This window comes from Chelonia mydas, chromosome 21 (assembly GCF_015237465.2).
Source record: "Chelonia mydas isolate rCheMyd1 chromosome 21, rCheMyd1.pri.v2, whole genome shotgun sequence".
Classification (NCBI taxonomy): domain Eukaryota; kingdom Metazoa; phylum Chordata; order Testudines; family Cheloniidae; genus Chelonia; species Chelonia mydas.
Window position 1 is genome coordinate 588767 of NC_051261.2, and position 144179 is coordinate 732945.

At 43.4% G+C, this 144179-nt stretch overlaps 4 protein-coding genes, 1 long non-coding RNA gene and 1 pseudogene across 17 annotated transcripts in view; 2 read left to right on the top strand and 4 right to left on the bottom strand.

Annotated features, from left to right (window-relative positions):
* The first annotated feature begins 30803 nt into the window (after positions 1 to 30803).
* Positions 30804 to 47700, top strand: LOC102945661 (annotated as a pseudogene).
* Positions 47701 to 49035: 1335 nt separating this feature from the next.
* TSHB (thyroid stimulating hormone subunit beta) lies at positions 49036 to 51505 on the bottom strand. The gene is made up of 3 exons (XM_007066210.3): positions 51222 to 51505; positions 50190 to 50352; positions 49036 to 49364 (listed from the first exon to the last, which is right to left on the bottom strand). The coding sequence occupies exons 1-3, from the start codon at positions 51266 to 51268 to the stop codon at positions 49122 to 49124; spliced, it is 453 nt and encodes a 150-aa protein (XP_007066272.1). The 5' UTR covers positions 51269 to 51505; the 3' UTR covers positions 49036 to 49121.
* Positions 51506 to 56760: 5255 nt separating this feature from the next.
* LOC122463433 lies at positions 56761 to 68971 on the bottom strand. The gene is made up of 3 exons (XR_006286804.1): positions 68383 to 68971; positions 64887 to 65006; positions 56761 to 56810 (listed from the first exon to the last, which is right to left on the bottom strand). It is a non-coding gene; the product is annotated as an uncharacterized LOC122463433 (long non-coding RNA).
* On the top strand, positions 61310 to 69752 carry LOC114020943. Of its 3 annotated transcripts, none has more exons than XM_043533370.1 (4): positions 61310 to 61503; positions 64082 to 64654; positions 65861 to 66022; positions 68984 to 69752. In XM_043533370.1, exons 2-4 carry the CDS (start codon positions 64126 to 64128, stop codon positions 69214 to 69216), a joined length of 924 nt encoding a protein of 307 aa, XP_043389305.1. In that variant the 5' UTR covers positions 61310 to 61503; positions 64082 to 64125; the 3' UTR covers positions 69217 to 69752. The 3 variants fall into 3 exon arrangements, with proteins under 3 accessions (XP_043389305.1, XP_027684326.1, XP_027684327.1); XM_027828525.3 differs by lacking the exon at positions 61310 to 61503 and adding an exon at positions 61518 to 63114; XM_027828526.3 differs by lacking the exons at positions 61310 to 61503; positions 65861 to 66022 and adding an exon at positions 61518 to 63114.
* A 3529-nt stretch (positions 69753 to 73281) lies between these two features.
* SYCP1 (synaptonemal complex protein 1) lies at positions 73282 to 142393 on the bottom strand. Of its 11 annotated transcripts, XM_043533618.1 has the most exons (32): positions 141990 to 142389; positions 139907 to 139991; positions 139670 to 139716; positions 138245 to 138409; positions 137608 to 137675; positions 137321 to 137394; positions 135117 to 135175; positions 132648 to 132717; positions 130762 to 130835; positions 129652 to 129760; positions 127616 to 127710; positions 126161 to 126345; positions 124979 to 125046; positions 123727 to 123788; positions 121132 to 121248; positions 119283 to 119387; positions 111127 to 111230; positions 107368 to 107485; positions 107021 to 107091; positions 105003 to 105084; positions 102930 to 102992; positions 102166 to 102228; positions 101599 to 101703; positions 100468 to 100530; positions 98265 to 98381; positions 91303 to 91413; positions 90304 to 90396; positions 89188 to 89262; positions 87547 to 87606; positions 74668 to 74811; positions 74172 to 74258; positions 73282 to 74083 (listed from the first exon to the last, which is right to left on the bottom strand). In XM_043533618.1, the coding sequence occupies exons 1-32, from the start codon at positions 142095 to 142097 to the stop codon at positions 73940 to 73942; spliced, it is 2991 nt and encodes a 996-aa protein (XP_043389553.1). In that variant the 5' UTR covers positions 142098 to 142389; the 3' UTR covers positions 73282 to 73939. The 11 variants fall into 11 exon arrangements, with proteins under 11 accessions (XP_043389553.1, XP_043389556.1, XP_043389554.1 ...); XM_043533621.1 differs by lacking the exon at positions 91303 to 91413 and having other exon boundaries at positions 141990 to 142393; XM_043533619.1 differs by lacking the exon at positions 89188 to 89262.
* Positions 142394 to 143915: 1522 nt separating this feature from the next.
* LOC102944767 (bile acid receptor) overlaps positions 143916 to 144179 on the bottom strand; it is a 27019-nt gene continuing 26755 nt past the window's right edge. Inside the window, exon 11 of the mRNA XM_043533630.1 lies at positions 143916 to 144179. This exon is cut by the window's right edge and continues 2523 nt beyond it. The gene's annotated coding sequence lies outside the window, so the exon portion shown is untranslated.

The following is a 144179-nucleotide window of genomic DNA, read 5'->3' on the forward strand; positions in this document are numbered from 1 at the left end:
ATGGGGACTGGCAATATTGGCCAGTTGGAAGTGGGAGTCAACTTTCTTTCATGCCTCAGGAAGCTTACTCTTCTCTGAACTCCCTGCAGTTTGTGGAGTATTAGATCATGTGATGACCAGATCTGAATGCAGTATACCATGTGTGGTCGGTCACACGAGACCTGTATAAAGAAGAATGTCACCTCCCTGCTTCATGACATGATGACTATGTATATGGCCCAAAATTGTTTTGGGCTTTTTTGCAACCATATCACATTGCAAACTCAGATCTAATTATCTGTCACTATCTCCCCTAGCTCCTCTTATCGGTATTGCTTTCCATGTTTTTTCCTCTCATTGAAATATGTATTTTGAATCATTTCCCCCGCAGTGTATTAGCTGTATTCATCCAAAGGGAGCCTGTGACTCTCTCTGTATCTCAATGCAAGAAGGCCAGGGGATCACTTCTGGTAGTGAGTTTCAGTTGTTCCAATTGATTGTCATAAACTGAATCTGATACATGTCGTGTAAGGTATCATTGGAAAACTAATAGCATACTGATCATTAATAGTCTTGTGTGGTATATGTATGGTAAATGTCCAAAGGACATACAAATATGAAGGAAATGTGAAACTAAAATATGTTTAGCAGACAAGTCAGGCAGGGTAAAGAGGTTCCTCCCAGACAAAGGACAAGCTGACACCTCCAGCAGATGTCATCACAGTTGATTAGCAATCACATGTCAAGTGGCCATTTATTTGCATCGGAGAGGGCAGGAACAGATCAATTTGCATTTTAGCAAATACCAGCAGGGGAAGAAACCAGCATGGTTTCACAAAACTCACCACAAAACTCCATGTTGAACTTGAATAAACATCATTGGGGGGGCAACTTTCAGAAGAATCCATTTCATTAAGTTCACAGAACTATAAAAGAAATGGGCAAAGAACCCCAAGTTATCTTTCACCTATGAAAATAAGGGGAACCAGCACCGTGTATATCTGTGGAAGATCCTGACTGAGAGACAGTCAGCCATGCTGGACAAAGAGTGATTGGTGAATGAAACCATCTTAAACAAAGGCTGTACTTTGCTAAATTGTTTTAGACTTTTAGAAGCATGTTTTTTCTTTTATTTGCTTGTAATCATCTCTACCTTTATTTCTTTTACTTGACATGACTTACCCTATGTCCTGTTGTTAATAAACTTGTTTTATTTTAATCTAAACCAACCCAGTGCTGTATATGAATTGAAGTGATTGTTTACTCAAGTTAATATGGCAAGCTGTTGGGTACTGACTTTTTAAAGGTGCAAACAAACCTTATTATGCTTCTGAATGGTCCAGGAAAGGACTGGATATTTCAGGACACATGGTTTGGGGAAAATTCAGGACTGGAAGTGTGTTTGAAGTCACTTGGATAACCAAGGCTAGTGGATACCAGTATGCCTGGGATGTAACAAGCAGGCTGCTAGAATCAGAGCTGTTAGCACACAGACTCTTGGTACATGCTTGTCTAATGGCTATCGGTGTACAGGCTGTGAGCCACAGCAGGAGAGCATTGAAGGCACCTAGCCCCTCACTGGTCTGGACTGCACCCCAATGTGACAGAACCTCCTAAAATGTTCTGCCCTCATGCCCCACTTATATTTTTACTGTCCTCATTAATGTTTGTAACTCATCCCAGTTTGGGATTATCTGTGAATTTCATTAGCATGCTGTTTAATTCCTCTTCCAAATCCTTACTGAAGATATTACATAGGAATAGGCCTAACGTTAGTCTTTGTGGTACCCCAACACACAGTTCAATACTGGCCTTTGTCATTTCACATTACTTTTTTTTCCTTTTAAATAGGTTTTCATTCCCCTGAGCATTTTTAGCCAAACCAGTCTGAATTCATTTGAAATGATATTTTGAGAGACAGCATCAGATGCTTTACTATTCAAATTTTATGCAAAGGTTTAATTTTTAGAACAGCCCCCTTTCCCCCAACACACACACCATGCTACTTATTGCTTAACATGTCATATGGCTGCTTCCCCACCAAACAACTCTCTGTGCTGTATTCCATGTCACCCCTACATATGGAACACCTTTCCTCAGTTAGTCTGCAAGACCACCATTCTCCCCTCACTGAAATTCCTCCTGAGGCCCCCACTCTCCTTGGTGGTTTCAAGTGCTACAATGGCATTAAGAATTAGGTGTAAAGATCTTTTCTTTGGTGGGTGACACCCTCTATGAATGCAGCAAACCCCGGTGTTACGGAGTCTGAGCTCGAGATTCAGGGGGACTGGACCTGACAGGCTGCCCTCGAGCTGAGAGCCATGCCTGTGGATCTATGTTAACATTGCAAATGTAAGGCACAACCTCTGAGGCTTTTTGCAGGTAGCAGTTGACTAAGCAGTGTATTAATGGAGGACTACAAACCGGGAGTGAGGCAGCTGGGACTGCAGCATTCGGAGGAAGTTGACAGAGCAATAACAGAATCCAACTCCATTTATGAAAAACAGATTCATTTTACCCTAGAGTAGCACCAACAACTGACTTAATTTAAAAAAAGTCATTAGTGCTCTTCTTCCTGTCCTTTGTGGCAGCAAGACTCATTTGCTGAGGCGGTCTGAAATGGAAAGAGACGTGCGATTGCTAATGGGAGATTAGAAACGAGCCCTTTGCACTGGAAGTAATTAACCGCCCAGAAAGTATTTACAGATGTGAACTGATTACTGGGTGAGGTTTCCTGTGTATTGGTTTGCTACGTGTCTCTCTGAGCCCAGAGTGTACAGTGCCAACGTGCTGTACAGAGAGCGCAAGGGTTTCCTCCCTTCCCAGCTGCTCACCCCACAGCGCTTGCACCCCTCCGACAGGAAGGCAGGGAAATGACCCTTAGCAGCTCGTCCTGAGGGCTTCCTCTACCCCAGCTCTGGAATTTGAAATCCAGGCCCAAGCTTTGGGGCCCAGCGGGATCACCCCTGTTAGTCTGTGAGCCAGACATGCCAGGCAGCAGGTCAGCGCACAAACCCGCTGGCCACAGCATCTGTCTCTCTCTCTCCTGCAGAGCCAGAGAAACCAGAACCAGCCCAGGCGGGACACAGCCAGGGGTGGTGCAAGCTCCCAGGCCCGCCCCTCTGCATCCCTCCACCAGAGTCCAGAGCCACCTCCATCCCCCGCAACCACCAGTCCCCACCCCAGGCTAGCTCCCCCCAGCCCAGCTCCACCCAGCCCTGGGGCCCTGGGAGGGCGGGTGGAGCGGCCCGAGCCGGGGCCACCCTACAGGGAGACAGGACTCCAGCTGCATGGAGCAGGAAGCAAAGGGGTCACACCTGGTACCCGATACCCACCACCCCTGGACACAGCCAAGGGTCAGACAGGCCAGGGGATGATCTCATGTCTGAGGAGAGGGCAGAAGCGAAGGAACTGCTACATCAGAAGCATCCCCCATTGGAGCCCTGCAAAAAGCAGCCACCAGTGGTTCCCCTTGCTTTCCATATGGGCTTGGGGGAAAGAAACATTCTGTTGCCACCTGTGGCATCCCCCAGGGCCCTGCCATGTGGCTCTCACAGGCAGAGACTGGAACACTGGAAGGGACCATCATGATCACCTAGCCTGACCTCCTGCATGTGACAGGCCACAAACCTCCCCCACTAGCGAAATGCCCTGCAGCAGGATTCTGCATGGAAGAGTTCAGAGACACGCACCAAGCACTAGCAAACCCTGTCCCCCAGTTGTTCTGCAAGAGTTCAGAGACGCGTACCAAGCACTAGCAAACCCTGTCCCCCAGTTGTTCTGCATTTGAAACTCTGCCCCAGGAGAAGTGATTTGGAAGCCCCCATCCCAGTTGCCAGGGAAGGGGGCTCCATTCTACACCCTGATTGTTTCTTTGACATGGCCGGATGTAACATTTAGATAAGTACTGCTCCCACGGGCATGGCTGCTCTTTGACGCGTGAGAATCAGTGGAGCTCTCATGGATTACATGGGAGTTGACATGCTGCCCATCATTTCTCTTACAAGTTAGTGTTTGGATGGCACGGCTCAGCTGCCAAGCAGACAGAACAGGGACTTTCTCCCTATGATTTGCCCTGCTGTGGGGGCTGGGGGGGGAGAGAGGTGTGTTGCTCAACCTTGGACCCATTACTCCAGTCAGGAGGTAGGCACCATACAAATGCTTGGGAAGAACCAGTCCCTGTGTGCTCAAAAGCTAAATCCATAAGGCAGAGTAATGGGGATACAACACAGAAGCAAACCCATCCTGTTTCCAGGTTACCACATGCCCTAGCTGAATCTAACTGCTCTGTGGATCTGGATCATGATGATGTTGGAATGAAAGTGCTTCTCAAAGTTGAGCAAATCCCATTTCCCTGCTTGCAGAAATCCTTGTGCATTTCTCTCTAGTTTCCCTTAGGCCACAAGCACGGCTGGGAATATAAATCTTGCTGCCCCATGAACCCAGGACTGTTCAGACTGCAGCACCAGCAGTTTGCAGCCCACGGTTTGGCCTGAAGCAGTCACTGCACGTTTCCCCACCTGCAGCTATATATAGCGTGTGGGTTTTTCCAATATGACTAGTACTGCACCTTCCCAAAGAGTCAAGAGCTTCCCCTTTGTGAGCCAACCCAGCAGAGCTGGGAGGCTGTCTGCACTTCGCCTGAGTCTCCCCTGTCTGCAGGGCCAGCCTGGGAGCAGTTACAAGAGGCTCCCTGAGGACATGGAGTTACCAGCAAGGCCCTCGCCCTGCAAGCTGACTCCACAGGCAGAGCACTGTGCTCAGCAGTTTGTCCCACCTAGGTTTAGTTTGAACCCCTCTATTTTCAGCCCCTCCATAAAGCAGTTTTCTCCATCCTGCTGCCTGCTCTCACGTGTAGCTCATGTTCCCTAGCTGGCAGCTGTGGTCTGTTACAGGAGCACTGGGCTGGGCAGCTCCTCTGGGTGTTGGTCAAACAGCACTATCCCCTTTGCCCAGTGCAGTACTCTTAGATATACACGTTTTGCATGGCTACTCTCCTAAGAGGTGTCACTACCAGCTAGCTTACACCAGTGAGCTCCAGCCTAAACACAGGCTAAACACCCTGTGAAAGGGACCTTCTGAAGCAGCCTCTCTCCGCTTTCTCAGGGTGTCCCTGGAGCTAAGTTCAGGTGCATTGAACCCACTGTTCTAATGTGGGAGCTTCTAGAGGCAGCAGTTCCCTGCCTCCTGCCGTCCCTTCCATTCAGAGTCCTGGCCTTGGCCCCTAGGCAGCTACAATCCACTCCAGTTTGTCCAGGGCCTGGCTCTTCCCCTAGGTCAGCTGGAAAAGGAATCTCTCTAACAATGGCTGCAGTGCAAGAAAGTAACAGCCCTGCCCTCAGCTGTACACAGGTTACAGAGCCTGCCTTGTGACCCTCCGGATATAACCTCTCCTGCAGCCCAGTCAGCACCCTGGAACACCATACACCTGTGTAGGCTTTAACTGGAGCCCAGCAATTAACCCTCCATTAACCCTCTGCACTTGTGCTCCTAACAAGCTCTGGCCTGTCCCGCCCCTCGCTCTTTAGTTCCCCATGATTGTTCTATGGGGTGATATTAGAAGAGATTGGACAGCCTCTGTTTACTTTTCCTCTAATTACCTCATGTTGGTTCATGTGTCAAGGTCTTCCAATCCACCTGTTATCAGACTGAAAGGACTCCTGTCTCAGCTTTAATGCCCTTCTTTAGATCCCTAATTACACAGAAGTTTGTTGGATTTCCCCAGGTTGGAACTCAGCAAGGAGGGGATCCAGCTATTGCAGCCCAGCTGCTTCTTAAACATTTACCCTGGTTCTGAACAAAGATTCCTCATTGTCCTTAGAGTTCCAGTCAGCCCTGCCCTAGGGAGGAAGCACGCCCTAGTGGATGGAGCTTCTGGGTTCTGTCACTGAACCCCTGTATGAGCTGGAATGAGCCCCCTGCCCTGCCCCCTCTGTGCCTTAGTTTCCCCAACTGTAAAAGGGAGCAATGACAGCGACCAGCCTGTGTAAATGCTTGTGAGATGTATGGATGAAAATCTCACATATATTCATCCATATGAAATAATGGATTTTATTGAGTGTTGTGTTGTTATTAAGGCACTGGATAAGCCCTCATGGTTCCTTCCTCAGCTATTCTGATCACTATCTGAGCTGACTGGGCCCAGCCATCTAGCCTCACATTCTGAGTTACAGGATCTGCTCTTCACTTGCACTGAGGAGTCTATACAGTAACATCCAAGCATTAAGAAAAGGAGTACTTGTGGCACCTTAGAGACATGCATCATATGAAGTGAGCTGCAGCTCACAAAAGCTTATGCTCAAATAAATTTGTTAGTCTCTAAGGTGCCACAAGTACTCCTTTTCTTTTTGCTTATACAGACTAACACGGCTGTTACTCTGAATCCAAGCATTACTATCCCTCCCGCCCACAGCCCCTAGCACTTACCCAAATGTAAGCGGGGGAATGTTCCTGCTATCATGGGGAACTTCCCTGGCCTATACCTCACTCCGGTGAAATTGGCTAGTGAAAGGATCTGAGTCCTCGCTCCCACTCCCTTTACCCAGAGGCCTGCCTGCCCTCGAGGACTCCCCTTCCTCCCTCCCGTGGGGCAAAGTCCTCATAACCCCAACAAGGCCAGGCCCAGGATCCCTGGGGGGGGGCTGGACCCCCAGTCTTGTCGTGGTCACTTAGGACAGTGGCTAGGGTGTCCCCACGGCGGGGGGGTCTCTCCGCCCCGGCCACGTCCCTGACCCACTGCTCATTACACAGAGTGGTTCAAAGCAAACACGACTGATTAAACAGCAACCAACAAACAAATAAGGACAAATGGGCCGGTTAAAGGAAACCACGTCACCCCCTCGGTGGGCCGGGGACACACCACCAGCCGCCTCTGGCTGCAAGGGAAGGTCAGTCCGTCCCTCGCACGTCCCAGGCCCTGGCCGCGCGGCAGGGACGCCGCGGGTGAGTTGCCAGGTGTCCAGTTTTCACCCAAACACCCAGCTGAGAAAGGGCCCTCCCCAGCCCGGTGAAACGGAGCGAGTGGGGGGGGGGAGATGGAGGGGGCGGGGCCTCGGAGAAGGGGCGGGGCAAGGGTGTTCGGTTTCGTTCGGTCAGAAAGTTGGCAGCCCGGCGGGTCGGACACTTGCTCTGGCCGGAGCCGCCCTCAGGCTCTAGGTGGCCGGGCCCTTCCCCCAGGGTTGCCCCCTCCCCCCGTCGGGGTCACGGCCCCCCTCCCGGTCCGGCCTGTGAGACTCCTGGGCTGGTGACCTCTCCCTGCGCTGGGCCCTCGGCCTGAGGTCCCCCTCGCAGTCCCCAGCTGCTCACCGCACACGGCTCCGGACGGCCCCGGCCTCAGCGCGGCTCCCCAGGCGCCCCTCCGGCCGGCGTGGCTCCCTCCCGGCCCCGCCCTGCCCTCTGGGCTGCTCCTTTCTGGCTCTGCTCCCGGCTCAGCTCGGGCCCCCGCTCCCCTTAGCTCGGCCCTGCGCCGCCTCAGGCAGCTCCAGCGCACACGGAGGACGGGACCCCAGGCTCCTGACTCCCTCATTGGCCCGTCTGCCCTGTCAATCGGGCTGACCTGGAGGTTGGCCCCTCCCCGTTGGCCCTGGGGACCATCAGTCTCAGGCTCCTGATTTCTCATTGGCCCTGCCCCTTTCCTTTGGCACAGGGCGAAGACCCGCCAAACCCCCCACTCGGTGTCAGCGAGTGGCCGACGGTCCCCTGACCCCCACATCTGCGCGCACACCACATCGGGCACCCAGCTGTCCTTTCTCCTGCTCTGCACCGGCAGCAAGTGCATTATCACGAACTTCAGCACAGCCGCCATGTTTCCCTGGCCTCGGGCAGCCCTAGTTGCTATCACAGCGTGTCGTGTGGAGACTCTGTCACTGGAAAATAGGCTTTGGGGGTCAGACTCAGACAGCACTGAACAGGAATTGTCGCTTTACGAGTGGGGTGACCCCAGAGAGCTTCTGGGTAACATGGAGGCTGGATTTTGTTCTCTGGACCCAGTCACGGGAACTGGGGCGGGGTGACAAAGCCGCTACCCTCAATAGGCTGCTGTTACTCCATGTGCAGTCAGAGCCAGGAGCCTTGGTGCCCAGAGGGTTTTGTGAAAAGGCCTGTTTTGTGCACTGATAGGGAGAAGCGTCCAGGGCCGGCGAGTTCTCACCCCTCTACTGCTCCTCTCCTAATGGCACATCTGACAGAGTGGTGTGTCCCTCCCTCTCCGTAAGCAGCTGGTTGTTCAGCCTGGTTACTCAGCTCTCCCTCCGCCAGCCTCATGCCGCAGCTCAGAACTGTTTGGAGAGCGATATGTGGAAGAGAAGCATTATTACTCATGTGGAAGAGAAGCATCTGTTCAGATCTTCAGCCCATTCCTTCCCTTCCCCTCTGGGGCAACATCCCAAGCCTTGGCTGACCATTTACTGAGACTGATCCTGCAAGCTGCCCACACAGACAGGTGGTTGTGCCTGGAAAGAGCCATATGCAATCCACTCTGGCAGCAGGGCTTCCTAGGCTGGGCCTAATGCGTGGCTGCAAAATGAGGGGATGCTGGAGGTAAAGGGCTGGCCACGTTACACTAAGTCATGATGGCTAAGCCTGGAAATTTACCCAATTAGCTATTCTGAATTCTTACTCTGGGATAGTTATTGCACTATAAACCCCGGGTGGACACGCTTATTCTGGAATAAAAGATTAATCCACCACCAAGATATGGATGATTATTCTGGACAAGCTATTTCAGTCAATCCCAAGTGCAGACAAGCCTCATGTCTTTACTGCCCAGTGAACATGAGTCAGTTGCATTCCGGCTAACTCCTCTCGAGCTCGCCTCGCTCAAGTGAGAGCAGCCACACTGCCCAAGGACATGCGAGCGGCACAGAGAGCATTAGCAGCTGACAAGTTGTGCTAACTCAGCCTGAAGGCTATACCTGCCAACAGGCTAACCAATTTGAGTTCAAAGCACCACCACACTTGGGAATGTGGACAGGACTTGAATTAGAGCCAACACTTGAGTTATTCCTCGAGTTAACTCTGCAGTGAAGACAAGGCCTGGGAGTTTTCCATACGTGGCACATCAGGTGAGAACCTCCTGATACTCTTGAGTTCCTAGCTTTAGTCCTTGCCACTGTCTTTCCCAAGGGTGACTGAATGCTCTGGGATAGATTCCTGGGAGTAAGGAGACCCAGAATGTGCAGATGGGGAGACGTGCAGCAATCACTCATGGGGCAATGCACCAAAGGGAAAAAAGCCAGGGAAAAAAAATCTCATGTCCATTAGTGAACTGGACCCACCAGAATTAAAATCCTCCCCGCTCCAGCTGTCATTGGCCCTCAGTAGCAGCATTGTCCATCTGTCCCAGATCAGCCAGGGGAATTTTTTGCCTCACACATGGGCTTAGGCATCTCTGCACACTGTGCTGCTGATGGTCCTTCCCACAGTACAGTGATTTCTTGGCCTTGTTGAAGTATTTATCCATGTTTTCCATTTGCCAGTGAGAGTGCTAGGTCCAGTATCTGGCTATATGTCAGTGCCTTCTCTCATTGACACACAGGATTCTCGGCTGTGGGCGGGAGACTCAATGCTCTGCTTACTGGTCTCTTGGCTCCACAGGCCTTCATTTTCCCAAGTGACAGTGGTAGTTGGTGCCCAGTGCACAATGCCATAACGGAGCTGGTTTTCAGGCCATGCCAAGCACCCACCCTCTGAGAGCCAGGCCCCTCAAAGGTGTCTCAAACTAGGCACCCAAAATCATTAGCCTAATAACCAGAGATGCTGTAATCCACATGTGTCGTGTCAGACCCAGGAAGCAAGAGCAAAGCTTGGCTTATGTCCTCAGGAACTAAGCAGTGCCCTGAATGTGCCCCTTTGACGTTCCTGCGAGATGCTTCCATCACTTTATGGTAATTTTCTTGCCTTCCTAAGCTGTCCAGTGAGACTTTTTCCTCTTGTTCATTCGTATATTTAATACTTCTTGGGGGTGACTCTGAGTCTGGTCCCTGAATGTTCCAGCACTGTTTGGAAATCAAATCCATCTGAACGCCCTGATTTCCTGGGATGCAGGAGCTCTACAGTTATAATGACCCGCATTGTGACTAGGTTGGCAGCCTGATGTTTGACACTGTCCTAGGTACAGGAAGTTCAGTTTTTCTTTGTTCAGGTGTATAGGATTTGTAGTTATGGATCAATCCCTTAACCCACAGTCTGGTATCCTGCCTCTTGCTGTGCCAGACCATCCATCTGTCTACTCAGCTAGCTCACTACCTTCTCCACCAGCTCCAGCCACTGGAACATACAGTCTGGCAGCTCAGCTTTGGAGGAGGTAGAAAAAAAATCTTCCAAATGCCCCTGTCCAGCAGTACCACGCTGCACACGGAGGGAAATTCCGGGGCCCAACAGAAATGTATTATAACCCACATGTCTGGTGGTATGAGGAAGACGCTACAGGGGAGACTGGCTGTTGTGCACTTGGGCTTAGCTGGGCATTGCAGCCTCGCTGGCAGACACTCACAGAGGGACAGGAAGGAACAGGGGCAATTGTGGGTTGTTTGTTTTCATTTTATTTTGTACTTGACAAAGCTGCAGGTTATGCTCATCACCATGGGTGTTTTCCATGGCAACAGAACATATATTAAAATGAAGACTCACAATGAACCATTCTAAGTTATTTTATTAAATTTAATAAACTACATTTTTGAATTCATGTCCAGACTGGATTTTGGAAATAAAGTGTATTGTAAATTCCTTTTTCTTTTTAATTAGGAGTTAAATGGAAAAAATAAACTATACACATAGTTGCATGCTTAATGCCCTGTTTTAAAATATAGAGACTCTCTAAAGACAAAGACAATCACTGCATGGCACAAAACTGTACAATTATTTTACACATCTAGGTACAGGAAATAAACATTCCTCATAACACAGAGATTCAAGTAAAATTGCCACTGATGGTGCACGGAGGATGTAAGGCACAAGGACTATCCCAAGATGTTTAATGCAGTCATGTACTAAGTGCCATTCTCTGTAAACCCAGGCTGACTGTAACGATGAGTGAGAGCCTGCTTCTTAGTCCCAAATTCACCATGGGCAGACGACCAGAACAAAGTCTGACCTTACCACAAAATAGACTTTAAATGGCGCAGTGGCCTAGTTTTGGCCCTTTTCGTGGGGCGGCATTCCTTCTCGGGCAATAGAACCAGCCTACATCTTTCCCTTCTGCACAGTGAGGAGTGAGTAGGGTGACCTATTTCCCAGAGAGAAAATGGGACACCCCCAGCTGCTTGCCCAAGGACCACTCTCTCCACACACCCCCTCCGCGAGGCTCTTGCCCATGGCTAGAACCCTGCAGGGGTTGCGGGGAGCCCTCAGGAGGCTGTTGGCCCCTTGCTAGAACCTTGCTACCCTCCCTCCCCCCCCCATACTGGAACACTGCCTCCCCTCCCCAGCCCTGCCTCCCCTGTTGTGGGGAGCTGGCACCTCTGCTTGCCCTTCCCTCCCCCCGACATTCCTCCACACCGCACCCCACCTTTTTGACAAAAGTGGGCATTTGTCCCGTTTTCTCTTGCCAACTGATAAAGTCAGCAAGAGCACAAGGGACAAATGCCTCCTTTTGGAAAAAAAAGTCAGGATGGCCAGGGCAGGGCTTAAAAAAGGGAATGTCCTGGCCAAAACGGGACGTAAGTTCACACTAGGAGTGAGCCACTCCAGCCTCATGCACAGACACAGACTGCAGCTGATCTTCTCAACAGGGCCTGCGGAATAAGGTGGCGATCCAAGACCGAACCCATTGCTGGAACAGACTACAGAGCACAACACAAAAGCTAAGGGAGACCCAGGGCATCAAAGTCCTGACTGAATGCTGGAATCAGTAAGGGCAATTTCCTTCCAATTGCCTCACAATGTGTGCATGGACTGTGGGAGGTTGTAACTGTGACAGCCACGGGTAGTCTGCACAGCACGTGCCCTTTTCATGCACACTTAGCAAAAAAGAAAAAGCACAGTCCAACTTGACTGCACACTGTGCCGCAGGATTCCCACATGTTCACAACACAGCTAGAGCTAAAACAATGGTCCTTAGGGTGCTCCAAGACTTTTCTCACCTGGGAAGGCTTTTTCCTTGCCAAGGTTCGGCCTCCAGCCCTTTGCCGTTTCTGCTGTGCAGCTGCTAAAGAAATGACCAGAATGTTTTTCATAAAGGGGAAAGTATCTTCCCTTGCTGCTCATACCAACAAAGAGGACATTTTACATTTGGGGACAATGTATACCTTCAAATCAGCGGCACTGCTGTGGGTACCCGCATGGCCCCACAGTATGCCAACATTCTTATGGTTGACTTAGAACAACGCTTCCTCAGCTCTCATCCCCTAATGCCCCTACTCTACTTGCGCTATATTGATGACATCTTCATCATCTGGACCCATGGAAAAGAAGCCCTTGAAGAATTCCACCATGATTTCAACAATTTCCATCCCACCATCAACCTCAGCCTGGTCCAGTCCACACAAGAGATCCACTTCCTGGACACTACAGTGCTAATAAACGATGGTCACATAAACACCACCCTATACCGGAAACCTACTGACCGCTATTCCTACCTACATGCCTCCAGCTTTCACCCTGACCACACCACACGATCCATTGTCTAAAGCCAAGCTCTGCGATACAACCGCATTTGCTCCAACCCCTCAGACAGAGACAAACACCTACAAGATCTCTATCAAGCATTCTTACAACTACAATACCCACCTGCGGAAGTGAAGAAACAGATTGATAGAGCCAGAAGAGTTCCCAGAAGTCACCTACTACAGGACAGGCCTAACAAAGAAAATAACAGAACGCCACTAGCCGTCACCTTCAGCCCCCAACTAAAACCCCTCCAACGCATTATTAAGGATCTACAACGTATCCTGAAGGATGACCCAACACTCTCACAAATCTTGGGAGACAGGCCAGTCCTTGCCTACAGACAGCCCCCCAACCTGAAGCAAATACTCACCTGCAACCACATACCACACAACAGAACCACTAACCCAGGAACCTACCCTTGCAACAAAGCCCGTTGCCAACTGTGCCCACATATCTATTCAGGGGACACCATCACAGGGCCTAATAACATCAGCCACACTATCAAAGGCTCGTTCACCTGCACATCCACCAATGTGATATATGCCATCATGTGCCAGCAATGCCCCTCTGCCATGTACATTGGTCAAACTGGACAGTCTCTACGTAAAAGAATAAATGGACACAAATCAGATGTCAAGAATTATAACATTCATAAACCAGTCGGAGAACACTTCAATCTCTGTGGTCACGCGATTACAGACATGAAAGTTGTGATATTACAACAAAAAAACTTCAAAACCAGACTCCAGCGAGAGACTGTTGAATTGGAATTCATTTGCAAATTGGATACAATTAACTTAGGCTTGAATAGAGACTGGGAGTGGCTAAGTCATTATGCAAGGTAACCTATTTCCCCTTGTTTTTTCCTACCCCCCCCCCCAGACGTTCTTGTTAAACCCTGGATTTGTGCTGGAAATGGCCCACCTTGATTATCATACATATTGTAAGGAGAGTGATCACTTTAGATAAGCTATTACCAGCAGGAGAATGGGGTGGGGGGAGGTATTTTTTCATGCTTTGTGTGTATAAAAAGATCTTCTACACTTTCCACAGTATGCATCCGATGAAGCGAGCTGTAGCTCACGAAAGCTTATGCTCAAATAAATTGGTTAGTCTCTAAGGTGCCACAAGTACTCCTTTTCTTTTTGCGAATACAGACTAACACGGCTGTTACTCTGAAACCAACAAAGAGCTGAGCCATTTTTGCTCACCCTTAAAAAGCTCTTCTGGACAGAGAGCAAGCTTGGAATATGTCAACCTGGAAAGGGAACGTTTCAGAAAGTCTGACAGCAGCAGAGCTCAGGGGTTTATAATAGAAACGGTCACAGCTTTTTAGCTAGGAGTTGCCCTGTGCTACCTAAGAGATCAAACTTGGTGACAGTGATCTTCTATGAACTCTGGGTGAAGTTTCTGCTAGAATGTACCAGGTTGCATAGAACGTGTCCAGGTTGCTGGAGAATATGCACCTGTGACTGGGCTTCTGCTCTAGTAGAAGTCCATGTATAGCAAACTGCTGACAGCTCTGCTCTGGCAGAGCTCGGGGCTGGATTTGGCTACCAACATGTGAAACGACACTGATCGCACACGCTGGACGCCACAGGAAAGATTTTCTCTTTGGACCTGTTGCCCTTCTTGCCTATATGCAAAGCTTTGCTACAAAATAGAGAGTCATTAATACATGTGTCAGAGAGATTATCCCAAATCTGTCTAATTTGGGGGCTCTTGCACCTTCCTCTGAGGCAGCAGTGCCACTGGCAGAGCCAGGATACTGGACTAGATGGCCCCCAGGTCAGATCCAGTCTGGCAGCTCTATATTTCTGTTGGCTTCTAGGGAAAGCACATGTGCAAAGTGCTTTGCTGGATCAGGCCATAATGTCCCAACTGCACAAACCTTTCCCTGGCTCCTGGCATCGCAGGCAGACTTCGGAACTTTCTCAAACTGGCACAGATGCTTGCTGGGAGAGCTCTCACTCAGCTGAGGGTCCCATGATTGCAAGGGGGAAGGAATGCTCAGGTACTTCACCACATTACCAAGACAGCTGCAGGGAGTTAGACAGCGGGGGAGACACTCACTGCATGGCGGTGCTGAAGTTCGTCTTCTGTATTTATTGCTTTGGTCTCTCTCAGATAACGGCACAGAACCTTCATTTATTTCTTCAGGCCTTGTAAAGCCTCTGTGGCTGCTCTGGCCTCCTTTTTCAATTTGTCCAGCTGTGACAGTCTAAAATCAGGGCTCAAAGACTTCCTTGAGATGTAACAATAACTTGCTAGGACAAGGTTCCTGTCATCAGCAGGTCTTGGGCTACTGGTGCTTAGGAGAGTTTCCTGACACAGCAACTGGCCTGGAATCTGTGGCAGATGGAGGAAGATGGCCAAGCTCCCCAACTAAAAAGGACAATTTATTTAAAAAGGAAAAGAAGATATTGCGATAAACTAGTCCTCGGGGGCCTAGGGAAGGAGGGCAACCAGCTGACGGGATACTTGTCAAGCAAGCCTTGTGAATTGTGGGGAAGCAATAGACGTGGTATATCTGGGCTTTAGTAAGGCTTTGGATACTGTCTCGCATGACCTTCTCATAAACAAATGAGGGAAATACAACCTAGATGGAGCTACTATGAGGTGGATGCAAAACTGGGTGGAAAATCATTCCCAGAGAGTAGTTATCAATGATTTGCAGTCAAGCTGGAAGGGCACATCGAGTGGGGTCCTGCAGGGATCCATCATGGGTCCAGTTCTATTCAATATCTACAGTGATGATTTGGATAATGGCATAGAGAGCTCTTGCGATGTGACGGAGAGTCTGCCGAGACTCATCAAGCCCTCGGACCACTACCCCTTCCTGCTTTTCCACGTGGGCACCAATGATACTGCCAAGAATGACCTTGAGCGGATCACTGCAGACTACGTGGCTCTGGGAAGGAGGATAAAGGAGTATGAGGTGCAAGTGGTGTTCTCGTCCATCCTCCCCATGGAAGGAAAAGGCCGGGGTAGGGATCGTCAAATCGTGGAAGTCAACGAATGGCTATGCAGGTGGTGTCGGAGAGAAGGCTTTGGATTCTTCGACCATGGGATGGTGTTCCAAGAAGGAGGAGTGCTAGGCAGAGACGGGCTCCACTTAACGAAGAGAGGGAAGAGCATCTTCGCAAGCAGGCTGGCTAACCTAGTGAGGAGGGCTTTAAACTAGGTTCACCGGGGGAAGGAGACCAAAGCCCTGAGGTAAGTGGGGAAGTGGGATACCGGGAGGAAGCACGAGCAGGAGCGTGTGAGAGGGGAGGGCTCCTGCCTCATACTGAGAACGAGGGGCGATCAGCTGGTTATCTCAAATGCCTATATACAAATGCACAAAGCCTGGAAAACAAGCAGGGAGAACTGGAGGTCCTGGCAAAGTCAGGGAATTATGATGTGATTGGAATAACAGAGACTTGGTGGGATAACTCGCATGATTGGAGTACTGTCATGGATGGGTATAAACTGTTCAGGAAGGACAGAGAGGCCAGAAAAGGTGGGGGAATTGCACTGTATGTAAGGGAGCAGTATGACTGCTCAGAGCTCAAGTATGAAACTGCAGAAAAACCTGAGAGTCTCTGGTTTAAGTTTAGAAGTGTGAGCAACAAGGGCGATGGCGTGGTGGGAGTCTGCTACAGACCACCGGACCAGGGGGATGAGGTGAACGAGGCTTTCTTCCGGCAAGTCGCAGAAGCTACTAGATCGCACGCCCTGGTTCTCATGGGCAACTTCAATCATCCTGATATCTGCTGGGAGAGCAATACAGCGGTGCACAGACAATCCAGGAAGTTTTTGGAAAGGGTAGGGGACAATTTCCTGGTGCAAGTGCTGGAGGAACCAACTAGGGGCAGAGCTCTTCTTGACCTGCTGCTCACAAATCAGGAAGAATTAGTAGGGGAAGCTAACGTGGATGGGAACTTGGGAGGCAGTGACCATGAGATGGTCGAGTTCAGGATCCTGACACAAGAAAGAAAGGAAAGCAGCAGAATACGGACCCTGGACTTCAGAAAAGCAGACTTTGACTCCCTCAGGGAACTGATGGGCAAGATCCCCTGGGAGAATAACATGAGGGGGAAAGGAGTCCAGGAGAGCTGGCTGTATTTTAAAGAATCCTTATTGAGCTTACAGGGACAAACCATCCCGATGTGTAGAAAGAATAGTAAATATGGCAGGTGACCAGCTTGGCTTAACAGTGAAATCCTTGCTGATCTTAAACACAAAAAAGAGGCTTACAAGAAGTGGAAGATTGGACAAATGACCAGGGATGAGTATATAAATATTGCTCGGGCATGTAGGAATGAAATCAGGAGGGCTAAATCACACCTGGAGTTGCAGCTAGCGAGGGATGTTAAGAGTAACAAGAAGGGTTTCTTCAGGTATGTTGGCAATAAGAAGAAAGCCAAGGAAAGTGTGGGCCCCTTGCTGAATGAGGGAGGCAACCTAGTGACAGAGGATGTGGAAAAAGCTAATGTACTCAATGCTTTTTTTGCCTCTGTCTTCACGAACAAAAGTCAGCTCCCAGACGACTGCACTGCGCAGCACAGCATGGGGAGGAGATGGTCAGCCCTCTGTGAAGGAAGAAGTGGTTCGGGACTATTTAGAAAAGCTGGACGTGCACAAGTCCATGGGGCCGGATGCGTTGCATCCAAGAGTGCTAAAGGAATTGGCGGATGTGATCGCAGAGCCATTGGCCATTATCTTTGAAAACTCATGGCGATCGGGGGACGTCCCGGAAGACTGGAAAAAGGCTAATGTAGAGCCAATCTTTAAAAAAGGGAAGAAGGAGGATCCTGGGAACTACAGGCCAGTCAGCCTCACCTCAGTCCCTGGAAAAATCATGGAGCATGTCCTCAAGGAATCAATTCTGAGGCACTTAGAGGAGAGGAAAGTGATCAGGAACAGTCAGCATGGATTCACCAAGGGAAAGTCATGCCTGACTAATCTAATTGCCTTCTATGATGATATAACTGGTTCTGTGGATGAAGGGAAAGCAGTGGACGTGTTATTCCTCGACTTTAGCAAAGCTTTTGACACAGTCTCCCACAGTATTCTTGTCAGCAAGTTAAAGAAGTATGGGCTGGATGGATGCACTACAAGGTGGGTAGAAAGTTAGCTAGATGGTCGGGCTCAACGGGTAGTGATCAATGGCTCCATGTCTAGTTGGCAGCCGGTATCTAGCGGAGTGCCCCAAAGGTCGGTCCTGGGGCCGGTTTTGTTCAATATCTTCATTAATGATCTGGAGGATGGCGTGGATTGCACCCTCAGCAAGTTTGCAGATGACACTAAACTGGGAGGAGTGGTAGATACGCTGGAGGGTAGGGATAGGATACAGAGGGACCTAGACAAATTGGAGGATTGGGCCAAAAGAAATCTGATGAGGTTCAACAAGGACAAGTGCAGAGTCCTGCACTTAGGACGGAAGAATCCAATGCACCGCTACAGACTAGGGACCGAATGGCTAGGCAGCAGTTCTGCAGAGAAGGACCTAGGGGTGACAGTGGACGAGAAGCTGGATATGAGTCAACAGTGTGCCCTTGTTGCCAAGAAGGCCAATGGCATTTTGGGATGTATAAGTAGGGGCATTGCCAGCAGATCGAGGGACGTGATCGTTCCCCTCTATTCGACACGTGTGAGGCCTCTTCTGGAGTACTGTGTCCAGTTTTGGGCCCCACACTACAAGAAGGATGTAGAGAAATTGGAGGGAGTCCAGCGAAGGGCAACAAAAATTATTAGGGATCTGGAACACATGACTTATGAGGAGAGGCTGAGGGAACTGGGATTGTTTAGTCTACGGAAGAGAAGAATGAGGGGGGATTTGATAGCTGCTTTTAACTACATGAAAGGTAGATCCAAAGAGAATGGATCTAGACTATTCTCAGTGATAGCAGATGACAGGACAAGGAGTAATGGTCTCAAGTTGCAGTGGGGGAGATTAGGTTGGATATTAGGAAAAACTTTTTCACTTGGAGGGTGGTGAAACACTGGAATGCGTTACCTAGGGAGGTGGTGTAATCCCCTTCCTTAGAAGTTTTTAAGGTCAGGCTTGACAAAGACCTGGCTGGGATGATTTAGTTGGGATTGGTCCTGCTCTGGGCAGGGGGTTGGACTAGATGACCTCCAGAGGTCCCTTCCAACTCTGATATTTTATGATTCTATGATTCTAATGTGTGCATATATGTGTATAAATCATTATAGAAACTAACTAGTCTCATTAAAATTTATTTTATCAGGACATGGACAATCGTAACCTGGTCTCCTTACAAGTTGTTCCCCCTTCCTCTAACCTCCATATCTATTTAGCCTTACTTTAGAGTGTTTGCTCTAAGTCTTCCTGTGTCTCATCAGTTGTTCGAGATTTTTCAAAAGCAGTAAATGGTGCAATAAGTTCGCTGGCTATTCCCCTTGCTATCCTAGGACATATATAATCTGGACAGGCAGATTTTAATAACTGTGATTTTACCAAATATTCCCTTTTCTGCTCTTTATAAATTGTTATTTTTACTGGACCGGCCTTACTAATTTTTCAAACTTATTTATATTTTGTGCTTTGTTAACTGCTCCTTTTTAAGTTGCATTTCAGTATCAGCCATTATAATTTCATCCTCCCCCTTTACTAATTGAGCTTCAGTCTCTTTAATATTTGTAGAAGCTGTTCTTATTCCGCTTATAATTAAAAAGGTACCATTTTTTGCAGAGCTTATCTTTTCCCTGCAGCCTTGACTCACTATTTAAAAAATTTGGTTCTTAGAGTCAATCCTTCATGAAGCCAAACTGGCCACTTCTTGTTCCTTGAATGTTTCTTTTTCAGAGGATTTGTACCATAGTCTGTTATACCTTAATTATGGTGTCCTAAGCCTTATCCCATCATGGTGGTTTTTAATCCTGCCTACTGCTGCACTTTACATGCTAGATTTGATGTCTTAACTACCCACAATTTGCTTTTCTGAAATCATAATCTAAAAATATTGAAGTAACACAAAGAATATTCATATGTGACACATACACACATATGAAAACGCTGTTGGAAGTGCACTGTGCCTATCCTCCTCCAACTCCCCTTCAGCCTTGTTCCCAACACTTTTTCCTTTTTTCTGAACTTCTCTGTTGTGTGACCATTTCTGAAAATGATTCTGCTGGAAAGCCAAGCAATCATAGGCCACGATGCTATTATTCCTCCCCACCCCCATTTCCCGAAAGAGGTTTCTCAGAGTTCACAGATCCAAACATGTAACACACTCTCACACATACTTCCCAATAACACTTTCTGATGTAAAATGCCCACTTCTTCTTAACACCAACTTGTTCTGCCTCCTTTTAATCACAAACAAGCTTCAAAAGAACAAAACACACACATACAAAATACTGTTAATTGGCAGAGTGAATCGGGTATGGAATAAAAGAGTGAGTTTTAGGACATTTTGGTAGATTTGACGTGGTTAATGGCAAATGTATTTGTTATAAGCAATAAATCATTGTAAAAATAACAGCTTTTACAAGCAGCCCCATTGGCTCCAGATTACTATTAATGCTGTATATAGCACCTTTACTATTTGTTAGTTGTTGAGAATATGCTTGGCCATGTACAATATACAGAGACCTGGTTCCCCTGCCTGAGCTGCCAAGAGCACACAGATACTAGGACTCTAAGCTTAGAGATAACCTCAAGACATGCGGTGGGGTGATGTAGCAATGGCATGAGATTGTGGCATTTGGGAGCCTTGGGAAAGAGCTGTGTTTTCAGAAGGATGTGAAAAGAAGGTGGGAACTGGTGCTAGGATAAGGACTGAGCTCTTCGTACAGGGATGAGCAGAGGTCTTTTATGTAGTAGAAGACATTCCCTGCCCCAAACAGCTAAATTGAGCCTCTGTGCCCTAGGTGATCCATGTAGTGAGTGTGCATATGACACTAGCCCAGAGCCTGCACAGGGTAGCATCCTTGCCACAGGAGCAGCTGCAGTCAGTGCCATGCAGGACATGGAGTGCATTCAGTGAATCCTCAGCCAAGACAGCATGGCAGAGCATAGCCTCAGCAGCTGCTGGCTTCACAACGAGCTGCTGCCAGGTGGCCGTGCAAAAAGCAGAAATGGGTGCAAACTGGAGAGAATGAATGTCTAAACAAATGCCTGGGTGAATCAGAGAATCAGTGTTCAGCTGAATGAGTGAATCAGAAACAAATGTGCAAATGAACAACTAGTCAGAGGGGGAGAGAATGAACATAAGAATGGCCATACTGAGTCAGACCAAAGGTCCATCTAGCCCAGTATCCTGTCTTCCAACAGTGGCCAATGCCAGGTGCCCCAAAGGGAATGAACAGAACAGGTGATCATCAAGTGATCCATCCTCTGTTGCCCATTCCCAGCTTCTGGCAAACAGAGGCTAGGGACACCATCCCCGCCCATCCTGGCTAATGGCCATTGATGGGACCTATCCTCCATGAACTTATCTAGTTCTTTTTTGAACCCTGTTATAGCCTTGGCCTTCACAACATTCCCTGGCAAAGAGTTCCACAGGTTTACTCTGCATTGTGTGAAAAAATACTTCCTTTTAAACTTGCTGCCTATTAATTTCATTTGGTGACCCCTAGTTCTTGTGTAATGAGTAAAGAACACTTCCTTATTTACTTTCTCCACACCAGTCATGATTGTATAGCCCTCTATCATATCCCCCCTTAGTCATCTCTTTTCCAAGTTGAAAAATCCCAGTCGTATTAATCTCTCCTCATATGGCAGCTGTTCCATATCTGGTACGCAGTATTCAAGATATGGGCATACCATGGATTTATATAGTGGCAATATATCTTCTGTCTTATTTTCTATCCCTTTCTTAATGATTCCCAACATTATGTTCCCTTTTTAAACTGAGTGGATGTTTTCAGAGAACTATCCACAATGACTCCAAGATCTCTTTCTTGAGTGTGTGAATGAGTCATGGGAACACAGGAATTGTCAGACTGGCTCAGACCTATGGGCCATCTAGTGCAGTATTTTGTCTCTTTGACACTAAAGTACACTAGCTTCAGAGGAAGTTGTGTTAGATACTCTGCCTTCTACAAATTTTGGATATTCTGTCCCTTACGTTAGGTGTCCTCATGGTCTCTAATAGTTAGAGATTGGCTTAAACCTTGAAGCATGAGGGTGAACACACTTTCCAGAATTGATTAGCATCAACAACTGTAACTCTGGATGTATGTTTTCCATATAAATGTCCAATCTCTTTGAATCTTGGTTGGTTTCTGGCCTTGATAACTTCCTTTGACAATGAGTTCCACAGTTTAAGTATGCGCTGAGTGAAAAGTTATTTCATTCATTTTGATTTGTCTCCTTTCTGTTTAATTGACTGTCCCCTTGTTCTTGTATTAGGAGACAGAGAACAAGTTCCTAAGCTGCTTTCTCTAGACCAGGGGTTCTCAAACTTCATTGCACCACAGCCCCCTTCTGACAACAAAAGTTACTACACAACCCCAGGAGACGGGGACTGAAGCCTGAGCCCGCCCCACTGTTCCAGTCAGGAGGGGCCAAAGCCCAAGGGCTTCATCCCCAGGCAGAGGGCCTGTAACCTGATGTGGTTGGGCTCAGGCTTCAGCCCTGGGCGGTGGGGCTCAGGCCCCAGCCAGCCTAACACCAGCCCTGGTGAAATGGGGTCGCACATTTTTGTGTGTATTTATCGAGTCCCCTCTTCTTACCCATCCCCAGTCTGAGGTAACAAGCCCAGTCTTTCCCGCCTCTCCCTGTGAGAATGTCTGAGTGAGCAGGCGGGAACAAGAGAGCAGGCTGGTGACAGATTGTGGGAAAGTGAGACGGAGCGAGCCTGGCTTGGCACTGGGCACCGTGAGGGGCTCATGGGCTCACGCTGCTGGGCACACTGAGGGATCGGGAGCTACGGGGTCTCTCTGCCGGACAAGGAGGGGTGGGCGTTACGGGCTCTCTCTGCCCAGCAGCAGGGGGCTCAGGGTCTCTGTGTTGGTTAGGGGGTCTCTGTGCCCCGCACGGAGGGGCGTTACGGGCTCTCTCTGTCCGGCGCTGAGGGGCGAGGCGTTACGGGGTCTCTTTGCGCGGCTGAGGGGCCGGGCAGTTGGTTACGGGGTCTCTGTGCACTGCACGGAGGGGCGTTACGGGCTCTCTCTGTCCGGCGCTGAGGGGCGAGGCGTTACGGGGTCTCTGCGCGGCTGAGGGGCCGGGCAGTTGGTTAGGGGGTCTCTGTGCCCCACACGGAGGGGCGTTACGGGCTCTCTCTGTCCGGCGCTGAGGGGCGAGGCGTTACGGGGTCTCTTTGCGTGGCTGAGGGGCCGGGCAGTTGGTTACGGGGTCTCTGTGCCCCGCACGGAGGGGCGCTACGGGCTCTCTCTGTCCGGCGCTGAGGGGCGAGGCGTTCCGGGGTCTCTTTGCGCGGCTGAGGGGCCGGGCAGTTGGTTAGGGGGTCTCTGTGCCCCACACGGAGGGGCGTTACGGGCTCTCTCTGTCCGGCGCTGAGGGGCGAGGCGTTCCGGGGTCTCTTTGCGCGGCTGAGGGGCCGGGCAGTTGGTTACGGGGTCTCTGTGCCCCGCACGGAGGGGCGCTATGGGCTCTCTCTGTCCGGCGCTGAGGGGCGAGGCGTTACGGGGTCTCTTTGCGCAGCTGAGGAGCCGGGCAGTTGGTTACGGGGTCTCTGTGCCCCACACGGAGGGGCGTTACGGGCTCTCTCTGTCCGGCGCTGAGGGGCGAGGCGTTACGGGGTCTCTTTGCGCGGCTGAGGGGCCGGGCAGTTGGTTACGGGGTCTCTGTGCCCCGCACGGAGGGGCGTTACGGGCTCTCTCTGTCCGGCGCTGAGGGGCGAGGCGTTACGGGGTCTCTTTGCGCGGCTGAGGGGCCGGGCAGTTGGTTACGGGGTCTCTGTGCCCCGCACGGAGGGGCGCTACGGGCTCTCTCTGTCCGGCGCTGAGGGGCGAGGCGTTACGGGGTCTCTTTGCGCAGCTGAGGGGCCGGGCAGTTGGTTACGGGGTCTCTGTGCCCCGCACGGAGGGGCGCTATGGGCTCTCTCTGTCCGGCGCTGAGGGGCGAGGCGTTACGGGGTCTCTTTGCGCGGCTGAGGGGCCGGGCAGTTGGTTACGGGTCTCTGTGCCCCGCACGGAGGGGCGCTATGGGCTCTCTCTGTCCGGCGCTGAGGGGCAAGGCGTTACGGGGTCTCTTTGCGCAGCTGAGGGGCCGGGCAGTTGGTTACGGGGTCTCTGTGCCGCGCACGGAGGGGCGCTATGGGCTCTCTCTGTCCGGCGCTGAGGGGCGAGGCGTTACGGGGTCTCTTTGCGCGGCTGAGGGGCCGGGCAGTTGGTTAGGGGGTCTCTGTGCCCCACACGGAGGGGCGTTACGGGCTCTCTCTGTCCGGCGCTGAGGGGCGAGGCGTTCCGGGGTCTCTTTGCGCGGCTGAGGGGCCGGGCAGTTGGTTACGGGGTCTCTGTGCCCCGCACGGAGGGGCGCTATGGGCTCTCTCTGTCCGGCGCTGAGGGGCGAGGCGTTACGGGGTCTCTTTGCGCAGCTGAGGGGCCGGGCAGTTGGTTACGGGGTCTCTGTGCCCCACACGGAGGGGCGTTACGGGCTCTCTCTGTCCGGCGCTGAGGGGCGAGGCGTTACGGGGTCTCTTTGTGCAGCTGAGGGGCCGGGCAGTTGGTTACGGGGTCTCTGTGCCCCGCACGGAGGGGCGCTACGGGCTCTCTCTGTCCGGCGCTGAGGGGCGAGGCGTTACGGGGTCTCTTTGCGTGGCTGCGGGGCCGGGCAGTTGGTTACGGGGTCTCTGTGCCCCGCACGGAGGGGCGCTACAGGCTCTCTCTGTCCGGCGCTGAGGGGCGAGGCGTTACGGGGTCTCTTTGCGCGGCTGAGGGGCCGGGCAGTTGGTTACGGGGTCTCTGTGCCCCGCACGGAGGGGCGCTACGGGCTCTCTCTGTCCGGCGCTGAGGGGCGAGGCGTTACGGGGTCTCTTTGCGTGGCTGCGGGGCCGGGCAGTTGGTTACGGGGTCTCTGTGCCCCGCACGGAGGGGCGCTACGGGCTCTCTCTGTCCGGCGCTGAGGGGCGAGGCGTTACGGGGTCTCTTTGCGTGGCTGAGGGGCCGGGCAGTTGGTTACGGGGTCTCTGTGCCCCGCACGGAGGGGCGCTATGGGCTCTCTCTGTCCGGCGCTGAGGGGCGAGGCGTTACGGGGTCTCTTTGCGCGGCTGAGGGGCCGGGCAGTTGGTTACGGGGTCTCTGTGCCCCGCACGGAGGGGCGCTACGGGATCTCTCTGTCCGGCGCTGAGGGGCGAGGCGTTACGGGGTCTCTTTGCGTGGCTGAGGGGCCGGGCAGTTGGTTACGGGGTCTCTGTGCCCCGCACGGAGGGGCGCTACGGGCTCTCTCTGTCCGGCGCTGAGGGGCGAGGCGTTATGGGGTCTCTTTGCGCGGCTGAGGGGCCGGGCAGTTGGTTACGGGGTCTCTGTGCCCCGCACGGAGGGGCGCTACAGGCTCTCTCTGTCCGGCGCTGAGGGGCGAGGCGTTACGGGGTCTCTTTGCGCGGCTGAGGGGCCGGGCAGTTGGTTGCGGGGTCTCTGTGCCCCGCACGGAGGGGCGCTACGGGCTCTCTCTGTCCGGCGCTGAGGGGCGAGGCGTTACGGGGTCTCTTTGCGCGGCTGAGGGGCCGGGCAGTTGGTTACGGGGTCTCTGTGCCCCGCACGGAGGGGCGTTACGGGCTCGCTCTCTGGCACGACAGGGCGTTACGAGGTCTCTCTACTCTGCGCTGAGGGGACGGGGGGCGTTACGGGCTATCTCTGCCCGGCATGAAGGGAAGGGGGAGTTACGGGCGGGGTCTCGCTGACTGGGGCTGAAGGGACCGGGGGCGTCGCTCCGGGCTCTCTCCGTTCGATCCCCGTTTAGCGCTTGGCGCCAGACAGAGTCACGGATACGGACCACAGGAAGGACACGCCACTGAGCGCCGCCATGACGGGGGAGAACCAGCCCCAGCCGCTACCATGGGCCAAGGGTGGGGCAAAGAGCGGCGCCCGCTCCGCACTGGCTGTCTCTCGGGGCGGCTGTTGCCAATCACTGTGCACCCCTGCGGCGGGGCAGGCTCCTGTCGGTAGGGCGGGACACGCTCAACCGGCGGCACCGAACCGAGGGAGTGAGCTCGAGAGCGAGCTCGAGAGCGCGACGCTGTCTCTACTATGTTAGGACCGGAGCAGCTGGCGCCTGCCGTCCCGCACGTTATTGGCTCTTGCGCCTGTCACTCATACCCCTTCCCTCAGCTAACGACAATTCAACCCTATTCTAGTCCACCTCGAGCAGCGCCATTTATCGGCCGCACTGCGCATGTGCACAGTATCCGGGTGGGGCTGGCAGTGACGGGGGGGAGTTTCTGTTGGGTGCGTGACCGAATGCCAGAGGGCCGCGGTGCTGTTATTGCCCCGCCCCCTTTTCACATCCAGCTGCACGCGCTGCACAGGGGAGGTTGGGGTGTCAGCAGCCTGGGCCTACGGGGTGGCTGGGAAAGCAGGAGGAGGTCGCGGCGGGGGGTGGGTGCAGCCCCTGCTAGTGTGATCTGCATTACTCAGGCCAGAGAGCTGCCACTCCTGTGTCCACGCCAAACTTCTTACAGCTTCATGGGGCACCACTTGGAGGCTTCGCTGGCATTAACTGGGGACAAGCTGCAGGAGTGCAAGTTGGGCGGTACCCTCCAGTATGCAGTACTGGCAAGAGTTTTTTAGCTGGTATGGGGTATCGGAAAGACTTGGGGCCAGCCCACCCCTCATCCCCCGCCTCCATGGGGGGGCTGCACTCTGCTCCTTAAAGGAGCAGAACGCGGTTAGGGAGGGCTTTCATTCTTTATATGGTTTTAACAGCACAATACATGTGCTAACAAACTTAAACAAAGGCTTTGTTTAAATTTGTTAGCATATGTATTGTGTTGTTAAGTTGATCAGGAGTCCTCAGGAGGGATGGGGGGACGGAAGGTGTTTAAACAGTGGTTTTGGTTCTGTTTCTTCCAATTAGTCTGAATTATCCATAACATCCATATGGCATCACATCAAGGCCAGATCATTAGAGGAATGCCTCTGCTTACCCTGACCAGAGGATGTTTGGTTCTGATGTCAGCCCAGTTCTGCAGCCTGACAGGAATCAGGTGTTGTCCCCAGTGTACACAGAATTCTTCTTTGCACCCAAACTAGTCTAACATGTATTTTGTTAACTGGACCTGGAGCAACAAAACAAAGAAAACAAATGCCTCATTTTCCAGCTTTGGGTGAGAGAACTATAAGTGAAGATTATAATGCTGGACACTGACAACCTTCAACCAGCTGCCACAGGAATCTGCAAAGAACTTTGCTGAAAATATGTTCCTCATCTTAGCAACGGAACTGACTTATCACACATCTGCCCACCTTTATTCGAATGAAGCTCCTTCTGATCTGAGAGCTCAGGCATTGTCAGTTTCATCCAGAACAATTTACAAACTTGGAATCTAATCCTGTAAACCCTTAATCATTTGATCAATCCCATTGAAGACAAATGGGACTATTTGCCTGACTACGGACCACTTTTGTGGTAAGAGTTTCAGGAGTCTGTTCTGTTCCTATAAAGGAAGTTGAATCGCCCATTGAAATAAAGTGTTTGGGTACAATACCATAATGCAGTTTAGGATACAGTTCTACTTAAAATTTGTCTTTTAATAAGTCATGCATATGCTGAAATGGCTCCTCACCTAACTCCCATATTGCATATAAACAGACTGAAATAGTACATATTTGCGAGGAAAGTGAGTAGTTAAGCATGTTGATGTTTGTATATACAAACACCCATTTCATCACTGTACTGGAAAATATGCTGAACTTAATTTTCTATGGAATTTGAAGAAAGTTTAACAGCTCCAATTGTTTTCTGGGTTAATCAGTGTGTACCTGAAAAAATTAATGTCTTCTAAGAGAAAAGAATCAGTCCATACTTAAAAAAATATTCCTTCCAACTGGTGTTCAGAAGAGTGCTACAAGACACACACATAACCTCATGAGCAGAGGGCAGAGAGGATACCCTCCCACATTATGACCATCAAATAATAACAATAATAATAATAATAATTAATAATAAAATCTCAAAGAGGCAGAGGTTCACAGATTTGCAAACCTGAAAACCTGTATTATGCTTTAAACCATCTCAGCACATACCAGTTTTATGAACATTAAAAAGTTTACTGCAAAGGAACACTGAAGCCCATTAACGTGAATGTGTGCCAGTCAGTATGCCCTCACTGACTAAAGGTGCAGTCACACCTGAACAGCAAAAATTTAATCTTGCCCTTTTAAGCTAAACAGCTAAAAATTAATCTTGCCCTTTTAGGCTAAACAGAGTTATGTCACTGGCTCCATCTCTGTTGTTACATATCAGATAACAAAACCCCAGTGCGGCATTGTTCTGGCACATAGGGTTTCAGATACGTGGTATGATTTTTCAGAATCTCTTTTGGGAATAGTCATGTGTCCGAAATAGCTGGTACTTGTGATTATGCTATTTCTATGCATGTGTATTTCTCTTGGTATCTGAAGTTATGAATATTAGCTATGTTTACTACATGTTTTCTCGGTGGTAACACCCACAAGGTATTTAGCCGACATGTGAAGGGACAAGTCAAGTTGAATGGCCCATTAAGGAACACTTAGCTAACAATGGACCCTGGAAAACATCTGTCTACACTTAATGGACTTTTTGTGAACATTCTAACTAGAATATGGGTGGGGATGATGGACATGTAACTTGCCCATGTGACTCCAAACACCATCTTTTACAGTGAGATCAGATTTCCCTTTACTTGGCAGAAGCTAAAAGGCCCTGGCCTGGAAACATCTCCATTTTGCCTCTTTCCTGCTCTGCCCTCTTTCCTGCTCCAGCCTCTGGACTATGAACATATACTAATGGGAGCATTCTAACAAAGGGACTGAGGACTTTAAGGTAATCTGGAGCCTTCATATTTCCTTGATCCTTTGCAGATAAACTTATGTGTTGGGTATGGTACAAAAACTGTTCTAGCCTCATTGATTGCTGATTTCTCCTTTGCAATGGACAAAGATCAGATGTCTGCTGACTTTCTCGTATGAGTCAGCAGCCTTTGATACCTGTGCTATAAGCAACATAGCCCTTGCTTGAGTGGCTTTGTTCTTTCCTCTCCAAATGTCAAAGCCTGTTCCCATTGAACTCAATGGCAAAACGTATTTTGATTTCAATGGGAACAGGATTTGGCCCCAAGAGATCAGAGAATGTGATTTTGATCAATTGCTTATCTGTGCAGAGACAGTTCTCATGCACATTCTGCCAGGCTGATTTTGGTTACCCCTCCTGTATGTCATGCTGAGGAAAATAATAAAACAATCTGGGCTGTAGTTCTATCAAGATTCACATGGCACACACAGTTCTATGCCTCTTTTCCATAAAACCCAGATGGCGCAGCATCTTTGCTTTCCTAGTGCCTAGCAGAGAGCAATACTTAGGCCTTGTCTACACCATCAGTTTACAGCGCTAAAACTTTCTTGCTCAGGGATATGAAAAAATACACCCCTGAGTGATGCAAGTTTCAGTGCTATAAAGTGGCAGTGTAGACAGTGCACCAGCGCTGGAAGCTGCTCCCCTCATGGGGGTGTTTTTTTACAGCGCTGGGAGGGCTCTATCCCAGCACCAGTGCCGCGATACACAGCCACAGACTACACAGCCGTGGCAGCGCTTTAACGTTGGTAATGAAGACATACCCTTAGATAAAGGTAAGCTGGCAGAAGCTTAGTATGGACATAAGGGAGGCACTGATAGTGTGTTAAGGGAAAGTGGGGTGATTGAAAACTTCTTAAATAAGGATAGGGAGGACAATTTGGGGTGCTGCTGGATCCTCAATGACACCTGGAAGTACAGATGGCACCAGGGGCCCAAGGCATCATTTTACAACTGCATCTATTTAACAGATGCAGTTGTAAAATTTTAGACAGGTAAGGGGGGTGTTGGAGGGGACAGGGAGAGTGTGGGGGGTGGGGAGGAGTCACATGGAGGGTCACGTGCCCCCCCTTGTGTCCCTCCCATGAGCGCAATACTGGCAAGATATTACTTCTACTTGCACCACTGATAAGCTGTCATTACAGCTGGGGGCGGGTGCTGATTTGTCACACGTTCCCTGCACATGGAATTTGAGTGGCATGGAGCTGCTTGAAATAGCTTTATTCTCATACAGCTAGTGAAGTAACACTGGGTTATATATATAACAACCAGAAAGTTTTTAAACTTCATTTTACTTCACAGAGACTACTTGGAATTTTCTGCTTAACAACCAACTCCTCTCCAGGAGCATCTGTATTGAGTGACCAAAAAGTGCAAACACGTTTCATCTGGTGAATTTCAAAGAAAATGATTGAGAAACACATTGGGTAGGTCTCATAGTTCTGGAATGTTAAAAAGCAGGACTGCTGAAAGTTAGCTGTGTTCCTATGTGAGTACAATAGAACGTCACTAATTCACACTAAAAACTGTGAGATCCTTTGCTAGAGTTTGGAAATTAGCGAGTAAGCCAACAAGCATACTTTAAATGATCAAGATACATCAAAATCAAATAGATTGAAAAATGTATTGTATTCATTTATTTTGACAAATTTTCATTTGTAACTAAAGTTTTCTGTAATATACTAGCAGATGTTGTGGATATAGTCTGCAAAATAATGTCTCTACAACGTGCAAAGGTCTGACAATAGTACTATTTAAAATTGACAGTTTTCCTGCACCTGTTCAGAGAATTCAGCTTTGTCTGGAAGTTCCACATAAAGTGTTCAGAACTGCTTTGTTTTTTGTATATGGTGATTTAAGCTATTTGCAGAAGAGGTGTAGCACTAAATTTAAATAAGGAATAGAGAGAGCTTCAGAGCAGGCTGCTTGTGATAGTAGTGATGATTGAACAAGGGCAGTATATGCAATGCAAAACTAACACAATTCCAAACTCTAGTTCAAGTTGAAAGGGAGTCTGAGATTACATTAAGTAACTCTACGGAGATGCTGAGCTTTTCCAGTTCAGCATGAAAAGGTATTAAGGAGACTTGTTGGTTTTACATAGCACAGGTGAGCTTTGAGAAATAAAGATACTTGCTTCATTTGCTTCCACTTAACATGCACTTTCTCTTGTTCAGTCTGCCTGCTAAACTCATCAATGGGGGAGTTGCAGGGATCATTGGCGCTACCTGTGTTTTTCCAATTGATCTGACTAAAACCAGGTTACAGAACCAGAGGAGTGGACAGCAAGTATACAAAAGCATGTAAGTGAACATTGGAAATGAATTCTGAAGACAGAAGAGTTTGTATGTGTATGCTGGAGACACTGCCACCAACAAGAAATTTGTGGAATAAAAGCCCTTTCAAGAAATGTTAGAAATTGTGTTAACATTTAGCCTCTTTTGAAATTCGTAATTTAGTTAAGCAAAGAGGGACACACCACTGTGGTACTGTCATGCTGGGTATTCATTAGACTTTGTTGCCTTCCTATTTTGTTGCCTCCCATATTGACCAGTTGCAGGTGCTTCTGCATTAAACATGTGGCTGCACTGCAGTAGTTTGGTATGAGCCTTCAGTCTTTTGAATCTTTTTGTGCTGAGACTCTCATTTTCTGTTGCAGCCAAAGCCCTGGTGTCAGCAAGTTAAGTGTCTCTTGAAATAGGCAATTCTGTGCTCAGATGACACAGGCTTGGCTGTAAACTCTTTCATTAGGATGCAGCTTCCTCTAATGATGATTTAGTTTTTCCTTTGGAATTTCCACTTTTAATATTAATAACTGGAATAACTAAATATATAGATACTCTCCAAAAGTGTATAGGCTATGTTTAGATCTTTGACAGATTAATTCAAACTACTGTGTTTTGTCTTGGTCAGGCTGGATTGTCTAGTTAAGACACTGCGCTCAGAGGGCTGTTTTGGGATGTACAGAGATAAGACTTTTTCCTGTTTTGTAGCTAGTTATAGGTAACTCTGTAACACATAATCACAGTGATTCTCATTCCTTTTCGCCAACATTTTCAAAATGTTTTGGGTTCCCAACATCATACACCATGGACCAAAATTTCAGCAGTATTAATATCAATCGGAGCTGCAGGTACAGAGAAGCTATGAAAATCAGACCCAACATGTCTAAAGCTGGGTACCCAATGTTAGAGGCCACTTTTGAAAAGTTGGCCCTTCAGGACCTAAGAGTGGAACATTACAAAGCACTAGAAAAAAATCTCATAAGTAAGACTGGACGCTTTTAGAATTTTTTTAAATTGTTATTATTATTATTATTATACATTTTATCCAAACTTTCTGTTGTTTCCATGCTCTGATATGCAAGTGCTGGTAGCTAGATGGCAAGCAAGGAACTCAACTATGGGCACGAAGCAGTTAGTTAAAAGCAGCTGTGTGAGGGATCCAGTTTTCAGGTCTCTTCTGGATTTGTGAGAGGCCTAATATATCAAATGGAATCATGATATCCATACCTAAGAGGAGGCCAATTAAAATTTAAGGACACACTCACTACGGCAAGGGCTTTGACTCTGCCAAGTAGTGTATGAGGCTCCTTTATTTACTGCATATACCATGTCTTTCTATCAGTTCATGTCCAGGGAAGGATTCACATCCAGGATTGGGATGTGTTAGAAAGGGAGATGGGTATGTCAGGATCCTCTATAAATCCACTTTTATCAAATTGGAAAGTTAGTTCCTAAGATAGCTACTTTTTGTTGACAGGTTCACTATACCTAAAGAATGTTCCCCTCTGATAAATCTGCTTCAAGAGAGTTAATTTAGTTTTTAGGAGCCAAAACCTCATAGTGCAGAAATCTTTGCCAAAGAAAAGAAGTTTTCAGACCATGTGAATGGAGACTAAGCAAGAAATGATCCCTTAACAGAAAAGCCAGCATTTCAATGTGGAATTTAAGAAAAATATAAAGGCAGACATCCTAATTATTTTCCCTCAGTGACTTTTACTGCTAATACCTAGGCAAAGTAGAATGTTTTTTGTGGCATCTGTGTTTTTCATAATACAGACCTTGGCTCCTGAGAATTTTGAAGGCTAGTCAATCTGGCCAAGCCACAATGGAACGTTTAATGGTTTTGCAGTGCTGCTTACCATTGCAAACAGGCGTAGTTCCCTTTTTTCCTGTCTGTAGACACTGCCTAGCTTTAGGTGTTTACTCTCTCAGTAAAGATTTTTTTCCCTTAACTTCGATATAAATTCTTTTTCTGCCAAACATCTGTTTTAAAGGCTCATCGATATTGGGAGAGTTCCCACTGAATATTGGATTACCAACAAGGAATCTTGACACTATGGATGTTTAACAAAAACATTCAGTCTCATCTTTCCAGCAATGGAAGGTTGCCTTTAATTTGGGATAGATTCTAAAAGTTTAATGGTTTGTTATAGCTTTTAATCTAACATTTAAAATAATTTCTCCCACCCACTAAGGCTGGATAGTGGTGAGCAGACAAAATAAAGGAGTTTGTTAGATAATCTAATTTGTACTATGTATTGCTGGTATTTAGCAAAGTAAGTGAATTCTACAGATCTTTAGTGTGACAAATGAAAAATTATCGCGTAAATGTACTGTTTTTTATCGCAACCATTTTACAAGCCATTAATCTCATTTGTTTCAGTGTTGGGCAAATTCAGAGTTCTCTCTCACACGTGTGTGACCCGCACTGCTTAAGTGTATTAACCATTGTGGGTGCTTTCCCGACTTATTACTGCCAAAAAATAGTCTGCAAAATTTACCACTGCACGCTGGAGTTGGGGACAAGGCCTTTCAAAAACTTGATCTGGTTATAACAATAAAGGACTTTGCCTTTTCTTCTCTTCCCCATTTGCTTTGGCTTGTTTAACACACATGCTGCTTTCAGTTGTGTTCCTCACACTTTCTGCATGTCTGTGTGTTATACTGTATGCTTTGTTTTCACAAATAAGAGGAACATAAGAACAGCCATGCTGGATCAGACCAAAGGTCTATCTAGTCCAATATCCTGTCTTACGACAGTGGCCAGTGCCATATGCCCCAGGGGGAATGAACAGAACAGATAATCATCAAGTGATGGATCCCCTGTTGCCCATTCCCAGCCTCTGGCAAACAGAGGCTAGGGACACCATAATAGGGGCACTGTAACAATTTTATAGTCATATAGACTTTAGAATCATAAGCTGTTCTGCACATCATGACTGCATGGATTTAACAGTTGAAATTGGGGATGTAAAACTTTCTGACCCCAAAACACAGTCTTCAGTCATTTGAGTTACAGGTGCATCTCTTGCTGTAGTAGTATTAGAGGTAATAGCTTCTATGGGTCTCTTGCTGTAAAGTGCAGTATGAAAACTCACACCTGACAGCTGTGACACTCCCAACGAGTAGAGAACACTGATGACATATATAATGTTAGCTAGTGATTAATACCATATCGATAAACAAGATGTCTTCCAAGCCTTTGTGGTTCTCCATTGATTAAAAATAAGAGCTCGTTTGCAGAGTTAGAAATTTGAGGATCACTTTATGATGGAGAATCAAACTTCTGTGTACGTATTACATAGAAATGTGCCTAGAATATAAATGTTGCAGACATATCACTAACTGCCCATGACAATTGCTCTAGGCAAAGGCTTTATTATAATTCTGCCTAATCTGATTCCATTAGTCTGTCAGAAGCTTTGCTGCAATTAAAATAAAACAAAATGAAGATATTTGGATTTGAGTGCGAGGTCCTAAAGCCTCTTTCCTGTCATTTGCCAAATGCAAAGCTATATGTTACAAGCGTTGTTAGTTTCAAGTTTATACAATACACATCCCATGGATTTTTAAGATTTCTTGCACAGTAATCCAGGGAATTGTAATTTAAATTCACCTGTTTTGTTGGAGCCACATTTCTAGAGATATTGTCCGGGAGAGGGCTGGGCAGTACAGGGTGTTCACTTCTGGGGGAAAAGCTAAGCCTGGGAGTGAGTTGGGGTCACCGTTCAGTATAACCCAGGCTGGTAAGAGCCAAGGTGCGCCTGGCTGGCTGCAGCACACAGACATGGTGGGGAGTGACTTGCAGGCTGGAGGCTCTTTGTGAGCACTCCAGACTGGAGGCTACAGCAGCAAGGCAGTGTAAAGGGCACCCCGGGTTAGAGGGCAGGTGTGACGCAGCTACTTATTAGTCTGGATTGTACCCTGGGTATGTCACAGTGATGTAAAAAATGCCTGCACTCTGCCATAGTACACTGGAGCTGAATCAGTGAAGCAAAGCACATAGGATGCCGCTCTGCTGGTGATACAACAGATACACTAGTGTAACCAGAGCATTTTTACCACCACTTTTCACAGTAAAGGGCTGAAAACAGTTCTGCTCCAGCTACACTACCCACTTGGCTCTCATTGGTGTATCATTGTTGAATGTCGCTGTAACATAGATTCCGTTTTTTCTATTGTGGATACAAAATTTGCATAACTGGAAGAATCCCACTCCCCACCTTTGCAGATAACACTGATTCAGGGAGTTTACATAATTTTCTGTACAACTTGTCATAGGTTCACGATCAAGTTGAGCTAACTTAAAGCAGAAATTCTCCCCTTTATGTCATTTCTTGCATCTGAGCCTCCACTTTCAAATCTGCACTGAGCAAATAATACTACAGGAAGTTAAAGGCATTTCTTAGTCACCTTCATAGTTATCACTAAAGAGGAGCATTTAGAGCCTCCTATAAAACACCGGCTGTTTAAGGCTCTCTGTTTGATAAAGTGTTGGGTGCACCTGTGACTGGCTCAGTCAGGCCTGGGGATTTCTCTGGGGAAGTTTCCACAGTGTTCAAAACCCGATTCTTATCTAGTTTCACTTTACAATAGACCAGGTGCCAGCCACAGCACGTACAGTCCTACAGTGACAAGTGACTAGTTTGGGACAAATCTTGCTGCACAGTGATTCTCCTGGTCCTTAACTAGAAAGTCCAGGCCTCTGTGGACAGCTGACAAGCTGATGAGAATATTTTCATGTCACATACAGCCTCTGTTGGTGACAGGCATGGGGCACAAGATGCCATTTGTGACCCAGTCTGTGGTTTCCAGTCATTATTGCCAGTGAATGGGGGGTGGAAAACACTCTGCAGGCGATAAAGTGGAGTCGCTTCCTTTTCACATAGCCTCCTGGCTGCTCATGTGAGGCTGGGGCATTGTGTCCTTCACTATGGACACGGAGGAGGTTCAGAATTGCATGGGAGCAGAGCAGAAAGCAGCAGGAAGGTGGGTTTCCATGGGTCCATCTTTCAAGGAACACTGAACTCACCTCGTTAAGGGCCCAAGCCAGAGCCCATTGAAATCCATGGTGAGACTCCCATGGACTTCAGTAGGAGTTGGCTCGGGTCCTAGATATAGCATGTACCATAAAATCTTACTCTGGTACTGGTAGCACAAGTAAAGAAACGTGGACCATAGAAACAGCCCCCCTCCCCCCCCCCCCCATTCTGCCTCACAGGACACAGTCTGCCACAAAGACAGCCTGCGGCAGTACGTCACAGTGTGATTTTGTTAGTGACAAAGAATCAAGATGCCAGTTGGTATTTCCTGAATCTCAAACCCCCTTAATCAAAGACTAGCACCTCCTAGGCCCTGCCCAGGCTCTGACCTGAATGTTAGCAACTGCGCCAGCCTTCATTAAGGCAGAGTTAAGGTTGCCCTGTGCTGCTCTGTGGCCTTCCAGAATGTGGAGAGCCACTAGACTTAAACCTCTGTAAACTAGGAACTAGAGAGTCAAGGGACATGCAAAGCGACCTTAACCCCTGGCTCCGGCCAGAACCACTGGGAATGGTTCAGTGGGGAGGACATAATAAGTAGCCTGAGGAATGCCTGAGGATCCCCTTGCCCAAGTGACAGCTTTGCACCACAAGCTCTACGCTCTACACCATGGCAGCATACCAGGTTTTAAAGCGGTTTGCAGACCTGTGGATTTTAGTGCGCTTGGACAATGGTAAGGAGCTGATTTTGGGGCAGGCTGAATTCCTGGAGCCCCGGAACCAAACGCCTGGGAATTTGCACCACAAGGGCTCTTTGCCTTCCCATGAGCCCCTACACCCACCTGCTCCCAGGAGCCTCCCTCAGCACTTGAGAGAGGAGAAGCCCCCTGCAGTCCCCTAGAAACAGGAGCCCCTGCCTTCCCCGCAATGACCCATGCACTCCCAGGAGCCTCAGCCCCCCACCGCCCCTGCCTCCCACCCCCATCCCACTCCTTACCCCCCTGCTGCTGAGCCTTGGGCCCGGCCAGCCTGATGCCAAGATCCCAGTGCCAAGAGGAGCAAGAACCGCAGCTGCTGCAGTTTTGGCACCTGGAGGGCCCAGTACTTACAGTGGGCCCCGGGTGCCATGCTGCCCATGCTCCTGGCCACGTGGCCTGTGTGGCAGAGTCGGGAGATTGCTGTACGGCTCCCCTGTGCACACCCACAGCTTCCAGTTGCAATGTGCCAGTGTTTAACAAGGGGTATAGTGCAACCAGCAAGGCAGCAGAAAAACTAGCCCAGCCAGGTCTAGGTGGCAACCCCAACACATGGTTAAAAGTGGCTGGTCGTGGGTGGGCTCTGTGGCCAGCTCCGTGGCCTCTACAGTCTACCTGGTTCCTTGTTATGCTATCGCAGGTTTCAAGCCAAACTCCCAATATGGGTGGATTTCAGCGTACGTTGCTTATTAACGTCTACTTATTGGATGGCCCTAGGTGAGGAATCCTTGACCACAACACGCACTGCCAGCTCATCCCCCAACCCTGGTGTGGCACAGCACTATCATGGTGGGGAGCAGCAACACCACAGATAAGACTGCACCGAACTTTCCTTCTTCACGGGGGGAAAAGGGCTGTAAAAAATTCCATTGTTTGGGTTATTGCCCCGCCGAAAACAAATCACAAGACTTCTGCTTCCTAATGTGATGGGCACCATGGTGAAAACCAGCTCAGTTAAGGGGTTGTCTACACTCGAAAGTGGGGCCACTTTAACTAGGCCAGTGCAGTTAACGAGGCAACGCTCGGCTCCGTAAGCTCTGCCCCCAAGCCCAGTGTGGCTGCAGCAAACCAGTATGAACGTTTAGTCTGGTTTGGGAAGCAAAACAAGCTGTGTGGCTAGCCAGCACCTTGGGCCTGATAGACTTGCATCCACACTAGGGCTCAACCCAGTGTAACTACAGGGGTAAAATAATTACAGCCCAACTGACAGTTAGCCCAAGATACCGTCTCTAGTGCAGCACAGGCCTAAGCCTTTGCCAATAAGCTCCAGGCAACAGTGTGGGAAGGGACTGGGCAGAGCCTGGCGAGAAGACACAATACTTTGGCCTAGTGGCTTTGCCTTTGATACAGTGTGTTGGTACTGGAGCCAGCTGATGTAACTGAAATGATCGGGTATGTCTACATAAGGGTGGGATTTAATCCGAAGAATTCACAGCCAAAGAATAAAGCTAACATTGCAAACAGTCTCCTCGATGACTGGACCGTGATGTGTAAGCAGACCTTGTCACCTTGTCATGACATCGCACGAGCAGTGAGACTAGGGCCTGGCACCCGTACTGCAATACCAGAATTCAAAGCAGATCACAAGCAAGCAGATTCACTCATGTTCTTGCATGTTGCTCATGCAAAGCAAACAGGATGCTAATGTGGAGCTTGGACTCAGGTTGCACTGATGTGCCTAAAATATTGTTCTATTCTTGGGGCAGATGAATTTGATTTCAAAACTGATGTTGGCCAAAAGAAGAGATGCATTCCCATTCCTCGCATGGCTATGGAGCTGGGAATGGCCATTGGGCCGCATGCTGCCAGTGGATGTGACTCCACTTCAGCTTTCAGTGGCATGGGGAGAAGATGGCTGAACACAGCAGCTGAGCACCCAGAGAAGTGAACAGAGAAGGAGTTTAGAGCTCTTCTGTCTCCACACCCCCACCCCACAGATGTGCAGATGCCTCTCACACACCCATTTAGATATCCCAACACCCAGTCTCAGGCCTCCGTGTCTGGGGCATACATCGAGCCTGCCTGTTCTCAATTCCCCCCCTGGGGTTTTGGGGGTGAGGCTGGTGGATGCACTGATGGTGTCTAGCCTGCACTGCCCACCCTGATCTCAGTGCTTATGGCAGTAACAAAGCATGCCCACTCTCAGCTCTCGGGGACTTAGTGATGTGTCTGTGGTGTGAACTGAACAACCCCTCTTCTTTGGTCGCAGGGCTATTCACCTGAGTCATGCCCATTCCCAGCTCCTGTACAGTCTTAGTGATGTTTGCCTGTAATATGGGCCCAGACCCGGTCTCAGTTCCCCTCTGGCTCAGCGCAAAGGGACTTAGGTGTGGCAATTCTCAGTATTACCAGCCCTCACTCATTGGAAGACCAATGGGATCCCCTAACCCTGAGGTAGGTGCTTAGGCTCCCTCTTCAATAAATGGGGAGAGACAGGCACCTAAGAATGGGAACCACAAAAGCCAGCATGGTAGGCCGGGGGCCACCTGAGGTAGCCACTGGGAGAGGCTATCGAAGGGCAGGAAGATGGGGGATGTTAAGCCTGGCCATTCACAGAGTTTGATCCCTATCGCTGCATGCGTTCCACAGCCAGGAACCTGTCTCCCAGGGTCAGGTGACTTCAGTGCCTAATCCCTGTCTTGTGAGATTGTCAAGTTCCTGCCCAAAGCCATACAAAACCAGTGGGGAGAAGGAGGCAGAAACCTCCTGTCTGCCCCTTATCCCAGTGATTAGGCTCCTCAGCAGAAGGTATGTAAAAGGGGGTCCAGCATCTCTCAAGTGAGTGCCTTAATTGCTGAGCTAAAGGGTAGTCTGGTGTGGGCTGCTCTTATTGCAGCTGTTCCATTTTAATTAAATATTTAAACATTAATTGGGCCACAGAAGCTGTAAAACTCAGCCTGTAGTCCATTGGTTTGGGGACTCTCCCAGACTTTTGGAGCATCTGGTTTAATCCCCCTTCTGCTTGATGAAAAGGGGTTTGAGCAGTGAGCACCTGCCTCCCCAGTGAATAGCCTAACTGCTGGGGTATAAATTATTCTGCTTTGGGGCTCCCTCAGTCTTTTCTCTTGAAGCTGTTCCACTTTACTGAACTATGAATTGAGCCAAAGCAATAACAAAGCACAAGAAGCTGAGCATGGTGGTTTGGATATCGCGCTGGGCAGTTAGGCACCTTGGTTCAAGTGGAGAAGGGCTTTCAGCAGGGCACACCCAGCTTCTTGAAGCTGTTCCACTTTAATGAATTGGGTCAGTAAAAGGCTCAGAATTGCTTGATTGGCTGCTGATCTCAAAAGTGCAAGCATCTGCTTCAACACCTCTCTCAGCCTGATAAGGATGGGTTTGAGCAGGGAGCTTCTCTTCTCTTGAAGCTGTTCCACTTTAATTAACTCTTAATTGGGCTAAGATATTTGTAGGGAACCCTACATAGCCTGGTGGTTAGGGTACTCGGTGGGGCTGGTTCAATCCTCTTGCTGTGGAGAAGGAATGTGCACAGCAAGTTTCTTTCCTCTGGAAGCTGTTCCACTTTAATCAACTCTTAATTAGGCCAAAGCAGTGTTGCTGTGTAAGAAGCCCTTTTAGAGCCCTGTGATTAGTGTACTCACGTGGGTGCTACAGATGTTGGGTTAATTCCCCCCTTGCTTGCTGAGAAGGGATTTGATAAGCTCTGAGCTCTTTTCCTCCTCATGCTGTTCCACTTTAATTGACTATTAACTGAGGAAAGCAAGTATCATCCACACCACTCTGTACTTAGCCTGGTGGTTTGGGTCCTGGTTTGGGGTGCTGACACAGTGGGTTCAATTCTCCCCTTGGCTTGAAAAGGGAGTAGAATGGGCACTGCATTAGTGTTTTCTCTTTAAGCTGTGTAATTGTTTAATGAACTATTAAATGGTCCACATCAAAGCAGCCCCATGTAGCCTGCTAGTCAGGCTGCCTGCCTGGGTTGGTGGTGGCTGCAGCAGCTCAATTCTCACTGTGCCTGATGAGCAGAAAGGATTTGAACAGCTAGCAGCTTTCCTCTGGTTCACTTTAATTAACTATTAACTGGGCCAAAACAAGCCTCATTCCCAGCACTCCCTGGATAGCCTGGTGGTGCAGGTACTAGCCTAGGGTGATGGAAATGCTGCTTCAATTCCGCCCCCCTTGGATTTAGAAGAGAGTTGAGCAGTAATTGCCTCTCCTCTTGATGCTTGTCCACTTTATTAACTATTAAATGGTCAATCAAAGCTGCTTGCTGAATAGCCTGGTGGTTTGGGCCCTACCTAGGGTGTTGGAGAGCCTGGTTCAAATCCCCTCTTGCTTTCTGAGGAGAAGGGATTTCAGCTCTTGAAGCTGGTCCACTTTAATTAACTAGGAATCAGGCCACTTCCTGAGCTAGGGTCACTCTATAGTCTAGTGGTTTGGTTGCTTGCCTTTGCAGTGGGAGATGCTAGTTCAAATCTTTCCTCTAAGAATTTGGAGAAGGCTGTCCTGCCTCCCAGGAGGGAAGTGGGAGGTTCCTGTTTAGGTCCCCTTGCGCTTGCAGGAGACCCTTGTCTTTCTGGAAACAGAAGGGGGTTTGAACAGAGATCACTCACTTCATAGGTATGGTGGAGCGAGGGAGAGGTGGGCAGGGGGCCTGGGAGGAGGGAGTGGCGGTGGCTGGGGGGCCAGGTGGGGCTGTGAGGTGTAGGGGGTGGGGCTGGGAGGCAGGAGGGTCCCTGGGAGGTGGGAGAGCCTTGGTCTAACCCCTTGCAGAGGGGTTGGACCTGGGGTCTCCCACCGCCCGGGTGGGTAGCCTAGCCGCGGGGGACAAAAGAGTGATTTGCTTTTTTAATGTAGCTCAAGGAATATTTAAATGAAACAGAGATAGCTGATATGTGTTGTAAACCCCTTGCCCACAGCAAGGATTGAACGAGGGTCTCTCACATCCCATGCGAGAGCTCCAACCACTATACCACAGAAGGCAGCTCTTTTGGGAGATGTCCTTTGGCCCAATTCATAGTTTAATTAAAGTGGAACAGCTTCAAGAGAAAGGGACACTTCTCACAAGGCAGAAGGAGGAATTGAACCAGAAGCTCCTACACTCCAGTAGAGTACTCTAGCCCCTGTACCATACAGGGCTTCTCAAATTAGGCTTGGCCCAGTTAATAGTTAATTAAAACAATTTCAAGAGAAAACACTCACTTAACTCCCTGCCCCAGAGCAGGAGGAATTGACCCACAGCCTCCAACAGCCCAGGTTAGTACCCAAACCCCCCTAGCATGGAGAGCTTCTTATGCTTGACTTCTGCTTTGGCTGTTACTAGTTAATTAAAGTGGAACGGCTTCCAGAGGCAAGACCAAGGCAGCCCCCCATCAGAATAACTCATAGCCCTGCAGTGCGGACATCCTCTTGAGAGGTAGGCGATCACTGCTCAAATCCCTTCTCATCGAACAGAAGGGGGACTGAACCAGACTGGACCACAACCTAGCTGAGTACCCCAACCACTGCACTGTAGAATGATGCTCCTTGTACCCCAATGGCCCATTCGGTTTTGGTAGCCTTCTTGATGAGCAGGAGGTGGTCCCTCCTGACAGGTTCACAGTTTCAGAGCAAATATTTTTTACAGTTATAAAGCAAAAACTTAAATATTACCTTATAGCATGTGATAAAGATATTTAAGGGAGATTAATGCATACAGACACTTACAAGCATTTCATAAAGTCTACACACATTGTTATAAGTCCAATACCCACCTTACCTGTGCTAATCCACAGGTGAAACAGACTGTCCAGCAAGCAATTTGTCAGTGCTTGGCTGAGGCCTAAAGCCTTGGCAAGAGCCGGCACTTGGTTTGCCAGTGTCACATAGCTTCTTTTGTTTGGGGAACTGTAATAAGCTACACTGGCAAAAGCATTCTTTTGTCAGTGCAAGATGGGTGTATACTACAAGGATGTGTATATAGTTAGTTCTCTAAAAATTAAATAGAAGAAAAGCTCTGTTTCAATTAAATAGAAGTGTATTTATTTTTAGGTGCTGCAGTAAATCTGACCTTAGTAACACCTGAGAAGGCAATCAAGCTCGTCGCAAATGACTATTTCAGGCACTTCTTGGCCAGGGATGGGTACGTTCCCCTTTGGATAGTCAAGATATCTAGAACATGATACTTTGTATATGGTAGAGTTTGATGTATATACTCGGACTTGCCCTATTAGTCTTTCTGTGGAATACATTCTCAATATAAGGTTTAATTTTAATAAAACAAAGCTGTAGCTCCATCAAAGTCATGTGAATTTGTAGGACCACAGGCAAATAGCCTAGAGAGGGAGTGTCTTAGTTTGTATTAGATGTTTGTTCAGATACTACAGTGATGATAGTTATATACATTAGATAAATATGTAGCTTAGCTTTTGAGGGTCCAGTCCCGCATCCTTCACTTACACAGGTAGCCCCGCTGAAATAAATGGAAGACAGCTTCTCTGGAACTCTGAACATGTGTACAGAAGGGCACAAAGTTAGTAAAGTTTTAAACACTGAACTAATATGTTCATAACAATGTAATATTACAATTAGCCTGTTAGGTTGCAAGGACACTTGTAATGTTTGGCCACCATGACACAACAGCTAGGAGCATAAAACATGTATGGTGGAGGAAAAAGAAGAAAAACTTCTTCTCATAGGGTAGACATGGCTTTTTCTGCCAGTTTTATTAAACTTAACTTTTCCCCCTTGCTTTGAACAGAACTGAAAGTAACTCAGCTGTTTAACAAAACTGCTAGTTTTATACAGCACCTTATGCTGCCAAAGATGTAAGTAGCAGATGCAGCACAGCGTTGGGTACAGTGCCAGGTAATTAACTTGTTGATTGGAAGAAGTTAGTACCTTTTAGACTCTGCCTCAGCACATTGGAATAAGGTTACAGATGATGAGATTGTCAATGAGGCATTCTGTTGCTCCTGTATGATTTGTGGTCTAAACAGATATTGCTATACCATAATCTTTTTCGTCCCCATTTTAGAACGGGCCTGACCATATCCAGAGAGCTGGTGGCAGGCTGTGGTGCTGGAACATGCCAGGTCATCATCACCACTCCCATGGAGATGCTGAAAATCCAACTACAGGATGCAGGGAGAGTAGGTAATTGACCACTTATCCCCTTCATTTACAACGTGCTTGGCTTTGAGTGTCAATTTCTGGGCATTAATGTGTCTCTGCTAAAAAGACACATTTTCGTTAACACACAGATCTCTGACATCATGAATGATGGAGCTGTTAATATTGTTTCAGGTTTTAGCTCTCATTGCCTGAGAGCAACAATCAGTGCAGATCAATCTTTGTACTGTACAACACTTTGGCCCCAGAGGAATGGAGGACAAAGAGGAATCTTGTCCTGATCTTCTATCAGTCTGTTATGGCTGATTGGGTGCGGTAACATAGAATTGGCAATGTCTTGTCAGGTAGGAGCACGGTTTAGTGGTTGGGAAAGATCAGCGAGAAGTAGCAGCTTTGGTATGAGACTTCTTGAGTGCAGGCCAGTTCTTGTAAGAAGGTGCTTTGGGTGGTGGCCATGACCAGATTCTCCAGCCTCATTGTACTGAGGATGAAGAACTAGATCTGAAACTTTAGGAAGAGTGCCAGGAAATAAGTAAGCTTGACATTTCTGGCTTCATTTCAGCATCTCAACAGCTTGCGAGTGGAATCCACTGTTCAAGTTCCGGCTGCAAACTTGTAGCTGTCAGCTCTCCCCTGACTAGAGCATATAACATTGGACCTGCTACACAGATAGCAGCTGCACTTCTGCATACACAGAGGGCATTAAGGGACTCTACAGGGGTCTTGGAGCCACTTTACTGAGGTGGTAATGGTACATTTCTCATTTTCTCCTTTCATTGGTGAGAACTGCTGATCAAGGGGTGTTATGTAAACATGGTGTCTTCTTTTCTCAGGGATGTTCCCTTCTCCATCATCTACTTTCCATTATTTGCACGTTTGAACAGAGGAGGACAGGAGTCTCTGGAGGAGAGAGGCCCATTTTATCAGTTATTTCTAGCTGGTTGTCTGGCTGGCTCTGTGGCAGCAGTGTCTGTCAATCCGTGTGATGGTAAGAAGCTTTTTATTACACGTTTGGAATCCACATAGGGACCATCACTTGAAGAACAATCCCCTTCCTGTCTGTGCTTTGAGATAGGCACCTCAACAGCTATGCCATGGATTAGTGAAGAGTTGTTTTTGAGGAGGGCAGCTGTACCAATGGGACCTTAAAAACAGCCCTTGAGTGCTGTTAGGATGTCCCAACAAAGAATGCTGATGGCTCCAGGAAAACTCAATGGAAATTAAAGATCAATATCAGCTACTTCACACAGACATGAATGAAACTTTCTATGGATTTGGAAAGGAGGAGGAATATCTTGGTAGGTGTATTATACACTATTATTGAAGCATTAAGTGCTGGCTATTGCAGAAGGCAAGACTGGCAGACCAATGGTCTGATCAGCGTTGCAATCCGTATGTTCTTATACAGTACAAATAACATGAGACACTAACACCAGCAGCTCTCTGGGCAGGTAACTGTTCAGTGTTCAACCATGTCAGTGGAAACACATGGCACTTTTTTTAGGCTAGAAGGGGAGTCAAACAGCATTGAACACACTTGCCTTCATCTTTCTGGGTATGGGGCAGAGGAGCTCATTCTGGTCTCTGCTGTCTACTAAAATAAAGCAAGAAAAGTCTTAGTATGGATAACAGACAAGATGTGTGTCTTCAAACAGCATTCAGGGGTCCTTTCCTGGCCCTGCCTGTGTAAATCTGTTCAAGCCAATACTATGCTTTACCATGGAACATTTTGATTTTCCAGTAATAAAGACACGGCTCCTGTCACTAACCAAAGGAGCAAATGAGGACAGCTACAGCAGACTTGTTGACTGTGCAAGGTAACAAATGAAGAACGATGATGGGCAATATTTTTCAAAAGCGACTAATTAAGGGTGTGTATGACTTGGACAGCCTTGAAAATTGTACTCTTTGTGGCTTTGAGTCATTTTGTGTAATTGTGGAGATCAGTGAATTCTTAATGGTGAACTAGTTTTGTAGCACTAGGGAGACAGCCAGGGAGTTAATATCCCAATTCGTTTATAAATGGGATATTTTTTGCTGAATGTGAATTCATTTTCTTATTTGCTAAAACACAAGTAATAACAGTCTTGTCCCTCAGTGCAGAAGTACTGAGAATCAGCCACTGCCTGGATATGAACTGCCTCCGCTCAAACACCATATCACCAACAAAAATGTGGCGATATCCTTCATCATTGTATTGTTTCCACTTAGGTATGGACAGCTGTGTGCACCCATGAGGGAAATGGCATTGGTGAGCTATACAAGTGGGAGCCATTCTTAGCTGTCTACCATCATGTAAATGTCAATACACTTTCACCTAGATCAAAGGCATTTAAGCTCCGAACTTGCACTGATTTCAGTGCAGTGGCATGGGGCTGGAAGTCTGTCTTGCCAGTGATCTAAGAACTCCTACCATTAGAATATATTCTTAGCTTTTAATAGATTGTGAAGCATTAGTGCTGAATTAGACAGACATGTTGCTGCCACAGGTTTACATTTGTGTTTTTTCTCTCTCTTTCATGAAAGCTGAACGCGTATAAGGAAAAACACTGTGGGTGCAGTGGTAGCATGAACAGTAAATGACCTGTTTGAGAGCCTGGTAACAAAAACAATGTATTGTCTTCTATTTTCAGGAAAACTTGGTGGAAGGAGGGTCGCCTTGCCTTCCTGATTGGGGCTTGCTGCAGAGCATTAGTCATTGCTCCTCTCTTTGGTGTAGCTCAAGTTATTTACTTTATTGGAGTAGGGGAGTTCCTTGTTGAGCTTTCCCAATATGGCAGATTTTCATCCTAACTCCTCATGCCATGGACATGTTGGAACAGAACCTGCAAGAATCATCGGTATAGAGAGGACCCAAGAAACAAATGGCAACTCAGACTGATTTACTTACATTCTTAGTGAACCTGGGGTTCCCTGAATAAACTGTTACTAATCAACTAAAGTTAACGGAAAGTTGGGACAACGTATCCCTGGGCTGCTGCTCAGTGTTGCACCCCAGCTTGGGGATGCTGTATGTCTCCTTTTCGTGGCATTTCCTATTTTGCACCACGAGTCAGACTTGTGACACCAACAACCAGTGCAGTAGAGGAGTCTGCATATTGTTAGTGTATGGGAATGTCTCCCAGTGCTGAGGGTTGTAAGAGAGATAAATCTCTATATGTGAAATGACCATTGCTGCTTTACTGAATTTTGTGTACTTTTCAGAGGATAGCGTGATCAGACATTAGGGGTAGTTGATTTGGAACTTCAGTAGGTAGTGGGATTAAATGGGACAGATTAAAGACTTCAGTCTTACATGGAGGTTAAGGACCTACTGTTGAAGGGATTTCATTATTTAATGAAGGGAACATGAACGACATATTTTTTAACGGGTTTGGGGCCAAGTCTTTCTCTATTAACTGCACTTGATTATCCAGCTACCAGACTAGAAAGGTCTGCCTTGGTATTTCTCTTTGTTCTCTGATCCATCAATGCTGTTTCATTAATTCACTCTTCACAATTAATTGGGAACAGAAGGCTATGGCTTATAAAAAGTCATAGTTTACAACTTGGAGCATTTCCTTGTAAAGAAGGTGGTTGCTTTGGTGACAGCTAAAAACAGAAGCCATTTCAGACCATACATGCACAGTAGGCAGACTATCTTAGATAGGCACTCAGGATGAAATTCATCCTATACAAGGCCTATGTATCACTTACAATATGGGTTCTAGAGAAAGCCCTCAGACGATTTTGTATGCTCATAAACCCATGATTGTTCAGCAGAGACATAGGTGCTACTTGAACTTGTTAGCAAAGCTCATTCCATACTTGAAGTTCTCAGCAATTAGGGACCAGTTCTTCCCTCAAACAAACATACAGTGCAACCATTGAACTTGCTAGGAGCTGCACCTGAGGGTAAAACTGGATTAAGAGTTTTTAATCATGTTAAAATATTACCTTTGATTACATTTAGCCATTTCTTTTCCTTGGCAGTGAGCTCATGTAATGGCTGCTCCCAGTTTTTTATTTGTTGTTGTTTGCGGAGGAATAAACTGGTCAGTATCTTTGGCCCCTTCCCCAAATCCACAGTGTGCAGTCTGGGATTTAAATGTATATGGTGCAAGGAAAGCTTGAAGCCCTTTATGACATTAATGGCAACTTTGTAGAAACCATCCAGACCCTGTGCCTGCCATACCACCTTGCAGTAAAAGCTAGTGATCCTTCAGTATTAGTGAGGCATATTTTTTCTTTGCTGCAGCCCTGCATGGCCCCCATGCAGTCTTTGGATAAGTGGAGTGAGACTGACTTGGGCAGAGGCGAGAAGGGACTGAATGGCCCTCTTCCATCTCTGACTTCTGCAATTCTGTTAATAAAATAGACATGTGAATGCTAGGGTTGTAAAATTCTATAAGTGGGTTCTGCAGCTTTTTTCCCCTGCTGTGAACCACCTCCTAGAAACTACCTCGCCCTGCCACTGTGTGTTTGGTCTGTTTTATTTATAGCTTACCATTGAGCCACCTGTTGCTGTTTCACATCTGCAGGGGTTCATAGTGAGGCAAAAATTCATTCATTCACCTACTCTTATTTCCCTACAAGTGGGCACAGACTCTTCACCCATGCCTGCTCAGCACCTAAGAGAAGGCTGCCACTTACTGTGCACAGAGTGGGTGTAGCCCCCAAATTGAGGAGCAGGGCATGTGAAAATTTCACTTAATGTACATTGGGAGAGGACCATGTGCCACCTATTTTATTTTTTTTAAAGTGACCAAATGTGCCCAATATGTCCAAACCACATTTCATATAATCTTTACAAACAAAATTCAGACAGAAGGTTCAGCTTGCCCCCACTCCCTTTACCCTTCCACATAAGTTACAGATAAGCCATAAAGCTCAACAAACGCAGGCTCCTTCAGTCAAGTGGGGAAGGGGGTTTCTCAGTGCAAAGTCCTTGATTCTGGAATTCCCAACCAGATGTTTAAAGCCACAGACATATAGTTTGCGCACCCAAGGACACTACTCATGGGGAGAGGCATCTCTCAGACAGACAGTATTAAACTGTGTACATGGATGTCAGCACCTGAGAGCAAAGAGGAAATGAGTACACTGCAGTGACCCAATCTAGAAGGCACCAAGGGTCAAGGAACAGATCTAAAATAAATAATCACAATCAGGTATTGAGCCTGGAGATGACAAAGCAGCAGATCACCACATCTTAGATCATCATCCAATAAGCCAGGGCAATGCCTAACTCCTCCCTGCATACCAATTATTTTTATCCTTTTTGCCTCCCTTCACTTCCACGAGTGCCCTCCAATGTTGTAGTTGCTTTGTCCTAGCAGGGTGATACAACAGTAAATTTGCTCGGATTTCTTTAGATTAAAGAATTCTACAGACCAACTTGCAGATTTGTTGTGAAATACAATTTTATTTATGACTCAGTTATAGATAGCCACTAGCTAACTGTGGGGCAGAAGGTACATTTCTACCTCATTCAGTAATAAGCTCACACATTATAGGGCTTCTGTGGTTTAGTGCAATAGTCTGTCCTGACTGTCTCATGAATGCAGTCACTGTAATCAGTGTTACATTTACCACACTTGCAGTTCGTCGCCACTGGGTAAGAGTAATAGGAGACAGTGTGTCGTGGGCAGCCAGGGAGTACCACTGTTCTGTACACCATGTCTTTATATGTGCACACATTCTGGGACAGGGCACTTTTGAGGAGTAGCTTCTTACCATTGCTGTCCTACAAAAAAAAAAGAGAGATGTTATTCTGTTTTACTGAAGGATACACAAGTGACCCAGTGACTTAAGACCCCCCTGAGTCATTCTGATTGTGTTCAGAAGGCAGGCATCTTTCCCTGCAGACTGTAATGGCTGCATTTCTAGTGTAGTTCTACTGAGATCTCTCTCTGAAAATCTGCATGTGAATAGTCTCCACATCTCTATAAAGACTTCCACATTATGCTGCACCTGCTGCCTGGCTGAGGTAACCCACACGTGACACCAGAGCTCCGTGACCTGCACTGGCTGCCTATTGGTTTAAGGGTGGAATTTTAGGTGCTGGCTCTAAGGGTAGCATGGGACCTGCCTATGTGTGAGAGACACCTCTCTCCCCACACTGTACTGCCATCACTGTGATCAGTGCATTGACTTACCAGCTGCACACATGATGAGGCAGAAGTTACTGAAACAATTCACTTAGTAATCTAAAAAATATTCTGTCCCTCATTAAATGGGAGAAGAACCTCTTTTCCATCCTAACCCACAAATTCATAGGAGAAAAAGCCATTGCAATGTGAGCGGCAGCTGCCAATCTTCTACTACAACATTTTTGCTATAGGCACCAGATCCATCAGATGGCTTCTCCCACCTCCCTGCATCGCCTCTGTGTCTGAATGATTTGCCAAATGTGGCAAGTGTGTGGTTTTCTATCTATTGTAAATAATGTAAGAAATTAATAGTTTGACCCGCTGATTTTCTAGAGGAATTAATGAGTGAGCTCAGATGTTCATACCACAGCAGTGGGCACAATAGAAGCACCCGCCTAGAACAGAATAGTGCCTGGTACCCGTGTCATGCAGAATCCAGCACAGATGGTTGTGTTGATGGCCAGGCAGTAGGCACATTCTCTCTTCTCCACGTGGATGATATACTCAATGGGAGCACAAAAAGACATTGCTTGCCCAAAAGTCAGGCCAAAGAGAAGGGACATCAGAAAGATGGGACTCATGCTAGATGAAAAGACAAAATATCAAAGGAGAAAGCATTAGATGTGGCCTTCTGCCATGTTCTGAAAAGCAGTCACTGGGGAACCAGTTATATTATTCCCAAAAGTGAAAGACAATGAAATTATGTCTAACAAGAACCTGACAAAGTTCCACTACCCTCAGTCCTTTATCTGAAATAGTACTGACTGCTGCCAGAGGCAGGGTGCCAAAACGTGGAACAATGAGACAAATCTCATGTTCACTTCCTCCTATTAAATCCCATTACACGGAACTTTCTGTTAATGAGTCCTAAAATGCTGACACAATAAAATAGCAGGAAGTATCCCCAACCCTCCCTACTAAAGGATCTAAGAAATGTGACAAATGAAAGAAACAATGAGTGCTAGAGTTCAAACCCAAAACCATTCCATTGGCTTTAAAGAAAGCAAGTCCTATAAAATGGTGAAAAAATGAAAAGAAATGGCTGTGTAGACAGACTACATAATCACACTTCTGACGCTCCAACTGGCTGTTTTAATTAGAGGCCCATTGACTGGAGCTGGTGAGATATGCACACTGCCAGTAATTAAGTAACATTCTAGTAAATGACAACAAATGACAGAACATCAGTAAAGAGTTCAAATCAATCAACCATCTACCAGCTCTGCTGACCTTTCGCATACATGCTGAGGGATCCCTAGAATGAAGCTCTGATTAGCTCCAGGGTCTGCTCAACAGCCTCCAAAGTACAAAGTTAAACTGACAGTGTCTACACATTTATGGACATCATCCTCTGAACTCTCTCAGCCTCTAGTTTCCCCAGCCAAAGCCATTATGTTGTCCAGTTTACAACACCCCGTAGCTGCAACAATGCTGAACCTGCAAAGACCAACCTGTTGGCAGCTGAATCTTTCCTCAATACAGTAGCCTGTGTCTGCATTGTGGAGTTGGAGAGGCTGTGACCCAGCACAAGCCCTCACTGTGCTTTATACTCTCCAAGCTAATACCAGGCTGAGCGTACTGTTTATATAATTGCATTTGAATTGCTGCTTTCTTATCTCAAACCTATCTATTGAAAATTCATACTGAACTATAAAGCAAATGTAATTGGAACAAATGTTCCATTTATATCCTCACATGGAAACTGGGACTGGAAATCTAATTACTTTAACACTCATTTTCCTCTCAGCCTTTTAAACCAAGTGTTGCTTTAAAAAAGCTTTTATTGATGAGTTTAGTGACTACACAGGACAGTAACATCATGACAAAAAGGCTACCATGGACATATAGCCAACCTGGGTGCTTAGAACTGAGAGCTCCTATAGGAATTACAGATGGTTATTTTCCCCTAATTGTTTATTTTGGGGAAGGACTTAACTCTGGCTCCCACTGGATGCAATGTGACCAGAAACCAGATAGATATAACAAAGAGGCAGTAGAATGCACAGAAAGGGCTAGATTCACAAAGGAACTTAGATGTGGAGATGCTGAGTGGCACCATGCCTAACTTTCAGGTGCCTAGAAAATCACTGGGATTAATGAAGTCGAAGTCAGGCACTGGGGCTCCCTGTACAATGAATGGGGAGAGACAGGCATCCCAGAACGGGATTTGCAAAAGCCAGCATGCTAGGCAGTTCCCCATCTCAACTAGCCAATGGGAGATTCCAAGAAGAGGGGGGTGTCCTAAGCTCTGCTCCACTCAGGAAGTTCAGCACCTTGCTTTGCTTGGGATTTTCAGTTGCAAACTCTCTCTTGTGGTTAGGTGACTACACCATTTTTGCAAGTAGATGCTCCCTCATAACTTTTAGCAAGTGGTTAGGGTATTCACCTGGGATGTGGAAGACTTCCAGCTCAAGCCCCATCTCCACCTGAGGTGAGAAAAGATCTGCCATCTGTCAGATGAGTGCCCCACTCACTGGGCTATATATGGGACATTCTGAAATATGTGGTTCCCTCAGTCTGTCCTGTTGAAGCTGTTCCACTGTAAATAAATAATGACTCACTGGACCAGAGCAAGAAAGATCTCAAGCATGAGAGTGACTCTCTATCCTGATGGTTAGAGCACTACTTGGGAGACTCAGGATCCAATCTCCCTGCTCCAACTACTTTTTAAAATTATTTCTTTACAATGGAACAGCTTCAACAGCAGAGACTGATGGAGACCCACATCAGAATATCCCCTTGCTCAGTGTGTAGGCACTCACCTGAAATGTAGTACAACCCTGTTCAAATCTCGTCTCTCTCTCCAGTAGAGGGGGGACTTGAATGGGGAGGGGAGGAGGGACGATGTATCTCACAACATCCCAGTTGACTACTCTAACCAGCGAGCTGAAAGTTATGAGGGAGGTCCTCTCTGCCACCCGGCCATTTTGCATCCCCTATAGAGATCCAATTTAGTAGATGAGCTATGACCACACTTGGTGGATCAATCCCCACAGGCAACTTTGGCAGAGGAATGCCTAAATTCCCCCAGCTCATGCATCGTTCTGGGGCTTAGGTATCCAGAGGTCTGGGGTAGGGCTGCAGCGCACATGCAGAAATGTAGGCACACAGAGAATGCTTACTGCAAAAATTTAGGTGCCAAGCAAGTTGTGACACCTACTGGCTTCAGTGGCAGATTATGGGGTTGTGAATCCCAGTGGGGCTTCATTCTGGAATACAGGTGCCTAAAATGGCAGTTAGAGGCCTAAGTCCTTTTGTGAATCTAGTCCAAAATGAATAAGATTCAAACTGTAGCTAATTTGAAAAAATTCCCTCAGTCACTCCACCATTTCACATGGGAAGAGGAGTTTTCATCTACCCACACAAGCAGATATAGAAATGATTTGGGAATTGAACCTATTTTGCAAAAGATTGATGGCAACAATTGACTCAAAATTAGTCATATCCAATGGGAATCAAGTCTCTAGAAACAGCTATATGCAGCATGGCTAGAAGCACCATATTGAATATCTATGTCTGGAGAATGTCTAGAAATGGGAGTGCTCAGGTCCCAGTGGAGAGTGGACAGATACTGAGGAAGCACTCTGGGTGGCTAAGGGGGTTGCGTGGCTGCATGTGAGTTGGCCTCGATGAAACGTGTGCATTCTCATTTATAGTAGGGCTGTTGCCCTCTCCTGCTTCATCAGGAGCCAACTTGCCTTCCCATCTCATTTATTTTGTCCTTTGAGCTTTTCTGGTTCTTACTCCACTGTTAGCATCCCAGACACATCCTCAGTAACCACTAGCTGCTGTTAAGTTTTCATGAATCTGATCCAAAACATGTCACATAGCAACAGCCCCGTTCTCCATTTACATGGACATGAGAAATACAATACAATTAAGATTAACTTGACTTTGGTGAGCACATAGTTATTTGGGCAGGAGGAATCCAGTTAGCCCAGACTAGTGCCAAGCTACTCCACTCGCTGGCACATTAGGTTGCCTCACTGCCATGACTTCAGACTGCAGTACGTGTCTCGTTTGTTCTGCGGTAGTCCTTCAGTGATACCATAATGTCAGAAAAAACACATTTTACTCCTCCCACCTCATTTCTCAGGGTCTCTAATAATGGGTTTCTTTATATAACCTGCCAGGAATTAGGTATGACTCTTTCTGGCTTAAGGGTATGAGTGTAGATTAATTGTACTCTCGGTAACATCTGCCCATGCTGCCTCAGCAGTAAAATTATAATACTGATATTTTGCTACTATTACTATTTAACTCTTTCTTGTCCTGATATAATTAAAATGTAACTAGATATACTGTTTGTGTGTGTACATATATTTTACACAGGTGAGTGTATGTGCATAAAACTAGTCTCAGGGAATAAGTTCCTGCCTGAGAAAATCTAATATTTACAAGCATGCCCAAGGAGACTGGAGTTTCTATTGAGATCCAGAAAGGATAGAAAAGGTCAATGCAAGAGAAAACATACTTCCTCCAAAATGTGGTAAGGGGGAGATAAAATCCAGTGAGATGCAAAAACTGCATAGACACCTGTCATATCCAGAGTCCCTCTTCCAGTCCTGCATAAGTCAAAGCACTGGCATCTGACACGTCACCTTCCCAGAATACCTGCAAAGGGTGCAGTTGGGGAACAACTAGTGCCTTTCACCCACAGATCTCAAAGTCCTTTACATATAGGACCCCAGGCTGTTGGGGTTGTGCTTGTATCTGTTGGTCCTGACATGAGGAACCCAGTGGATAAGGAATTAATGTGCCATCACCATATTACATACTGTTTATATTTAGCATGAGCAAACAGAGGACACACCCAGCCAGAAAGGTATACACTAAGCACTTCAAAAGGGGTAATTTTCCAAAGCTGAAGAATATATGAGTGAAACTTACTGGGAGAAAACCTTTAGACACAAAAATATGAATGAAAATTGGTAGTTGCTTAAGAAGAGTTCATTACGTGTCCAAAAGAGCCACAATTCTACAGTCACCAAAGAGGAAAACTTGGGTTAAAAGCCCATCCTGGTTTAGAGGGGAAATAAAGACTCAATTAAAAATATATAAACAAATGGAAAAAAGGGAAATCAAGTAGCAATCAATTTAAATTGGAAGTAATAAAGTGCAGAAAATAGATAGAGGAAACTAATGAAATCAGGGAAAAATCCCTTGCTGACAGGGCCAAGGACAACACGGAGGAGTTTTTTTAGTATGGAACAAAAGAAATCCTAACAATGGCGTAGACCCATTCCTAGATGGAGACAGTACATTTGTTAATAGCAATGCAGAAAAGACAGAAGTAGTCAATAAATATTTCTGTTCTGTATTTGGAAAGAAGGATGATGTACTGGTATCATATATGGAGGATTGAGTACTTTCCAGTCCATTAGTAACTGAGGAGATAGTTAAACAGCATGTATTAGGGATAAATATTTTTAAATCAGCAGGCCTCGATAACTTGTACCCAAGAGTCCCAAAAGTGTTGGCTGAGAAGATCTCTGGCCCGCTAAAGTTAATTTTTAAATAAATCTTGGAATACTGGGGAAATTCCAAAAAACTGGAAGAATGCTAATGTTGTAGCAGTACTATAAAGGCCAAACAAGAGGATCCAGGTAAGCAGTAACCTGGCTGGCTTCACAGCAATCCTGGGAAAAAATAATGGAAAAGCTGATTCAAGATTTGATCAATAAAGAATTAAAGGATGGGAATCTAGTTAATCGCAGTCAATATGATTTTAGGGAAAATAGATCAAATCAGGTTTGTTTGACCTCATTTTTTTATGAGATTATGCATTTGGTCGATAAAGGTACAGTAGAATCTCAGAGTTACAAACACCTCAGGAATACAGGCTGTTCATAACTCTGAACAAAACATTATGGTTGTTCTTTCAAATTTGCAACTGAACATGGACTAAATATAGCTTTGATACTCTACTCTCAAGAAAAAAAATGCTGCTTTTAACCATCTTAATTTAAACGAAACAAGCACAGAAACAGTTTCCTTACCTTGCCAAATTTTTTTTTTAAACTTCTCCTTTATTTTTGTAATAGTTTACATTTAACACAGTACTGCTCAACACAGTATTTGCTTTCTTTCTTTCTTTTTTTTGGGGGGGGTGGGGGTGGGGGGGGGGTGTCTCTGCTGCTGCCTGATTGCATACTTCCGGTTCCAAATAGTTGATCAGTCAGTTTATAACTCTGAGGTTGTCATAAACATACAGCTAAGGGTAGCATAAAATCCCTTCTACATTCTGATTAACAAATTAGCACTATACAGTATCAGTAAAGCAAATGTTAACTGAATTAAGAACTAATTGAACAATCCCAAATAGTCGTAGTTGTAGGCCTTTCAGGAACCCTTGGTGTACCTAAAAGTGTGAACCAAAGTAAGTCTTGCAAGAATAGTAACACTAGGTATTAGCTAGCAATGTAAACACATTTTTGAGAGGATGATACGGGAACACACATACCTTTCAAGTAACTACATAAACACATTCTTAAAGAGAATGGTACAGGAATACACAGACGCCACATAAAATAAGGAGGTAATGACAGAATAATGGATGAGGATGTTTTGTTTGAACTATAAAGGTACAAGTGCAAGGATAGTAACTAATAACATCTGGAGTGTAATATGTAACTTGTTTGTATCATTGTATAAAAGGAGAAGTCACAGGAGGGGCAGTTTTGTATTGTCCTCGGGGACAATATTACATGGATTAAGCAGCTACCTTGTCACTCGCATCCATTCGTTAGCGAACCTGCAGCTTGGTACGTGGGGCTCTGATACTGTGCCTTGTTGACAATAAACCTTTGCTGAGCCTTCGCCACTGAACCGAGCCTACAGTCCTTCTTTAAGAGTAACCTGAGGTGTGCTGAATCAATAATCTATGCTGGTGCAGAACGCACAGATTCTCCAAGAACAGCAGCATTAGCAACACTAACAGCAGTCGTCAGTTGGGTATCGCCATCAAATGGAGGGTGTTTCTAGAGAGGTTCCAAATGGATTTGTCTAAGCCTACTGCTTTCTACAGTTTCATCAATGATCTGGAAGTAAAAGTAAAAAGAACCATTACTGATAAAATTTGCAGATAACACAAAAATTGGTGGAATGGCAAATAATGATGAAGACAGGGCAGTCACACAGCGTGATCTGGATCACTTGGAAAGTTGGTCCCTTTCAAACAAATGTGTTTTAATATAGCCAGATGCAAAGTCAGAAATCTAGGAACAAATGTCTCCTACAGACTGGAGGACTGTTCCTGGAAAGCAGTGACTCTGAAAAGGAGACACAGTGGACAAACAATGCAACCTAAGTTCTCAGTTTGACACTGTGGCAAAAAAAATCTAATGCAACCCTTGGATGTAGAAACAGGGAGCAGTGAGTAGGAGTATGGAGGTGATTTGATGGCTCAAAGCTAAAGCCAGAACCATTCAAATTAAAAATAAAGCATACATTTTTAATTGGGAGAATGATTAACCATTGGAACAAACTACCAAGGAAAGTGGTGGATTCTTCGTCTCTTGATGTCTTTGTAACAAGAATGGATGCCAAACACGTTATTGGTCTCCATACAGGGATAATTTGGTGAAATTCTTTGCCCTGTGTTATGCAGACAGACTAGATAATCTAATGGCCTTTTGGGCTTGAACTCCATGAATAAATTCAGTGCTACAGGGAGCCATTGCACAGAATCTGGCATGGTGTATGAAGGCAGTGGAGCATAATTCATCACTATGCCTGGTGGTATTTCTGTGGTACATTTGTTCATTGCAACTCAATGTCCTGACTAGTGACTTTTTCAACCTTGCCACCATTGGGCTCAAATCTCTCTCTGATGAGGTACCAGAGGCCTCATCAGACAGGATATAAGTCTGCTGTTTTCTCCAGTGACTTACATAAGCCATTAAACTGATGGTGTGCAGCCTTCCCTTGTGCACTGGACTGTGTAGCTCCCTTTCACCCTGGGCCTCTGTCTAAACTTGGGGATCCTCTCACTGTAGCTAGGTCCCTGTCTGACTGTCTCGCTGATTCCTGCCACTATGGTCTAAGAACATTTCCTTAAGTTCACAAGGCTGCTTTTGCAAGTGTCTCCCTGAATAGTCCAGTAGAATCCAGAGTTCACTCTTAAGACTCCTATCGATCCCTTTCTCCTCCTGACCCACTGTTGACCTGGTGCCTGCTCAGTTATACAGATTCTCAATGTGCCACTGCAGCCCTCGAGCTCTCAGCTGCATTCAGTGACAGTCAGTCACACAGTGAATTATTTATCTCTAGCCTTTCTGCTAACCAAAACAATTAGTTCTCTGACATCAGTAATCTACATTTTCATGAAGTGAAAGCCGTCTGTGCTGCTGCTACACAAGAAATGTTATGGGTGATCATAATGGAAGGAACCAAATAAGGGGTAAAAATATGTGGTTTGGTATGCAGGATTGTCAGAAAGATTCTGGTAGGCCAGAGACATTCTATACATACATTGGCATTCACTGAATCATTTGACAAGGATCTACAACAGAGACCAATGCCTAATGTCAAGATAGAGTCAGGAAAGAGAATATCAAGTGGGAGGAAGGAGGCAGATGGAAAGCTAGCTTAACAAGAGGAGGCAATGATGGAAAACTTTGTAGGTGTTATGAGTGGGCTAGCCCATACATTTGTGTGAGTAAATCTGTTCTTACTACTACATGTGAGATTCTGGGTTTTGGAATTTAAAAAATCTCCATGTTTGCAGATAATACTGGAATTGGAGACAAAGCCAACATTTAGGAACAAGGCAGCTAGATCCCAAAGTATTGGGATAGTTTAGGTGATTGAGCGGAAGAAAAATGTTAGGAACAGGACCACAGTTATGGTGCAGGAATCATTGCCAGTATCATCCCAATGCAGAGCTCCAGTGACAAAGGGAAATAAGATCCTAGCAAAGAGATAGACACATTAGCTTTCACATTTAAAATGTTTGTGGCTGATGAATTTTCAAAGTCCATTTGTCCATCGCAGGCTCTCAGAGTAATCTCTTCTAATGTTTCCTTCTAGCTCTAATCTTTTGTAATCAAAGATTCACAGACCACAGTTCCGCTCCTCTGCTTCCAGGATTAGCTGCAGTATTTCCTTACCAACCAAAGATTTCAACACTAATACTCTCTCTTCGTTGCATAGCATATGATAACGATCTCCATTTAGATATTGAAAATACAACATAGTCCGCTTAAGTATTGTTGTTTATACAGAACAGAGCACTGTGTGCAGCCAGAATGACTGGAACTGAGGTTTTAGCCTTGTCTACCCAACTTTTCATCACTGATCACAATTGTAATTTTAGTATGTATTTAGATCTGCTATCAATAAACCATTCTTGCTGCACATGAATCTGTCCTAAGAGAAGGCTGAGTCTGTGAAGTTCTATTGCTCTTATGCACTAATCTCAAGGTACTTGCAGTTTGACCCCCTCTCTTCATAAAAGCCATTGAACTTCAGTGGAATGTGTCCTATCTTTGAATATTTTGTGTGCACATGTGTTTGGGGAGGAGAGGACACTACACCCCTTTCTGAAGGGCAAGCTGGAAGTACCAATGAATGTTCATCTCTCTTTCAGAACTAGAAATCAGAGGCAGACACAGGTATTGGAGGCCAGGATTGTCCCTTACCCTTCTATCTGCTGTCTTGCCTTCAGATACAACTGGGAATCTTGTAAAGAATGACTGCAGAATTTATCCCTGAAGCCTCCGTCTAGTAGTCTATGCTTTCTCTCTTTATATTAACCACTTAACTCATTCTAAAGTTGGGACTCATCTGTAATTGGGTCTGGCCCATGCTTCAGTTGCAACAACATGGATTAATTAGCCTGGCAGACCCCCATTAACCATTTCACTAACTGTGGGGGGCATATACCCCATCACAATATGAAAAGGAGCAAAATTCCCCTAAGAAAGGTTTCTTGACTCCTAAGATTATAACATTTCTTTATTGTAGAATTGTTAATCTGTGATGTCCCTGAGTGATACTTTCATTAATTTCCAACTCCCTGTCTAGTCAGTATCTCATACTTACACTACTCAGCCTTATTATTTATGCTGATTCCTTACAATGAGAATATAATTATATCTATTAAAAATGGGCAACTACATGTTTCAATGGATTAGAAACACAAGAATTCCTAGACTGGATCAGACTGGGGTCCATATACTCCAGTCCCATCTCTGACAGTGACCAACATCAAATGTTACAGAGCAATGTGCAAGAACTCATGGTTTGTATGTATAAAAAGATCTTCTGTACTTTCCACAGTATGCATCCGATGAAGTGAGCTGTAGCTCACGAAAGCTTATGCTCAAATAAATTGGTTAGTCTCTAAGGTGCCACAAGTACTCCTTTTCTTTTTGCGAATACAGACTAACACGGCTGTTACTCTGAAACCTGTCACTTAGTGGGTAATTAGGGAGAAATCTGCCCATAGGTGAAGCTTCTTCCTAATCCACGTTAGTAAATCAAAAGAAAGTATATCTAATGCAGAAGTCAAGCTGTGGAACTCTTTGCCAGAGGATGTTGTGAAGGCCAAGAATATAACAGGGTTCAAAAAAGAACTAGATAAATTCATGGGAGGTTAGGTCCATAAATGGCCTTTAGCCAGGATGGGCGAGGATGCAAAACCATGCTCTGAAGTGTCCCTAGCCTCTGTTTGCCAGAAGCTGGGAATGTGCAACACAGGATGGATCACTTGATGATTACCTGTTCTGCTCATTCCCTTTGAAGCACCTGGCATTGGCCACTGTCAGAAGACAGGATGCTGTGCCAGATGGACTATTGATCTGACCCAGTATGGCTGTTCTTAACCCGTGTAATGCAACTGTGGATGTATTCTGTATCCATATAAATGTTTAATCCCTTTTTATCCTGCTAAGATCTTGGTTTCAATGACATCTTGTGGCATTACGTTCTACAAATTATTTGTACAATGTGTAAACAAATTTCTCTTTAATTTTGTTGCCTTTTAACAAACTAAAAAACAAGCTGTTGAACAATGGAAAGTGGGTGTCTTAGAGCTTTGGAAGCACTCTATGCCTTTCCCTCTGTGACAATTTAGGCATGCTGCATTTTTAGGTTACCTATGCCCCATGAACTATTCTGAAGTGAAATGCAAATACTAACATTTATTTGAAAAACTTTGTCTACAAAATAATATAATGGTAGGAAACTTACATTATTGTCTCTGTAAAATAAAAACACCAACTTTTATTCAAATTGGGTTTTATTATAAAATAAGTAACTTTCCAAACTTGTCTTCAGCCTGCTTTGCTGAATGTAGTTGTTAACAAACATAGCAAAATATGTTTTGCTTTGGCCATTCTGGATTTCATGTGTTTGTTTCAACTGGACTGCTGTTCACAAGTTGTTTTAATTACAATCTGTTATGTGAGTTTTCAAGGGACATTGTGAGAGTCAAAATTTGCCAGTCATTTTGTAGCATGTCAGCCCTTTATCTATCCAAATCTACCCAGATAAGATTTTTTGCCACTGCTTTTCAGGTGCCACAGTTTGACCTAAACTACCTGGGAAAACAAAATGTCCTCTTTTCCACTTGTACTGTGAATGCAAAATGGCACGTTAATGATTTACCTACCTGTGAGTGTTGCCAAAACAATTATTACGTTCAGTCAGTTAATAGGCTTGAGGAGATTTAGTACTTTAGTCTAGCACAGGTAAGGGATGTTCTCATAAATCAGGAAGGGGATTCTACTGGTAAGTTCATTTTTCCTTTTCTTTTGCATCCAAGATATTAATAGTGCTACTGTGAGAGAGTGAGCCAAAAGCAGTGGCCTTTTTGCAGGAAAAGTTTTTCAGAATGAAAAGGGCTGATTTAGTTCCCGAATCCAAGGTAGATATATGGATGAAACCTGCCCCCAAAAAGACTTCATGCTCTGTGATAAACTTGTGTTTCTCCCAGAGAGCTAGCATATGAGATGGATAAAGGGAAGAAAACAGGTCTTGAAAACAGGACAATCACTCTGGGGAAAAACCTACCACCACTGACACTGTCCTAAACCCAGAGTTGTTCCTTTGACTTCAGGATCAGAGACAGCAGAACTTAGCCCAATAAGAGAACATGCAGTCAAATCTGCTTTTTACTTCCGGCCTACAAGCACCAGCTCACCTAACGATTCTGAGATTGATTTTCTTTTATATTAAATATAATTTATTCCCATCTTAAAGCCCCTTCATGCTATCAATGGTGTAAAGTGATTTTAATGTAAATGAGAATCAGGATTTTCATCTCTACATCGTCTTCAGAGTAACATAGGAGTGAAAGATGGAAAAGACATTGCAGATCATCAAATTCACATCCTTCCCCAATTCTGAATTTTTACTGTTGATCTCCAAGAAATGCGAATCCAAAGACACAGGCGATTAGAGACAAAGAGAAAGCCGAGAAATCTGCTTCAGATGAAGAAATGGGCAGTCAAGAATTGGGTAGAATACTGACACTCACAGGAAGGAAAGAGCCCCTGGAGTATAGGGATAAAGGAGCTTCACTTTTCCTGGGTCTTGTTTTATTACTTTCATTTAACTCCTGTACCTTAATTTTTTTTTTTTTTTTTTAGTCCTTTTGTATTCAGAAGTTGCATTGAGTATTATCTTTGTTCTGGGTTTAATTTGTCCTTTACTGTAACTATAGCTTTCAGAGTAGAAGCCGTGTTAGTCTGTATTCACAAAAAGAAAAGGAGTACTTGTGGCACCTTAGAGACTAACAAATTTATCTGAGCATAAGCTTTCGTGAGCTACAGCTCAATGCATCCAATGAAGTGAGCTGTAGCTCACAAAAGCTTATGCTCAAATAAATTTGTTAGTCTCTAAGGTGCCACAAGTACTCCTTTGTAACTATAGTGCATGTCTGACAGGTTTTCTAAAACTCACTATTTCTGATCAGAGAATGGTATTGCTATTAGCAAGAAGATTTAAACACCTACACCACTTCTTAGGGAAAACATTTGAAGGGATTGCTACATATATTCTTTACAAGAGTCTAAAATTGTCTCTAGGTCTGCAAAAGCTGCTTTTTAAAACTATTGTGAAATTAAGTTATTGGTAACTACTAGCATGACACACACACACCCCTGTAATGTGACCTTGCTAGATTCATAAACAGGTGAACCCAACCCTAGCGCAGTTATCTCTGACTAATCGCAAAACTCCACTGCAACTCCACTGGTTACCATAGAGACATCTCAGTGTTTCACCCTGCCCTCAACGGAGTGTATTCCAGAATCTGAATAAACAGGAACATGCTACGACAGTGTATCTGTTACTCAGAACTACCTGCAGGTACAAGTGCCACCGTGTTTCATAGGTTAGGTGAGTTCTGAAAGTATTATTTTGATAAAATTTGTTCTGATTTGATATTTCCATATGGCATTTAAAAATTCCACTTGTTTTGAGTATTAAAGCACAGAATACAAAGTGTGTGGAATGTAACTGCGTCATTAATGTCAGCTCACAGCTACGACTCATCCGGAAATACTTGGACACGCTTGGTTTGCACTGTAGTTTTAAGTTCCGAAAGTGTTTGATATTTCACTTGGAGTCTGTAAATTTGGGGTTTCTTTGCAGTTATCACGACAACTTGTTGGTTTGACTTACAATGTGTAGTGTTGTGTCAGGTACTGTATCAACTCTACTTTATTCTATTGTTTGACAAAACCAAAACAAACAACTGATATCTAAATCCCAAAATACTGGCATACTGGCAATAAAAACAAGCTAATAATTTTGCAATAATAGGTAATATTCCAATTTTCCATGCTTAAAAAAAGGCTTATAGGTGATAATAGAAACTACAGTGATTGACATTTAAATATTTTAACAGGAACTCATGGTAAACACAGAAACTAGCTGAGTACTGCAAACAATTTTCCACTAATATTCATTCACACTTGTAACAAAATTGGCTTCAGCTGTGTTTTCCTTCAAACCTCCCCCCCTCCACCCCCCCAGCTTGTTTTCTGCAAATCTAGAAAATAAGTTCACTGGTAACAGTGAATATTACTGACAAGAACATTTGCAGAAACTGTAAATTTTAAGTGAATATTGCAGAATATTTGCTTTAACTTCACACCTTAATTCATTTTAACTTTACTACCTTAATTCATATTTACTTTCCTGAGTGTCCCTGTGTAGATAAGCAAGCCCTCAAATCCCAAGTAATAAAGCCCAGCTACTGTCACAGCCATCACCCAAAACTCCTGCAGGAACTAGCCCACAGGTACTAAGCTAATCTATTTTGCTTATCTTCATGGATTTGTTTGTTTGTATATTTGCACAGAGAAGGGTAAATTTTCAGCTGAGCAGAAAGAGTGAGAAGCCATAATGGATGGAACACAACTTGCGTATGTCAAGCTCCTTTTGATTTGTCATATAGTAGTGAAGTTTTCTGTTCAGGCTGCAGATCAACCTCCCCCTGTGAACGAAGACATGCAAACAGAAGCAACATCCAATGAATCTGGAAATACAACCATATCTAGAAGCATTGTAATGTCCACCATTTCAGATAAAGAAGCAGTTAATACAACCACAGTGCAGAATATAAATGCCAGTTGGAATACAATGACTGTGCCAGCAAAGATAACTAGTTCATTGGCTTTAACAATTTTGTCACATTTTGCACGAAGCACTCTACATCCCCCCAACACAGACAATAGCAGCCCTTCAGATATTACTATTAGATTCAACACTGTTGTGACATCACCTACAGTTTCAACCTTTAATCAAGCAACTGATAAAGACTCTAATCCCAGAATGTCCTCAGTCACATTGAAACCAACAGCTCAGTCTTCTACAGCCACACAACTACATACTAGCAAAGCTTTGGATTCAGTTCCTATAACACAGGCTTCAGGTAAGTGTCATTAGATTCTATGGCAGCATTTCCTAACCTGCGGTGTCAGACTAGTTCACTGTGTGCACCCAGCTGTTGGAAAGAAGCAATGGCATCAGGCATTGGGGTTCATCATGTACACACAACAAATGTGTCAACAAGTATCAGGTATTGGCTGCTTTCAGGGCACCAACATTCCTTTCCCCCCTCCCCTCAGCTTATGTGTTCAGGGCCCCAGGCCCTGGGAACAGACCATCAGCTAAAGTTTCTCTTCTCTGTTCCCGTGAACTCAGTTCAGCTGCAAAAGCTATCACTGGATGCCCAAAAGTGTGTAACTTCTGTTGAGTGGAGGACTTGAGGAGAAGGAGTCTTTCTGGGAGGGGAAGGAAAAAAAATTTTAGTGGAAAACCAAAGATTGAAAATTACACAGAAAAGAAAAAATTCAAGATGAGAAGGTGGAAAGCAGAGACAGGAAAGGACAGAAACAGAGAGACATGCTGAGCCAAGCTGTCAAAGAGTATGAGAAAGAGGGCCACCCATGCCTTCTGAAAAGTAGGCACAGGTTGATGGAACAGGTATTGGGGATATATGCTAGCAACATAACAAAGACAAATCATCACGTAAGCCAACATTTTAAAGTGTGGTGGCTTAACGTTAGATAACTATATCCTTTTTAGGCCCTTACATCAAAATGACCTGATTTTCAGATGGCTCACCACCCACAATTCCTATTGCCTTCAGTGCAAGCTGCAGGTCCTCAGCCCCTGTGAAAATCAGGTCATTTTAATTTAGGCACCTAAGTATGGATTTAGTTGACTAACTTTATGTACCCTGATTTTATAAATTTTGACCATGTCCTATATCTTTGATCTGCTGTCATATATTTACAGTAAACCTGGGAGGGTCAAACCCAAACTAAAACATATACTTTGAAAATTCACCACAATAATAATAAAATAACCAGACTTTACTACAAGACTCATTTGAATAAACACAGCATCTTGGGTGTGTTGCTGTTAGGTTGCCCCATGGCAGCTTGGAGGTTAAGGCAGTTCAAATCTATTTTAGGGAGGTTTTTTAACAGAGAGGTTAGAATTTGAATCTGTCTCTTTAATACTTAGCACATGAAAACCTTCTGTATTGCCATACTGAAACCTAAAGATTGAGATTTGTTGTTTTTGTAGCTGTGAAATAAGAACAACTTTCTAAATGATTTTATTGAAACAGGAGGAATTCATCTAAGGAATTCAGAGGCCATTCTGATCATTATTTTCAGCAGCATCCTCACATTTGCTGTTCTAGCCATTGTCATATGCAGTCTTGATAAGTACAGGAAGAGAAGAGCTCAGTATTCCCATCACCCACTATATGACACCTCTTCTGAAACAGGTTGGCATATTTTTAATAAGATGTATCATATAAACAAACGTGCATTCTATATGTGCACATTACAAATTGTTTATTCAAGGCAACCACTTCCCCCAGTAATGAAAGGCAGCAACCCCTGAGGAAGAAGGTGGTAACTTTTTAACACTGTAAAGCAGTGGTTCTCAACCTATTTACCACTGTGAGCACATATGCAGCTCTCTATGTGTTATGCGGACTTCATCCACACAATATATATACTATCTGTGTGGCCCTGAGGGTGTCACACGGGCCGCAGCTATGTGCTGACTGGGCTGCAAGCAGCCCATAGGCCACGGATTGAGAACCACTGGTGTAAAGTAATGTTACACAATGGTCTAAGTGCCAGATCTTCAGTGGTTGTAAAGCAGTATCGTTCCAAATATTTCAGTGGAAATACACCAATTTACACCTGCCGAAGATGTGACTTTTGGGCAGAAACTGAGAACTTACCATCTTTTCCAATTACAAGTGGGGGGAGGGATACCTCAGTGGTTTGAGCATTGGCCTGCTAAACCCAGGGTTGTGAGTTCAATCCTTGAGGGGGCCATTTAGGGATCTGGGGCAAAAATTGGGGATTGGCTCTGCTTTAAGCAGGGGGTTGGACTAGATGACCTCCTGAGGTCCCTTCCAACCCTGATATTCTATGAACTGTTGTCAACAATTAGGCAGGCAGGTTTTGAAACTGGAATTTGACCGAGAGTATATATTATTATACTTAAAATTTATTTATGTGTTTGTTTTGTTTAAATGAAATTAATTATGTTAAATGAAATAGCAACAATGAAAAATCCTTAAACACGGAGGGCCAGATTTCCAAAGGTATTAGACACCTAACGTGCCTAGGGGCTTTAAAAAAACCCATCAGGCACGTATCTGCATCTTTAGATGCTGCTTAAAACAGCTAGCCAAATTCAGACTGGAACCACAATAAAAACAGGGCACTTTAGTTTTATTGCAAGATAAACTAGAGAGGTTAGCAGTATACCCCCATCTGGCATTGACCTCACCTAGTTTATCTTGCAGTAAAACCAAAGTGCCCCATTTTTACTGTGTGTTTATATCAAGGTAGCTTTAGTTACCCCAAGGTAAAACAACTTTTTTAGCAGTAAAGACAAGGCCAAAGAATGCATGATACGCACACCCACCCAATGTCAACTTTAGCACCAGTGCTTCCACAGCAGTAAACAATATTTGTCATTTATGAAAGCAAGAAAGCATATGGGTACCATGGGCCTTTTGTTACAGAATCTTGGCTTACATCCCTTGGAGCATATTTCATTTTAATGGAAGGCTTACAGTTTCATAACTTTAAATGAAGTGGGAACTGAAAAGACAGCCAGTGACAGTTTTGACAAAAATCTGCTTGTTAATCTTGCCACAGTGTATAACTAGAGAGAATTTTCAGAGCTGCTGATGACATTGTAACAAGCCAAAGAATCCTTTGTACTGGCACACTATCCTACAAATAAATCTGGAAATCTTCCAAAATATTTATTTGTTTAGCTTACTATAGGGACGCATTAATGAGACAGTCCCCAGAACAAACTCTTTTTATCTCTAGTCCTTGTTTTGTATCATTGTTTTGTCTTCTACTGACTATAGCAGTGGTGACAAATGCAAATGAGACAACACCAGCAACTTATTTTTGGATAATAAATTTGGTAATTCATTTTATCAGAATTTTGCATTGGTAATTAGGGTCACTTACTGAAAATAAGTAATTATTTAGTATCTGGAGGTACACTGGGGTTATCGTTTTCAAACTGTGCCTATCTCTAGTTGGTGAGATGCTTTAGAGATCAGGTTCTGAAAGGCTATATCCTCCCAAGAACTGGTTAGGTGGATTAACTTCACAAAATAAAATGTAGTATAACAAATGTATAATGTGTATGTACTTCAGGTATAAATTAGCTGAGTTAAAGGAGGTGAATCACAAATATGCCTAATAAATTGATGTCAACAGAATCACTAATATAAATTTGAATTAAAAAGCCATTGACAGAGAATCATCCAAATATTTCTTTGTATGGCTAATACATACAAGCATTGGGAAAACGACAGCTAGAGATATGCTTGTGCTGATTATACTTCTTGCAGATAATGGTAGAATAATATAATTTTCTTGAATTGAATGGGACTGGACAGATAACACGGATCTGGGATAACCAAGCATTTAGTCTAAAAACTTAAATAAAAATGCACAGGAAAATGCATCAATGCTTCAATAGTTAAATGCTTCAGTATTATAAATTATAACCTTTAAAAATATTCTATTTTCCTGACTAAATGGATACAAATAAACCCGCATTTCCATGTAATAATAGTAATATTTTTGTACTTACTATAACATCTTTCATGGACTACTGAAAGGGCAACTGGCTGGCAATTAAGGATTTAATAAAATCCTGTATTAAAATGACACATCTGGGTGGTCTCTCACTCAGGTCTTGACTGAGAAAATATTCCCTGTTAAAACATGTGAAGATTTGTCAAAGTACTTCTACATTTATCATACCCCCTCTTTTTTAATACCACTCACCCAAAACAACCTGGCATTCTTTCAGTGTTTTCTGGTACTTTATTACTTCTTTTATTAAAGGTTATTTTATTAATATCCTGATCAGCTTCACAATTTGTTAGAAACAGATAATTTCTACCACTTTACTACCTGAAGAATGTACAAACCAAAACACAGATTATAAAGAAGTAGATTCGCCAATTTTTCATTTGCTATTTTTCATTTGCCTCCTATGCTATCTGGATTAGTGCATGGAACAATGACGCTTTTTTATGTTTCCATTTTTACTTTAACATATACAGTCAATCCACATATACACAAAATAGTAGTTCAATGTGAATATATCGATTTTAGGCCTTGTGATTTGCTTTAATATGCTACATTTCTCCCCAGAGTACTTTAATAATGCTTTCAATATTTTACAGCTGACATATACACTACTCCAGACGACACACTGATGATATCAGGAGGACTATATGATGCACCAAGGATTTATAACCCCAATATGACTGTATTGGAAGATGATGAGCTTCAAGCTGAATACTTACCATTTGGCTCCAGACCTGGGAAGTTCAGACTTGAAATTTTATCTGGTGAAAATGAAAAAGGACTTTCCCCAACCTTTGATAGATTTCAGCCACCACCACAACACTCATAATGTAGTAATAATGCCAGTAGTATAGAGCACTCTCTTTAATTCGTTGTAACATTTGTTTTTAAGTAGCATTTTATTACAATATTAATAATTATACTAGCTCTTAATCAATAGACCTTAATGCACTTCACAAAGGAGGCAAGTATTGTTATCCCCATTTTAATGATGGGGAAACAATCACAGAGAGGTGAAGTGACTCACCCAAGGTCACTTAGCAGGACTGTGGCAGAGCAGGAATAAGTCCCAGGTCTCCTGAGTCCCAGTCTACTGCTCCATACTCTGTGTATGCCACTCTTCCCCACAGCTTCAGTTTCATGCCCAATATACTGATTAATATAATGCTACTTGTATATGTTCGGTTATACATGCTCAGTTATACTGAAGATATAATTTATTTCTCATATGAAGTCTCATTGCAACACTGGATTAAGCCTTTCACCTAGGCAGGCAAGCATTCACATTCCTGGTATGCAGGGATATAGCAATAACATGAAAATGATTAGTAAAGGTTTAAGATTTAAAATCCATGGTTTATCTTACTGCTGCAAAATTTTGAAATGCATTGATTTATAACTGGGTCATAAAAGAGACGGGCCAACCACTATTCTTAGTTCCCTAGCAAGCTCAGTGAGTAATTAAGGTTCACATTTTAAAATGGTCTCTGAATTTAGGTACCACTGTTGTTGAACAGAACAAAAATGGCAGCACTCAAAACTTGAAATTGGCTGTTTTGAAATGAAATGGTAATTAATAGCAGATACTTGGAGCCCTGGGTGAAATCTGGGCCCCATTAAAGTCAATGGCAAAACGAATAGGGCCAGGATTTCACATCTTATATTTAAGAGGGAGGAATTAATTTTTTGTTGCAAAGCAGCTACAGATGTATCAGTACTAATATCCATATCCATAGGTGGTTTTGACTGTCAACAAACTAAGTGATTGCAGGGGAATAGTTGATTTTGAGTCACAGCCCACATACATGGTTCTAAAAAAGTAATTAATATATCTGGCAAAGGTTAACACAGAGAGTTTTACAGTATTTAGAGAGAATAGTCTCTGGTAAACAGCTGTTGTCTGTGTTATAAGAGGGTCTGTGCATTGCCTTCTAATATATCTGTTAAAAAATATACATACGGAAAAAAACTAGAATAGAACACAATATTCTGTGTTTGTGTCAAGTCACTACTTTCCTGTAAAAAAAGAACCTGTCTACAAATGATCCTGACTACTCAGAAGCTGCGACACCCCCTATATTCCAGTCACAATATTCTGAAGATATTTTGTACATCTTTTAAATCCCCCTCTGTTAAATGTTTATCTGCTTTAGCTATATGCACTGGAACAGTTATAATGACATAAGCGTCATTGCTCAATAGCCAATATATCAGGACCAAAGTTTGTAGCCTAACTTCTAGACACAGATTGAAATCATGATCCCAGTGAAATCAATGGGAGTTTTGATTAACTGCAGACAACAGCAACATCTTCCTTGCCACTCAGGCCCATAACCCATGTGTTGTATTTGATTCAAACCTGTCTCTAGGTCCTCACAACCAGGCTATGTCTAAAACTTGCAGATTCTTTCTGCATAACATCTCTAAGAGCAAGTCTACACTGGCAACGCTAAAGCGCTTCCGCAGCAGTGCTTTAACGTGGCTTGTATGGGCACAGCACAGCGCTGGGAGAGAGCTCTCCCCCAGTGCTCTAAAAAATCACCTCCACGAGACCTGAGCGAGCATGTTGCAACGCTGTAAATTGCCAGTGTAGAAAAGCCATAAGACACAGACTTTCCTATCCACCTTCAAGGCTAAAACTCTGGTCTCGGCTCTCATCATCTTCCATCACAATTACTGCAAGAGCCTTCTCTCTGGCCTTGCCCTGCTCATATGCATTCAGAATGCTTCTACCAATATCATTTTCCTAGCCCTTCACTTTCACCATGTCAACTCTCTCTTTGCATCCCTCCATTGGCTCCTCCTCCTCTAAAGCATCAAAGAAAGGCTACTTGTCTACACTTCACAGCCTATCACCACCCTACAAGGGAGGTGGCAAAGTCTACAGATGATACAAAATTACTCAAGATAGTGAAGTCCAAAGCTGACTGCAAAGAATTACAAAGGGATCTCATACGCCTGGGTGCCTGGACAACAAAATGGCAGATGAAATTCAGTGTTGATAAATGCAAATAAATGCACACTGGAAAACATAATCCTCACAAAAGCTTATGCTCAAATAAATTTGTTAGTCTCTAAGGTGCCACAAGTACTCCTTTTCATAATCCCAAATATACATACAAAATGATGGGTTCTAAACTAGCTGTTACCACTCAAGAAAGACATCTTAGAGTCATTGTGGATAGTTTCCTGAAGCCATTTGCTTGATGTGCAGCAGTCAAAAAAGCTAACACTGTTAGGAATCATTAGGAAAGGGATAGATAGTAAGACAGAAAATATCAATGCCACAATATCATAATGCCACCCATACCTTAAATACTGCATGCAGTTCTGGTCATCCCATCTCAAAAAAGATATATTAGAATTGGGAAAAGTACAAAGAAGGGCAACAAAAATTATTAGGGGTATGGATCTTCCATCTGAGAAAAGATTCAAAAGACTGGGACTGTTCAGCTTGTAAAAGAGATGACTAAAGGAGGATATGATAGAAGTCTATAAAATCATGAATGGTGTGCAGAAAGTGAATAAGGAAGTGTTATTTACTCCGTCACATAACACAAGAATCAAGGGTCAACACAAGAACCAGGCAACAGGTTTTAAAAAAACATAAAGAAGTACTTCTTCACACACTGCACAGTCAGTCTGTGGAACTTGTTACCAAGGGATGCTGTGAAGGCCAAAAGTACAGCTGGGTTCAAAAAAGAATTAGATAAATTCATGGAGGATACGTTCATCAATGGTTATTAACCAAGATGTTCAGGAACTCAGCCCCATGCTCTGGGTGTCCTTAAACCTTTAATTGCTAGAAGCTAAGATTGGACAACAGGGGATGGATCACTCAGTCAACTGCTCTGCTTTGTTCACTCTCTCTGAAGCATCTGGCACTGGCCACTGTCAGAAGACAGAATACTGAGCTAAAATGGACCATTGGTGTGACCCAGTATGACGATTTTTACGTACTTATCTCTCATTCACTGTTGAGATATTGGTTCCTGCCTCTGATCAGCCTATGATGCCAGCCTCCATACCACACTTGTTAAATTTTCAAACAAGCACCTCTATGCTTTCTCCCATTCTGCTCCTCAGCTGGGGGGGGAGCTCCCCATAAACGTCCACAAAACTACTGAATTATCTTTTCAAGCCTTCCTTAAACTCCTCTTTTAGGCAATACAACCCCCCGCCCCCCCCCCCCACGTACTCACCCGTTTGTTTGCTTTTCTCCATCTATTTCTTGTCTTATACTTAGAGTATAAACTATTTGCAGGCAGGGATCATCTTTTTGTTCTGTGTTTGCACACTGCCTGGCATAATGGAGTCCTAGTTCATGACTAATGATCCTAGGTGCTATGATAATACAAACAAACGAAAACTAATAGTAAGAATTTCTAGATACGAGTTAAATCCTGGTCCCAGTGAAGTCAATTGGAGTTTTGCAATTAACTTCTATGGGGCCAAGGTTTCATCCAAAGATTTTTAATTTTCCTTGATATTTGTGGATCTATTTACATTCAGAGATCAAATTATTTGCCTTTTTTTCCTCTGAAGTTTTATTTTTAAGCTTTGAAGCCTCTGTACTATTTTTGGAGCAACTGAGATTAATCAAATACCAAAAAACATATATTGTTTTAAGTTACTCTGTGCAATTTTTGTAAAAAAGGAAATTCTCATTAAATGAAGAAGATGTTAGTCCTGACAAGAATAATTTGGATAATTCTCTGCTATCTGAATATGAGTAACATTTTTGCTTTAAGACCTGTTTGGTGCTAACTTGACTACTGATGAGCTCATCATTTTATGGATAGGCATTTAGTCTAACACTTTCTTGAACTTTTTTCAGATTAACCGTTTAATGACATTTGGAAAGTGTGTTCACAGTAATCTGAAAGAACAAGTCTGCATATAGCATTTATTATAAAACTAGATTCCTGAAAAGCAAAAGAAATAAGATTTAAATCAATATTGTTAGAAGTTCAACACTTAAATGTTTCAATACTGTTACAAACTGAAAAACAGGCTACTGCCTCAACCAACTACTTTAAAAGAATATTTGTAAAGAACACATCAAAAGAACAAAGAAGAAGTAAATTCAAATATAAGTACTCAATTAAGTGAATGTAGTTCAACAATCTCAATAATAATAAAACAATACTCTTATGGATAAGATACTGCAAAAGTGAAAGTAAACTTCAAAAGAACAAAAACTGAAGTTATTTAAATGACTTCAAACAATTTTGCAACATATTTTTCCATTTTAACACACCATACATTATTTTTACCTATCAATTTTCAAAACCTAAATGGGCGAAATTTATTCCCAGGTTTATGTTTTATGATGGTGTAAACTCAATGTGAAAAGTCCTCCAGAGGAGGAGGCTGTGGTGGAACAAAGGAACCACAATGAAATCAACAGGAGTTCCACAAACATAGCACTTCCAGGATTTAGCCCTAAACCAGTAATATGCTACAAGTGTTAACTGTGTAGGATTAATACATTCTACTGTAAAAGATTTTACATGAACAGAAAATTCATAACTGATTGCTCAGGTTTAATTTTAGGCAAAGAGTTTTTCAGCTTCTTTCATTTTTTTTTTCCTGTCCATTTTAGAAACTGCAGTCCATCCAGTCTCTCGCATCTTTCTCATAGCTGTAAGTTTCAGTGCAGCACCAGGAGACTTTATGGTTGACAGAGTTGGTATCTAAGAACAAAAGTAAAACTATCCATTTATTTTTGTAACAAAATCTTTCAAGTATGTAGTTTGATCTGAAGTAAAGTTAAGAAGATACCTTTTTTGGTGTCATAACACATAAGTGAGAAGCTTGAGGACAATTTTTGTACAGCTTTTTAAACATTTCTTCTTCTGAGACTATGCTCTTAAATGAAAAAGAATGTTACATAGTCAAAAGACATCATAAACTATATGTTTTCTATGCTACCATATTTATTAACATTCCATCATGAAAAAAGAATGTTAAAAAATTACTACAGATCCTGATGAATTCAACAACATTCAGTCAAATTCCAGAGATATTAGAATTTAGTGCAGTTGAAACGATTAACTGAATATATAATAATGTTTCTGTAGACGTGCCCTGATCATGTTCTAGAATTATGTACACATAAACAAACAATCTGAGTTACTTCTTAAATATACACACACATACATATTTTTATTTTGTACAGTATATGATATCTCTGAAAGGTAGACACACATTCTGAGATACGGCAAAGAATGTACACAGAATAAACAGTGATAGGCGCTATTCATTTTGAAATTTTTACCAGGAGGTCATTGTGTTCTGAGCTATCTGAGTGCGTATCCAGCTCTAAAAGTACTTTTCTTTTTTTCTTCATGTCTTCTTCTGAAAGTGGATTCATGCTTTCTCTTTGCAATTTATATTTTGGAGGAGTCTTCACAGTATATATCTGGGGGGGAAAAAACCCCAAAATATTTAGGATTATGTTGTTACACTAATTTCATAAATAGAGGACCAAATCCAGAGCAGGGTACAGAGTCTGAGTTGTATCGTGATCTGTAGAATTGGAGTCAGAGGGCCCATGTTTTCATGGTCTCTCCTCCATAACAGGTACTCCTGTAAGGACAAAGACATTAGTGAGACAGAGTGGACTCAACAAGTCATGAGAGCCACAGTGGCACAAAGTGATCTGAAGAACAAGAGCCATCTATGAACCAGGAGACAACACCCAGAGCGAGCATACAGAAATACACAAATTATCACATAATGACAGAGTACCATCCGGAGGCCACACCAAGAGGGCAGAGACTCGAAAGAGAGAGCGAGTTTGCTAGACTTGATAGCAGGGAGACAGAGATAGGTCACTTCTGGTGCGGTTGCCTCTTGAGGAGGCCAAACTATCTCAAAGACTATGCAACCAGAAGATTCTGTGGTAAAGACAAGACTTCAACTCAACTATGTGCTAGCAACCTCTGGTCCAGGGGATATAGGATAGGGGTCTGGGTATCAATTATTTGTTTTTTAATGATTATATTAAAAATTAATCATAATAAGTGGAACTGGAGTCAGAGGGCCCATGTTCCCTGCAGGGATTGTTATGGAGGGGATACCAGGAAAACAGGGAATGAGAGGAGTTGGGCTGGAAGCAATGAGGTCACATGGACAAATCAGTGCTCAGGGTTTAATAAAGTTCCACTTGTTCAACTTAACCTGCATCATGGGTGGCGGCTATCGCAGGCCAAGGGAGGCTGAGCCTCCCGAAACAGCCCTGCATGGTGGTCCCACCCATGCTCTGCCCCCAGTCCCCCTCCTGCTGGCACTCCTACCCCATGGCTGGGCTGGGGTGAAGAGGGGGAGCAGGCTGCGGCCCGGGACTCTGAGGCCGCACTGCCCACCCACCCCCAGCACTCCAGTGCTGGGGGCCACGCTGCCTGCCCACCTGGCACTCTGGGGCTGGGGGCCATGCCACTGGCTGCCCAGCACTCTAGGGCTCAAGGATTTCCCTACAAGCCCCCTAAATTTCCCCAACACCCCCACAGTTACATGCAGTGTTGCCAATTTAGTCGGTTGGAAATTTGAATTGAAATTGAAATATATTAATAGATAAAATAATATACAGTATATGAGAAAATACTTGTACCTGAGAAAGCATAATGGGTTTGAAAAGTATGAACAATGTCGGCGCATTTGTTTCGGCTATATTGGCCTACCTAATAATTTCAAATTATGATTTGTAAGCCAGGTCTCAATGAACTCTCCCCTGACAGCTAGTAATGAGCCAGGGGTGTGTGGAAAGGCTTCAGGACCAGACTGTATTTACATGAACACACCTATTCTGCCTAGGTATCCAGCAAACAGAGCTGTGCTGCCCAACTGATCAATTTTGGCTGGTGCTGGGTTACAAATCACGTTAGTATTGAATGTGGGGGTCATGAAATGTTGTTATCCTTATTGTATGAGTAAAGGGCAGCAGAACTGTACTTAGCCTGCCTGATGAGGGGGTCTCCCTCAGTGCTTACTTTGTGCTACAGCTTGACAGGGCTGAGCCCCAGCACTCTAGGCTTCGCAGTTCATAGCCCTGGGACCTCTGGGCTTGCCACACCAGTTATGAAAATAACAAATTACTTGAGCCCCGACACCTCTTCCATTACAAATTAAACACTGGTCACCCTCAACTGAACTGCACTCCCTAAGCAGGAGGTTTGGATGTCATATCCTAGTGAAGAGAGAGCATGATGGTGAGGCACAGGTGTTTTGCTTGGTGGTGTGGACTCTACCTAAGAGCCACTATTTGACCTGCCCCTCTCTCCGATTTAGAGATAGAGCTGATTAGGCTCCTGTGGCATGGTGAACTAGGTCTGGAGGCCCCCTGCTGGAGGCCTTGTGGCCCTGAATCATCCTGCACCAGTATATAGCAGCGAGAAGTCCTCCTGGCAGCCTAAGGTGGCTGCAGAAAAGCAGCCAATCAGAGGGCAGCTGGAGCGATCAATAAAGGGCCAGAAGGGCCACATAAAACACAAGTGCAGCAGAGCAGAGCCTCCAGTTGCTGTGTGGAGCTTGACTAGGGAGGGCCAGGTGCCTGGCTGGCTAGACAAGCAGCAGGCCGCAGGCAGCTCACTGCAGAGAGCTCACCAGACAGAACTCAGCCCAGCAAAGGCTGCCAAAGACCAGGTGCCTGGCTGGCTAGATAGAGTAGCAGCAGGACCATGAAAAGGCCAGTGTGGGTAGGCTAAGCCCCGGGGGACTGAGCTCAGGACCTGGCCAGACCAGGAGAGAGTACCAGACTGGTTTCAGACTGAGCCCAGGGAGGCCTGTGAAAAGGACACCAGCTGAGGTTACCAAGATGGGCCCCAACTGGGTGGATGAAAAAGGCAGAGCCTCAGGGAAGAAGCCTTTGAGCTATGGTCTCATACCAGGGCTGAGAAAGAACTTGGACTGTATACCCCGGAAGGGGGGACAGCGCGTGCGGTTCGGCTGGAGGGCTGAGGTGCCAAAGACCATCTGAGAGAACAAGCAGCCAGGGGGTGCTTGTGAGGGCAGGCACCAGCCTGATGTAAGACCAAAAAAGAAAAGCAGGCTCACACCTAACCAAGAGAAAGAGGGCCATCCAGGAGAGATGGGTGCCCCTTCATGAAAACAACTGTGTTTTCAGGCACTATTGGCCAAAGAAAAGGGGGGGTCGACCCTGTTACAGCTCTATAGAGAATCTTTTGGTTTGTTAAGTGACCACTAGAGCTGAAATCACTGATAATCAGGTCTAAGTGCTTAGACCTGCAGTGGGATAGTGTTTCTGTGGAAGAGACAGCCCAGCCTGCATTAGCAGCGAGGTTCCCCCACTGAGAGCTGAAATCACTGAGAGCTGGGTGGAACCTCGAGAGTCCGACTTGCAGAGGTCACATTGGCAGGTGGGCAGCAGAAGGTGATGGTACAGGGACATTGGGGATGGAGTGGCGGAGTAAACAGTGGCATGACAAACAACAGTGGCCAGAGCATTTGTTTGTTGGACTATGTTTTAGTGACTTCGCTCACGAATGCTAGATTTGTGACTGGGAAACTTATATAAATATAAGTTTCATAGGCCAAGATTTTTAAAATGCAGTTTTTACCAAGGTCTTTATCTCATATCATCACTATCTCAAGAGGTCATCATCCTGGGGAGTTTCTGTACTAAACTTTATCATTATAATTAATTTTTATGTAAGAATGGCCATATTGAGTCAGACCAATGGTCCATCTATCCCAGTATGAGGTTACTCACCTTGTGCAGTAACTGAGGTTCTTCAAGATGGTTGTCCCTGTGGGTACTCCATTTTAGGTGTTTGTGCGCTCCAGTGCTCTGAGTCAGAGATTTGCAGTAGCAGTGCCTGGCTGGCCACTCCCAGCGGCTACCCAGCGCACGCAGCCACCTCCCCCCAGTTCCTTCTCTACACCAGAGGATCGAAGACAAACTCCGAAACAGAGAGGAGGATAGAGGGTAGTGGAGCATCCACAGGGACAACCATCTCAAAGAACCTCAAGGTGAGTAATCTTCTCTTCGTCTTCTTCGAGGAGTGTCCCTGTGAGTGCTCCACAGGGGTGTAGAGCAGTGCCCCTCTTTGGAGGGGAGGGGCTTCGGAGTTAGTTAAAGCACAATAGATAGCACCGATCATCCGAAGTGAGCATCAGCAGCTGAATGTTGCTGTAAGGTATAATGTTTGGTAAAGGCATGGACTGATGCCCAGGTAGCTGCTTTACAAATTTCAGAGATAGGTACGTCTTTGAGAAAAGCTATTGATGTGGACATAGCTCTGGTAGAATGCATGTGAAGTCCGGAAGAAGGTTCCAGATCGTGGTTTTGATAGGATAATCTGATACAGTTAGAGATCCATTTTGAGAGTCGCTGTTTGGAAATGGTTTGGCCTTGGGAACATTCTGTTGTGGATACGAATAATTGGGCTGATTTTCTCAATGTCTTTGTTCTTTCTATATAGAACGCAAGTGCTCTACGAACATCCAGCATGTGAAGGGACGCTTCCCTGCTGTCAGCATGCAGCTTAGGGAAGAATACAGGTAAGTAGATGCGTTGGTTGAACCGGAAGAAGGAAACAACCTTGGCTATAAATCTGGGATGTGGATGTAGGATTACCTTGTCCTTGAGGAATATGGTACAGGGTGGGTTTACCATTAGGGCACTCAGCTCTCCCATCCTCCTTGCCGACATGATCACCACTAGGAAGGTGACTTTCATGGATAAGTTTAACAGTGGGCAGGTGGCTCGAAGGGTTTGCCCATGAGAGTACAGGGAACAAGGTTGAGGTCCCACATAGGGGTTGGGTCCCTCAATGTGGGATAAGAATTCTGTATGCCTTTGAGAAAGCGTTTAGTTCGGGGGGGTAGGGGGGGCCAAGACAGTGAGTCTATCTACTTTAGAGTGGTAAGTTGTAATGGCAGATAAGTGCACTCTGAGTGAACTAATGGAAAGGCCCAATTTTTTGAGCATCAGCATGTATTCGAGTATTGTGGGTAGTGGTGCCGATTGTGGGGTAACTTGTATGTCTCTGCACACATATGGAAAAGCGTTTCCACTTGTGCGTGTATGATTTTTGCTTAGTGAGTCGTCGGCTATTCAGTAAGATATCCTGTACCTCCCTGGAACAGCATGCCTCTAGGTTCGTCATCCATGGATTAGCCACGCCTTGAGATGGAGAATTGGAATGTTGGGGTGGTGGAGGCGTCCCATGTCAGTAGGTGATGCACAATGGGAAGGATCTGTGGTGGTCTTGTGGCTATCTGATTCAGGTATGGGAACCACATTTGTCTGGGCCATGTTGGTGCAATTAGGATTACTCTGGATTTGTCCTTCTTGATCTTAAGAAGTATGGGACTCAATAGTGGAGTTGGGGGGATGGCATACTTCAAGAGGGCTTCCCATTTCATGAAGAAGGCGTCCCCCAGGGAATTTTGTCCAAGTCCTGCCCAGGAGCAGTATTGTGGGCATTTGGTATTGTGGGATGTTGCAAAAAGGTCTATTGAGGGAAAACCCCATTGTTGGAATACAGTTTTCAGGATTCCTGGGTCCAGCTCCCATTTGTGCATTTGCGAGAAGTTTCTGCTTAGGTGGTCTGCTGTGACATTCTGGCTTCCCGGAAAGTAGGCTGCGATGAGATCTATGTTGTTGAAGATGCACTGTTCCCAGAGGTGAACTGCTTCTGCACAGAGCAGGTAAGATCAGGCCCCTCCCTTGGTGATTTATGTAAAACATAGTGGCCAAGTTGTCCGTGAGGATCTGGACAGTCTTGTTGCACACCAGGGGCAGAAAGTGGTGGCATGCATTTCGAACCGCCCTGAGTTCTAATAGATTTATGAGGAGGGTGGATTCTGCAAGGGACTACCAGCCCTGGATGGTATTCTTGGACAAGTGTGCTCCCCAACCCAAAAGGGTCCGTGGTGATTGTTACCAATGGGGTGTGTCATTGAAACGGAACACCTGTGCAAACATTCGTTTGTTTTGTCCACCAGGTGAGTGAGTCTTTTACCATGCTGGGCATTGTCAGTCATCTGTGGATGAAGTACACCTTGTAGGTCGAGGACCGAGAGCCAACCTCCTTTCTCCAATGCCGGAATTATGGTTGCTAGAGTTATCATCTTGAAGCTCTGTGTTCCGACAAACTTGTTTAGCTTGCACAAGTCCAAGATGGGCCTCTATCTGCCTGTTTTCTTCTGGGTGAGAAAGTAGTGTGAATAAAATCTGCTCCCCCTGTGCTTGGCAGATACAGGTTTTACAGCACCTATTTGCAGGAGGTGGTTTACTTCCTGCTGTAACAGGTCCTCATGAGATGGGTCCCTGAAGAGGGATGGGAAAGGGGGGTGAGTAGGCAGGATAGAGGCAAAAGGGATATAATAGCCCTTGTGTATAATTTCCAGAATGCACTTGTCTGATGTAATGGCTGACCAGACTACGTAGAAAAAAGTGTTAGGTGGTCCCCAAATGGGCTGGAGGTTATGAGTAACTTCAGCAGTGGAGTATGTGGGGCTCTTGTGTCCTTGACTAACACTTCTAAATGCTTGTCTGGAAGTGGATGGTTGAGACGTCGATGATTGCTCTGGGGCTTGTCAGTGTCTCATCTGACATTGTTTACGGTGCTGGTCATAATCTCTGTGAGGTTGGGCATATGGGACAGTGCGGAAGCGTTGGGTATAAAATCTGCCCTGTTTCTTTTTGTTCCCAGGGGCATATATTCCTAGGGTTTCTTTATGTGGCACAGGAATCCTTGAGAGTTTGTAAGGTTGCATCTGTGCCTTCCACGAATAGTTTTTGACCTTCGAAAGATAAGTCCTCTACTGTTGCCTGAACTTCCTTGGGGGAAGCCTGAAAGGTGGAGCCAGGACGTCCTCCACATGACTATGGATCTGGCGATGGAGTGGGCCGTCGTGTCAGTGGAGTCCAAGGAAGCTTGTAAGGCTGTTCTGGCAATGAGGGAGCCTTCTGTTATGTTAGCTTTATATTGTTATTTTTTAATCTGTTGGAAGATGTTCAATAAAAGTTGTCATTTGTGCAAAAATGTTGCATGTGTAGTTGGCTAGTAAGGCAGAATAGCTTGCTATGCGAAACTGAAGGGTTGCTGAGGAACAGGCCTTCCTGCCAAAGAGGGCTAGGCATTTCCAAGCTTTATCTTAAGGGGTGGTCCTAGCCAGATGTTGCTTTCCGCTTTGAATAACTGCCTCCACCACCGATGAATTAGGGTTAGGGTGGGTGAACAAAATCTAGGCTGGGACGTAGTACTTCTTGTCTGATTTTTTACAAGAAGGTGGAGCTGTAGCTGATGTCTGCCAGACAGTTTTTGCTGGATCCATGATGGCAGCATTGATGAGTAGTACAATCTTGGCAGTAGGAGATGTATGGAGAATATCTGTCAGCTTATGCTGTATCTCCAGCAGCTCTGCCAAAGAAATGTCGAGGGAGTCAGCCACTTATTTAAATAATTCCTGGAAGGATTTAAAGTCATCGCCTGATGTGGGAGAAGGCGGCATTACTGTTTTGTCAGGAGACGAAGAGGAGATGTGGGTGGGATGGTGTCACCATCTGGTGGCTCTTTAATTGCTTCTGCTTCCTCCTCGAGAGCTTCTGGGGAAGCTGGGGCAGAAGGTGAAGGTGATCTCTGTGATCCTGGTGTTCTGGACCTGGATGGGTTGTAGGGCTGTATGTTCTGGGTTGTGTATAACGCCCAGGGGTCCCAATATGGCCAGTTTGGTAGGACCACCATGAGGGGTGCACCCATTGTGGAGGTTGCCATGCTATGGACTGCTGTCGTGAGGTTCCAGGTTCGGCTGAGGAATGGTGAGGGGTGTACATTCCTGTCCCCACTTCCTCCTCCTCATCGCTGGAGAGAGGAGGGGCTGAGCCAGCAGGGGTATTAGTCAGGCTTGGCCCTGGTCTGGCTGGGGTACCATCAGCATCGAAGAGAGGCATTCCCGGAGTAGACATGATGAAGAGGTCTGCCTGGCTAACTAAGTGCTGTGGCACGGGTAGGCTCGGTGCCGACAAAGGAGGCATGCTTTTGTTCAAAATCACTGTGATTGCTGCAGGTGCTGTAGACTTGCTGCAATGTATTAGTGCAGCAGGTGGTGCTATTGCGCTGCTTGGTGCTGAGGTAGCAGGCTTAGCTTTGTTAAATGTGCCTGCCTTAGAGCTAGACTGTGTGGGGGTCTTGTGCTCCTTGGGCTGTCCCAGTGCCTCTCCGTCCAGAGCTCTGAGTGCTGACAGTACTGGAGCAGATTTGGCGGTCAGAGATCGCCTTTACTGAGGTGAGGAGTGGGACCTGTGGGACTGGGTCCTTTGCAGCTGTTTTTTGAAGAGGATCCCATGTCCGATGCCACCGCGGGTGAGTGCTAGCAGGGAGGGGTCCTGTGCTCAGGATCAGAAGCAGGTCGAAGGGATTTCTCCATCATCCTAAGTTTTAACTTGATCCCTAGCTTTGCTAGTCTTCACTGTCAGCTTTTTGCAGTGGTGGCACTTCTGTGCGACATGTCTCTCTCCCAGACAACAGACACACTGCAAGTGACCGTCTGAGACTGGTATTGACAGTCTACAGGTCAAACAGCGTTTAAAGCCTGGAGAACCAGGCATGTCAAAGAGGCTGTTCACAAAGAAGGAATGGGAATAGTCCCTTCCAAGTGCCTCTGGGCTGTGAGGCGGATTTCCGCCAGAGGAAGGGGGGGGAGGGAATAGGGGGGGGGTTCAATAGAGAAAAAATGAAGGAAGAAGTAAATAAATAAAGGATGAAACTACAAGGGTTGAAGTAAAGGAATAGCAAGGTTTTTGAAGGTGCTTTTGCTGTTCCGAGCGAAGCCAACGGCAGTAGAGAAGGAACTGGGCGGTGGTTAGCTGCACACGATGGGTAGCTGCTCGGAGCGGTGAGAGACGGCTGCTGCGTGTGCACGGCCAACTGGGGCACTGCTACTGCAAATCTCCAACTAGAAGCACAGCGGTGCACAAACACCTAAAATGGAGCACCCATAGGGACACTCCTCAAAGAAGAACCTGTCTTCTGACAGTGGCCAATGCCAGGTGCTTCAGATGGAACGAACAGAACAGGGAATCATCGAGTGATCCATCCCCTGTAATCCACTCCCACCTTCTGGCAACCAGAGGGTAGGGACACTCAGAGCACGGAGTTGCATCCCTGCCCATCCTGGCTAGTAGTTATTGATGGACCTAACCTCCATGAACTTATCTAGTTCTTTTTTTAATCCTGTTATCATTTTGGCCTTCACAACATCCTTGGCAAAAAGTTCCACAGGTGACTGTGCATCGTGTGAAGAAGTACTTCCTTTTGTTTATTTTAAACTTGCTGCCTATTAATTTAATTGGGTGACCCCTGGTTTTTGTGTTAAGTGAAGGGGTAAATAACACTCCCTTATTCTTTTTCTCCACACCAGTCAAGATTTTATAGACCTCTATCATATCCCCTCTTAGTCATCCCTTTTCCAAGCTGAAAAATCCCAGTCTTTTTAATCTCTCCTCATATGGAATCTGTTCCATACCCCTAATCATTTTTGTTGCCCTTCTCTATATCTTTTCCAATTCCAATACATCTTTTTTGAAATGGGGTGACCAGAACTGCACACAGTATTCAAGATGTGGGCATATCATGGATTTATACAGTAAAAGTGGAGGAGCTTGGTTTGCCAAACTGATCAGCAGAGCCAATACTGACAACCTACATGAAACGGCTGCAAAACAGCATGCCTCTGGACTGCATCAACATGCAGAAAGCCTTATAAGCCGGTCACTGTCAAAGTCAATTTTAGAAGTACTTAATAAGGCTGTTAAGAATGTTGGAGATACAACTCCGTTTATGTGAACTAACACGGCTGTTGCATCATACTTTCTATTTAAGCAAGAGATACCACACACTGCAAAGTGGAGGTCAATGTTAAGTGCATTGTCACTTGTTAATCCTGAAATTGGACACTGGTTCCGAACAAGACTGGCAAATGCTCACTATCTTTCTGTAAAAAAACTCAGCTGACTGTCTAGAAACATGGGTTGCAACAGTGAAAGACTCGGCAATTGAACAAGTGAAGAACTCTCTCACCATATTCAATAAATGTGCATTCGTGGCTGATAATGCACCAGTGCAAATAGGCATTAAGTATTAAATTATTGCGTATGTTATCTTGATGTTCGTGGTAGGCCAGTAGATGCATTCTAGATGTTCAAGTTATAGAATATACATCACCTGCATCTGTTACATCTTAGAAAAGTTAAACGCTTGTAAACTGAACCCCAAACAGATGGCTGCTTGGGCATTTGATGGAGCTACAAACTTCTCTGCAAGACACAGTGGAGTACAAGCTTTGCTCAGAGAAAAGTGTAACCCTAATCTCTCCTATACACATTGAAGAGGCCATCTCGTCCAGCTAGTGCTAGTACAAGCTGCAGAATCTTCAAAAGACATTAAAAAGCCATACATTTAATGGCTTTGTTATACTCTTTTTTCAGCAAGAGTCCAAAAGGACTGAACATCTTGGAAACAAATAGAAGATACACTGGGACTGAAGTTCAAATTAGTCCAACCTGGGAAAACCTGCTAGCTTTCTCATGAGCGATCTTTGGCTGTTGTCTTAAAAATGACTGAAACCGTTATTACTGGCTTTGGAAAGTATCTACCCAGATAGGAGAGATCTAAGTAGTGAGACTGGTGGACTACTTTTGTTACTAAGTTCAGAGAAGACTATCACCATTCTCTTTCTTGTAAGTCTACTGTTAAAACCACTTGGGTCATTAAACAATGCCATCCAGGCATCTGCTACAACAGCAGTAGATCTCTGTCCAGCAATAGAAGCTAACCTTGGATCAACCAGGGAGATATCCACTGAAAACGTACTGGAAGAAGCAAAGACTTTAGTCCAGAAGTTGACTAATGAAGGCACTTATATTTACTCCTTAAGTGAAGAGGACAAGAAGTGTTTATTAAGACAGCTGAAAAAGTACACAGACTTGATTCTTACAAATCTACAATAGTGATTTCTGGATTCTACTAACTTCTACATAGCTACTACAGATGCCTGTCTTATAAAACACCTACAGTTGCGTAGAGTGAGGCGCTACGAGCAATGGGGCTGCTATGTGATCAAGACAGAATAGAGAATTTTGAACAAAGAGTGGAATATCATACGACGAACGAAGGAAGATTTAACTTCAACTTCTTCTTCTTCTTCATCATCACTAGTGGTTCGACCCAATCTTTGTGCTTTGTTTCCTGGGATGAAAGAAGTAGGAATTCATCTCTTGCTACTCCCAGTCACAACAGCTACAGTTGAGAGTTCTTTTTCCTCGTTGAATAGAATTTTGTATTCTGAAAGAAGTCGCCTTCTGCCTGATCATGAGCATATCATGGAAGTAAAGGACACACAAGACGACACCAAAGAGTTGTGCAAAATTACAACAAGAAACCAAGAAGGATGTAGATATAGTACTTCATAGTAGGCTTGAGTAGCCAACTTTAATTTCTGTGGTGATTTTAAAACATGAGTTAAATCAAATAAAATGGTCTTGAAACATTTTTCAGTTTTTACTATGGTGCCATACAGCCCACCTTCGCCCTCACAGTCCTACCCTTGTTGGCCCTCACCCACCCGGATATTCCAGGGCTGCGGGCTGCGCCACTGGCTGCCCGGCATTCTGGGGCTGGGGGCCGTGCTGCCTGCACGCTCAACTGGTGCTCTGGGGCTGGGGGCCGTGCCGCCCACTTGCCCCCAGCAGTCTGGGGGTGGGAGAGCTGGGAGCTGTGCCACCTGCCCGGTGCTCCGGGTTGTGCCACCAGCCATCCGGCACTGGAGATGCCACAGTTCCCACCTGCCTGATGCTCCGGGATTTAGGGTGCTCAGGCGACCTGGGGCTGGGATGGGGAGACCAGGGGTGGGCAGGAGAGGGGCTCTGGGCTCCCCACTTTGTACTGCAGAACTATACCATGACCACAGAAGAAGGGTCTGGATTTACCTCAGTGTGTACAATATGAATACATAGTTAACACTTAACAAATAATTATTCAGAAGACAGTACGCTAACACTTAACCACTTTGTTCTCCTTCATGTTTATTATTTATTAATTATTATTATGGTAAAATTAAATATATTCTAAATTTGTCAGAAGAGGAGAAAAGGGTTTTAGATTTCTTTTCTAAATAGTAGATTTTATTGTTGATTTTAAATTCTTATAGACGTATTCAGCATAAAAAGTTGACCTTAGTTATTTACATATTTGAATTCTATTAGTTCAAATGCTGTAAAAAAAATGCATGTGGGTTTCTCACATTTTAAAAAGAGCCTATTTTATGGCTATGATATAACAGCCATGAACACTGCATGGCTATAATAGCATTACAATCTAACTTTATTTTTTTGGCGCTGCTTACTAGAAACATTTCTGCTGTGCAGGACACACAGCACTTTTCCACCAAGATTGTCAAAAAAACTCTTGTGACAATAATTAAATAAAGCCTCACAACAGCCCTGTAAAATGGGTTTTGCTAGCCCCATTTTACGGATGGGTAGACTGAGGCAGAGATGAGTGAACTGACCTGTCCACGATCACACAACTAGCAAGAGTCAGGAATAGAATCTTGGAGCCCTGTTCCTTTTTCAAAAACTTATTTTCCCTAAATATCCCCCAATATATGCACATGAAAAATACTCTAAATTTTTTTAACCTATGCTTTCTTTAATCAAAAGTGAAAAAGTGTCTCTGGAGACAATTAGATCAGCATGGGCCCTTAAAACAAAGTGAAAGGTGTATTTTCAAAAATAAAAAAAAAAAAATAAAAACATGGAAATAATATACTACCCCATAAGCAACAGACCTTTAATGATGGAGTGACCAAGACACTTTTAGTAGGTGTCCAAGAAGACATTTCTTTGTTTGCCAACTTGTTCTCTCTAAAAGATGTGAAATTCTGGGATAATTTTTTTTTTTAACTAACTGATGCAGAGGCAAGCGTTAAACTGGTTTTAGGAGTCTCTATAAAGGATGTTTGTATTGTCTAAAAATAACAGTAATAAATTAAAATATATTAAAAATCAACATCATATTAATAAATGCCAACTCGCCAACATTTGCAGTTAGTATGAAACCTTAGTTTCATTATACGTGCCTGCTAACACATATCATAACATTTTATAAAAATCAAAGTAAAAAGCCACCTTATGCTTTTTTTCTTTTTCAGAAACTGCATTTTCTTTTGCTTCTCTTGTAAGCTTTTCCTGTTTAAAAAAAAAAAAGAGTAGTGTAATATGTAGTAAATGCTCTATTTGCAAATATATTTTAGCTGAATATATCTTCTGTACAATAATGCAGTAGTACACATGTTCAGCATTCAGTTATAAACACACACAACAATATACGAGCAGCATTTAATTAAATTTCAGACTTCAGTAGATATTAAAAAAGTGGAAACAAGAATTAACACACTTATCTTAATTATATATGGGAAAGGATACATCTCTTACTGTCCCTACATACCCAGTTTTCATTAGTGTTTGTTTTTTATTTATGCAGTAAGATTTTTTTTTATTTCAGACTGTATTTCATTCATTTACTTTTATGGAGTTCTGCCACATACGGAGTTTTGTCCTCTACAGAGACAGGTACATATTCTGTCAAATATTTGTGATCCCTTTTATTCACTAAGGGCTTGAATCTGCAAGCACTTAGGCTCATGAACAGACCCATTAAACAATCCATTCACAATTACACAACATGAATAGAGAATTTATTTGCACAAGTAATCTACTGAACAACTGCAAATAAATAAAAATCGCAATCTGTTTGTAGATAATTCATGAACTAAAAAAAGAGGCTAAATTCATGAGATTATTTGTTGCATATTGTTTGGCCAGTTCTGGTCTTGTGCTAGTATGAGTCATTTAGCAACAAATTCCATGAGAGTGTTTGAGGTTGTAATAAAAGGTAGTGTACAAGCTCAGCAATCTGTATGCTAAGATTCAGACCATCAAACATTCCTCCGACAGTTTGTATCTGGATAAGGAAAGGCTAAAACGTCTGTGTCCAAAACATAATTTCATTTTTTATATGCCTGTACTCTTGTGTAGAAAACTTCTGTAGAGTTGCAACTGGATTACTTCAGAGGCCAAAGGTGAAATCCTGGACCCATATAGGTCAATGGGAATTTGACTTAAATTCAGCTAGGCATGCTGATTTCAGAGCATATCAAGCTCTTGAGAGCAGAGTGAGGCTCACTACAAAGTTTTGCCAGCATTGCTATGTAGGCTAGGAGTGTGAAAAATTGAACCCCTCTACCTGACATAGCTATGCTGGCAAAACCTCCAGTGTAGACACAACTATACTAACAAAAGAGTGCTTTGTCAGCATAGTATCAGAAGGGTAGTCATGTTAGTCTGTATCCACAAAACCAACAAGGAGTCTGGTGGCATCTTAGAGACTGACACATTTATTTGGGAATAAGCTTTTGTGGGTAAAAGAAGAACTGAAGAAGTGATTTTTTACCCACGAAAGCTTATGCCCAAATAAATTTGTTAGTCTTTAAGGTGCCACTGGACGCCTCGTTGGTTTTGTCAGCATAGTTAATGCTATTTGGGGGAGGTGATGTTGCTATGCCAGCAGGACTCCTTTTGCCAGCATATCCCGTCTCCAACAGGGGGCTTTGCTGGCATACCTCTGCCAGAATATCTATACCCCCAAAGCCTCTTAAATGTACACAAGTCCTGAGAGAGAGGAATCAACCCAAATTTCCTTCATAGCACTAAATGGTATAGCCACAGGGCTAAGCCAAAAAATTTTAAATGTAATGCCACAAGACATACCTTCTCTTTAATCTCTATTTTAACCTGCTCCTTAAGGGATAACAGTTCACTTTTTACATGAGATAGCTCAGTTTCCTAAAAATTACAATCAGATAAGAGTTAATAATTTTCTGTTACATTGAAAAAGAAAATAGTTTTTAAAAACTCACATAAATGTATCTGTCATATACTACTATACTGTTCAACTTTACATTCTTTTAATGACAGAAATAATTCTAAAAGTTAACTGTGGGTACCTTCAAACACTTAGCCATTTACAGGCCTATGGTTAAGTTGGATGTTTTGAAATAATGGAGTTTCCTATCTGAACAACAGGTATGTTCAGCATGAATGAGTTAATTTGTAGACTTGGATCAACCCCTTCCCATGGAAATACATGTGAAAAAGTCCTGTAAGAAGGAAATCATAGAATATCAGGGTTGGAAGGGACCTCAGGAGGTCATCTAGTCCAACCCCCTGCTCAAAGCAGGACCAATCCCCAATAAATCTCCATGAGAAACCCCTCACTGGGTTTGAGGGGGATGAGGATCTGAGGCTACACTGTCAGAGACTCCTCAATGACTTTGTGACTACTCTCAGGACCTTCCCCAAAATGAGGTTTTGCCAGGTAAAGGAGGGGCACAGAAAAGTTAATGCAGTCATGGGCTAGGAGGTGGTTGTTATTTTTTTCAACAGATCAAGTACTATTGAGAAATGTATCTATTAATATTTGGACAGGACTATTCAAGTCAAGCAGTTTTTCTCTCGTTATTTGTGGCATATTATTACCAGGAAAAAAATGGCACGCTGTTTGATACAAAAGTTCCTTAATCAGATTGAGTGGTGAAAACATTCAGAGGCCATCAGGAGGAAAGTAGACAGGGAAGTACACTTGCTTACATTTCATTTAAAACACTTTATACTGTAACACATACAAAAATAATAATAATTAAGTATGGCGCACAGAAATTGGGGGGCTAGCCTTCATTGTACAGTTCCAGAATATAAAGTACACATCTAAAATAGAGAAAAAACAAACAGTAAAAAAGGAAAAATTGCTATCTAGTTATGTCACTCATCTGCAGCTGTTTCTTTTAATTTTCTTGTAGTTATTCACTATTAAGGTTTAGCTCTTACCAAGGATTGTTTTACTGACATTTGTTCTTGTTCTTTCGTCTTACAGAGTTCTAATTCTGTATCTTTTTCTTCAACCATTTTATCATATTGATGCTGCATAAAAAGAGTCATGTGGATAAGTGTGATAAATAAACATCACTTAAAAACAGCTAGTATTCATTCTTTATTCAGAAGTTACAAAAGATTACTAACTTTGTTGGACACAAAACTAGTTTGAAGTTTCAATGATACATATCTTAACTCTTTCTACAGATGCTACTCACACTTTCTCTCTATACAATAATACTCTGTGGGGCCATTTAAAAGCATTTTATGTCCTCAGTGGGGAATCAAATGTACCTGTGTGGAAAGGCTGGTTATACTGAAGCAAGTAACATTTATGAACATATCCACTTAAAAAAGAGTGGTACAGAGTGCTTCACTAAAGTATGTTAAACTGAACTACGCAAGACCACTGAAAGGTTAGAGGCCTTACAAGAATGGGTCCGAAAATTAACACCAAAAGAAAATCTGGGGTGGGAGAATGGGACCACAAGGAATCTGAAATGCCAGAAAATCCTTCCCACAGAACAGGCATGGGAACATTCAGAATTCTAAATGATCATTAAGGTCCGTATTTCCCTTCTTCCATAAAAATGTATGCAAATGTAATACCTCAGTATTTGCAACCCCCAAAGCAGCTCTAGAAGAGCTGCATCTCTGCCACAACTTGTATTACAGTATTAGGGATGGCCAAATGCTTCAGTTACAAGTAGTATTATAATTTCTGCTTATCTACATATTTAGGAGTTAAGATAGTGAAGAAATGCTTCCTGTCGTTGATGTAGTTCTTGTTAGATGTGAAGAAACTGAGCATATCTCCAGCTTAATTTTCCTAGATCAGTGTCCTTATAATAAAGCTCCATTTCCTAGTTCCTAATACTTGTGGTTTGTGAAATTTTACTGATTCCAGACATAATGTCATGTATTGTACATATAAAACTAGCAAAATCATTGTACCTTGTGTTTTTCCATAAGTGCTACCATTTCAGCTATCTTGTGCTGACATCGAATATCAATTTCTTTCTGCAATATTACTGCTTCATCAGCTATTAACCTCATCTTTTCTACCTGTTAACAACACAGTATTTTAATCTAATTTGTGAGCAACATTGAATGCAATATTTTCACGAAACCCCCAAAACTACATATAGTTTAGTTTTTGTTATGACAGTCCAACACTTAGCCCTGGTCTACACTAGGACTTTAGGTCGAATTTAGCAGCGTTAAATCGATGTAAACCTGCACCCGTCCACATGATGAAGCCCTTTATTTCGACTTAAAGGGCTCTTAAAATCGATTTCTGTACTCCACCCCGACAAGTGGATTAGCGCTTAAATCGGCCTTGCCGGGTCGAATTTGGGGTACTGTGGACACAATTCGACGGTATTGGCCTCCGGGAGCTATCCCAGAGTGCTCCATTGTGACCGCTCTGAACAGCACTCTCAACTCAGATGCACTGGCCAGGTAGACAGGAAAAGAACTGTGAACTTTTGAATCTCATTTCCTGTTTGGCCAGCGTGGCAAGCTGCAGGTGACCATGCAGAGCTCATCAGCAGAGGTGACCATGATGGAGTCCCAGAATCGCAAAAGAGCTCCAGCATGGACTGAATGGGAGGTACGGGATCTGATCGCTGTATGGGGAGAGGAATCCGTGCTATCAGAACTCTGTTCCAGCTTTCGAAATGCCAAAACCTTTGTCAAAATCTCCCAGGGCATGAAGGACAGACGCCATAACAGGGACCCGAAGCAGTGCTGCGTGAAATTTAAGGAGCTGAGGCAAGCCTACCAGAAAACCAGAGGGGCGAACGGCCGCTCCGGGTCAGAGCCCCAAACATGCTGCTTCTATGATGAGCTGCATGCCATTTTAGGGGGTTCAGCCACCACTACCCCAGCCGTGTTATTTGACTCCTTCAATGGAGATGGAGGCAACACAGAAGCAGGTTTTGGGAACGAAGAAGAAGAAGATGATGATGAGGTTGTAGATAGCTCACAGCAAGCAAGCGGAGAAACCGGTTTTCCCGACAGCCAGGAACTGTTTCTCACCCTGGACCTGGAGCCAGTACCTCCCGAACCCACCCAAGGCTGCCTCCTGGACCTGGCAGGCGGAGAAGGGACCTCCGGTGAGTGTACCTTTTAAAATACTATACATGGTTTAAAAGCAAGCATGTGAAAGGATTAATTTGCCCTGGCGTTCGCGGCTCTCCTGGATGTACTCCCAAAGCCTTTGCAAAAGGTTTCTGGGGAGGGCAGCCTTATTGCGTCCTTCATGGTAGGACACTTTACCACTCCAGGCCAGTAACACGTACTCGGGAATCATTGTACAACAAAGCATTGCAGTGTACGTTTGCTGGCGTTCAAACAACATCCGTTCTTTATCTCTCTGTGTTATCCTCAGGAGAGTGAGATATCATTCATGGTCACCTGGTTGAAATAGGGTGCTTTTCTTCAGGGGACACTCAGAGGAGCCCGTTCCTGCTGGGCTGTTTGCCTGCGGCTGAACAGAAATGTTCCCCGCTGTTAGCCACGGGGAGGGAGGAGGGTTGGGGGGTAGCCACGCGGTGGGGGGAGGCAAAATGCGACCTTGTAACGAAAGCACATGTGCTATGTATGTAATGTTAACAGCAAGGTTTACCCTGAAAGACTGTAGCCACTATTTTATAAAATGTGTCTTTTTAAATACCGCTGTCCCTTTTTTTTTTTCCTCCACCAGCTGCATGTGTTTCAATGATCACAGGATCTTCTCCTTCCCAGAGGCTAGTGAAGATTAGAAAGAAAAAAAAACGCACTCGTGATGAAATGTTCTCTGAGCTCATGCTGTCCTCCCACACTGACAGAGCACAGACGAATGCGTGGAGGCAAATAATGTCAGAGTGCAGGAAAGCACAAAATGACCGGGAGGAGAGGTGGCGGGCTGAAGAGAGTAAGTGGCGGGCTGAAGACAGGTCTGAAGCTCAAATGTGGCGGCAGTGTGATGAGAGGAGGCAGGATTCAGTGCTGAGGCTGCTGGAGGATCAAACCAGTATGCTCGAGCTGCAGCAAAGGCAGCTGGAGCACAGACTGCCACTACAGCCCCTGTGTAACCAACCGCCCTCCTCCCCAAGTTCCATAGCCTCCACACCCAGACGCCCAAGAACGCGGTGGGGGGGCCACCGGCCAACCAGCCACTCCACCACAGAGGATTGCCCAAAAAAAAGAAGGCTGGCATTCAATAAATTTTAAAGTTGTAAACTTTTAAAGTGCTGTGCTTAAAGTGCTGTGTGGCATTTTCCTTCCCTCCTCCACCACCCCTCCTGGGCTACCTTGGTAGTCATCTCCCTATTTGTGTGATGAATGAATAAAGAATGCATGAATGTGAAGCAACAATGACTTTATTGTCTCTGCAAGCGGTGATCGAAGGGAGGAGGGGAGGGTGGTTAGCTTACAGGGAAGTAGAGTGAACCAAGGGGCGGGGGGTTTCATCAAGGAGATACAAAGAGAACTTTCACACCGTAGCCTGGCCAGTCACGAAACTGGTTTTCAAAGCTTCTCTGATGCGTACCGTGCCCTCCTGTGCTCTTCTAACCGCCCTGGTGTCTGGCTGCGCGTAACCAGCAGCCAGGCGATTTGCCTCAACCTCCCACCCTGCCATAAACGTCTCCCCCTTACTCTCACAGATATTGTGGAGCACACAGCAAGCAGTAATAACAGTGGGAATATTGGTTTTGCTGAGGTCTAACCGAGTCAGTAAACTGCACCAGCGCGCCTTTAAACGTCCAAATGCACATTCTACCACCATTCTGCACTTGCTCAGCCTGTAGTTGAACAGCTCCTGACTACTGTCCAGGCTGCCTGTGTATGGCTTCATGAGCCATGGCATTAAGGGGTAGGCTGGGTCCCCAAGGACAACTATAGGCATTTCAACATCCCCAACAGTTATCTTCTGGTCTGGGAATAAAGTCCCTTCCTGCAGCTTTTGAAACAGACCAGAGTTCCTGAAGATGCGAGCGTCATGTACCTTTCCCGGCCATCCCACGCTGATGTTGGTGAAACGTCCCTTGTGATCCACCAGAGCTTGCAGCACTATTGAAAAGTACCCATTGCGGTTTATGTACTCGCCGGCTTGGTGCTCCGGTGCCAAGATAGGCATATGGGTTCCGTCTATGGCCCCACCACAGTTAGGGAATCCCATTGCAGCAAAGCCATCCACTAAGACCTGCACATTTCCCAGGGTCACTGCAGTAGATCTTTGATTGCGTGGGCTACTTGCATCACAGCAGCCCCCACAGTAGATTTGCCCACTCCAAATTGATTCCCGACTGACTGGTAGCTGTCTGGTGTTGCAAGCTTCCACAGGGCTATCGCCACTCGCTTCTCAACTGTGAGGGCTGCTCTCATCTTGGTATTCATGCGCTTCAGGGCAGGGGAAAGCAAGTCACAAAGTTCCATGAAAGTGCCTTTACGCATGCGAAAGTTTTGCAGCCACTGGGAATCGTCCCAGACCTGCAACACTATGCGGTCCCACCAGTCTGTGCTTGTTTCCCAAGCCCAGAATCGGCGTTCCACAGCATGAACCTGCCCCATTAGCACCATGATGCATGCATTGGCAGGGCCCATGCTTTCAGAGAAATCTGTGTCCATGTCCTGATCACTCTCACGACCGCACTGACATCGCCTACTCGCCCGCTATCGCTCTGCCAGGTTCTGGTGCTGCATATACTGCTGGATAATGCGTGTGGTGTTTAATGTGCTCCTAATTGCCAAAGTGAGCTGAGCGGCCTCCATGCTTGCCTTGGTATGGCGTCCGCTCAGAAAAAAGGCGCGGAATGATTGTCTGCCGTTGCTCTGACGGAGGGAGGGGCGACTGACGACACAGCTTACAGGGTTGGCTTCAGGGAGCTAAAATCAACAAAGGGGGTGGCTTTACATCAAGGAGTATTTCAGGCAGGACTTCACGGAGGGTTCCAATAAGAAATGGTGCACCTAAGTTATTGTTCTTATTGGAACAAGGAGGTTAGTCTGGCCTCTGATTGATACATGGCTAGATTTACCTCGCTGCACCTTCTCTGTGAGTGACTGCAGTGTGACCTAGAGGAATGAGTCCCCTAGACGGGGGGGGGGGGGGGGAGCAAATGAGTACAAAACAAATCTGGTCTATTTCTTGTTTTGATACACTCCATCTATCTTTTACATCTTTGGCTGGCAGCAGACGGTGCAGAAGGACTGCATGCCATCCACATCTCATGGCTGCTTGGCAGAAGATGGTACAATACGACTGCTAGCCATCGTCATCTCTTGCCTGCCCGGCAGAAGATGGTGCAAGAGGACTGCTAAGCAATCCATATCACCTGCCTGCTCACCATAAGATGGTTCAATAAGACTGACTGCAGGACTAAAGAGAATGACTTGATCAAGTCACTCCAAATTTAGTCCCTGCGCCAGGAGCAGTGGCCAGGAGCACCTCGGACATGACGATGACGGCTACCAGTCCTATTGCACTGTCTGCTGCCACAAGGCAATGGGTTGCTGCTACTGTGTAGCAATGCAGTACCGCGTCTGCCAGCACCCAGGAGACGTACGGTGACGGTTACCTGAGCGGGCTCCATGCTTGCCGTGGTATGGCGTCTGCACAGGTAACTCAGGAAAAAAGGCGCGAAACGATTGTCTGCTCTTGCTTTCACGGAGGGAGGGAGGGAACGGGGGCCTGACAATATGTACCCAGAACCACCAGCGACAATGTTTTAGCCCCATCAGGCATTGGGATCTCAACCCAGAATTCCAATGGGCAGCGGAGACTGCGGGAACTGTGGGATAGCTACCCACAGTGCAACACTCCAGAAGTCGACTCTAGCCTCGGTACTGTGGAAGCGCTCCGCCGAGTTAATTCACTTAATGCACTTAGAGTATTTTCTGTGGGGACACACACACTCGAATATATAAAACCGATTTCTAAAAAACCGACTTCTATAAATTCGACCTAATTTCATAGTGTAGACATACCCTTAGTTGGGTTTCCATTAGCTCAAAAGCCACTGTTCTTTTTTTTTGTTCTTTATATGGTTCACTTGCAGTGCCTGCATTGTTGCACAGTTTATCTTTAACTGTAAGACAGGCAAAATTTTGTGGCATCAAGTTAAAAAAATAAAATAAACGAAGCTAAAAATATATTTAAAAAGTTAAAATACTATATATACACACATGAAAAGAAATGCTTTTTTCACAGTGGACTTGTCTGACCATTTTTGTATTTTTCTCAAATATGAAACCACAGCTATTCATTTAATGAAATACACAAGATACATTTTGAAGTTATTCTAACAATTACAGTAGTATGGATGGAATGAACCACTTGATTTGGAGTATTTTCTTCTTTGTGATATTATAATCTACAGTACTGAAGACTAAAAAATGCCTGGCTGCCCTGCAAAAATCTGTAAAACAGATATTTTAAAATCTTAGTTTTTTCATTCTCATTGTATTTCAGTCTGGTACTTTCTAGAACAAAAAATTCCTGTGCAATTAGTTTTAAAAATAACATTTTTCATTTTAAAAATTCCTGTACTAAAATGCACATTAGCTGAAAGGCAATTTCACAAACTAAGGCCGACATTTTCAAACCTGGATTCCTAAACTGACGCACTAAATCCTAGCTTTTATTTAGGTGCCTCACTTTAGAGACCCAAATATGAACGTTTTCACTTAAGGACTCAATGCTGAAAGCCTATAACTCACCAGTATTCATAGTTCACACACAAGCAGTTCCACTGACTTTGTCATGGCACTGGTCAAACTCCCCCTACTAGACATTCACCAGGTGCTGCGTTTCGATCACCACACTGGATCCATGTGCTCTTATGCTTCCTGAATCTGAACAAAGCCCATGCATTCCCTGTCTCTTACTCTGGATCTCTAGGCACACTTTCAGGCTACAAATACTCTGCAAACAACCCATCTGCAAGCTTAGACTCCATGGTCCAACTTCCTAGGCCCTGAAAACTAGCACTGGCTCCCCTAGGCTCCCCAGTATCTGACTCACACACCTTCTCAGAGCTCCAACCTTGTGGGCACTCTGGTTTAATTTCTCTTCAGGGACTCATGATAGTTGAAGCAAACACACACAGGCTTTGCAACAGGTATTGCTAAAGTAATTACTTTTTATATTAGCGCAAAAGAAATTCAGATCGTGCAAAATAAAACATCTATATGCTATTCCCTGTCTCAATTTCCTCACCTGTTTCAGTTTCCTCCTCAGTATTTTCTGGGATTTGGTTAGAGTCCTCTAGGGTGTCCAGGACACACACACACACACACACCCCGCTGCCCATAGTTTCTCCTCCAAATCATGGAGTCTCTCTCTCTTTCGTCATGCCGGTTTCCTTTGACCTTGACTGATCCCCCAAAGTCAAAAAAGTCCTCTCTCTTTCCAAAACCATGTGTCTTTGTTCCTTTCTCCTGCACAATGCCTTCATCATCTGTCTGACCCTCCCCTCCCAGATTTTGTGTTTTTAAAAACTAGCACGAACATCTTGGTACTTTGTTTTGCTCTTTGGGGATTTTCCACTTTTCAAACCCACTTGCAGAGAAGTTAGAGAAAACTGTTTCTCCAAGGCTTCAGCCATCACATTGTCCAAAAAATGGTCCCATTTGAATGGGATCCATTCACATCAATGACTTAATTTGTTTGATCTGTAACTTCTCCCAGCCCTTGACTGACTGACTTCAAATTGAGTGTTGGATTACACATACAATTCATGATTTCACATAGAAGTAATAAATTGTATATAGACAGCTTCCCCATATGGCCACGGGTGTCCACAGGACTGTAACATGTGAATGGAGTTCAGGATCAGCTCTAAATAACTTTACAAAGCACGTTAAACATTGGGTAAATATCAAATTACTCAAATGAATCCAAAGAAACAGTACATTTTAGTAATTCTTACCTTTTCAATAAGTTTTTCTTCAGTTATGTTTTTTGCCTCGATTTCTTTTTGGTAGCTGTCAACTGTTTCTTTATGTTGCCTACTTACATTTTCGAGCTCTAGTTGTAATTTATTCACCTTTTAAAGGATAAAATCATTTCAATTAACCATTCAGGATTAAATTTTAATATATGTTGATTCATTTAAGCGGTTATTACCTAACCTATACTGGAGATACAAGATGAGTGAGGTAATATCTTTTATTGGACCAACTTCTGTACTGGGACAGTTTACCTTCAAGTCAATTTTTTTTTAAACAAGGATCTGAGCTATGGCCTTTCACATTTTTTCCTAATTACTGGGAAAATAGCAACAATAATTTCAATTAAATCACCCCCTCCAATGGAAAAACATATGAAAAAGGAAAAGTGAAACGTAATGAGTTTCAACTAATACTGTCTCCAAGACATCATCACCTAAAGAGGGGGAGGTTTCTGATTACTTGAGAGGAGAAGGCCCCCCCAAAGTGTACATGATGTCCTAAAATTCACAAGAAAATAAGACCATGCTTGCTATTCCCTGGAAATTCATCCACTGGCATTATGACTTCCTCCCAGAGCTGTGCAGCCACAGAATAGTCTTCCATTCCTGTACTCTTCCTGTTCTTGGGGGGGAAGATTTGCTATGGAAAGCAGGGCTCTGCAAGGAGTCTCCATTGACTCCCATGCCATCTTTGCAATCCCCATCCTGAGCAGTACTGCGTACTCTTCAGCCACGGTCAATGATCTAGTCCTGTGGTTTTTTATAATTTCCATTTAGAATAGCATTGATTGAAGAACAGGGAATTTTCCTGGCCCATTAGTCTTAGTAGGTTTTTATTATTATTAATAGTAATCTCTATGAAAGGAACTGTATTTGCTCAAACATTCTTTTAAACTGCTGATTTTGCTGGCAAAATTCCTGGAAGAGGCCAACAATTTGCATGTTTGACTGAGAACTGACTTCAGTGAAACCATGACATGAATTAAAAGGGTACACCCTAGTAAAATTAGTTTATTCAAAATTAAGGACTTAGAATATTTAAACAACAGCTCATATTATGGCAGAAACAACTTATCACAAAAATTACATATAACCAGTTAATATGCATTTGAATAATTAGGCTAGAGAGAAATTTCTTGTGTTACTTTCAGTAGATGCTAGAGAAAAGAAGTTCAGAAGGAGAAAAACCATTTATATTATTTTGTTCATTTTAGTAAAGCACAAGGATATTAGTAATGTAAATAATGTTATATTGCTGTCAAAGTATGTAACTGTATTTTTAAAATTGTTGTTGTAGCCATGTTGGTCCCAGATATTAGAGAGATAAGGTGGGTGAGGTAACATCTTTTATTGGACCAACTTCTGCTGGTGAAAGAGACAAGCTTTTGAGCTACATAGAGCTCCTCCACAGGTCTGGCTGACCTGACCAGCTACAATGCGCACATAAAATGCTCATTTATGAACAAATCATTTGTGGTTTAACCCTGCTCGAGTCAAGTCAATGGGACAACTTCCTTGATCTGAATGATACAGAAGCAAGCCCCGAATAACTTTATATTTTCCAGGAAAACTGAACCTGACAGAATTAAAAGTAAAGAGAGATTCTGAACTCCCAAACTTCTATTTGGATTTGAATTTTGTTGCTGACCTGTATCTCTGCAATGAGCCAAACTAAAATCTAAATAAAAATGTGCTTATCTATCTATAAAGGTTCTTATGTGGTCACAGACATTGTAGTATTGGAATGCTACATCTGAATATTGCAACCTGGGCCAACTTTTAACTAAAAGTATTAACTAATCCAAAAAAGATAATACATGCTTGGGTGCTTGCAGCACTGAAAGTCTGACTACCCTTGAAATCTTGTCCTAGAAACAGTGGATACAATTTCACAAATTTCTTATTAAAGGTTTGATTCAGTGAGGTGCAGAGCATCTCCTGTAAGATTCTGAGAAACTTCAATCCTTACTGATTTCAATGGGGAGCCGACAGTCTCCAATATATCATAGCTTGATACAACAAGATGCTGAACATTTTGGCCCCAATCCAGCAAAATAATTAAACTTGCTTAATTTTTAAACACAGAAGTAATCTCATTGACTTCAGTGGGACTGAAGGACAGACTCATGCTCTTCAACTACTTGTCTTTCACTTTTACAAGAAATATTTAGTATACACCTACCTTCTCTTCATAAATACTGGATTGCTTGCTTTCTGCTGCAATATTTTTTTTCAACACTTTATTCTGTTAAAATCAAAATGAAGACTAAAGGTATGCATTTAAACATTTACATTATTTTATTAACATATTGGAGTATTGCTTTGCTGCTTCAGTAGCTAAAATTAGTATAAAACACAGGGCAAATTGAGGCGGAGTATCTTCAGCTGCCCATTTACAGCAGTTTTCTGCATACTGTGTACTGCCTCACCAGCACACAACAGTCAGAACTGGGACTAAAGATTGATCCCGGTACCCTCTCCTTTAAAATTTTTTTTTTCCCCCCCACAATCCATGTCCCATATCAGGCCCCCTAAGATTTGTGCATTGAAAAATCCTTCCTGTGGAAGGAAAGCTCAAGTACCAAAAACCAGTTGGAGAACACTTCAATCTCTCTGGTCACTCGATTACAGACCTAAAAGTGGCAATACTTCAACAAAAAAAAACTTCAAAAACAGACTCCAACGAGAGACTGCTGAATTGGAATGAATTTGCAAACTGGATACAATTAACTTAGGCTTGAATAGAGACTGGGAGTGGATGGTCATTACACAAAGTAAAACTATTTCCCCATGTTTATCCCCCACCCCCCCATTGTTCCTCAGACCTTCTTGTAAACTGCTGGAAATGGCCTACCTTGATTATCACTACAAAAAGCTTCCTCCCCCACCCTCCCGCTCTCCTGCTGGTAACAGCTCACCTTAAGTGATCACTCTCTTTACAGTGTGTATGGTAACACCCATTGTTTCATGTTCTCGGTGTATATAAATCTCCCCACTGTATTTTCCACTGAATGCATCCGATGAAGTGAGCTGTAGCTCACGAAAGCTTATGCTCAAATAAATTTGTGAGTCTCTAAGGTGCCACAAGTACTCCTTTTCTTTTCACATACCTCAATAAAACTTTTTTTTTTACCCTTTGTGGACACTGTGGAAAACTCTCCACATGGTTCAAGGTTCATGTGAGCAACATGGGTGGAAGAAAGGAGGAAAAAGCAGGATGCAGAACATCTCTGCCTCCTGCTTGTTGAACTTCCATGAAAAAAATTAATACAGGCCCAGGCTGCACTGCAAAGGAATCTCCAGAGGGCCAGACCTGATGCAGTGATACAGAGGCTCCAAGCAGACGGCCCAAGTTTCTGGATGGCTCTTCTACAAGGAGACAACTCTGCCCCAGTGTAGGGTGAGATAGGGGAAAACTCTGTGAAAAAAACTTCAATGAGATTTCCTCACAAAAAATCCACTCCCATGGCTTTTAACAAGAGAGGACAATCTGAGCTCAGATTTTTATTTTTCTGCTTTTCCTGGTAGATAATTAACATAACTCAAGTGTTTATTTAAAAGTATACTGATGACACTGTGTATCAAATACAAAATAATCAGAATTCATTATAAATATATTCTTTCTACAATTACTTTTCACTAAAGTAGACCAAGTTTTACAATTAAAAAGAACCATTTTAAAGACCAAACTTTCTTTAGATTTGACCTGAATTAAGACTATCATGAAAAAGAGAACCAGTTATGTAATCTCATAGACATTTGCAAAGACTCCACATCTATTTAAAATCCTACCAGAGACTGAACAACAGTATTGCTCTACACAAATGCAGTTGGATTTCTTGTGTTCCATGTTCCTGTAACTTTAAAAAATTCTACATACCTCTTGCTGCAGTTCTTCGTTGTATTTGGTTTTATTTTCAATCTGTTTCTTTAAATTGTTAAACTAAAAACAGAGAGATTTCAAACAATGAATCATTGCAAAATTATTATTTTTAGAATTTGTTAATTTGATTGATATTTTAAGAACAATTGCAATTGTCTTTGCATAGGTCCCAATTCAGTAAGGCACTTAAGCATCCTCAACTTCAATAATGTGACTAACCTCACTGATGCTCATTGGAACTATTCTTGGCCCCAACTCCGTAAAAACACTTAAGCACATGCTCAAGTATCTATTTAGTACAACTTTTAAGCATGTGTTTAACTATAATCACATGCATAAAACCCACCGATTTCAGTGGGACGTAAATTACAAGCTTACGTGTTTTGCTGAATCAGGATTTAGAGCACTAAAGCTGTAATGGTTTTGATAGTCTACTGCTAGCTAGTAAAACTGTAGTAGGACAGCCCAACAAAACAGGGTGACCAAATGTCCCAATTTTATAGGGAAAGTCCCGATTTTTGGGTCTTTTTCTTATATAGGCTCCTATTACCCCCCCACCCCGTCCCAATTTTTCACATTTGTTGTCTGGTCATCCTACATCAAAAGCTGTAATTAGCGCAGAGCAAAAATTTGTAATATGGAACCATAATCACCTCTTTTCTATTCACAAATTGTATATGAAATACTGCAGCTAATGCTTATAACGGAAAAGAATTTTTGAAGTTCTCTCTAGTTCATAGTATAATAGTACACTCTCATACCTTATTTTCTAGCATCTTCAGTTGCTTTTCCTTTCTTGAAATTTCACTTCCAATGTTTCTAGTCTGAAATACATTATTTTAAAATCTGGCTAAACTATTATTAGAAATTTTACCACAAATTGCCCCAAAATATGCAGCTAGTTTTCTTCTGCTATTTATTTATACTTACAGAACAAGCAAGCAAACATCCCTTGTTCTGGGTGTCTTTATCTAATTTAATTTCACAGTAAAACTTCATAAGAGACTGTTTAGCATGCTCCAAGATATATTTCTATGCACCAGAAAACATAAGAAAATAAAAATCCTCCAAACCAGACATACTAGTATTAAAATCTCATCTAACCCACAGACAACCATGGGTCACATTGGTCATTATAATCATTCAGAGACATACATATGGAAAACATGGGAAGTGTTATGCATGATGAAAATTACATTCTCTAGATCTTGTAGTTAAAGGCAGCTCATTCAAAGGTATAGGGCCTTGAGACAAACTTCTACAGACAGGAAGTGGGAGACATTTTTCCCTGATGGATCACTGTGTATTGCAGATCTTACAATATAAGTCTATTGCTATACTGAGTAAAATGCTAACAAAGAGCTTGTGGAGACTTCAGAATGAAATGAACAGTAAGACAAACAGCTAGGGGACACCCCTGTTTTGAGGTGAAGATCAAAGGGATAGTCCGGTACAGCTAGTGATGCAGAGAAATTCTGGCATTCTTCAATCTGTGAAGACAAGGCACCAGCAGGCTTGATCTTCTGAAAGGTCCTGTTTGAAAATGCTAGGGAAAGACTTTGGGTAAGTTATCCTATAGGAGACAGAGGAATGTCCTGTGAGTTAAGAAAGAGAGAACCTGAAGCATGGGCCTAGTGCAAGGCCTGAGGTCTCAACCAACGTCAGCAAAAGTTATGCTATGAGCAACAGTTAGGCCCTGTCAAAAGCATATGCTTGCCTGCAAGTCAGTGTCCGGTACACGATCTCGGCACCGATATTGCTACCATTGCTAAAACACAATGAATATGTAAACACATTCCAGCAGGCCAGTACAAGAACACTCCAATCCAGCACATGATAAAATGGTTTGACAAAAGTAATGAATAGTGATGTTCTGTCTGAAACATCAGGAAAAAGTACAAGGGGAGATAACAAACATGTCATGAAACACGTAAGGTGATAGATAAGTTGTCTACCCCAGGCTGTTTGTCTCAGTCTATAAATGTTAGGATACCTCGCTTTTACCCTTCGTCTGGCCTAAGGGGCACTGGAAGATCCATTGTCACAGGCATATGTGTTAGTGTACCTGTAACCATTGAGCCAGGGCATTAGCACTGTGCTTTGTTGGCAATAAACCTGGTTGGGTGCCTTCGCTACTAAACTAAGTCTTGTGTTTATTGGTCAGTTCGATCAGAGCCTGCTGTATTGGCTATCTGGACAAAGCCAGTGCAACATGCAGGAACACACGCATGCAGCCAAACATCTGACAAAGTGTAAGCTCTAGAATGCATTTTATGATCTTGTTTTATCTGCAAACATATGTTTCCAATATTCTGATTTTGTATCGTTTAAATCTCTGTTTGATAATAAACTTATTCTTGTTTTCACTATAAATATATCTAAGTGCTGTATATTATGTGGACTGGTGATCCTGAATTAAAACTGTAATTTGGTGTGTATTATTCCTTTTTGAGTAGCAAAGCTGAGTTCTGTGAACATGGAACAGGGGCTGGGCAGTCCAGAGAGACATTCGGAGGACTTGGGGATTGGTGTGTTCCTATCACTAACCTGCATAGGGTGTGCAAGGCCTGAGGAGTCCTGGAAGGCAGTGTTTGCATTATCAGAGGCCAGTGCAGTCAGTGAGCTGATCCACAGCAGGTACTGTCTCACTCTAAGGGGTAGGTAGGTGCCTCACAACCCTGGGTACTCATAGAAAGCATCACAACCAGCCTGTTCCTACACAACTATTATTTCCTACTCGCCATCATCTGTTTCCTAAGGATACCTTTTTTGGCTCAGACATTTACTGCTATAGCTTTTTCATAATAAGATATAACACTGTATATATCCCATACATTTTCTTCACTTTCATCCAGTTTAGTTTTAGCTTCTTCATCTTTCTTTTTCATCTTCTCCTTCAGAGACTCCAAGTCATTTCTAAATGCCAAATTAATAAGTATTAGTAAATAATTAATTTTAAAATGAAGATTTTTCTCACTGCTGCTAAAAAAATTTTTTAAAAATCACAGCTTAGCTCAAAGCTAGAAAGGCAGCTTCCTTTATAGCTAATATTAAGGGTGCTTTATGCCAGTCTTTGAAGATGTCCCTAAAAGGTACAGGACAGTGGCCCAGACTTTCACTTCTGAGCTGTACGTATTTTTCACAGACCTAGAAAGTCCTATGCATACAATAAGTTTATCTATCTACATTATTTTAATGCATCTATCTCCATAATATCTAAATCCATATTATGGAAGGCAGATTAACAATGAGACTTGTCAAAATATACAACACTTCAGATGGTAAAATTTAATAAGAATCCTCTTCTCCATAATCATCTCATTTTTTCCACATTTAACTAATAACTTTGTATATGCTATTTTCTTTAAATTTCCTCTATAATTAAAGGGTTTTTCTGAGAAAACTGAAAACCCAAACTTCTAATGTCTTAGATGAAAATGAATGATGCAGTATAGCTCTTGGTATAAACTGTGCAACAATTACAAAAAAAGAACATAACTAACAAATATAAAGTGGGAGTAAATTATTGTCATAGCAATTTTATGGCTCTGTACACTGCCAGAATAGTGCAGAATAGTCTTAATGTAAATGAGAATGTGACAAAGAAGCAAAGGGGCCCCTGTTCTTTGCAAACAATTCTCACCTCAAACCTGACAAGCTTACTACACTAAACACACATCTTGCAGAATATTTATCAAAAAGTAACACATAAGGTATCTACAGAAAGCTCATGACTTCTCAAGACTCATAAGCATTGCAAGATGAATGTGTGGGTAATATTTAAGGAACTATACGGAAAGTCTGCTTTTTGGACTTGAAGCAGAAGTTCATCACCAGAGGATAAGTCTCCACAATGGCTCATTTGAGGAGGTCGGAGTTGTGAACATGTCTTGGTTAGCCAGTGACGTAATGCAAGGCTCAATAGTCTAGCCTTGCTTCATCCCAAGACTTTCAATGGAAAACCATCAGACACAATCACAATCAAAACCACTTGGAGGTAAAAAAAGGAACGTTACAACAGACAGAGAATCACCCTGAATGAATGAATGAAGACAAAAGACTGTTTCAGTATAACACAGAAGGGGAAAGGCACTTGGTATTCTTTCACTGAGGAGACATCTTGAGGAGGGTGCTTGATCTCACAAAAAAATTGGAGCGGTGTTCCTTTGAAGCCAGCCAGCTCTGCAACGCACTGAACTTTGGCGGGGAAAACCTACTTTATTAGATGGGAAAAGTAAATATCAACAAGTGTAGACCTAGGTTAGTGTTTTATGATTTAGTTGTGACCATCTGTTTCCAATACTCTTATTTCTAGTAGAATTGCTATCCTTTCTTAAATAGACCTTATTTAATTTTATTACAAAGCTGTATCTTCTGGAGGAGGAGGGTTTAAGGTAAAACTGGTAAACTGGAGTATGCTCTGCCTTTGGGGACAGAGGATCTGGAATTTCTGTGAGTAACCTGAGTCAGGGACTGGATATCACAGCGAAATGCTCCAGAGGAATTCATACACAACCGAAAGGACCTGGCAGAGCCTGCAGGAAGGGTGCTTGCATGGCTGACAGGCCACCCACTCATCACAGGCAAGACTCTCCTTTGTTACCTCCTCCTCGTCAGGAAGGAGGGTAACAAGGTGACTCTCAGTCCTGGGTGCCCCAAAAATCACCACAGAGAGAGTAAGACCCATTACATTAACATACAGCCTGAAAACAAATATAGTAATCTGAAGTCATAGAAGCCAATGCGTAAACACATATATATCTAAAAAAGCAAAACTCCAAAATCTAATGGTAAATAAATGAATCAAGACTTTTTCTAAGAATATGCTACTTATATTTTTGTTTTTCCTTCCCTTAGCTGGCAGTTTGTTTCTTCAAGGTTTTCTATTAGCTTCTTAGTCTTTTCTTCTTTCTTTCTGTTATCCTAAACAAAGATGCATACAATCAATTATTTATTTTGAGTGAAATTCAATCTGTGCAGTGACAGACAGCACAAAGAAGTACATATGCTTTCATCTAGTCCTCTGCAAAGGGTGAATTTCACCATTTGCATTTTAAAGTGCAAAAATTGTGTTTCAAAATTAACTAACATCATGAAAATGGTCCTGTGTCATATTTCGATATACCATATGCTTTAATCACATTTTATTTTGAGTAAGAAGTGTCTTCCAAAAGAAGGTAAGTTTACTTCTCAACTTGCCTTATGAACTTCTTGTAGTTTCTTGAGCTCAGTGACAGTATCGCTTTTCTTTTGAGATATTTGTTCTTTTTCTAATAAAAGTTTACTGCAATTCATATTTAGTTCCTCATTCTGTATCCTATTAAAATAATTGGGAGATAAGAGGAATAATTTATTTGTATTCTCAAATTCCCTTTCAAATAAGATCATGACGAAGCTTCTTGAACACAGGGTAACTGAAACATTGCTGACTCACCACTGTACAGTTAGTTTTTGGTTATGTAAATCCCTGCACGCTGGCTGGATTAAGAGGTGGCAGATTTGCCTAAGAGTACAATTATTTTTCAGTGACTGTACAGAACGCAAATCTCTGTGCCCTCAGGCCCTGATTCTACTAACTGCTTAGCATGCTGATATAGCTATACATTTAAAATGACTTTGAACTACCAAATTATGTACACAGCTAGACTATGTAACCATATGTTTTTATTGCTGTTATCTTTGTCCTCCTCCCACCATGTGTTACATACACTTAATATGTCTTGTCTTAAAAAGCGAACATCATTCGGGGATGTATTTGCAGTAGGGATATCAAGCAACCATTTATTTAAATATATTTGAATGTTTTCTACATTTTCAAATATGCTGATTTCAATTGTAACACAGAATACAAAGTGTACAGTGCTCACTTTACATTTTTTATTGCAAGTATTTACATTGTAAAAAAAAAAAAATAGTATTTTTCAATTCACCTGATACAAGTACTGTAGTGAAATCTCTATCATGAAAGTTGAACTTACAAATGCAGAATTATGTACAAAAAAAAACTGCATTCGAAAATAAAACAGTAAAACTTTAGAGCCCACACCTCCACTCAGCCCAACTTCTTGTTCAGCCAATTGCTCAGACAAACAAGTTTGTTTACATTTACAGGAGATAATCCTGCCCGCTTCTTGTTTAAAATATCACCTGAAAGTGAGAACAGATGTTCGCATGGCACTGTTGTAGCCACCACTGCAAGATATTTATGTGCCAGATGTGCTAAAGATTCATATGTCCCATCACGCTTCAACCACCATTCCAGAGAACATGCATCCATGCTGATAATAGGCTCTGCTCGATAATGATCCAAAGCAGTGCAGACCGCTACATGTTCATTTTCATCATCTGAGTCAGATACCACCAGCAGAAGGGTGATTTTCTTTTTTGGTGGTTCAGGTTCTGTAGTTTCCGCATTGGAGCGTTGCTCTTCTACGACTTCTGAAAGCATGCGCCACACCTCATCCTCTCAGATTTTGGAAGGTACTTCAGATTCATAAACCTTGGGTCGAATGCTGTAGCTATCTTTAGAAATCTCACATTGGTACCTCCTTTGCATTTTGTCAAATCGGCAGTGAAAGTTTTCTTAAAACGAACATGTGCTGAGTCATCATACCAGACTGTTATAACATGAAATATATGGCAGAATGTGGGTTAAACAGAGCAGAAGACATACAATACTCCCACAAGGAGTTCAGTCTCAAATTTAATTAATGCATTATTTTTTAACGAGCATCAGCAGCATGTCCTCTGGAATGGTGGCCAAAGCATGAAAGGATTCACAAATGCTTAGCATATCTGGCACGTAAATTCCTTGCAATGCCAACTACAAAAATGCCATGTGAACGCCCATTCTCACTTTCTGGCGACATTGTAAATAAGAAGGGAGCACCATTATCTCCTGTAAATGTAAACAAACTTGTTTGTCTTAGCGATTGGCTGAACAAGAAGTAGGACTGAGTGGACTTGTAGGCTCTAAAGTTTTACATTGTTTTTGTTTTTGAGTACAGTTATGTAACAAAAAAAATGTACATTTGTAAGTTTCACTTTCATAATAAAGAGATTGTACTACAGCGCTTGTGTGAGATGAACTGAAAAATACTATTTATTATTTTTACAGTGCAAATATTTGTAATAAAAAATATAAAGTGAGCACTATACACTTTGTATTCTGTGTTGTAAGTGAAATCAATATATTTGAAAATGTAGAAAACATCCAAAAATATTTAAATAAATGGTTGTTTGATAGGTTAGACATTAGGAAAAATTTCCTGATAGTAAGGGTAGTTAAGCATTGGAACAAATTATGTAGGGATGTTGTGGAATCTCAGTCATTGGTGGTTTTTTAAGAACAGGTTAGACAAACACCTGTCAGGGATGGTCTAGAAAATACTTAGTCCTGCCTCAATGTAGTGGACTGGACTAGATGACCTATGAAGGTCCCTTCCAGTCCTCCATTTCTATGATTCGAAATAAGACTATAAAATCACTGTGACAGGCAATGGATTCTTCTAGATGTTTCTACACTGCACAGCTTGTGGAGCCCTGATCCTCACTGGGGCCTCAACCATAATACAAATAATAGAATAACAGGGTTGGAAGGGACCTCAGGAGGTCATCTAGTCCAACCCCCTGCTCAAAGCAGGACCAATCCCCAACTAAATCATCCCAGCCAGGGCTTTGTCAAGCCTGATCTTAAAAACCTCAAAGGAAGGAGATTCCAACACCTCCCTAGGTAATGCATTCCCGTGCTTCACCACCCTCCTAGTGAAAAAGTTTTTCCTAATATCCAACCTAAACCTCCCCCACTGCAACTTGAGACCATTACTCCTCCTTCTGTCATCTGCTACCACTGAGAACAGTCTGGATCCATCCTCTTGGGAACCCCCTTTCAGGTAGTTGAAAGCAGCTATCAAATCCCACCTCATTCTTCTCTTCCGCTGACTAAACAATCCCAGTTCCCTCAGCCCCTCCTCATAAGTCATGTGTTCCAGTCCCCTAATCATTTTTGTTGCCCTCAGCTGGACCCTTTCCAATTTTTTTCACATCCTTCTTGTAGTGTGGGGCCCAAAACTGGACACAATACTCCAGATGAGGCCTCACCAATGTCTAATAGAGGGGAAGATCACGTCCCTCAATCTGCTGGCAATGCCCCTATTTATACATCCCAAAATGCCATTGGCCTTCTTGGCAACAAGGGCACACTGTTGACTCATATCCAGCATCTCATCCACTGTAACCCCTAGGTCCTTTTCTGCAGAACTGCTGTCTAGCCATTTGGTCCCTAGTCTGTAGCGGTGTATGGGATTCTTGCGTCCTAAGTGCAGGACTCTGCACTTGTCCTTGTTGAACCTCATCAGATTTCTTTTGGCCCAATCCTCTAATTTGTCTAGGTCCCTCTGGATCCTATCCCTACCCTCCAGCGTATCTACCTCTCCTCCCAGTTTAGTGATTATACTAATAATCTCTCAGATTATCTAAAGTGGGTCTCCAGCTGTAAATACTAATACTAGTATTAGTCTAATTTTAAAATGCACAGATAAATACAATAACACTGTTGGGGGGGGGGGGGGAGAGGAGGGTGGTAGTCCATTCAGCTTTTACATTACTGAAAAATACTCTGAGCAGAAGGGGAGGGAATTGAGGTATCAGCAACAATTGCACCTTGATTTCTCTTTTACAAACTTTTGACATTTGTTACAGTTTAAGCAATTTTCCATGGTTCTTCCTAAAGAGAACCCCTTTCCATACGTAACGCTTCCCCCCTTTGTGCTCTGGTACCAATAAGAGGGAGAGACAGCAGAGACAAGTGTGAAGTGAGAGATGCACAGTAATTGCAAAGGGGTACAATGTAACAAAATAAACCTTACATTTTTCATTAGAAAACAAATCACAGATTTTAAATATGCATTAAAAGGAGCAACAACTTTAAAGGTAATGTAATTAAAAATAAAGTCATACATCTCTTGTTCAAGCTCTGCATTCAGTACTGTAATCTGTTTTAAACAATTTTGTTCATTTTCAACTGCACCAGTTAACCGTACTTCCAAATCACGGACTTCTTTCTGCAGAAAAAAATGTCACAAGTGCTTATGCATTTATAATATATAGTTTCTGAATACTGCTGCAAAGAAACAGACAACCCAAAACTTCATAAACCAACCTATGGACAGCTGTTAGTCAGATTACATTTATATAGCATTGTATGGACTACTATGATATTAAATGTTTGCATTAAAATATTTCATATAGCTACACAAGACAAATCCTCTCCCTAGTGCATAGCCTGAGTAACCAGGCTGTAAGTGTTTTGTTTGAGTGCATAGATGGGCACATGCACTCCTCACAAATCCAATGGAAGTTTGGGAATACAAGGAATTCAGGATAGAGCCTTCAGTGAGGAATACATACAATGTTATTAGGATGTATATGCAAGGGATGTGCTACAAAGAGGAGGGCAGAGCACACCCGCACATCCCTCCATTCCATCACCAATACAGAATCCCAGAGAAACAGGAATCCATAATAGTTGGAAAGGGCAGGTCATGGAATCCTTGTGGACAATACATGTCAAAGAAACACAGTTACTGTAGGGTAAGTAACCATTCTTTCTTCTCTGACAGACTGGCCACATGGATTCTACTCTTGGTGACACTCAAACAGCTACCCATTTGCTTGGTTGATGCTAGTGGGAGTCCTACTTAGATAACGTCAGGAATCTTCCAGCTGTGTGGACTAAGAAGCTCTGAACAACATCATACTGAAAACTGGTACTCCTTTCATAAATGAGCTGTTTGAAAGACTGTTCTGCCAAGGTCTTTGCAAAGTTGGACCTCTGCAGAGCTTACAAGCTGTTAAGGATCTGGGAAGGAGACTACGTTCCATACCAGGGCTGGCCATGTCAAGCATCTGATCATGCCGTTTTGCATTGTGCAACACTCCCAGCAACCTTCCAGCATTTCTTTAATGACATCTTCAGGGACATGCTGGACAATTTGTCATCATTTTTCTAGATGACATCCTCATTTTCTCTGAAAGTCAGTATCTTCATTTTCATCCCGTGTGCATTGTCTTGGAGAGACTCTGCCAGACCTCTACGCAAATCAAGAGCAACGTGAGTTTGATAAGGATACAATGGAATTGTTGGGATTTATTGTCTCACGCGAGGGACTCACCCTGGACCCCCATAAGGTGGCAACAATATCTGACTGGGCCACTTCCAAGGATGTATGCAATGACTCCTAGGGTTCACCAATCTCTTCAGGCAATTTATTAAAAGGATTCTCTAACATTGGTTGCACCCATAATGGTGATCCTACGAACAGTGGCCTGGTTTGCCTCGTCCATAGAAGCTCAGTTGGCTTTTGATCAACTGAAATCGGCATTCACCTCAGCACTGATTCATGCAGATCTTACAAACCATTTATGATTGAGGCTGATGCCTCAAATTTTGCCACAGATGCAATACTATCTCAATACGTGGGCAGCCGCAACCAACTCCACCCCTGTACCTTTTATTCTCAGAAGCTAACCCTGGTGGGAAAAAAATGATATTTGGGATAAGGGGCTATTGGTTATTAAGCCAGTTTTCAAGGAATGATGACACCTCTAGAAGTAGGCCAGTTCCTGCTCAAAGTCCTGACAGACCACAAGAACTTGGAATACCTATGGATTGCTAGACTTTTTAACCATTGCCAGATCCACAGGTCTCTCTTCTTTTCTTACTTTGCCTCTGTTGTAAGTTATGACGTGATGACAAGAAATGGAAAGATAGATGCCCTCTCCCACAAAGACAAATATCTCAAAGCAGGTGATGAGTTCTCTGCCACCGTGCTCAAGATGTCCAGCTTTGTCAACAAGCTGACTGATAACAGTCTGATGTTCTCCAATGACATGTTCACAATCCAGATCCAACAGAGCCTGAACGCTGTGGGTACCCAACCTGACTCAGAGTTCTGACTACAAAATGGCCTCCTCTACCACAAGAGTTGTATTTCTGTTTTGGAGGGATAAGTTAGGCTTCAGGTATTGAAACTATGCCACAATTTGCTGCCTGCAGGTCATTTTAGCCAATTCAAAGACCTGGGATCCAGTTTCAAGGAGCTTCTGCTAGCCACGACAACAAGCTTTCATCAAGAATTATATAAGGTCCTGCGACCTCTGCACCCATACCAAAAACCCATGATCAAGACCCTTAGGTCTCCTCCAACCTCTGCCCACACCTCCACAGGCTTGGTCTATTGTATCAATGAACTTCACTGAAAACTGCCACGCTCCCCAGGGACACCCAATAATCCCGGTTGTTACTGACCTCCTAACAAGAATAGAGCTCTTCATCCCGTTCTATACTGTTCCTACTGCATGGGAGATGTCTTGGCTCCTCATGGAAAACATCTTCTGCAACCACAGGTCACCAATGGGCATAATATCAGAGCAGAGTCCCCAGTTCAGCTCCTGATTTTGTCAGGAATTTCTCAGACTCCTTGGCATCAAGTCTCTCACCTGGTCTACCTATCACGCAGACTGATGGGCAAATGGAAAGGGTCAATCAAATCTTCGAGCAGCATCTTCACTACTTCCTGAGTTACCACTAATGTTACTGGCTTCCCTTGCTGTGCTACGCCAAGTTTGCATAACAAAGCATTATATTTCTTGATGCAAAATAGTCCATACTTCACAAATTAGGGCTTTCACCCCTGTTTCCATCCAAGTTTACTTGTGAGTTTCCCAGTACGGCAGCTGCTGCAAATTGAGCCTCCCACCTAACTTGCAGCTCAAAGAACACCTGCAATCTCCTAAAGAAGCCCCAGACCAAGATGGTCAAGCTGCTGCCAATCTGGATGTAGGGGGAGAAGGTTGGGCTCTCTGCCCAGAAACTTAAATTGAGCTGATCTACCAAACTACCTATATCTGAGTCTTTCAAGATTACAGAACCAATGAACCCAGTGACCTTCAGGTTACAGCTGCCCAAGTCCTTGAAGACCCACTCATCCTTGACATCTCACTTTTAAAGCCTTACACCAGGAACCCATACCCAAACCACTCTAATCTGCCACCCATAACAGTCTGCAGACGAGAGGAGTATTTTGACCATTGAATCCTCAACTCTCAGCAAGTTACGGAAAGGCTCCAATACCTGGTGGACTGGAAAGGTTACAGGCTGGATAAGCAGTCTTGGTAATTGGCAGAGAACACCCAAACCCCAGACTTATGAGAGTTTCATCAGAAGTACCCAGAAAAAAACAGGCCCCAAGTAGGTGACCTTGAGGCAGGGTCACTGTCAGGAATCAGGGTCTGCAGCAGAGCCAGTCTTTGGTCAACCTAACAAGCACAGCTGGCCTGTACTAGGCTGCCTGACTGGGACAGCAGACACTGTCTGAGCTGTAGTGGAATGAGTTCTAAGGAGACTAGGTGCATTTAACCTGATTGAATCATAACATGTCCCTACGCAGCTGGAGACCCACTTTAGACAATCTGAGAGATTAGAGAGTTTGCCCCTTTACTCTATCAGCAAAGGCCACAAATAATCTGTGTTTCTCTGAATGATTCTGCCAATGTAAAAAGACAGTGCTGTTACCGCATCAAGTGTGCAAAGTTTAACTTCATCTGCATTGAGTGAGACTTGTGGAAGAAAAATGAAAGTCAGATAAATTGGTTCCTCTGGAATTCTGAATCAACTCTAGGCAGGAACTTTGGACAAGACCCGAGAGTACCCATGTCTGTATGAAATACTGTAGAAGGGGATGTGCCCCGAGGGCCTGAATCTCCCCTATCTTTTGATGTGATGTAATGTAATGGCTACTGAAAAGGCAATCTTCACAGATAGGTGGTATAGGGAACAGGTTGCAAAGGGAAGACAGGGAGGTCCCCCCCATCAGCCCTGTTAATAACATACTGAAGTCCTGACATGGAGTTTTCTACTCACTGCTAAGACACCTCCTTGTGGCTTATCTGGGGATTAGCTATCAACCAGTCTGACACCACCTCCTTCAGTTGCTTGCCCCATGGTCAGTCTTGCTCTCTCTCGCTGGACTCAGTTGCTCCTTCTTCACGACTCAGGGTGCACCCTCTTTATGACTTGGCCCTCCAGCTATAGTTTTCCTCTTTCAGGGTATCAAAGTCCCTCTGGACTAACTGTCTGAATCAGTCTTCAGCACATTCTGGGCAGTGGAGCTACCGCCCCAGTAGCTGGTAGGGGAACATGGGTCAGCCCACTACTCCACGTTCCAGTCCAGGGGCCTTATGTCTAGCAACCATGGTCCATGTAATCTGTCCTGGCACTGAATAGGACCATCCCCTCAGTTGGCAGATCTTCAACGGTTGCTTGGACCTCTTTGGGGATGCACAACGCCTGCACCCAAGACTCTCAGCACATTGCGATAGCCATGGCTGTGGACTGGGTGGCTGTATCCAACTCATCCATGGTTGCCTATCATCTGCCTTTCTCTCACTTCATCCTTCAGTTCCCCACTGTAGTCCTGCAGTAACTTGGAAAGGAATTGGGGTCACACTTTCCCACACCAAGAAGCTGTACTTCATGAATAACACCTGGTAATTTGCCACAAGGAACTGCAAGAAAGCCGAAGAGCATGCCTTCCAACTGAAAAATTTCTTTGGATTCTTGTCCTTTGGCAGACCTTATTTTCTCTTGTAAACACCAGTAAGAGTGACCTTCGGATAGTGTGTGCACACAGAACCGCTTGAGCCCCTTCAGAGGTACTCAACCTACTATGAAGTAAGAGGGAGTGAGGCTCATTTATTCCAAAGCGCTTTGCAGAGTATAAACTGTCATTAATAGGTAAGGTTTCAGAGTAACAGCCGTGTTAGTCTGTATTCGCAAAAAGAAAAGGAGGACTTGTGGCACCTTAGAGACTAACCAATTTATTTGAGCATGAGCTTTCGTGAGTCACAGCTCACTTCATCGGATGCATACTGTGGAAATTGCAGAAGACATTATATACACAGGTGTCTGTGTATATAATGTCTTCTGCAATTTCCACAGTATGCATCCGATGAAGTGAGCTGTGGCTCACGAAAGCTCATGCTCAAATAAATTGGTTAGTCTCTAAGGTGCCACAAGTCCTCCTTTTCTTTTTATTAATAGGTAAGGCAATTATTGTGGACAGTACATAACTCAAGATGTCAAATAGTTTATGGATATGCTTTTGGATTACGTTTGTTTTGACAGTCCAGATATCTGCAACTTCAGACAAGAGTTTCTGGAATACCCAAAAGTCATCCACTGTTGGCACCAGGGCCAGATCGATAGCCTCATCAGGTGAGGAAGAGAATTCCCTGGGCATTGAGGGAAACTGGAGCGTCTCCCTAGCCTGCCCTGTTGGCTCTCCCTCCTGCTCTTTCAGTTCCAGTGAGGAAGCCCTCGCTATCACTGACAAACAGATAGCAAGATCTCCCCCTCGTGGTGGCTTTTACCACAGGGAGTGACTCCAGGGCTGATGGGACGGCAGGCCCCAATATGGGCAATACAGCCATGGTGGCATCTCATATTGATACTGTCTAGGTTGTGGGTGGTCCATTCATTACCATCTTGCAGAGGGCCAGATACTGATTGTCCTTTCGGTATCTCCTAGGGTATCATTCCACCTTCTCTGAGGAGGACTTGCTGTAGAAGCCAGGAGAGAAAAAAGGAGAAAACCTTCTTCAGGAATGGTGGTGCCATCAAGTGTGGGTCCAGCAAGGATGGTGCTGGTACAAATACCAGTGTCAGTACTGGTACCAAGATTGGTGCTTGAGTCAATGTTGGGAGGCACAGTGAAAGTGAAACCATCAAACCTTGGTGCCTGAAATGATTTCTTAGTCAGTGTCATGGTCGGGGCTTGAAGGTATCTTGGTGCCAAAATAGATATAGGGGCCAAAGTCTCTCTGGCTTTCTTTGATATTGGTGCCCTGCCACTGTCTCTGGAACTGGAATGCCTCAGTAGTATGTCTTTGAACTTAGAGTCCTCCTTCCAGGGAACCCATGATGTTCACTGATGCAAATGCAGCTTCAAGCGCTCTGTGCTGGATTCAAAGTGTCCTGGGTCTCTCTCTTCCAGTGTCAGTGCCAAGGAGGTCAGCACTGATGTTCTTCTTCGAGTGCTTGTTCATGTCGATTCCAATCAGATGTGTGCACGTGCATGTGCACAGTAGTCAGAAGATTTTTCCCTTAGCAGCTGCCGTAGGGTCAACCTGGGCGCCCCCGAAGTTACACCTTCATGGCGCCCAATATAGAGCGCTGTTGACCTGCCACCCCCTCCTTCTCACCGCCAGTGATGGTAGCTGGAACTTCCCTGGCTCTTGCTCCGGCAAGTGGCTTAGCAGCTCGACTCTCGTTGTATTCTTCCTGTTTAGTCAGTTTAGTTTGTTACCTAGTTAATTAGTCATAAGTTCCGTTACGGGGTTTTTTCCCCAGGCTTCCCCCCATTTCTTGCCACACCGGGACATGCCGTGATTCCCGGGTTTCAAGACCTGCAAGACCTGAGCGAAATGCATGCCAGGGAGCAAAGTCAGTCCCCAGACTCCCGACGCTTCGAGGTGCAGCGCTGCCTCGGTCCTCGTACTCCGAGGCTTCCAAGTTGGAGTCGGACTCGTACCGCTGCGACTATAGTGGGAGCAGAAAGTCATCCTCCAGGCACCATAGGAGGTCCTGACAGTGGGCCTCTCAATGGCAAAACCCAGTTCGGTTGCCCTTCTGGACTCCATGGGCTTTCCAACAAGCCCAGGGTTGGAGCCAAGGCTCTCGCTCAGGTGCCGCTTCAGTCGTGTCTGCTACCTTTGTCCCACCATGTCTAGTGGCTGAGCAACTACCTCTGGCATCTATGCCAGCATCTGAATCAACATTGCCGACGTCGGCACCAACATTGGCAGCTCCTTCGGCAGTGCCCTGGGCTCCAGAGGTGCCAGTGGCTCAGGTCACGACGCCAAAAGCGGCCTTGGCACTGACTACAGCACCAGCCCCTACTAAGGCACCAACGCCGTCATCGACACTGCCTGCACCGATGTTGACAACCACCATGGTGCAGACACACTACTTGACAGTGCCTCCTGCGCTGACCGGGGTGGGGGTGGGAGGGTGATGTCAACGCTGGTGCTCTTCTCGGCACCAAGACCAGACCAGACCATCAATCCCCACTGGCTCACAAGATCCCTCGGGCAGGGATGGAAGGGAACAACCACCTCCCTTAGTGACCTCCTCCTCATCTTCCCCAGAAGAAGCACTCGCAGGCGCTACCATCGCCTCAGCCCTGGAAGACTCCAGGGTGTTGCAGCAATTGCTCTGCTGGGTCGCACAGGGTCTGGGCATTAAGGCGGAAGAAGTTACAGATGATGCAGACTCTATGGCAGACATCCTGCCCCCTTCAGGCCCTTCCCATATCACCTTACCGCTAATTAAGACCCTGACATGAACAACACATCTCAAAGAACAACAGTTATGAGAAGGTGAGTAACTGTTCTTTTGCAGTACTGGAGTACCCATCGGTGCCAGTGTCAACTTTCTTCCAACTCTTCTCCCTGCTGGAATCAGAAGTGTGCCGCGTTGCCAGGGCACTTGCAGAGGAGAGCCTCCTTAGTGCCTAACAGGACATATCTTCTCCTGGATTTTTAAATGTAATATATGTAATGTAAAAACTCATAAAAACATTAAAATGGTGATACTGGGTCAGACCAATGGTCTATCTAGCCCAGTATCCTGTCTTCCGACACTGGCCAGTGCCAGATGCTTCAGAAGAAATTAACAAAGCAGGGTAATTATGGAATAATCCATTCCGTCGTCCAGTCCCAGCTTCTAGCAGTCAGAGAGAGATTTAGCAACACCTGGAACATGGCATTGCATCTCTGACCATTTTGGCTGATAGCCACTGATGGACCTATCCTCCATGAACTTATCTAATTCTTTTTTTAAGCTGATTATACTTTTGACCTTCACAAAATCCACTAGCAATGAGTTCCAGAGGTTGACTGTGCATTGTGTGAAGAAGTACTTCCTTATTTTTATTTTAAACCTGTTATTAATTTCATTGCATGCACAATAATTTCCGCAAGTCACTAATCAGGATATTCAAGCGCATTATATCAATAAGATATTTCAGAGAAAAAAAGTCACCCTTTCTACAGACCTCTCTGATTTGAAGACTATCCTTCATCTCTTTTTCTCTCTTTTGTAATTTCGCAATAGTGATCTCAAGAAGTTTCTTTTCAGATAAAAGTCCTTGAACTTGTTCCTGTTTAAGAACATTGAGCTCAAAATTTACAAAATTAGGGCTTGGACATATAAAGAATAAGCTTAATTGGCTAAATTCAGCCCTGGCATACATGGGCATATTTTTAAATATAATTTCTAATTACACAACCAAATGTAGGACCATAAATAACATTGTGTAATAAATACATATACATTGCAACCAAGTTAGACTGCATTAATGATTTGGGGAATCTGTCGATGTAGATTTATTAATTCTAGTTGATATTATAAAGTTGTTCTTATGAAACTGTTGTATCATGGAATGTGGATGTGACATCCACCATTTTCTGCCAGACCAGGAGCAATAGTCATTCATTAAACCCAAAACTGTTGCCTATTAAGGTGGAAACACCTTGGGCCAACAGGTTGGCAGAGGCTGGGAAAAGCTAGTCCCTACATCTCCTCGAGAGAGAGGGGGAGTGGAAAATCCCCAGTAGCAAAGGAACCAGGTATTGTTGGTGGCCCGTATAACATGAGCGACAGGCTCACTGAGACAAACAGGAAACTTTGACAGCAATGAGGAAGGAATGGACTTGCCTTCACCGGGGGAGGGGAGGGAGGAGCTGGGAGGGTCCAGTTTAACTGTGGAACCAGCCAAGATCAGAGAAAGTTAGCTGACCTAGAAAGGCTCTGTAGTGACAGAAGGATGCCAGACACCCCAGAGGACTCTGCCCAAGCCCAAAAAACTCTTCAAAGTGGTAACAAAATTGAGGCAAGGAAAACACAAATACGTGTGTTTATTACTTCATCTAAATCTGCCTCTCGCTCATATGCTGTTATGTAAAGAGTAAGTGTTGTAGAATCCTGTAAAAAATCTGTTTGATGGCTTTCACTATCACATGCCCCTGAAGGGTTAAACACAGAAGGCTAACACATTCAATAGGATTCTAGGAAACAAACAAGAGCTGCTCAGGAGGCTTGCAGGAGATGGCACTAGTTTCAGGAGATATGCATTTGGACCTTAGCATCCCCACTGCCAAGAGTTGTCAGACACAAGATCTGCACTTGGAGTGTATGCCTAAAGGCCCAAAGCCAGGGACAATGTTAACCACCACCCAGCCCCAGCAAGCTAAGGGCATGTGGGGTTCAGCATTTGCATCCCCTCACTGCAGTGTGTCAAGTGCCTAGCACGGGAAGCTTAACCAGATCTGAAACAGGGAGTCAGTGCTGCCCGAATCTAGGATTCACAGGGCCTGGAGTTGGCCCTAGGGTGACCAGGTAGCAAGTGTGACAAATCAGGGCACTCTGGGAGGGCTTGATGTGTGTGTGTGCATATAAAAGACAAAACTCCTAATATTGGGACGGTCCTGATAATACTGGGAAGCCTCATCACCCTAGTTGGCCCCTCGGCCTGTTCTAAGGGGAAGAACGCTTCCCACCTGATCGAATGATGTGGGATACAACTCCAGTGAGGGAACTGTGGCAACTAGGGCCCTGAATCCTTTCTATAACTTCAGACCCTTGAAGGTTTTGTCTATAAGGGGCACTTGCACTGCCCCAACAGGCACTGCTATCTATAGTTTGCCAACCTCTGCGAGCTGGGTGTGCGCATCACTATAAATGGGAATCTTATGTACTGGCGATTCTCAAAGAAAAGCATCTTCCCTGGGTGGGGGGAATCTATAAACAAAAAAAATCTATAACTTTTGAAATAGCTAGTTCAAGAGGTAACAAATAAAATGAAATTTTAAGTTCAATTAACAAGAAAAACCACATGGTCTAACCTTAAACTCTAAGTGGTCAGCGTCCCTAATTTCTCTCTCTTTTATTAATATCGTTTTTTCTGATTGTTCACACACTAACTGCTGCTCCAAATCTTTTTGAAGTTTTACTGACCTCTCCTAAACAGTAAAGGAAAATGTTTTAACATGTATCCTACAGTAAGCTGAGAAGATTTATTAAATATATGGGTTATTTTCATACAACAAAGAATACATACTATTCCCTCTCCCCCATCCTGTCCCACTCAATGTCAATGCTAGAAGTGCCTCCCATCCCACGCCTGGGTAAACCCCACAGATGACGGAACGCAAAGGGGATCATGAAATCCACCATGAACCATACTATGCCAATCTAATAAAAGTGAAGAGTACTCAGATAATACAGTGATAGGCACCAGTATAAGACTCTACTGGATTTAAGGAATTCATACTGGCAGTGTCACAGGGTGACTGGCCCCTTGTAAGAGGGGATGGGGCCAGGTCCACCAATGCCCTAATTAATTAGCTCCTTCCCAGCCTGAGGGGATGGTAATAAGAGAATTGGCTGACACTTATGGACACATGGGCCTTAGAAAAGAGCTGAGGGCTGGCTGGCAAGGCAAGAGGCCAGGTACTCCAGGGGAACCAACCTGGGGAACAGTGCTCTGTACCATAGAGACTCAAAAGGAGCCCAGAAAGCAGCAGAGAAGAGTGTTCAGAAAATACACTGAAGAGAAGCCCATGAAGGGCAGAAAACAACATTTTTGTTTGTATGGACTTTTACTAGGATTTTTGCTACCCCAGAAGGTGTTGTTTGTGACTTGATCAGAGGGCCAAGCCACATCTCCAGCACCAACTTGTGTATATAGAGTTTAAAGAGGCTCTGAAGAAGAGGGAAATGGAGGCAAAGTACTACAGAGCTACCCCAGGCAGGCAAGGGGTGCTGCCGAACAGACATACTCTGTTGAGGGTCAGCACTAATTCCTGAAGGTACTTCCCTAAAGGGAAATACCTAGTATGTGTCATTCCCTTCCATGATGATTCACTGGGGAAAAGATTGATAGAACTGTAATTTCTTGTTATGCCTGACATACAGGAAAAAATAATGCCTCGTAGGGAGAAAATGCAATTCCATTGAAGTATTTCCAATGGGAAATTCAAAAGTGTCTGTAAACACCCACAAAAGGCTCATGCCACTTCCCGCAACCCCACAACATATCTGTAAAAATGGGAAAAGTATACAGGATACCCTAGTGTGAGCGCTTTGATGAAAGACTGTCTATGCTTCAAGCTGGAAGGTGTAAATTCCAGCTTGATGAGACATACACACATTAGCTATGATCACACTAACATGCTAAAAATAGAAGGCAGCCATGGCGGTGCAAGCAGCTAGTTGCCTTGAATATATAGCTGGCCTCTTGGAAAGGTAAGTAGTTGGAGTGGCTAGCCCCAGCTGCTGCTCATGCCACTGCAGCTACACTCTATTTGTATCATATTAGCTTGATTAGAAAAAGCACGAGTATATCTCGAGTTGAAATTTATACCTTCCAGCTCAAAATGTAGACATGCTCTTTGTTAAACATAACATTCTCAAAAATCTATAGCACTTTGTGTGAAGTTAGAAGTTTAACAATCCATACTAAACACCAAAATAGACAGTCGCTCTAAAAGAGCTTACATTCTAGTTTTACAAACTAAAAGTTACAGAAAAAACAGACCACACTGGGAATCCCAGAAGGTGGCATTAAAAATATTTTTTTAATTACTATTGGAACTCATTCCACACTTCAGCCTCAAATGTAATGTCAGAGGAGTTCCACAGGGGTAGGAGTTTGCAGATATCATGGAAGAAATTAGTATTTAGAAAGGTATCTGAATGAAGACAGGGTGAATGCTTGGCATACCAAGACTAGGTCATCCCATCCATAGGGAATGGCATGCAAAAGGATGGACGTGCAGAAGAAAATGAATAGGGCATCAAGGCTCATTTCATAGCCATACACAGGAAGCAAACATAAGAGATGAAGTACAAGACGTAGGCTGTGGTGGAGTTGAGGAAGGCCCAGGCAAAGGAGAACCAGAAGTAGTATTCAGAGACTTCAAAAGAGATGAGTGAAATAGTCTAAATCAGTGGTTCTCAAACTAGGGGCGCCGGTTGTTCAGGGAAAGCCCCTGGAGGGCCGGGCCGGTTTGTTTACCTGCCGTGTCCGCAGGTTTGGCCGATCACGGCTCCCACTGGCCACGGTTCGCCGCTCCAGGCCAATGGGGGCTGCAGGAAGGGCGGCCAGCACATCCCTTGGCCCGCACCATTTCCCGCAGCCCCCATTGGCCTGGAGCGGCGAACCGTGGCCAGTGGGAGCCGTGATCGGCCAAACCTGCGGACGCGGCAGGTAAACAAACAGGCCCGGCCCACCAGGGGCTTTCCCTGAACAAGCGGCGCCCCTAGTTTAAGAACCACTGGACTAAATGATCGCTTAGAAAGTTAAGTTTAGTGGCAGCTTTTGAATAGATGGGAGATGGTTGATATGGGTCCCCAGGAAGCCTCTAGAAGGGACGCTGGACCCCAAATGAAAAATAAATGTCTTTAGACTATTAACATCTAGGACAATTTATATTTACCAAGGCTTCTGTCAGATCTTCAAGTTGTGTTTCTTTGTCACTTTTTAGTTTGGACATCTCTTCTACAGCAAATACAATGTAAAGATATAATACAAAATGGATACAATTCTCTATATTAATATATTATCAACATTGTTTGCCCCCTCAAAAGCCTTTTAGGCCCCAATTCAGTAAAGTACTTAATTTTGTACTAATTAGTAAGCTTTATTGACTTCATTGGCACTGCATGTGCTCAAAATTACAAAATATACTGAAGTATCTTGCTGAATCAGGGCCAAACATATTGCCTTTTTATTTTTAGTTTCAAGTCATGAATGAAAATTAATTTATATTTTACCATTGAACATATTTTTCTATGGAGTTAAAAAAGACATTGGCCCAAATCCAGAAATCTTGACTCAACGCTATATTCTGCTCTAAATTATATCTTGGTAACATGACTTAATTGAAAGCTGAGCTGGACAAATATTTCAAAAAAGTATTCGTGAACATATATTTCAATAAAAATTAAATCATTCACTTCAATGGTATTCACAACCCTTCTTAGGTTTTCCACAAACACATGTATAAGTGAATTGTTGTATGCAAGAATGTACAGAGAAAGCTAGTTTTAGAATACTTATGCAAATGTCTGCTTGCACAAACATTTGGACCGCAAGTGTTTACATGGCTATCCTGAAATCTCACTGATTTCCCTCCTCCTGTTTAATAAAAGTTGCAGCTATTCAATCAGGAAGTAAATTCCATAGTACTGTTTTTTAGACACCAATCACATACCACAAATAATGACTGCTAATATTCAAGACAAACAGTTCACAAAATACCTTTTGACTGAAATAATTTTGCATAAGGCAATTATGAAAAAAAATTATATATATTTATTTATAAGAATATGAAAGTAGTGAACATCTTAGGGCCAGCATTCCGGATCAGTTCAAACTCTGCTTCACAAGGGATCTGGGAAAAGGGAGAAAAGGCAGTTTATGTTGTGATCTTTCTACTTCCTCAATCCTGGAACTGATTCTCAGTATAATTTAGAGCAGTCTAAAAAAAGACAGGCACTCATCAACATTACACAACCAGAGGATCTCCCCACATTGATCATATACACACTACACTATGAATCAAAATACAAAGACACTGGAGTGGGTATTATACAGATAATACCAACCTTCTCAAAGAACTAATACTGATATTTTTACCTGTAACCAGCTCTTGCAAAAAAATTCATTCCTTTTTCAGCAAATCTTACCCAGTTCAACAGATTTATTTTGGAGCTCTGAGGCAAGTATTTCTGACTCTTCTTCAAGTTTCTTCAATCTATTTAAAAGCATAACAAAAAACAATATTTTTCCATGTAGGATTTAAACTAGAAAAGTAAGTCGTATTTCTGTTGGAAATACAATATGTCTATCTGCCTGCTAACAAGCAGATAGGTAAATATATTACGCATATAGGCAAGTAAGCTATGAGAAATTTAAGTACCAAACATTCTATCAACATGTTGCTTGAATAGCAGGCATAATAAAATTAGTTAAAAATAAACTGATAAAAAGATACATTCCCAAAATGTAGATTTTTTTTTTAAGTAAATGTTACATTTTTTCAAAAACATCATGTCCAGATTTTACCCTTAGACCACTATGAATCTGGAGTAATCATAGAAAAGTCAGTGCAGTTACTCCAGATTTACACCAATTTATGTGAGAGCCAGTTTTAGCTTCATATCCCCTGAATTTCTCATAATTTTTACTAGTGACATGACATTACAGCGCAATGCAGTCTATCTCCTGAAAAACTCCATTACAAGAATTGAATAAAATACCCACTTTATAGATCAATTTCTAGTTTTGCTGAGATTAATTTTGATTACCATCAATTACTTCTTGCAAAAAACGCCAAACATTTTAATGACAAATGAAATGAAAGAACGTTAAGTAGCACTAAATAGTAATACTATGATATACCCACTGAATGTCCATATCACTACTTTTATTAAAAAAAGGAGTACTTGTGGAACCTTAGAGACTAACCAATTTATTTGAGCATTAGTCTCTAAGGTGCCACAAGTACTCCTTTTCTTTTTGTGAATACAGACTAACACGGCTGTTACTCTGAAACTACTTTTATTATTATTGAACACTTCTATTACAGTACTGCCTACAGGTCCCAACTGAGATTAGGGCCACACTGTGCTAAACACAACACACACACAGTAAGAGAAAAAAAAACGGTCCTAAAAAGCTCACAGTTCAGAAAAAAAAAAACCAAAGGATGTGAGAAAATAAGGATGATACTTTACAGGTAGAAAACTGAGGCACAGAGATTAGGTAGTTTACTCAAGGTCACGCAGAAAGATCTGGGAACTGAACACTGTTTAGTGCCTTAAATCGCAAGATCATCCTTTCACTCTAAATATAAAAACTTTTTTAACCTATTTTGTTCTCTTTTCAGCAACTCTTTCAAATTAGAAACAGCAATTTCAAATTCTTCAACCACTGATGCATGCAAAGCCCTAGTTTCTTTAAGTTCTTCCATTTGTGCTTCTTTTTCTACAGTGACTTCAATTAAGGTTTTCATTGCAGTCCGTAATTCGTTTTCTAAACTCTTCTGAGCAGTCTAAATAGAAAAGTGTAAAAAAAATAAAATTTGTTGTAAATATGTGTAAGACATAACCCGCCATATTCTTCATGGAAATATGGATATGACATATCTGAAATGTACTTTATACAAGATGGCTCATGTAAGGTGTCACTGGGAAGGTTATGATTTACTGAATGTGTTTATCCAATTTGTGTGCATGTATTATTTTTGTATCTGAAGCTGGGAATATTGACCATGTCTCTGTATCTCAAATGTGCTACATTGGATGAGGCCAAATAATGTTAGTGGCTTATTGAAGACAACGCACACAATCATAAAGATTACCTCAGGAACGGTGTGCAACAGAAACCTCTCAGAGATAGCTCTACACAATGGGAACTGCTTGACCCAGGTCACAACAAAAAAGCTTTCCAGCAAGTGGGGGGGAAGATGTAAAAGAGGGACAATGACAACATGAGTGACCTCACTCTCCCTACAACAACATACCTGAAAACACATGAGGAACAAAGACTGAACTGTGGAAAGTGCTGGTCCCAGGCTGTAAGGATTTTTAGCTTGTGTAAGAAAACCTGGGAAAGCCAAGGCAACTTGTGCCTTAAGAATCTGCCAGCCTGTTTATCACTCAGGGTGAGAATTTGCTAATTTGTATCCTACCTATCTAGTGTGTTAAGCTCAGTTTGCGGCTTTTGTTTATTTACTAAGGTAATCTGCTTTGTTCCATTTGCTATCCCTTTAACCACTTAAAATCTACCTTTTGTAGTTAATAAACTTATTTTGTTTATTATTAAACCCAGTTTATGTAATTTCTAAGCAGGGGGGAAGAAGTTGTGCACATCTCTCTTCACATTGAGGAAGAGGGAGGATTTTTATGAGCTTGCGCTGTGCAGATTTTTCTAAACAGTGCAAGACAGTATTATTTTGGGTTTATCTCCCAAAAGGGATGTGGACGTGAGTGCTGGGGGAGTCCTCTCACACAGAGCTGACTTCAGTCTGGCTGCAGCTGGGTGTGGCCCTACCTGACTCTGTGTGCTGCAAGAGGCCGGGGAGCCTAATTCAGCGAAACAGGGAGTGGGAAGCCAGGCTGGCGGAGAAGGAGAGGCTCAGTGAAATTGCCGTACATTAGGTGGCATCCCAGAAGGGGGGTCCAACTCGTCACGATGTGTAGTAGCAAGCAATTACAATTCATGGTTCAGATTAAAAGTACTGACAATTGCTTCTACAAATTACACATCTACCTTATTTATATTACATTTTGATTTGAAAAAAAAGTTAGAGCAAGTCATACCTCTGTTTTTTGCAGCAAAACTTTAGCTTCTTCCAGTTCTCCCATCAAATGTTCCTGTTTGCTCTGTGATTCTTTTAACATTTCTTTTTGTTGTTCTAAATGACAATTGTTACAGATAAGATAGACACTAATATTTCTAAACATTATGTCATGTACCAAACAAATCTGACTGTACTCTACAATAATTTGTACAATATATGCCACTTAAATAATTTATCTCTCTCAATGGTTTAAGAGAGAGACATGAGAGAGTACTGCATACATATCACTTTTCATTATGTAAATATAAAATACACGGAGTACTTAATAAATAGGTATTATTTATAAAATTTAATTAAATGTACCCATCCTAGGCACAACATGGTATATATAAAAAAAATATATAAAAAACTTACAGCCTTCCAAAATAAATAATTATTCCTCATCTACTCAATGAATTAGGACTCTCTCCACAAATTTTACAAAGCAAAGGAAACAGAAATAACTTAATTACTGATAAAATGATATAATTTTGTGTGTCAAAATCACTGAAAACATACCACTATTTTTAAGAAGTATTTAATTTAATTAAAAGCGGCTGATTAACAGTTAAAGAAGACTAAGTCCTTTCTTTGCCCTTTGCAAGTTTCACTCAAAAAACTCATTGACATGTCTCAACCATGAAATGGAAGGCCCCTTCTAAAAGCAGTTCAATGTCCAGCTCCATTCAATCCTCTGCCTTTTGCCTGCCTACAAGGATGTCAACTCTAATGCCATCTGTAAAGGTATTTTTTGGAGATGTGGAAACATGTCCAATAGAGAAGAGTGAAACCACCATTTATTTCATTGGCTGTTGAACAACTGCTGGAAACTAACAACTTTCAATAACCAGTGACCTAGGGTGGTCTACACACAAAAATTGTACCCTTTTAGCTATATTGGGATAGTTAAAAGGGAACTCCTCCCACAGTGTGGACATAGTTATACCAGTATAACTTATTCCTACAAGGGAATAAGCTATATTGGTATAACAGTGTCCACAGCAGCATTACAAAAAAAAAAATCACACCTTCAAAACAAATCCTTGCATTGGTACAAAAATTGTGTGTCCATTATACCGCTACAAAAACTGCTGGCGTATCGAGACAAAAACAGTCTACCATGCTGACCAACATTGTGTCTGAATTTTCTTGTTCTCTCTCCCTCTCTCTCATCAATCTGTCTGTATCCATCTGTTGTCTCATTTTATACTTAGATTATGAACTTTTGAGAGCAGAGACTATCTTTTGTTTTGTTTGTACAGCACTTAGCACAATAGGGTCCTGGTCCATCACTGGGGCTCTTAGACAATACAATAATAATAATAATAAATAATTGTAGACCAGACCCTAGAAATAAAAGTTTGAACATACTGTTATGGCATAAGGTGCTAATGGTTTGTCCATTAGGGTGTCACTGATCTATAAGCACCCAGATACTGGTTAAAGAGATTGTGTGGATTAAAGCACTGGTCTGTCTGGCAGTTACAGCTTTGAGACTCCTTTGTACTGAGAAGCAGGTGAACAATGCCAAGGCTCACTTTTCCAGGCCATGTGGTCTCAGTGAGTAGCCTTGGACTAAGGGTTTCACGGGTGTAATGTGCAGGGGCTGAGGGTGGAAAAAAAGGACACAGGAATTGTTTAAAAGAAGCTGGGTTTGTTAGCAATTTGAGACCCTCCCTGGCGTGAGAGGAGAGCAAGACAACTGCTTCTTAGGATTGGGACAGGGGCACCTTACCTGAGGTTTCTACAAAAGGTATCTGCTTATCCGAAGTTTGTTACCAACTCCATTCAACCCCTAACTGCACTTGTGTATATTTTATAAATAAATCACACTAACAAAATACCCAATTCCATTTCACCCAATTTCTGCTTCAAAACAGGAAAGTGATCTGCAAGTCCCCAAATTCCACCAGTGCTCAGCAAAAGAATAACACCACCATGATTAATCTCTAGCTCTTCTGTCTCTTGCACTATTACAAATAATGCTATTTGGATTATAGCAATTAAAATTCTTACTTGTTGCTTCTTCTAAATCAATAATCTTATCCCTTGACTCCTGCAACTGAACTGTGATGTCTCTCATTTTATTGTCTTTTTCATCACTTTGTACAGTCAGAACTGATAGCTAATGAAGTGAAGAGCAATTACAATATATAAATAACAAGGTCTAGAAAAGACTACTAACTTCATATTGTTTTCACATTTGTACATTATATGCAGGATTAGGATTTCATTGAATAACTGTAGAAAAATGAATACAGCTCAAGAAAAAAATATGGAGGCATTAACCAAATGTCCATAAAAAAAGGCACTGCAGTCTGGAGACAGCAGATTTGCCATCAAAACTAGACTGTAAGTTCCAACAGGATGGAGGTGTAGAAACTTATATTTAGGGAGAATGGAGTATCCATTCAGACTCAAGTAGTCTCCTGCTGTCATTTCCTACACTTACACCAGTGCCTGGTCAGACTGATTGCCACCTCCTCAGATCCATTCTCCCCATGAACCAACAGGTCCATCTTCTGACCCTTCTCAAATTAAAAAAATTAAAGAAATAAAACCTTCTTTCCACACTATTGATTACACTCCTAATACCAACACCACACGGTTCCACAACTTGCCCACCTTCCTTGGCTCCCTCAATACCATGACAATACCCTATTCCCTCTCCTAGTCTCAGTATTCATCTAGTCAGTCGCTGGTCTGATCTGTTTCCTGATCCTTCCTCCCAGCTTCTACATCATTCTCTTTCCCCCATCTCTTCTTCACCAGCAGATGTGGAATGAACCTTGCTCAGATACGAGGACTGTCAGAACTCTGTATTTCTTTTATGGTGCTTTGTGGGGAAAAAAATAATGGCATATAACTCCCATTAACATTTTAATTCAAACAACATAAAGCAAGAAGCACACAATTTAAATATCACTTATAATAATAATTTTCATCCTTCAAAAGTACAAAATCTTTTACAGACAACAAAGCACCTTTTTAAGAACTATTTTGGTTTTTTCTGCACTCCAACTAAATTAGTCAACAACAATAAAATCAGTTGATATTTTTGCTCCATATAATGCAAATTATATTTCCAAATAAAAATGTACAAATTGGACTTTACACTAAACAAACCTGCTTTTCCTTGATATTTGTTTCCATTTTGTATTCTTTTTCAAGCTGTTCTACTTTTTCTGCTGCTTCTTTTACTTCAGAAATAAAATAATGTAAATACTTAGTATTTAAACTAAACATACTTCAAGAAATCAAATATAACTGTCATTTTAAAATATATGTATATTTGTATAGCTTTTTCATTATAGATTTACTGCTGAGATATGTTTGAAGCTATGAACTATTCAGAGAAAATATTTTTTGCAATGTCTCTTCACATATTTATTCCAATATTATGTAAAATAGGAAGTCAATGAAAATTTCATGTATAGAAATGATGCAAGGCTGGGCACTTAAGTGTAAATAAGCAAATAATGAGCCCAAATTTTTTGCTGGTATAAACCAGTGCAGCTTCATCATATATCAAGAAGGCAACTACAGAAAACAAGCAATGCCACTGTGGGCTGGGCTCCATAAGAAGAAAAACAGTGTCTGCAAAATTCTTATGGTGATAGGTACTAATACAAAACCCTAAAACAGAAGTAAAACAAGAACAAAGCTGACTGGAAAATAAATGTATGCAGTGTTGTATCCATGTTGGTCCCAGGATATTAGAGAGACAAGGTGGGTGAGGCAATATCTTTTATTGGAGCAACTTCTGTTGGTGAGAGCGAGAAGATTTTTAGAGCTACACAGAACTCTTCAGGTTTGGACAATGCACTATATACCCCAATAACAACTATGTGGGTGAAACAAGACAATCACTATACTCTCAAATGAACTCTCACAGAAAAATGATAAAAGACAAAAAACACAGTATCATAGAATCATAGGACTGGAAGGGACCTCAAGAGGTCATCTAGTCCAGTACCCTGCACTCATAGCAGGACTAAGTATTATCTAGACCATCCCAGACAGATGTTTGCCTATCACTTGTGCGTGAACATTTTTCACAAAGCAATTACTTTATATCTGACCTTTAAGTCCTTATCCTTATTGGAAACATGCCTAACACCTTCAAAGAACGAACCTGAGAGCTTAAATTCAGAATTTTGCTAGATTCTAAAAATCATGGACTGAACAGAGACACTGGATTTATGGCTTATCACAACAATCTATAAAGTACTTACCCCCCAATAACTGGGTTGGTGTTAACAAGCACTTCAACTTCAATGGTCCCTTGAGATGTATGTTAACTTCTTATGCTAAACAATCTGTCACAGCTTGTAATTAGCTGAACCTGTGACTCTGAGTACACTACTCAGACCTGAAGAGGAGCTCTGTGCAGCTTGAAAGCTTGTCTCTCTCACCAACAGAATAAAAGCTATTACCTCACGTACCCTATCTCTCAGGTGAATAAATGTTATTTTCAAGCTTTTAGAGCAGTGTTTCTCAACCTGCGGCCCGCTTGCAGCCCAATCAGCACAGAGCTATGGCCCATGCGACATCCTCAGGGCCACAGAGGTACTACTGGATGCGGCCCACAATGGTAAATAGGTTGAGAACCACTGTTTTAGAGTATTACAGATATACAGGTTCCAAACCTACTCCCACTAAATTAACAGAAGTTTGCCATGGACTTTAAGGGGAGTAAGATTAGGTCAAATGAGTACAAAGAATGGATGAGAATCTCTTTTATGCCCCTTTTTAGAACCTAGTTGACCTTCTTCAGGAATTGTTGCCATATTGTAGAACCAAGTTATGCAGTAATAAGGGCATCTGCTCCCCTTATTACCACATAAGCCTGTCCTATAAACATTCTTAACAGTGTGCCTATAATTCATTGGTTCTAATAAATCCCATCACTCCTACCAAAAGTGCATGTTATGATATCTCCAAGGATCAAAGAGATCGTTACATGTACTCTGTATATTATGAGTATTGTAAACATTAGGTGCAATTCTTACATTTAAAACACATTTCCAATCTGGAGTTCTCTGCTTGCACATGAAGTTCCTCAAAAGCCAGTATCATTCTCTAAAAAATAAAACATAGCAATAAATGTTCACAAACAAATGATTTCCTATAATGAAAAAGCAATGTACATACCATTTAAAAATATGCAGTATTATAAGCCAATGGTAATGTTTCCAGATTAAAAAGTACTTTGTTAAAACAGACAGCTATTAATTTAAATCAATATTATTAGAACACTGTAATTATTTAAAAAATTAGAAATTGAAGTAATCCCATACTTAGGTGGTAAGCTCTTTAGAGCAGGGACCATCTTTTTGCTAGCTATTTGTACAATGCTTAACTTAATGGAGCCCTGGTGTACAACATGGGGTGCCTAGGTGCTATCACAGTACAAATAATAAATAAAAGTCAAAGGTTAAAAAGAAACATTTAACTTAACTATTTTAATATCAAATTCTCTACCCCAGATAAAAATGCCTCTCCCTTCTCATTGACAAATATTCAAAATTCTCACTATATCCCCACTGAACTTCAGAAAAAAACTGAAGGTCAAATGTACTTTGCAAGACTCTACTGATGGTTTTACACTTTGTTTAAAATACCAAAAGTCCAAACAAAAAAATGGTGTAAAAGAACTTAATACCTCCCTCTTATCCCTACTTACTCATCTGTTCCTCCACAAAATATATTAAGGGTTTGTCTACAATACCACTTAAGTTGATGTAACTTAGTTGTTCAGGGATGTGAAAAAGCAACCCCCCTGAGCGACTAAGTTACATCGACTTAACATGGCATCTACACCGCACTATGTCGGTGGGAGACACTCTTCTGCCAACATAGCTTCCACCTCTCGCTGAGATGGAGTAATTATGACGACAGGGGAGTGCATAGTGCGGTAGTGTAGACCAGCCTTAAGACTAAATTTTCACTCTACTTACTATGCTGTACTGTACTTAAAACTGGTGTATATTTTCAATTCTTATGTCATGATACCATTGTATTGCACCTTATGTTTGTAAGCATATTTTGTATTAATACATATATATATTTTTCAAATAAAGTTCTTTATGTTAAAAAAAACCACCACCAACTGAATAGAACAAACTCTTATAATTATATTCTTATCATAAAGACTTGGGCACTGAGCACCAGCAGCTGCCCATGTGACAATGGCAGGGAATGCTGTGGGAATTCTTGTTTTATTTTTATGAACAATCCATGTGACTCAGTTTTACTTTGTATTGTCACCCACTAGGTACAAAGAGGTTAACTTCTCCCCATGGCACAGAGAAGCAAGACATAAGTGGATAGACAATGGGAGACCCAATGACTGAAAATAAACGTTTAACTGTCTGGGAGATAAGGAATGTTGGTCTATAAGGTGCAACTGGAATGGTTTTTAAGACTAGCTGCTGCCCAGAGCAGAGACACAGGGTCAGAGACAGTGAGACTAGGATAGATTCAAGGATGACATGGAAGAGTGCGCAGTTGTTTTCTGCCAATATAGACTCTGTTAAGTTTTCCATGATGATCTAAGGACCCTCAAATGCTGTATTCCAACTGACTAAGAAATGCTGGCTTGTTTTGAAAAGGCTACCCTCTGTCACTGCAAATACTGGTTATATTGCTCCCTAAAGTAGTGGCAGTTTCTAAAAGGAGTCTGAACTTGTTCAGACTTGCTGTAGAGCCACAGAGAAAAATCAAGAGTGCTGGCGCCTAAAGGCCTAGCCTTGGAGTTATACAACTGTGGGTCTCACCCTTGTAAAAAGCAAAGGGCTTGGCAAAAAATAGGAATACTCCAAAGAGACTGTATAAAGGCTGGGGCTATGAGGATCCAGGGGTTTGGGTGTTCAGTTTTAGCAGGTCTACAACCCAGGTTCTGGGGGTGGGGGTGTGTCACAATCGCTTGTCACCACCAGTGAAGACAGACAAAGCAGTATCTGACTGTCTCACACCCACTACTTACACCAGGAAGTGTCCCAGGCAGGGCTGTCCAAGCAGCTGCGCAAACTCCTTGATGCTGCTGCAACAGACCCCTCTCTTATCTGGCTTCTGCAATCTGCATCCAACCTTGTTCCTAGTTCCACTCCACTCTTGTCCTGTTCCTGATCCCTATCTTGCTCCTTCCCTCGCTCCTCAGTTCCTGCATTGTTCCTGATCCTTGCTTCATTTCTGGTTCTTTCCCCTTTACCTTGTTCTGACTAACAGCCCTATCAATCCTGTCTCTGATCCCCAGCTTGTTTTCTGGCTCTGGACTCTGACCTGACCCCCAATTACGTATCCTAGCCTCTCCTATTAGGTCGGACCACCTACATCCCAGCTCCTAGCAGGGGCACTGACCCTCCTGTAGATCAATGACAAATGTGTTTTGTATTTAAGAAAATCTCAGCATTCACATCAACTCAATTCAGCTGTTTAAATTTAGAGTATTTTGAAACCTCTTATAATCAATCACTTACCTCAATATTATTATTAAGTGCCATATATAGATGTCTGGTTTCTTCTCTTTCATGTTCATCTGTCAATATAGAAATATTTTGAACAAAATTTTACTTTTAAGATATGCATAACAATACAGCAATAAATGTAATATACAAGGGCATATTAGATTCTACATATTATTTTAAAAAAAGTTTTGCCCAAGCATTTCAGTATACAGTGCATCAAGAATTAAAACATGGATACGGTGAGCCTGCTTTTTCTCGTCATTTTACCAAAATGTCTGCAAAAATATTGTTGGCAAATGTTATGCAATGCAGAAAAAGTGTATTCTCCATCTAAGTAGCATTCCAGATCAGTTTACATGGTTTCATTCTGAATTCCTTTGCTTCCAGACAGAATGGCAGGCTAGATGTAAATCCAGGATCAAAAAGTATAAGCATATTATCATTTTTTATTATTATAACAGATTTGGACACATCAATACACAGCGACAGCAGGAGTATCAAAGGTGAGTTGATAATTCCTTGAGTAGCCCCACTGAAATCCACTCTGTTTCATTGAGACTACTTGAGGAATAAGGTGGTCAAGTGATATGGTCACATAATTAAACATACTATTAGTGCCGCAAACAACTAGATGTTTCTGAATTGAACATTTATATATATTTATTTACTTCATGGATTGCCCCCTCAACCTAACCATTGTTAGTTGGCCAATTTCCAATAACTATCATGGCAGAAATGACTCTTGAGAGATTTGAGAGGGTAGTTATTTTAAAGATAAATTCAGGAAAGGTGTTCCATACGTAAGAGATGGCACAGAAGAAAGTGTGAAGACACTTGTGAGAAAAGCAGTCAAATGGACCATCAAGTCTGACATCATTGGTAAAGACAAGGAATCATGAGGCTGATGTGATAAATGATGAGAACAGATAACTAAGATGAGGCAAAGTTGTGAAAGGCCTCGAAGGTGAGAACAAAACATTTGAATTTGATGCAACAGAAAACTTGGTCAGCAAAGAGATCCAAAGAGATGTGTGTGATATAGGTAGTGCAACAGGCAAAGAAGATTATCTTAGCATCTTCGTTTTGTACAGACTAAAGAAGGATGATGTCAATGTTTCAGCTATGTGAACAGAAAGAAAATATCTTATTTTAGAAATGTTATGAAGGAAAATACAGCAGGATTTGTAAGTGACCTAGATGTGAGCACAAGGGAGATAAGAGAGTCAAAGTTAATGTGCCAGTGTGACCAACCACACTGCTGTGGTAGCTAAGGACCTTACAAAAATGTCATGGGTTCCCCATATAGTGTAATCAATACTGATTTTTGGTTCTGCCCTGTCTTCCATTACTGTAGAAGGAAGAAAATATTTTTACATTTTTATCATTGTGGGAACGGTATGATGCAAGGTTTAGTCTTGCATTTTGTCCTACACAAGGAAAGATGCAGGTCATTCTCTTCTCCTGTGAAAAGCCATGAGACAACTGTTAAAAAACATCTGCATCTTAAACTTAAGAGTTTCAACCTTGTAGCTGACAATGCCATTGCTCCTCAGGAACACAGCGGTCATGAAAGATAATGGTCAACAATGGGGCTACTCACAGTAGTAAAGTTAAATGTGTAAATATGTACAGGATTGACGCCAGAGAAACAGAGCAACTCTCCAGCAGCATGGATCCAGCAACACTGAGGGTTTTAAAGATTAATCCAGATAAAATCAAGATTATAGTTCTAATGTCCCAATTCAGGAAAGTACTTAAGCACATGCATAATTTTAAGTACTTAAATTGAATTTAATGGGACTATTACACATATGCTTAAATACCTTCCTGGATCAGTGTCTAAATGGGTAGCCAATGTAATGTAAAAAATACTAGTGCGATGCACTTATTTTGTTCTGCATTGTTTAGGAATCAAGCTACCCCAAACAGGTCAATGTTGCTTCCGATGAATATGCCAAAGAAAAGGTTGGGAGACAAATGTATAACCCTTTAACAACCTTGTTGCCTTTGGGGGAAAAAAACTCTGAAATTAAGAACACAAAATGAATAGCTATTAGGTCTATGGCTTATTTTCTCCAGAAAACTTCATTTTAGTGAGATGAGCCACGCACAACTTATTCAAACTACACTAGAATCCATGCCTGCAGAAAGAAAGCTTGTTCTCCCATGCAGCAGTGTCATTTATAAATGTAAAACAATATCTAAATACTATTTACATTTGTTGGACTTCTCTGTGGATCGAGCACAGGTTTCCTTGAGCAGATTACACAAACGTCTTGTTGCACTGTTTCTGAAAGAAGAAAAACCTATTTTATTATTATTTACACAATATTACAGGGGTACATAGTATTTTGCAGATATAAAAATGACAAGGTCCTTGCCTTGAGAAGCTCTGCAATCTACTGTCTTTCTTGAGTGCAGTTAATTATTCAAAATTATAAATAAAAATGTGAAGTGTTCAGTATGAAAAAAATTTCTATAATATTTTATTCATATTACTCACTCTTGTAGAAGATCTTTATTTTCACATATCTCATCTTCCAATTTCAAACTTAGTTTTTCATTTTCAAACTAATTTTATAAGAGATGCAAATAAAAAATTAGTTATTCAAAATACAATCATCTTGCTTCATTTCTTTTCAAATCTCACCTGATAATATATTTTTATGTGCTGTTAATTATACCTCTTAATTTCTCTCTGTGCTGTTATTTCACTGTGACTGCAATATTTAACTCTGAACCATGTTTTGTGATATAATTTGTATGAAGGGGCAATAAACATATCAAGTTTCACTGTACTCTTTTTACAAGTTACAGAGAAGCTTCATTTCCACGTGTTAATTACATTCTTATTTTTTTTGTACATTAAGTCGCTTTTTTCTTTCAAAACAAACATTCATTATTGAGAGGATAAGTTTTTAGATTTTAAAATTAAAAAATGAAGTTTTGCTTGTAAAAAGGTGAAGCTGTTGGATCAATTAGACGGTCAAATTTTTTTCACGAGATGAATTGCTTAAAATATTTTTGTGAGCTGTGAATCATTATTCATTAAATTATATCAGAAAGCCAAATTATATTTGTTTACTCAGAAGTTTTTATTCTTAAAAATATATTTTGAAGTATCCTAGACAGAAACTTGCCTGTAACTCTTGAATAGCTTTACGCTGTGCTTCAATAATCTTTTTATTTTCTTGCAATTTTCTCTCCTTCTGCTTCAGTTCAGATTCTACTGTCACTTTCCACCTCTTGATCTTTTCAGCCTCTTTGTAGAGTTTTGAATAAAGCTCATGCATTGTCTCTATATTCTATTGAAACAGATTTCACAATTTAATCTGAAATGCTGTTTAATTAAAAATATTCTACACGTGTCTCTTAGAAATATCATAAGAATTTGTATTTCTTTAATAAATTCCAAAGCAAGCTGCTCTAGGGATCAAAGTTTAAACTGATTAAATATGGTAGCACCATTGATGCACTATTCTGAATGCTTACAGCAGCCACTAAAAACCACTGTGTACCAATTTGTTTCATGGAATAAGAAACAACAAAAAACGCATAATTACAACACAATACAAATAAGGGAAAATTCTCCTAACATCTTCAGATCTTCTAACATAGCTGAAGGCAAATCCTGGCAGTCATGGATGATTACTCTGGGTCAAATCCAGGTCCCACTAAAGTAAATAGGAGTTTTGTTACTAATTTTATTAGGGCCAGGATTTCACCCACTAGGTTTCCCATACCAAGTTCCAATGCCCAAAAGTCCAGACATTGGGAGTGAAATCAGTAGGACTCCAGAGAGCATATCCAAGAATTCCTACGTTTTTTCTGCAGTAGAGGGACTTTATGTGCTGTTAATGATATCAGTCAATTAAGAGCTCTAAAAAGAACTGTAGAGCACCACACAAGAAATTGTAGATTAATGGTCTTAAGCAGCTCACAGAAAAGGGGAATCGGTTCAGACACAAGGTCATATTTTTTCTACTCTTTAAAAAAAACCTCAGCGGTCACCAAATTTTATCCTCCTTCTATGGCTTCACCAGGGATTATTACAGCATGATTGTGCTTTATTAGCTGCTAAGGCTAAAGAAGTGCAGTCCAAGTGGAGATGGAAACCATGAGATCCACAAGAGGAAGCCCGTTCCATCTGGAAGGGTGTGGCTGTTGTCAGGGTGCTTCTCATATCAGGAATGCTAACTACTGTAAACTTTGCTGAAGGTTGGAATAGAGCACAGCAAAACAGCACTGAGGAAAATGGGCTGAAAGTACAGTACTGTAATTCAGCTTTTCAGTAGTTCATGCTAGTAAATTTGGTGTTGCCATAGATTGTACTATGTATAAGTGGAAGGCTGTCTAATGGTTAGGGTACTAGCCAAGGACTTTGGAGACCAGAGTTCAATTCCCTCCTCTGCCACAGACCTTCTCTGTCATTCAGTGTCTGTGCCTTTGTTTCCTCATGTGTTAAAATACTATTTGCCTACCTCACAGGAGCATTGAGAGGATAAATACATTAAAGATTGTGAGGTGCTGAGATACTAGATTCACAGTCTGTACACTTAACTGACCTCTTCTTCTACTCCAGGCAAAAAATTTATTTTCTGTGAAACAGGATCTGAAAAAGATATTTTGATATTTTTTCTAAATAAATTTGTATAACATATAGTATAATAGTTTAAAACTAGGCAAAATGTTACAATATTTAGAAGTGTCTTCTTAGAAGACATTAAAAAGTGCATATAACTAGAAACTTAAATTTAAAGAGACCATTGTACAAGATGATGTAATACCCTTTTTGGCCTTACCTGAATCTGTGACTTCACCATGGTTTGGTGTACTTGTCATTACAAAAGGCAAACTAAAATAATCTTCTGTGCACTTGTTAAAAACCTAGAAAATTTTAAAAATTAGTTTGTTAAGGTATATCTGAAGGCTGGGAGTGCCAATCCCAGAACAATACTATAGTTAAGGCTCTGTTCAAAATTTATTTTCCATTCCCTGTAACATTCTCAGAAAACATGCGTGATGAAATTTCACAACCTAAATCTTACCTTAGAAATCAATTTTTCATTTTTAGAAAATACCATAGAAATCTGATATGAGTATACCTGATCTCATATGCTTTTAAAAACTGAGCATATCTGGAACTGATCAGTACTTGAATAAGAGACCCCAATGAGAAAAAAGAATATGTTGAACCTATGTATATTTATGCAACAGACAATTAAGTGTGTGCAGGCCTCAACTAGTACTACTGACTGACAGAACATGAAATAGTTCATAATCCAATTGTTTTCAGTGGGACTATTTGTCAAGTAAGGTACTATTCAGGGTGAATAAGGTTATCTGAATTTGTCCTAAAATTTTATAATCCCTGGATAATTTTCTGTATTCTAAATTATCCACAATAGGCTTTGCAATTTTAATTTCTCGCTGGCTGAATATCTATATTTTTTTTCGGTCATTGTTCTCAAATTATTGTAGCTTTCTGTAAAACAGAATATTGGGGGGGGGGAAATGAAATTTTTCATTCTTGTTCTTATGCCAAATATTACCATTTTTGGAAATTCTGGTAACATTTTTAGTTGTTTTGGAGCTATAGTTAGGCTTGGAAGGATATTATCAGTAAGCATCAATTTCAGCATACACACACAAACCAACTAAAAATATTTTCACCTCTAATAATCAACATTTACAAATAGGCAAAGTAAGAAAAATGCTCCTTATTTGTTTGATTTAAGGATTTTGTATATTTCTACATGATAATAATGTTTTAATGACTATAAATCTGTAACTTCTTGAATTTCAACATCTACTGTGACTAGACATTTACTAACCTTTCAGTTTCTCACAACTGAAAATTTAAATCTATAAAAATTGAAAAAAATGCTTAAAACTAATTGTTATCCATCAAAATTATTAAAAAACAAAACACCAAATTCTGTCAAGGCTAGCTACAACCATAATTCTCCCTGCAGCTTTCAGAGTGCAACAGGTGTAACCTTCCAGATACACATACACCGAATAATGCATGGGTTTTCAATCTTTTTCTTTCTGAGGCTCTCCTCTCCCCACTCCCATGCTATACAAGTTCCATGGCCCACTGGTGACACTGCAACAGTTTTTCAGTAGATTAATAGCCAGGGCCAGTGTTAGGGGGTAGCTAGCAGAGCAATTGCCCAGGACCTCACACCACAGGGGGCCCGGCGAAGCTAAGTTGCTCCGGCTTCAGCTTCAGCCAGGAGGATCAGGGCTCAGGATTCAGCTTTCTACCCTCGATTCCACTGGCCCTGCTCTCTAGTTTATTTTGGCAGAGGCCCCGAAACCTGCTCAGGCCCCATTGGGGGCCCTGGACTCCTGGTCGAGACAGGGTTGCCAACTCTCCAGGATTGTCCTGGTGTCTCCAGGAATTAAAGATAATAGTCAATTAAATTTTATGTCATGTGATGAAACCTCCAGGAACATGTCCAACCAGAATTGGCAATCCTAGATGAGAACCACTCTAAAGACGACAATATTTCTCGACAAGGTCCTTGAACTGGTCTCCAAGAACAGGACTTCGCGGAACAGCAGAAGGGTCTGCGCGGCCCTTCTGACATCGAGCCGTGAAAAGGCAGAGCCGGGTTGGAAACGCCTTTACCGTACTGCGCTAACGTTAACCCCAGCCCCGGCGTGGGGAATACAGCTGGCGAGAGGCGGCCCCACGAGTCGCGGCCCCCCGCCCGGCCGCCCCGGGGTCCCCACAACACGCAGTCCCTGTCCGCAGCAGGAAGAGGAAGGGGGCATGGAAAGGTCTCGCCTTGCGTTCGCGTCTGAATGTTCTCCGCACCGACCCACAGCCGCGATCGCTGCGCCGAAAAGCCGCCGTTTCATTCGTGCCATGTTTACCTGACAGGCTCCAGCGCCCCTGGCGCTCGCCTGAGGCTTAACAGCAGACACTTGGCTGCTGCTCAGCCTGGGCGGCACGAACAGTGTAAAGGGCTTTTCTTTTTCCATTTCCCCAGGCCCAGCAGCGGGAGAACCAGGCTCTCCAAGGACAGGGACCGCGCCCCACCCCTGAGCGCGGCGGTCAACGGCCGCGCGAGCCCGAGGGAGGCGAAAAAGGCGGGAAGCGCGAGCCAGCCCTGAAACCTGTGGGCCGCGCGCTGCCCGCGAGGCGCTTCGAAGGGCGCCTGCCTAGCACCAGGCGGGGGGCAGTTGGCCAAAGCCGCCTTGCGGGCGGGGGAAGGAGAAAAATCAGGCCGCCTGCTGTTTCCGCGGGGACAGCGGAGAGGGCCGGGACAGGCCGCGCCGCGGTGGCTGCGTGGGGAGCCCTGGCCCAGGTGCTGGGTAACGCGAGTCTGGCCCCCGGCGCGTGGAAGCTCATCAGGCTGTCGGCCGGCGGGGGACGGCTCAGGTGGACACACAGGTGGGGCAGGAGAAACAGGGACGCCCCCTTCACCGCTCAGCCTTGTTTGGCAACAGACTGACCCGGAGGCTGGGGGCATCAGGGTTCTTCCCTGGGGCCGGCCTGAGAAGGGTGTAGTCTCCTGTGGCAGGAGGTGGTGAGATATAGCAGCCTCCTCTGCTCCAATATTGACGGTCTCACAGCAACTCCCCTCAGGGAAAAGGGTGCTTTGAATACCTGCCAGCCTCAAACCTTCTCCCTGGGATCTCAGGGTTACTTGGTGCAGCTCAGAAATCATTTGTCATTATCAATAATAATTCTTCAGGCAAACTTCTGCTCTTGGTAGTACTTGTGTAAACCTAATGCCTTCCATGCTATGCTAAATAGTGTCTTGGTCTCCCTATTTTCTTAATTATCTGAGTTGCACCTGTCTTAAAGACTACTGGCTTTGAACAGGTGCTATGGAGAGAGTAATTTCATCAGTGCGCTATTACTGTGATAGTGCATAAGGAGGAAAGAGCCCAGTGGATTTTTAAGGTGAGATATGACCAAAAAAAATCTCACATGTACACCTCCCCTGTTTACTTTTATCTAAACAGCAAACTTGAGTGGGACAGCACTGAAAGTGATAAACATGGAAATCTCCACCCCTGCTTGTTACAGACCTATTTTTCAAGATAGTACTACACTTTAAATTGCCTTTAAAAATAGCTCTTTTGTACTCACTTTACTGTATCTCATTTTATCAGACAAGAGAGGGAGAAGAAGAAATGGAAACTGGGGTAAGGAGGAAAAGAAGATTAAATTAGAAGGAACACTCTAATTCATGAGTGTACACCCTTCACTCATTTTCCTTTTATCTCCATTTCCTTTTTGTCCTAATAATCTCCACTTGGTCTGTTCTGTTTCACCTGTTCCCTTCATTCCTTTAGTTTAAGGCTGTGGTGCCTTGTAAAGCTTTACATATTCTCCTCTCCTTTTAGTCAGTATAGGAGAGTGTAGGTCACAGTACAGTCATACTTGAGGCACATAGCTTACAACTGTATGTGGTTAAAGCACTCATTTGACTCTTCCTAAATCCATACAAAATGTAAGTCTCAAACTATAGCAAAAAACACTAATAGTATGTATATAGGGCAAAAATATATATAATTTCTGAAAAAACAGGATCTCTTAAACTTAAGTTTTGTATTAAAGATAAGATACTTTTGGTCTGTGTTCACTATTTGCATTATAATTCAGAACTGATGAAAGATCCACAGGTGTGAGACAGATTGAATCAAACCATATCTAATATATGAAAGTATTCATACATGGTTTTTAATCTGCCATATGAAAATATTTTAATGACAAAATATAATAGGTGCTCATTAACATTGCCAAAATATTAGCATAACCTTGAAAACATTAGCAAAGCGAGTCAGCTGTCCCTTAAGTGTCATGAAACTTTATTGAAAAAAAGACATTTGAAAATGAAGCTAGACAAGTGTCTGGAGTAAAGAAAATGATTAGGTGCAATAACAAACTCATTGTGGGAGGAGATGCACACCAGCTGCTGGATCCTCTTTCACATTTATGATGTTTTGATTGTTTAAAAAAAAAAAACCAAAACCACCCTACCTCTTAGTGGTGGTTTTTTTTTTTAAATAATAATCCTGAGAAAACTATTTGAAAGTTCATTCTTTAGTGAG

Bases quoted from the DNA above. Each gene is read 5' to 3' on its own strand.
- TSHB (XM_007066210.3), bottom strand. From the start codon at position 51,268: ATGCAGACACAGGCTACTGTATTGAGGAAAGATTCAGCTGCCAACAG. The intron at 50,353-51,221 runs GTTGGTCTTTGC...CTTTTCATCTAG, and splicing joins AAAGATTCAGCTGCCAACAG to CATGAGTCCCATCTTTCTGA. The intron at 49,365-50,189 runs GTACCAGGCACT...TTTTTTTTGTAG, and splicing joins CTGGATTCTGCATGACACGG to GACAGCAATGGTAAGAAGCT.
- LOC114020943 (XM_043533370.1), top strand. From the start codon at position 64,126: ATGGATGGAACACAACTTGCGTATGTCAAGCTCCTTTTGATTTGTCAT. The intron at 64,655-65,860 runs GTAAGTGTCATT...TTATTGAAACAG, and splicing joins TCCTATAACACAGGCTTCAG to GAGGAATTCATCTAAGGAAT. The intron at 66,023-68,983 runs GTTGGCATATTT...AATATTTTACAG, and splicing joins TGACACCTCTTCTGAAACAG to CTGACATATACACTACTCCA.
- SYCP1 (XM_043533618.1), bottom strand. From the start codon at position 142,097: ATGGAAAAAGAAAAGCCCTTTACACTGTTCGTGCCGCCCAGGCTGAGC. The intron at 132,718-135,116 runs GTAAGTGATTGA...TTTATTTTTTAG, and splicing joins CACTTAATAATAATATTGAG to AGAATGATACTGGCTTTTGA. The intron at 126,346-127,615 runs GTATGACTTGCT...TTTTCTATTTAG, and splicing joins TTTTGCTGCAAAAAACAGAG to ACTGCTCAGAAGAGTTTAGA.